Source organism: Carassius carassius, chromosome 19, assembly GCF_963082965.1.
Source record: "Carassius carassius chromosome 19, fCarCar2.1, whole genome shotgun sequence".
NCBI classification, from domain to species: domain Eukaryota; kingdom Metazoa; phylum Chordata; class Actinopteri; order Cypriniformes; family Cyprinidae; genus Carassius; species Carassius carassius.
In genome coordinates, this window is record NC_081773.1 from 26536603 (window position 1) to 26680781 (window position 144179).

Genomic DNA, 144179 nt, shown 5'->3' on the forward strand with positions numbered 1-144179 from the left:
TTTCAGGTAGTAGGCCTCTCCAGGCCTCTCTGGAAGTGAGCTCTCACGTTTTATGGTTATCAGAGAGTAGGCTGCACCAGGCCTCTCTGATGGTGAGCTCCCACATACTGTGGTTGTCAGGTAGTAGGCCTCTCCAGGTCTCCCTGAGTAGTTTCACAGTGGTGCTGGGTTTTGTAAGCTAGTGGCCGCTTACTTTCAGTTTAGCAGACCTTATCAGGCAGCTACCAAAGGTGAGCTTGCGCCCTGGCTCGACTCAAGTTTTTATTCTCTGCTACGGGTTCCCTCCTGGAACCTCTTTATCTTGCTACAGCCTGGTTGCCTACCAGGTAGATCTAATGCTCCCCTCACTGAGGGTCAGTATGGGTATGTGGTCTCCTGAGTCTGATCAGTCGGTCGTAGGCCTCTCATGAGGCCTCCCAGTTAGATCAGTCCTTAGGCCCTCACAGGCCTCCTTAGTGTTTTGAAACACAAACACTGGGTTGATCCGTGGATCGAGTAGAGAAACTCCCCTCGCTGGCAAGGGTTGTAATGCACTATGCTGAGTCATACTCTCCAGGATATCCCGTCTCTGAGATCCGGTCCGAGTGGTTCACTGCCTGCTTCGCAGTCCCTCGGGTTGGATGCCTTCCTAAAGGCAAGTGTCCAGAGGCTCTGTCTTCGGACAGACAGGAAGTGGCCAGACTATAGTGTCTTGTATGGTGACACCAGGTCAGGCCTGCCTGGTGGCATTTCAGGTGGCACGTTCCCCTGAATAGTGACTGGCTGGGGTTCCCTCAGGTTCCCTAGCCACATTCCCTAGAAGGGACCCCTTCTAAGAAGTTGAAGTTGTGGTCCTAGGCCCTTGAGCAGGCCCAGGTAGACCTTTCACTAAAACTATGTTTATGGAGGTTTTTCTGTGGTATCATATAGCTTGGGCTATGACCGTAGGGAGTGCTGTCACTGACAGCCCAGTGTGACCTGAGGGTGAGTGGTTCTAGCGTTTCATTTGAATTTGCTAGTTCTGTCAGTTGTCACTGCCGCTTGGCAGGCACTCCCCTTAGCATGGTGGCGTTGGTATATCGTTCCCCAAAGCGTCATTCTGACGTAGTGTAGAGTTCCCTTTCGAAAGGGAACGTCTCAGGTTACGACTGTAACCTATGTTCCCTGAGAACAGGGAACGAGACACTACGTCTTCCTGCCATGCCTCGGGGCCTGCCTGCAACAGTCCCTTCAGACGATAGGATGTTTGTCATGTTTGCAAGGCTCCCTTTTATACTTGCAGGTCGCACGTTAATCATTCACGTTAATGATTCACGGGCTGTCGCCGGTCATTATGATTGCCGTGATTTGATAGTGATTTCAGACACCTTTCACGCCTGAGGCGTTCCCCAAAGCGTCATTCTGACGTAGTGTCTCGTTCCCTGTTCTCAGGGAACATAGGTTACAGTCGTAACCTGAGACGTTTTCCATGTCTCCTCAATGACTGGAAGAGTATGAATCCCTCAGGCTGAGTGCAGTGTAGAGAGTAACACTGACCCCTCTTCGTCCTGTTGGTGCATGTGTAGTACATGTGTAGGATGTGTAGGATGTGTAGGATGGCCAAACTTAAGGCACGGGTACACTTCCCATTCAGCTTTCCTTTCAGTCTCGCGCACAGCCGCGTCCACACAGCTTTCAAAAGTATACTCAACCGCAGATGAGCGCGGACGGATGAGCTCGACACATGCGCAGTACCATGTTTTATGTTTTTGGCCTTTACGTGATCGGCAACCGGACGTTTTTTGCCTTATTGCAACTATCTGTTCTGGACATACACAAACTGTGTTGCAATTAAATAATTTTCCAAAATGTCATTTATATGAAAATATGAAGTCTGTTAATGCCTGTTAACACAGGCCAGAGACGCTGAAGACAGACGCACAGAGAAAAATACTGTAGCAGGGAGATCACTCACTTCATGATGCACAAACTAAGAAGAAAAAAGAAAATCCTCAATAATGATTTGGGGGGTTATATGAATGTGTATATGAGGGAAGCTGACTGTCTTCTGAAAAGTTTACGTAGTATAATTTCACAAAGCTTGTCAGAACATTCTGTTTTTGCTTCAAATTGGGTTATTATTAAATCAAATTATGTGTATGATTATCATTATATAACTAAATTATATAAATGATATGTATTTGAATTATATAACTAAAATTATATAAATTATATAACTAAAATAACTGTAATTACAGATTTAGGTTAAATAAAGATGACAGTCTCTGTTTTTTTTTCTTTTTAGGAAACAAATCAAAGAAAAAAAAACTAATTCTACTGTTTTCAAATATTCTGAATGTTGCTCAAAAACAAAATATATAAACATTTAAAGAGCTATAACAACAATACCGTGATTACGTGAAACCATGATATTTTTGCTTAAGGTTATCATACCGTCAAAATCATACCTCATACTGACCTATGCCTACTCAGGAGTACTTCAGAAAACTACTGTCACTTTACACAGTCTGCTGCTGCATCAAGAAAAACCATTTGAAACTCTGTTACTCTGTGTGAAGGTCACATTGACATGGAGACAAATATTAGATTTATATACATAGGCTACTGCCATCAAAGATGAGGTCTTCCATGGGAAGTCCATGGTTATTAGATCAAGACAATGCCAGCTCTCATTCTGCATGTGCTACAACAGCCTGGTTCTGTAGACTCAGAGTGAATGTGCTAGACTGGCCTGCCTGCAGTCCAGATCTGACTTCTAATGAAAATGTATGACCAGTCATGAAAAGGAAAATCAGACAAGACAGTCACAGACTTCTGTGCATCTGAAGCCTTGTTTCAAAAAGGACTGGACAAAAAATGTGCTTGCAAAACTTTAATTAGTATCCTTAATTCCCAAACAATGAAACATTAAAAGGAAGGTTGGTGTGACAGTGTTAAACACGCCTCTGTCCCAACTTGCAGCCATCAAAATCAAAAGGTGTTCATATTTACAAAATAAATGTACTGTATTTATAGGTCAGTGAAAACTTTGGAAATGTTTTCTTTGTACTTTTGTCAATTAAATAAAAGTTAAAGACAATGAACAAATCACAGATTCTTGCTTGTATTGCCTTTTTACAAAACATCCCAACTTCTCTGGAATTGGAGTTGTAAAAGCAAACAATGAAGTTCAAATATTTTTTGCCCAATTATTCTGGCTTTAGTTCAATGATATATATATATATATATATATATATATATATATATATATATATATATATATATATATATATATATATATATATATATATATATATATATATATATATATATATATATATATATATATATATATATATTTGTTTTTTAAATAGTAAAATGGGTCTACAATACATATATGAAAATATGGACCCCTCATAAGAAGATAATCTTATCTGGAGCTCCAAAACACCTGTTTTAATGGAACAGTTTACTGGTAAATTAAAATGTACTGGAAATTGTGTCCAATGAGGGTTTAATTGCAACCAATGTGCTCCTGAGCAAAGAACTCTATAGGGCTTTGTGCTAAAAAAGACACTGGATTAAAGTAAATGAAATACACATTACAGAAAAAGTGTCTCCTTATCCTTCTCTAAAGGAGAACATTCAATAATTCATTGACAGAATGAAAAGATCTCACAAATGCTCATGCACTTTTTCATGAAATGTCTCCCATCAGTCGGCTGCGAGCTCATTTCCTGCAGTTCCCAGCCTGGGTGATTTGAGGTGTGTGGGTCTCTCTGCTATGACCAGATGGTTACACTTCAGTGGATTTGATGGAATCGTCATGCCTGTTACTCACAGTCTGAGTCTATTCAGTACAGATGCTACTACAGAAATTTCTTAACTAAACGGTATAATGGAAAAAAAAAAAGTTGGATTTGTTTTAGATTAACAGATTTAAGCTGCTTAACATACAAACACAAGCAACAATTCCTGTAGGCCTTTTGTGCTTTTGAGGGCCCTATTTTAACGATCTAAATGCAAAGTGTAAAGTGTACGGCGCAGGTGCACTCAGGGCGTGTCCAAATCCACTTTTGCTATTTTAACGACGGAAAAACGGTCCGTGCGCCGGGGCGCATTTTTGGAATGGGTTGTCCTTATTCTCTTAATAAATAATGGGCGTAACGTTCAATAAACCAATCAGAGTGTCATCTCCATTCCCTTTAAGAGCGAGATGCGCTCGCGCCAGAGCGGAATTTGTTGGCGGAAAAGCTGAACGCTTCTCAAGCGAAGAAACCGATATGCTCGTGCGCGAAGTTAAAGCGTGTGAGCAGATCATCTACGGGACAAGCAGGAATCCACCAAAGTTTCCCGAGGTGAAGAAGGCGTGGGATGAAGTAGCAGTGCATGCTTTCAAATAGCTCCGCGCGATGAGTCAGTTAATATGTGTGTGTATTGGCACGATTGTTCAATTAATTCGCCAATTTCATTCATCATTATAAGTAGTAATAGGCTGAACTGCAAATAGGTAGCCTAATTCTAATACACGCAATGACTATCCATGATTACATTTGTATATTTATGTAGCCTACACAATAATATTCTTTTACACTGTCAACCTTTTGTTTTTAATATTTGGCATGTTTGTGTGATGCGCATCCCTGTGTGTAATAAGAAAAGTCAACGTGCACTCTGGACCCGCCCAGAGGCGTGTTTTCTACCAAGGCAAAAAAAATAATAACAAAAAAAATATTGCGCCATTGACTTTAGACTTTAGACCAGGTTTGAGTTGGTCTATGGCGCAGTCTATATTCAGCTCCTTAAAACAGCAATGCGCCAGCAATGCGCCTGAAACACACCTCTTTTTTAGACCAGTATGCCAATGGGCGCACAAATGGGCGCAAATGCATTTGCTAAACGACGTGGCGCTGGACGGGAAAATGCGAACGCCGCAAGACTGAAACTAGAAAACAAACTTGCGCTGCGCCTTGCGCCAGGTGTATGATAGGGCCCTGGGAGTGTTTGTGTGTGTGTGTGTGTGTGTGTGTGTGTGTGTGTTTTTGTGACATATCAGGACACAACTTTGTATAATGACGTGGGTATGACACAGGTATTACAAGGAGAGGGTGACTAATGAGGACATAACCCATGTCCCCGTTTTTTAAAACGCTTATAAATCATACAGAATTAGTTTTTTTGAGAAAGTAAAAATACACAAAGTTTCCTGTGAGGGTTAGGGTTACGTGTAGGGTTAAAATATACAGTTTGTACAGTATAAAAACCAGTAAAAGTGGGGATGTCCCCACTTTTCACAAAAACAAACGTGTGTGTGTGTGTGTGTGTGTGTGTGTGTCTGTGTGTGTGTTCTCAAAAGTAAGAGTCCCATGTGTGTCTAGCTGCTGTGGCATGTGTTAATGGCCTTCATTAGCACCACATAGTGAAGCTACAGTATTAACAGGACAGTCACAACAGGACTGTAAACACAGAGAGATATGACAGACTCAGACCAAAAATGCTGTGAACCACTGAACACCTCAAGGGACCCCTGATGGATGAAGACCAGGTTCTCTTTGTTAATAGAACAGGACTGGAATATAATTGTCTAAATATACTACACCTTGTCACATGTCTGATTAATAGCATCCGCTCTTAAATTGAAGTTAAACTACATCTCTGCTGACGGTATCTATCAGAGAAGATGTAGGTCTTGAATAAAATATAACACATTAGGGATGTAATACCTCACTTCTGCCAGTGCAAAAATAGAGCTCTAATTGGAAAGCTCATATATTGTCATTATAATCATGGACCTCATTGCTCACTGACGCTGACTGAAAAGTCATGTAACAAACTCTGGTGCTAGACGTCTCTGCATCTGCCTGGTCTGATGGCCAATGCACAGCCAAGACTAGTTAGCGTGAGTGGCTGGAGTTTTTTGGTTGCTGAGGTGTTGCTACGCAGTGCAGAACGATAGACAGAACCACATAATGAACGATAGATAAAATTCTAGAACGATAGATAGAACGATAGATAGATAGATAGTTAGATTCTCAGTCTCTGTAAAGGCTGCTGGTTTAGTGAGGCAAAGAAGCCCAAGAAAAATTCATTTCCTCAGTAACAGCTGCTGTGGCCGAGGGTCAGGTTTTGTTTATCTTGATTATGTATAATTTGGGGGTCTGTGTGGTGTGCGCTTATTCTTAAGAACCACAAGTACTGCAAATGTTTCAGCACTGGCTTTGCATTTATATATGAGGCAGGCTACTGTCTTGCCTTTTAACTTGTATATCTTCCTATCTGCTATATTGTAAAATGCTAAATAAATAAAACCTTTAATAAACAAAACATGCAAACTGACTGTATTTTTTATGTTCATACAATTAAAGTATAAACTCAGTATTTCTGTTTTCTGTGTTGCCTAATTTTATACTGACAGGAAAATCATTATGAATGTTTATTATAGACTAGTCCAATTTATAGACAAGTCACTCTGGCAAAAAAGATTATGCCATTAACAGAACCATAAAACAGAACATTATTTATCATTAACATAGATTGAAAAGCAAAATATGACAACAGTTTCAAGTTGTTGCATGTGCCTGGACCAAGTGTGTCTGAATTACATAAAAATTAAGCATTGCATAATGGTTATATAACTATTTTTTTAATGCTGTCATGAGTAATTGCTACAAAAGGCATGAATCATGCTCACACACCTGTGTTTAAACAGTGAAAGCAGCATGCACGGGTTGCACTCAAAAACAAATGTTGTTTTTAACCTTGAATAACTGAGATTGACACCTGGCATTTGGAGGGAGATATTAATCAGTTGAAAGAGTGTTTCATTATATCTCACCGGTTTATTGAGGAAATAAATCCGGATTTACACACGCTACAATGAGCCCAATTTCCTTTTCCTGGCAGGCTAAATCATCCTCATATGGATAGGCAGCCTTTGTGCTGTTGATTGGGCATCGCTTTGCATTTCTTATCATTTCTGTCTTATTTTGTCTAATTTACTATTGGTGGAATGATCAGACCTTTCACTTAATCCATTTTTATGAGAAAAAAATGCATTAAAGGTCTTTAATCTTACAGTATGTGACCTTTAAGGGAACCGATATAAAGCAATAAGATAAGTTTAATGAATGTTTTATCAAGGATCATCTCAAGGTGAGTAGATGTTCCTCTCTCGATTTAATAAGCTCAGATTTTGAAGATATGCTATATCTGACATGATCCGTGAAAAAACAATCACACTCCAATCTTTAGCGCAATGACAGACAACTCTGAGGAGAGTGGGATGGATCTGATCTGCCCTAAAGCCTAGAGCTGTTCTCATGGTGGCCTCTAAGTTCTGTGACAGATAAATATAGGGAAGATTAGCTAAGACATTGAATCATTTCTGTATTTTTCCCATTTCCAACACACTTAGGAGGAAATTTACCAAGGGACTGTTCAAACAGAACATGTTAAAAATGTGAATGGAAAGAACACAGAATATATCAAGATGCTTTTTTAAACACTCCATATGGCTCATCTCAGTGTTATTTTAGTATAGGACCCATCTCATGACATCATGTATTGTTTTGGCTTTTTTTAGATGTCTTTGGTCAACGCTACATTTCTATTTCAGTCAAGGCGGACCAGAGTCCATTTGAAAATGGACCAAGAGCCTGCTTTCCAATATTTTTTGGACTGCTTGTTTGGTGCGCATCAAGGTTTGGATTGCAGCATTCACAAATGTTCAAATGAACCACACTAGAAGAGCAAACACACCCTAAATGTTAAGGCTAAGAGAAAAACACCCTAAGAGTTTTTTGGTTTTAAACAAAACCAAACCTGCCAAGTGTAAACAAACCCTTAAAGATTCACCGTATATCTCTTGTCACTGTGACAGAGCTAGACTCTGTTGTGTTGATAACCACTCAAACTTTTTAGCCAATCAAAAATGCTCTCTAGCTCTGCGCATGTGCAGGTTTGCTGAAATTGAGTTGCCTGTTATGTCTCTGGAAGGCAGGGATTTGGAAAGTGTGACTGAAGCAAACAGGATAGTACATTAAATAAATTAATTAGTAGTGGAACTTCAAATTGAAGATGAAATCATTTCACCAGCAGCACCAATGTTAAAAATAATGAGTGTTTTTAAAAACAAAAGATACTCTGCACAGTGAATGGGTGCCATCAGAATGAGAGTCCAAACAGCTGATAAAAACATCACAATATTCTGCATGGTTTTCTAGATCTTTCTCCTTGTGTTATTCTGTTTTCCAAACTATAATTTACATCACTCTGAGCTTGTCTGCACTGGGTTATTAATGTCACCCTAGATTTACAGCTATGTGGGAACATTCTTCAAACAACACATAACTATCCACATTTGAGCCTTACTGATAACACTGGTAAAGCTTTTCAGATGCACACCATTTTTCAAACACTAAACTGATGGCCTTTTATTTCCTGCACCCTCTCAAGAATTTTGGATAAAGGGAGCCCTCTGGTGACTAAAATCTCAACTTGTAACATTAGTAAATATGCCACTGTGAGATTTCCATTTAAATGTAGTTCAAGTGCTATTGTTTAGAAATGATGGGTGTAACTGTAGTTATATGGTATGGGTAGGTAGTTATATGGTAGATTAAATAGACAACAGAGAGAACAAGTAAATGCTAAAGATCCATTATTAAGTAATTCAGTAGTAAATGTTTTTTATTTAAAATTATGAAGAAAGGATTATGAAGAACTTTTCAGGTGACTGCAAATATATTATTCTATATATTAGATTATAAAATATAAGATGTTTTCTATTATATTTATTATTTAAAAAATATTTTGTATATAATATTATATACACATTATATGTATTTTAAATAATAGATTTGTATATTATATTATAATTTAGCAAAGTATATGTAGCTAATATTTTATCAATATGTGTCCAATGTGACATTTATGCTTTATTGAGCTGGATACATATTCCAGTGATATCTGTCAGGTTGTGTGACTATTTTATGCACTCTATTCCAAATAAATCACTTACTTTAAAGCAGAAGTCACATAATGAACAAATCTATTGTAGCATCCTTTTGTGTACCACTGAAAGGCTAAACAACACAGCGGTGAATCACAATTGCACTGTCTATTGTCCAAAAGAACACTTTTTTATCATAACAAGAGAGGAGGTTGATGATTCTCAGTAATGTAATTGTCACTTTCTACAACCCAGTTTGTTTCTAGAAATAATGTGCATGTCTATCAGACATGATCATGCAAATTGGTCTAATGAAACTGCCCTAGCCATACTCAAGGTCACCTAATTATCAGCAACATGAAATAGTTTTTGACTTTACACTAAATCATGGCTCCTATTCTTCCATGATGACAGTGCAGACATGTCACAGGAAGAGTTTCTTCTGCTGCCCCAGCAACAGAGTAATAAATCTAAAACTGATATGTAACAGCAAGCCCTGGGTCTCAAATGAACAGAAGGTATTTGGAAACCTTCTTCATTACATAGGCTCACTAATGTGCAGACACATTTGACAAGGCATGGGAGAGACACTAATGGGGGAACTCAAAGACTTAATTATGCACTTTAAAATATAGATCACTACATCAATTAACACAAACACTGCCGTAACTCAACCTCACTTCTGCCTGTGCAGTTGTGAAGACGATTCTTCTTTTGGCTGGTGGTGCCATATGACCTTGCCCTGTAAATCCTCTGGAGCATCTGCAGTGAATGGGTGCCGTCAAAATGATAGTCCAAACAGCTATTAAAAACATTGCAATAATCCACAAGTAACTCACACAACTCCAGTTCATTAATTAACGTCTTGTGAAGTGAAAAGGTACGCTTGTAAGAAACAAATCCATCATTAAAGCATTTTAACTTTAAACCATCGCTTTTTGCCAAATTATGACTCTTTAATCCATAGCAAAATAAAAAAATCTACTGTTGTCCTGTCACATCAAAATCTGCCAACATATTTATTTTTAAGTGTTTTGTAAACAGTGTTCGATCTGTGCATATTTCTCTCCTGATTCTGGCAAGACAACTTTTTTATTTGGAGAAAGAATTATCATGGATTATGAACTAGTATTTCAGCCAAAAGCAACCTGTTGAAGTTTCTTCGATTTTCTTACAAACATGCAGCTTTTCGTTTCACAAGACATTAATTGATATGGATTACTTGTGGACCATTTTGATGTTTTTATCAGCTCTTTGGACTCTCATTCTGACGGCACCCATTCACGTTGCTGAACAAGTTATATAATGGCAAATTTCTCCAAATCTTTTCCAACTCATCTACATCTTGGATGGCCAGAGTGTGAGTAGATTGTGACATACATGATGTGACATACTGAAGTTGAAGATACTTTTTGTGATCTAACAGTAGATTTGTATGGAAGTTACTAGGGGTCAAAGGGTGGAAAAACACTGGGAACAAAACACACTAAAGCACTTATGCTAATCTAACCACCAACAGCTCTTCAGTGTGATTGTAAGATAAAGAGGCTGAATTCATTCCTCTTAATTGCTCTTCATTTGGCTATAAGACAAAATCTTTAATTGCTTTCCTCGCAGCCATCCAGCGCGGTTGGCAACCAAAACAACAGTGAGCAAATTAGCCCCCAATCTGCAGCATCCCAATCGACGATGCAGAGAGGCCTCGTAATGAATTCCACCGTCTTTGTTCTGCCCACTCAACCCCTTTACGTCCAAGAGGCTTGAAATAAAATAGTAAGATTCAAATCATTATAATGCATACTCTAAAGAAACAAGACCTCCGATGACGCTCTATTTAATACTGTACAGGGGTTGCCATGACAAAGGCAGCAGTGAAATACTGGCCATGTCATGTCATTCTTGGGAGTTCATTAATATGCATATTGCTCACCTAGTGTTTTGCACGTGTAGCCCATGCATGTGGCCACATATGAAGCCTGTTAAACATGATGTTTGAGTATATTTGCCTGTAACCCTTTACAAAACAATCAACTTGTTGAACAAGACCAAATAATTGGTCTATAATTAAGAGTTGTATTTTTACTTTAAAATGGAATAATCTTTAAACACTCCCTCCATAAAAATCAACCATTTCAAATGTTCATTTTTGAACTCCTTCTTAGCTTTTTGATGTGTATTATTTAAAGACCCCCACATGAAAAAATACTATAGTAATTTATAGTAAATACTTTGGTTTTTGAAATATACTATAATAAACTGTATATATTATAGTATATACAACAGTTTGTTAATGAATGCTACATTATACTTAATATTAACTATAGTGAACTGATCCACTGTAGTAAATACTGTAGTAGTTTTACTGTGGCAAACTGTAGTGTAGTTGTAAAAAATGTAGTACAGTATTATGGGAAAAGTCATTTGTTTATATTTAGTTGTTATATTTTCACAGCAACTATAGCATTACCACAAATTAATTCAAGTACTTTACTATAGTATGGTTAAAAAAAACATATTTTTTCATGTGGAACAATTTAGATTTGTCAAATGATTTTGCTGATTTTATTTGTATTTTTTTAATTATTTACACCATTTACAATTTTTGGATGTGGCCTTTAATGAGTAGCTAACTGACCAACTATAAACCAAGATACATTTTAAGCTGAACTAATATAGGTTCCCAAGGCCACAGATCATTTTCAAGATGCATGCAAAAATATGTCAAATTTTGCACATGAATGTCCACCAAACCCAGTGCATCCACAGGATATTCTTTCAAGTGTTACTATTTTGGTAATTGTCTAAAAATGTGCTTGGACCCAATAACACTGTAAATACTGAATCTAGCTTTGGCCAGAGAAATCCCTGGTGAATATGTGGTTATAAAGGAAAAAGTGCTTACCCGTCCCGAGTCCCTCATGTCTCACAAATGTGCTTGGACGTGATGACATTGTAAACACCGAATCTAGCTTTTGCTGAACAAATCCCTGGTGAATATCTAAATAAAAGTACTTACCTGAGTTTCTTAAAAATCCTGTGCATGAAGTAGCCTATTATGTTTGTTCATGAGGTTTCTTAAGGTTCTTTCTGTGTAGCCAAAAAAAAGTATTTTGCAGAAAACAGCACAGTTTGCTAAATAGCCTACAACACTAGTAGTTTACATCTATAATGAGGCCCTAATGTATAGAATTTTTTTTTTGACGTCCCAGACAGTGATGTCCACACTAACTTTTAACCTTATTTAGTGTTTTGAAGACGATACTGTATGTAAAAAAAAAAATTATGTAAAATTTTTTAGCTCAATAACCAATCCGGTTTTATTATGTATGAATTTAATTCCTCTCTGATTTATATATGCATTTATAAACCACGTAGCTTTGATATAACTGCACTAACCAAATGCCCGACATCATTTTACCCGCCCTGAAAGTTAATAAACAAAAGCATCAGTGTCTATGCCAAACTTCTCCTCAGCACGGACAGTGTTGAAAGCAGCAATGAAACTCTCATCACTTGCCTCCCTCGGTGTTGACAGACGCCCTCTGAACTTCCCGGCTGACCCTCTGAACTGCATTTTTAATGACCCGAGTCTGGCTCTCGGTCAGGTCCCGGTTCGCTCTGCCGTCATCGGACTCTTTGGGCTTCACGGTCACAATGTTTCTCCTGGAGAGCTTGGAAGAGAACGTGCCCATGTGGAAAACCAAATACCCGAGTTTTTCAACAACATGAGAGATGGAGTCGGAGTGACGACAACTGCCCAAAGAGTTTCCCTGTGTTCTCGAGACAAGTCATCTTAGTTCAGCCATAATATCCTAATGTAGGCAGTCCAGTTAAACGCGCGCGACCCTTAAAGTGTCATTCCTATTACAAACACAGAGGGCGCTATAACCCTTCCTATTCTGACCAGTGGAGACGTTTCATATTGTTAGCCAATTTCACTCAATATGATAAGGAAAATAAGGTACGTGAGATATCGTTGTTTATGGGGCTAGTTGATGTTTTTAGACTGAACTAATTTAATTTGGTCTAGTTAAAAGCATCGTCAAACACACAGGCTAGTTTATAAAAAACCATAAAGACATGAAAAGTATTTTTGTATATATGTACACATTTTATTCAATACAATCCATTCCACACATCCATACTTTAAAATCAAGGCTCAGTCTGCACCACAAAATGAATCCCAGAAGTTCTAAAAGTGAATTCAACTTTCATGTCAAACATCCTCACAAGCACTGATGACAATGTTCTACCTTCAGAAAAACACATCACAACAGTGAAAAACAGGATTAAACAAGAACTTTAAGATTAAAAAAAAAAAATCTCTATATTACTATGCAATATGGACAAAAACATCAAAATATGTAATTAAAATTTCAAAATTAAAAAAGATATTAAGATTTGATGTACCAGGGATACTTCTTTAACTAGTCCCTGTCTATAGGTTGATATTTAAGCTATTATATTGCACAAATATAGCTTAACATCCCAGATGCTAATCAAGGACGTCAAGGGAGGACAAAATGAGTAAGTGTTGCTATCAAAGTTACTGAATATAAGAAACCAGTCTTTATTGATACATTTTTTTACTAATTAATTTAAAAAAAATAATTGGATAAAATTCTTTTACTAGGGCTGTGTTTCCCAAAAGCAATGTAAGCCTAAATTGATCGTAGAACCATTGTCACCAGTGGAGCTAACATAAACTTTTGAGAAATTCAGCACAGATCAATGAATATGATAATTGTGAGTGTTGACCACAAGATGTTTCTATCAGGAAAGATAATAAACATCTGATGAAATTAACAGAATAGGAAAATAATTGCATCTTAAAGGATACAGTTTGTTCGCTAATTTATTTTGAAATGAAGCTACTAAAATGAATAACTTTTTGAGTGTGAACTCCTGAGCTACTGAAATTTAATTGAAGTAGCAAACAAGATGAGAATTGTAATTCAGACGAAGAAATTACAGATAAAATGGAAAGGCTGGGAATGGTAATTAATTCATCTTATCTGTGTGATTGTGGTGAATTTTTTTTGTACTGCATTTCATTAAATTCCTCTTCCTGTCATTTCATATTCCAGTTCAACATCTTGTGGAGCCAGTTCAATTCAAATTCCAGCTGATAGGCAAAATTCAAATTCAATTCAAATTCCAAAGTGTCAAATCAAAGTCATATATGAAACTATGATGGAAGCACTGGTGACTTTAAAAGGGCAGTTCACCCAGAAAAATTCAAATTCTGTCTTTATTTACTCACCCTCATATCATTCCAAACCAACATTATAAAAAAAAATTTGTGTGATTTCTTAGTGTGAGGAATAGACCGCCTCAAACCTCAGAAATCTTACTTGACAGCCATGGTCCCCATTTACTTTCACTGTAAGGAAAAGAGCAGTTTGTACATTCTCTACAAATATCACCATTTGAGTTCAGTGGACAAAAAACAGCTTTAAAAGATATTAGGTGGGGAAATGATGACAGAATTTAAAGTTTGGGGTGAACTATCTCTTTGACATTGTGTGGATGCAGCTGTAAAATAATGTTCAATCATGACCCAAACCGTTTGCTTGTGTAGCATCCTGTGGTCTGAAGTTTTTCAGCTGTTCCATGAAACCTGGATTTGGACATGAGGTGGGTCGAGCTGACTTCACCAGCGCAAATGTGTCTCCAAAAGGCTGATTTTCTTTCAACATCAGATATCCAATGACGACCGACACAGAACGTGAAACTCCGGAATTGCAGTGGACAAGTACAACTCCTTTCTGGAGAAAGAAACCAATTATTCAGTCAGACAGCAAGAAAATAAATTGTTTCCAGAAGCTTCAGGAATCCCCCAATGGAGGCATTTAATTTCCCATTATTACATACTCCCTTATAAAGCATGTAATTAATCCTATGCTAATTGGAAGGAGTTACAAAATTGCAAGTTACGGGTGAGAGAACCACTTTCCGCCAAGTTAAGAACAGTATTTGATTGACTGAGCTGTTGTTTCCTATGGATCACAGGCTACATACTAAATTAGGTGACAGGAGGTGCTACACTCGTTTTACAAAGGAATGGAAACTTATTTCCAGCAGCCATTGTAATCATAAACCTTAGTGAATTTGAATCATGAGACAGTGTCAGGTTAAGGGTGACTGGCGACACTGTTTAGTAATGACAAACAATGGCCCGTTAGTGATATGATCTTTCTACAACTCGCTAAATAATGCATTGTGAAAACTCAGCATCCATTATTCAGCACGCTGCACAGTTACCTAGAATAACAGAGTTAGCCATTGGATGACCGTGCAGTATCACATAGGCCAGGCAGGCACCAAAGCCCAACACTCAGGAAATTACACTGAGAGAATGAAATATTCCTTTTATACACTCTTAAAAATAAAGGTTCTTTATTGGCATCAATGGTTCTATGAAGAACCTTGAACATCCATGGAACTTTTCAAATGCAGAAAAGGTTCTCTATAGTTGAAAAATGTTCTTTAGATTCCAAAAATGGTTGTTCTATGGCATCACTGCAAAAACACCCTTTTGGAACCTTTATTTTTAAGAATGTAATGCCGCCAGACCTCCATACGTCACGTAATGCAAAATGCAAGTGTTTTGCAAAAACATTCTTAGAAATCCCATGATATTAACCAAATGTAATCATGAATATGCCATGAAATGAAAGGCAGATGTTACCTCAGCTTTAGCCTGGTCTATAAACTGTGCACACTCCTCGATATGTGATATTATATCAGTGTCAGGTAGATCCAGTATGCTCAGTGTTTTATAGATGAACAGGTCAGGAAAGGCATTCTCCACACCATAGGCAACATTTAATATATGTGTGACCTGAAATCAGTGGAAACACATTAGAATTCTTAAAACAAAGTTATTTAATAATAAAATACTATTAATAATAATAATAATAAACTCACATTACCTTATATTTCCTCAAAGTACCAAAGTGATGAGCAGCATCTTGTGACCCTTTGAAATAAACAATCAAAATGAATTATTTTCAGAATAGAATAGAATAGATTAGAATAAAATATACTTTATTGTCCTATTTTGGGGAATTTTGTCTTAGACTCAGCCAGCAATCAGACACAAATAGCATACCACACAATTCAAAAACAACAGCAATAATAATAATAATAATAAACGTACTGCATACAGAATTCTTTAAAAATGCAAATGTATTATAAGAACATTTAAAAAAGAAAGTTTTTATATAATTGTATATGCATAACATTTATTAAACATTTTATAAATATAAAAATGTCTATTCCAACTGAGCAAACAGCATATTCTGAGTTCATTACATTTTTAAGTGTCACATTTTAAGTGGGTTTTTTGTTGCCGTTGTAATTTTTAAGTGCCAAATGAGAATATGAACTACTCACCAAGTAATAGATATGGTTTAATATATCCAACTTGAAGATCCCAGTTATTATCCTGAACATATCCACATGCAGTTTCAGGCTGTACTGTTTCTTCAACCACCTGTACAGTAGAGCCTTTCCATGTCTCAATAATCCGCCTGCCGCTCAAAGTCGTTACTCTGGTGCATTGTTTCCGCAAATTAGCTTTGGAGAAGGATTTGATTTCTTGTGCGAGTGACTGCATCACATTTGCGGGGGAGATGTCCAAGGCAGAAATGTAAAGGCTCTGAATTTGGGTTTGTGCTGTGAGACGGTTTGTTGCTCCCTCACTAGTAATGTCTGTCTACATTTCTGTGACCTCGATACTACCTGAAAAGTGAGAAGATTCATTAGCGCACCTCAGCATAATTACCTAGGGAAGGTCAAAACAATAGTGACACCCAAAGGAGAGAAATGTAACTGCATATGGGAATCAGGGCCGCATTAATGTGGAAGCACATGGGTAGCGATATTCAATTGGCAATGTAATATGCAAAATGACAATGCAATATGTAAAATGGCAATGCATTTCTGTATTTACATTTACATTTTCCAATACATTTGTGCAACGTTTGGTGGAAAATGAAAAATAAAATAACATAATTTTCATTTGCCATTTCATACACCAGTTTTTATATGTAAAATGAATACTAATTTTAACGCTTTATAAGTTGCAAAATTAAAATTAAAATGTATTACAGAAATGATTAGATATGTATAACATGTTCAAGCAAAAACTGTGGCAAAATTATCATTTAAATGCAATTTTTCTTAAATGCATTAACACTCACAGTCAAGACACTTACGATTGCATTTTCATTCAATGTCCTGCAATGAATGTAGCAAAATCCAATGTGCACATTGAAAATGCATTCCGAGCCGATCACGTCTCCGCCCCCTCGAGCCATGTCAATCACTGCGTGAACAAGGCGGGGCTTGCAGAAGGTCTGAGACTCAAATCTCAAGAAGAGGATTCAAGTGAGAGAACATGGACAAGACAGTTGGTCCGTTTACGTTTTGATTATTTCGGTTATGGCTTCAATATTACATTCGCACTTGTGGGCGGTGCTGAAACGCTGCTTTCATCTGATTGGTCGAATCACTCCAGCTTCAGCTCTGTCTTTTCATTCTTTTAGACAGAATAAGAGTCAGTGCGAGTGAAGCACTGTAATGTCTGAAACCACCGCTCACTGTTAATTAGCATAATATTTGAATCAGATGATGCTGGTCACATAATTCGTGCTGCTGCGACTTGCAAGAGACCCTGTTAAATTATTTCTAGGTTATAGTATTGTATAAATATTGTCCCACTGATAAAAACAGTGCAAATAGTTCTGTCTCCTTGGATAACAGTGAAGTGGAAATAAATATAGTTAAATTTATGAAATAAAATTAAATAGGATTTTTTGGGAAGGTAAGTCTGGCCAGTTATACAGCAATACGAGTCAGAGTCAGACGAACCAAGAGAAAACATTACCGTCTACAGCCGCGAGAGGGCGCTCTGGGGTAGGCTAGAGGAGCACTGAGCAGCATAGAGCTAATTTTACTATTTTTATTTCAGAAATGTAACAATATTAGTTTTTACAATTATTTATTAATGTCACACACACATACCTAGTGCCTTATGACTTAAAAGATGAGAGTGGTAAATGTTACAGACATGGAACTGTTCAGTCTATCATTGATTATTATTTCCACTTCACTTTTTTCCAAAGAGACAGAACTATTTGCACTGTATTTATCAGTGGGACAATATTCATACAATACTACAACCTAGAAATAATTTGCAGGTCTCAGCAGCACGAATTATGTGCCCAGCTACATCTGATTCAAATATTATGCTTATTAACAGTGAGCGGTGCTTCACTCGCACTGACTCTTATTCTGCCTGAAAGAATGAAAAGACCGAGCTGAAGGTGGAGCGATTCGACCAATCAGATGAAAGCAGCGTTTAGCCTGCCTACCAGTGCGAATGAAATATTAAAGCCATAAACTGAAATGATCAAAACGTACACGGACCAACGGTCTTGTCCATGTTCTCTCACTTGAATCCTCTTCTTGAGATTTGAGTCTCAGACCTTCTGCAAGCCCCGCCTTGTTCACGCAGTGATTGACATGGCTCGAGGGGGCGGAGACGTGATCGGCTCGGAATGCATTTTCAATGTGCACATTGGATTTTGCTACATTCATTGCGGGACACTGAATGAAAATGCAGTCGTAAGTGTCTTGACTGTGAGTGTTAATGCATTTAAGAAAAATAGCATTTAAATCATAATTTTGCCACAGTTTTTGCTTGAACATGTTATACATATCTAATCATTTCTGTAATACATTTTCATTTTAATTTTGCAACTTATAAAGCGTTAAAATTAGTTTTCATTTTACATATTAAAACTGGTGTATGAAATGGCAAATGAAAATTATGTAATTTAATTTTCATTTTCATTTTGCACCAAACGTTGCACAAATGTATTGGAAAATGAAAATGTAAATACAGAAATGCATTGTCATTTTACATATTGCATTGTCATTTTGCATATTACATTCCAAATTGAATATCGCTACCCATGTGCTTCCATACATTAAGACCACACTGTGCCCCTGGGCAATGACTTACTGCAGGGCCACCATCACAATAATGATAGATTATACATACTGTAGATACATACATATACACACACACACACACACACACAGACACACACACACACACACACACACACATATATATATATATATATATAGAAGTGGGCAGCCATTTATGCTGCGGCGCCCAGGGAGCAGTTGGGGGTTTGGTGCCTTGCTCAAGGGCACCACAGTCGTGGTATTACCTGCCCGAAACTCGAACCCACAACCCTAGAGTTAAGAGTCAAACTCTCTAACCATTAGGCCACAACTTCCCCATTTGATTCACATTATTGAGTAACAGCAGCTATATTAGGCTGCTTTAGAGGAATAGTTCACCCAAAAATGAAAATTCTGTAAATGTTCTAAATGAGATTCCTTCTGCTTTTTTCACAAAAGAATATATTTGGAACAATATTGGTAACCTAACAGTTGTCAGGCCCTCACTACTACTATATATGAGAAGAAGAAGAATAAAAACAAAACACTATTGGAGGAAGTGGGGACCAGAAACTGTCCACAATCATTCTTCAAAATATCTTATATCTTATGTTGAGGAGGAAAAGAAATCCATAGAAGTTTAGAACAATTTGAGGGTAAGCAGGCCTATGTGATGACAGTATCTTCATTTTGGGGTGAATGTTCTTTAAGATCTCATCATACAGGCTACGGAATTCATATAGACTAAAGCCTTACACTACACATGCTTTCTCTTTAACATCTTACATTCATTTAAGACACAAACAACTGTGTTTGCAAGGATACTCACAAAGGCGGTCTGTTTGCCTACATGCACATATCGTTCAAAAGTCAGATAATAAATGCATTTGATTAGTAAACCAATTTTAGACTTTGCGTATAAATCTCAAATGGTAATGCATGGAAATTACGGAAAAGCTCAACTAAATAACAGTGGTAATAAGTGGGGGTCATGGTGGCTTTGATCTGTGCTTCAGTCAGTCTACAGTCAAGCACGGCCCCCTCCTCGCTCAGGCCCCAGGGTTTCGAAATGAAATCGTTTTTCGAAGCAATTGTTTTTTTATTTGTTTGTTTTTGCATTACTCATGAGAACATTTCCTAATCATTAGCTAATCAACTCTTAAACATTATTTCTCATCTAAAAAAATCTAAATATTTCAAAGAACCAAATCTTTTCAACCACAGCACGGGGGGGGGGGCGGAGGAGGGCTCCAGTCACGTGACTCAGTGACGTCGTTGCCGGAAGCAGCCTCGTTCTGGCCGTCAGGGCAACACCTAGAAAAAAAAACACATCCCCGACGACGCGCCTCAAGCCCGTAATATGGGCGAATTTTAACACTAAAACCCAACTCGATCTGGCACCTTACCCCTTAACACTACACGAGGAATCCGTTGGGTTGTGATTTAGCTAGTTTTAACGGTCGTTTGAGCCATGTCTCGGGGCCCGCTACAGCCGAGCCAGCAGAAGCTGGCGGAGAAATTGACGATCCTTAACGACCGCGGCGTCGGGATGCTAACGCGCATCTACAACATCAAGAAGGTGAGAATAAGCGCTTCATGCATGTGTGTGTGTTTCAGAGGACTGCAGTAGGCGCACACAAATACACACACACATATATACACACACGGCGTTGATAAGGCCAGGCCCTGACTGAGTGTTGTGTGTGTGTGTGTGTGTGTGTGTGTGTGTGTGTGTGTGTATGTGTGCGCGCGACACAGCCATAAATCAATGTACCGGCTCATTTTGAATGAAATGTAGTACGGGTTAGTGAATCTCCAGCCAAAACGAGTCGATCTAATTCATGTTAGTAATGATTATTTTAATGGTTGAGGTGAGGATGGCTAACGTTAATGTCCTGGTTTTACCTCCCCTGCGATCATAAAGCAAGATACCATGCTATGTATCTGTACTGGCACTGTCTATTCAGGGCTAAGTGCACAAAGCCATGATCGAGAAGAACATTGTGTGTCCAGAACAGAACCTCACCGTGACCCAGCTTTTAAAGCACTTATCATGACCCATCTAAAAAGGCGGATAATCCAATCCAGACATCTCAGCTTTGAAAGCGTGAGTTTCTACACAGATCTGATTGTGGGTAGTTGGTATAGTGGCCTGACAGTGCTGGAGAAACTGAATCTTTCTGTTTGATATGACAATGGGTGTGTTCAGCTGTCAAACCTGAAGTCCAGAGCATGTCTGACAGATGTCAGATCTGTAGGTTTCTGAAGCGGGTCTGATGGTGGGTTTGTCGGTTGTGCAGTATCGCTATTATCAGTTCCTTTTTATATTGAAGAGTGGTTTTAATCGTAAAAGTAATTGTTTGAGTTTGCTGAGCTGTAATAAGAAATCATTGATCTGTGATTTAAGATTCAGAGGCATCATGGGCTGGGATTATGGGAAATCAAACCTATTTGGCTGAATTTCATAGAAACACCAACATGGTCATACGGTCATATTTCACCACAAAATCAAAAGATTTTTTGATAAAATGTTTTGCATTAACATTATTTTCATGGCAGTTAAGCACGTTTTCCCCACAAATTCTCTTTATCTTATTGTAAGAATATGTTTGTGTGTGTGTGTGTGTGTGTGTGTGTGTGTGTGTGTGTATATTAGGGCTGTGCAAAAAATCGAATGTGATTTTCATGCGGATCTTGTCAGTGAAGGCACTCCTGTGATTAGTAGTATATCTCCAGCACGTGCGTTCAGATCAGGATTGCCAGGTTTTCAAAACAAAACCTGCTCAATTACTTCTCAAAACTAGCCCAATCGCATTTCGTTCCGGGCGATAAAATAAAAAATGTTTTGGCGGGGTTCCCTTTGTAAAATTTGCATTTTAGGGACTATACATCACATTATTTGTATTGGGGTCGCTTCGAACCGCGGACATGAAAAACAACCGCAGACTTGGCAACACATAGCGGTAGTTCACTGAAAATCTACACAAAATCGATCTCAAAATCGGAGGAGATTCTTGTTGATTTTGAAAGCGATTTTGTGTAGTTTGTCGGTGGACTATGGCTCTGTGTAGTAAATGCTGCTCCACCTGAACCAGTGTTGCCAAGTCAGCGGTTGTTTTTCATGTCCGTGGGTTGAAGTTACCCCAATACCAATAACGTGATGTTTAGCCCCTAAAATGCTAATTTTACCAAGTCAACCCTGCCAAAAAACATGCATTTTAACCCCGGGACGCAATTATTATCGGGGAACCTCCTGGAAACGCGATTGGGCTAGTTTTGGACTAGTTTTGAGAAGCAATTGGGCAGGATTTGTTTTGAAAACCTGGCAACTCTGAACTGAATGCACGTGCTGGAGATATACTTGTAATCACAGGAGCATCTTTACTGACGAGATGCGCATGAAAATCGCATTCGATTTTTTGCACAGCATATATATATGTATATATTATGGCTGAAACGATTCCTCGAGTAACTCGCTTACAAAAAAATGATCGAGGCAAATACCTCTGCCTCGAAACCTCTTTTAATTTATTTTAAATCTCATGTCAGGTTCTTTCGCAATGATTTTTTTAATGTGACACAACGCGTTTACGTCACCCACAAAGCGGAAGGAGACACAAGCGCTGCGTCCGAAATCGCATACTGCAAGGAGTCAGCAGTGTTTTGGTTTGAGGGCGCGGTAGAGATTGAGATAGAGCTGGCATACCTCAACTAGGGCCCTATGATTTCCGTGATGTAGAAAACGTGGAGGGAATCGCGAAATCCAGTCATAAAAACTGAATTTACAGTTTAACGCGGAATGGCACGGAATTTGCCAAATTTTGAATGAATTAATCAAAAATAGGTCATTGCACTTACATCAAATCACGATATGGACTAATATCTGTAAATATTAAGCCGGAACAGTCTTTTTAAATATGAATCCTCCATGTTCTGCGTGTCTCTGTTAATGAATGTAGCAGAAGCGTGTCTTCCTTTATTAACACACGCTGAAGCGCGCGTGACGCTCGCGGTGATTTCAGCTTCTGCTGTCTCACTATAAGGACGTGAACACATGAACAACATCTCCAGAACTGCTCTGACAGTCACTTCATGAGCATTTGACCGTTTGATTTGAGTAAAACTAGCATCACATCACATACACAGAGCTGTAAAGGTAAGTCAACCCGTCAAAATAAAAGTCCGGTTTAGTTTAGTTATTGCGGTTTAGTACCAAAAAGTTAAGTTTGCTTAATTTTCAATAATTAAAAGATAAATTAAATTAATGTTTTATGTGTTTAATATTTAATGTGCATCTCAGAAAATGCTTTATTTAAAACCCCAAATGAATGAGACTTAAATGCACTTAATTCATCTGTCAACTTTATTGTCATTGTTCACAGTACAAGTACAGACAGAGAAATAATGGGTACTAATTAAATGTTTATTTTTGATGTATGCATTGCATTCTGTGCATTTAAAAAATAAAAATATTTTTTTTCTAAAAAAGGAAACTTAGTTGTTCATTTAAAAAAATTTTAGGCATTTTAGAAGACGCTTTTATCCAAGGTGACTTACAGTGCATTCAGGCTATCAATTTTTACCTATCAAGATTACTCGATTAATCGATGGAATTTTTTGGTAGAATAGTCGATTACTAAAATATTTGATAGCTACAGCCCTAGTATGTATGTATGTATGTATATATATATATATATATATATATATATATATCTATATCTCTCTCTCTCTCCTATATATATATATATATATATATATATATATATATATATATATATCTCCTATATATATATATATATATATATATATATAATCTATATGTGTATATATATATGTATGTATATGTGTGTGTATACATATATATTCTGAAGTATACTTAATGATAGTATTTGTTTTAATGCTTATTTTATTTTTTGATTATATAATAGTCATTTTTTTTGTAAGATTGTGTCATAAATAGGTTGGACATCAAGTGACAGGCAATTTGTCGGTCCACCCTAAACAAATATAATGACAGCAAATAAAATTCTTTAAATTAATTCAAATGCATATTTTACACAATATTTACAGGGAAAGAAATATCTGTTAAAATGCTGATAATACATTTTGACAAATGTCATGTCTGATAGTCTAAAAAAGGCCAAATTGTAAACTGGCCTCAACAATTTAAACACAAATTTCTTCCAGGACATTTTCCATTAATTAATTTATTTTAACCCTAAAACCCAATGAAGTGCAAAATTTAAAATGCATATCATAACATATTATATTTTCCATCACATGAATATGCATAATTATTATTATTTTTTTAAATAGTGCACAAAGGTGAATTTTAGTAGGAAAGTGCTTCAGTGTCATGAAGTATCATTCTTTTTCTATTGTTGAATCTGTTAGATCCCCTGAATGTTTTTGAAATGTGAGCTGGACATGTTTTCATAAGATTCCCTCAGCAGTCAGGGGCTTGAAATATCTTGAATCATGCAAATATCACACTCAAATTAAAGCCTGTCAGTTCTAGTCTACTTGCAATTTTTTTCTTTCCCTTGGCCAATAAAGCCACTTTCAAAGGTTTCTGAGAAGGGCTTGGCATTGAGGCTAGCAGTAATGGAAGTAGTCCAGATCGCAGCAGAAAGTGGGCTAGTGGAGGACCAGAGATGTTAGCATTTTCCTCCTCCTGGCCGTGAACTCTTTCAGATATGTGATGTGAATTCATTAGTGTGTGTGATGCCCGTTTAGAGCACAAGAAGGTCTCTGGAGTGCCGCCTGTCTCTCCATGCCCACTGATGTCACTCGTGTACATCTGACCTCTCTCATTCAAACAAGTCATCGGGGGTCAACCCGATATTAGTCATATTCTGTCATTCTTCTGTACTCCCATGTACCATATCCATTCAGAATACAGCACTGTGGGAAACTTGACCGAACCAGTTCAGTGCTATTGCCCATTATTTCATATTGTATTTTCTTGTCAAATTTAGTTGAAAAATAGCTTTTCCACAAGACTAGAAATTGGAATACATGCTTTTGGTAGTCCTGTTGCCTAGCAACTGGCAGGCATTGCATTGTGCTGTAAAATTTACGTTGCATTGTGGTGGATACAGAGAGGGAGTTAAAATTTGAGATGTTCTTTTGATTCTGAATTCATGACACTTACATTTTTAATCTTGCTATTTTTGCTTTGTAATGGTTACTGTCTAAACCAATAGATTTAACCGTTTTTGTTGTTGTTGTATAAGTTTGTACCTTAAATATGCATAATCACCTCATGCATGTGCAATTTAAGCGACTGATAACTGCCTACACTGACTTTGTTTTAAACACCACTTGGGCTGAATGCTGTTGGAATTTGCTGGATTTAGCATATAGGTTGGTAGCATAACTGTGCCACGGGAAATGATAGCAGAATCCTTCCAAGGAAACAACCTCAGGAAGTGCGTCCTTATCTCACAGTGTGTTTAGCTAGACATGAAACCCTTAGAGACCCCTTTTCCACCAACAGAATGCTGTTGCCAAAGCCAGTGCCCAAATGTGCAACCATTCTGAGATGAGTTTCCTGTACAATGATAAAACTCGTTCATCAGAGGGGTTGTAGTTCACCCAAAAAATGAAATGACTTTCATCATTTACTTATTCTCTGGTTTTTCCAAACCTGTATGCATTTCTTGGAGTTGTTGAACGCAAAAGAAGATATTTTGAAGAAAGTTGGTAACCAGACAGTTGACACCATTGTATGGAAATAAAAAAAACTTTCGATGTCAGCTGTTGGGTTACCAGCATTCATCAAAATATCCTCTTTTGGGTTAAACAGAAGAAAGAACATCATACAGGTGTGGAACAAGTGGAGGGTGAGTAAATGATGAGTAGTTTTGGGTGAACTATCAATTTAAATCAACATCTTTCCCCCACAACACAATTTTTTCCAAATAAAAATGGCATCTGATGACTACGACTGACTTTATTTGATGTTTGATTCATCACGGGTTCCCTCGTATGTCATAGTGTTCTCTTATGAATTTTTATGCACATTCACACTCTTCAAAAACAGCACTGATTGTTGAAACTACAATAAAATATTATATGATAGGGCTGCACAATTAATCATAATAATCGCAATTACAATTTCAAGGGAATAATCACAATTAGGATTTCTGTCATAATCGTGCAGCCCTATTATATGATTAAATGGAATGAAAGATAGAATGCTAGCTTGCTTGTTGTCTCATTAACCAAAGCAACTCAAAACAACATTACATTGCCTTATGTGTGGCTGTTTTGGCACCAACATCATTTTGGTGGAAAAGGTTTAAGAGACAATAGAAACTGTTCTGTGTAGAAGATCCAGAACATAGGAAAAATGAATTATTCTTTCAAGAGCTACACCTCTTGGAGTAATAGTTAAATTGAGTTCAAAAGAGCGAGCACATGTATAGGCTTTTCACACTGCACTTAACCCCGGGTTATAATCATTCAAAACACCACAAAAATGCAAATAAGAACATTAACCCAGGATACAGGAATGTTCAGTGTGAAACGTCTGTTCATGAATATTCAGGGTTAACAGTTAACCCCAGGTATAGTATGAGCAGTGTGAAACGTGATCACAGATAACCCAGGATTCCGTTTATCCAGGGTATAGGACAATTTCAAGTGCAAAAAAGCCCTTTAGTTCACTACTTGATGTAGCATCTAGTACTCTGTTACTTCTGCTTGAAATGATATGGTTAGTCATAGTTGGCCTGAATAGATTAGTCTGAGATTAATGACTGTTCACTGTAACTGGCCCTTCGGTCTTATTCTGTGCATGAGATACTTTGATTCATTGGATAAAGCAGATAATAATGACATTTTTGTTTGCTTGTCTGTTTTGTTTGATTGCTCGCTCTATTCTTGCAATGTGTTTCTGTTTGTCATACTTTAAGTTCAGATCTGATTTGAGTCATTTTGTGAACATGTTGACCTTGGTTCCCTTTTACTTGCATGGATTATGTTTCTTTGACTAATCACCAACTTCCTGGTCTTTTCTTGAAATTGAATTCTGAACTCAGCCCACGGTGTTCCTGTTCCCGGAGGAGTGAATTCTGCATGGTGTCAATGTTAGCTCTGGGACGACCCAGCTGACCCCTTGCGTCCCTCCCCAGGACCCGAACCAACACACTATCCGGAACGACTTACAATTAATTCCCAAAGCTAATTTGTTTTGAAGTGAACATGCATGGTAGACGTTGGAACCTGTGTTTATGTGTAATTTTCTCTCTTTCTGTTACAATGCTTCCCCCAGCAAGGACAAGTTTGGAAGGTTTGCACAGCTTTTCACCTTCCTAAAATCTCAGTCCCCCCACCTCCCCCCGCTCTCCTACCAGTTTCATGTCCCATGGTCTTTCTGTACGCAACTCACAAAAAAGGCCCTTCCCAAACTGTAGCACCTGCAGTCTTCAGTTTAATCTTTTTTTCAAATTGATTTATTTCTATTTTTTTATCGAAGTGAGTTTTGTTTTGATTGTTGTTTTGCGATCCAAAACTTATGCAAGTCTTACAGATGTTGAGAGCTGGGCGATACAGCTTAACCAATTTCTCAATTAGATCTCAGTATTTTTGTTGCATTTTGACAATACGTCTGTTAATGTATGTGCTCTAAAACGGTTTATTTTTATGTTTTAATATATATATAAAGGCGTTATCTTCATTGATTTAAAATGTTTTGTAAAATAAAAAATGTTTGTTACAATTATAAGCTAAAGCAAAAATCAATAGTTTCTCAACATCAAATCAGTTAACGGTTATATTATCCATATTTTATACTGTATGTTATATTGTATGTTGTGATGCCTAAATTTCATTAAGCATAATAATGTATGATATGAAATATGATTAAATGTTCACTTTTAGATGGTTGCTCCTGAAATGTTAATTATTTACTGTTATCTACCACTTTCTATTTAAGTTAACACTATATGACAAAAGTAAATATAGTAAATATAGGCTGATTCACTAATATCGCCCAGCCAAATATATGTAACCACAAACATTTGCTTACATTTGTTGGGGTTATATTATTAATGCATGTGGCTTATTTTTTTCCCCTTATTTGTTTGTTTTATTTTTACCATCCTCTTTATTTTCACCAAGTTTGCTTTTAACTGCAAAGCATAAGTTGGATGTCACTACGATAAAGAACAAGGGAGATCAAAACCAGCCGTTTTTGAGGCGTAGTGTAGATTCTCTGTGGGCTTATTTATTTACTCTGCTGTGATTGGCTGTGGTAAATAATCAGTGGGCAGAGGAGTAATTTAGCTAATGTAAATTTAAGGTTAGTGGGTTTTGCTCTGTTACCCTGACTGCCGGTATGCATAGTTTCAAGGGCCTGCGTGTAACCCCCATCAGTTTGCTAGCCATGCGGTGTCTTTATTTTGGGAACGACCTAATGGGCTTTGTAAAAAACATGTTGTCTTACAGCACCCAGAGCCTCTGTGTGTTGTCATAAACACTGGAATGGTCTTGAGGTTCGATGCTGCTTTAGTCGTAGGTGCATGTAAAGCATCATGTAACGTCATGTGACCATACACACTGCCCTGCCTCAGCTGCACGTCCACGGGCGCGTTCCAGCTCCTTCACTCTGTAAGACACTCACCTCTTACAGAACAGCCAGCCAATCAGACGCACTGTCCAGCAAACCCATCATCTCTCTGTTGCTCTCTTTCTCCAGGACTGTTTCTGATCATACACTGCTGTCCGTGTTCCACTAACTGCTCTCCAACTTCTCACACAGCAGCACCTTGTCCGTTTGAAGAGCATTTTCAATTCTGTCCTCTCTCTTTTCCTCTTTTTTCCTTTTTATCTGTCCTTCCATTAGGGTTGGGAATCCAGAACGTTAACATTTTTAAACAAAAGTGGAACAATGTACTAAAATACTTTTGTGTTTGCATTCTTAATTGATTGTGACACTGTGCTCAACAAAATAATGTGATAGTTTTTTTTTTTTTCATTGCATCATACATAGTTTGATTCCCAAACTAATTACTCTTTTCAACTTATTGTATTTGGTTAAATGAGTCAAAATATGTATATATCTAATATTTTGACAAAGTATATTTGGTATATAGTACAATATAGTTTAAATCAATTATTTTGTACTTCCTAAAGGGTTCTAAAATCATTATGAGCATTAAATTCCTTTTGATTCCCATTCCTACTTTCCATTCTTTCTGTCCTTCTTTCTCTTTTAATCTCTTATTTTCAGTCTCAACATTCTGGCTTTCTTTTTTATTTCTTCCACTGCATTTTCTAACTGTGATCAAATCCCTGCACTTAACCTCACTGTTCATCCTCTCTGGTCTGTCTTGAACAGTTTGAATCTTTGTTTCATGATCTGTGGAATATCTATAATATGTTTACAGTGATCCTGTTCAAGTTTAGCAGTGATGTTTTCCCTGTTCGTTGTAGGCCTGTGGAGATCCCAAGGCAAAGCCTTCTTATCTGATTGACAAAAACCTGGAGTCAGCTGTGAAATTCATCGTCAGAAAATTCCCGGCCATCGAGACGCGCAACAACAATGTAAGTTCCATTTTATGAATCAAGCATGCTTTAGTGAATGTTATGATGTTGATGCCAGTATATTTGTTTACCCGTGTATTAGATTCGAATATCAGTCTGTGTTTAATGTATTAAAGGTGCTGCAAGTGGATTTGTTTTTATAAAACCTCTTACAGCACCTTTAAAGGCAGGGTAGGTTTTTTTCCAAATTTGTTTAAACTTTATTTATATATCAATACATAATTAAAATGTAAGTACTCTGAAAAAGAAAGTATAAAAATCGAGTGACTGTAGACCTCTCACGACTGTTTTAAAGACAGCTCATTATTTCCATTCACTCCACCCCCTCCCTTCTGGGCTCCTTCCAAAGCCTCTACTACGGCTCGCTAAGTAATGTTATGTTAGCTATATTACGCAGCTACGTGTGCTAATGACACATGCTTCATGAAAAAAATATGTAAGATCAAAATACAAAAAGAAAGATTTACCTGTCCAGCAGAAATAAAGCCATCAAGGAGTCACTTTTCAGCCCCTTGAGTTCCCTCAGTTCTCGCCATCGCTGGAAAGCCACGCCGATATAAACTTTTTGTGGTGCATCAGTAAATGAGGGTTTGATAACCATGTTTAACAAGAATTATCCCAGTTTTTCAGCAGTCAGTGTAAGAGAATATGCCCTTGTGTAAATCTGGTGCCATGACCCGGATCATGTCAAATATTTTGCACTAGTCTCAGTGTTGCTGGTGAAGTGAAAATGCTGAAAGGTGCTCCTTAATGGCATTAACTGCTCAACTGCTCTCTATTTATAATTAGTATCTTCTTCGATAAAACGACAGTAATTGAGGGAAATTTGATCTTGATTTTGTTTATTTTTAGAATTCTATTGTAGATGAGAGCTATATTGTTTTAATATGTAATAATGAATAATGTATAAATATTATTAATTGTAATTATATTATTTATTTATTTATAATATATAAAGTTTGATGAGGCCCCCTGGTTGAGAACCTCAGCTCTAAATGGTGACTGTAAATCTTTAGCAAATATTTACAGCTTTGTGTATCTCATGTGCTGATATTAAGTGGATGTGGTGTTGGGTGACATTTGTTGTAGTAGTGAAACAAGTGCTCAATAATCTGTTTTCTGTTTCAGCAGTTTTAGTCTCCCATCTGATTACCATTATACCCCACCAAGCCCAGTGCTTTCTGTAACACTTTGTTGCCATTGCCACAAACCTGAACATCTCTGAAGCATGTTTACCATGCTGTTCATGGGTTACCATAGTGCTCATTCCTCAACCACCAGAGAGTTATTCAATCATCACTGCTTATGGTTGTGGAATATTGAGGTTTAGTTTGAGGTCATTGTAAAAACACAATGTTAAGTCATGCAGCCCCTTGTTTTCAAAATGTCTGATGTAGTGTCAGCTTTATTAGGTCAGAACATGAGATGATGTCCTCATGAGAGGGGCTTTCCAGGAACCTTTGGCCACACTTAACTTGACCACAACACCACAAATAGGATTTATTCTTAATGTGGAATCATTTTTGTCTGGATCAATGCATATAACCCAGAGAAAAGATGCAGTCAGCACTTCTTTACTGGTGTTTATCAGTAAGGAAATGACATCAGTTCAGCCCATGTTGCTTTAGGAATCTAGGCGTGTCATAGATTCACACCTCTACTTGTTTTGGTTTGACATTCCTGCTACTACAATCTCTGATCTATGTGGACAACTCGAATTACTTGTACTACTATTGGGGTAAAGTACATTTTCCTCCTGGTTATTTGTCTCGGATACCCCTTTTCCACCAACAAGATCCCGGTGCAAGAGTCAGTACCTATTCTGACCCAATTCTGCACATTTCCAGCAGGATTTTCTTTAAAATTAGACCACTCCCATTGTCCTTAAAAAGTTTCCTAAAGTGGAAGCACCCGATTGGTGTGTCTTGATGCACATTCACTTGATGGAAACTCCTTATTTTATCCATTTGTTCATGAGTGAAGTTTTATTTACAGAAAAACATGTGTGTGAATTGATTGCTAAGAAATTGGTTTTTATAATCTGATGCTACATCAAAGCGGTATGTAAAGACAGATCAGATTAATCATTCGTCTGTGAAGTAAATGGAGATTCTATCCAAGCCTCAAGCTTGGAAGCAATGAAAGTCCATTAGAGGGAAACGGGTAAAGATGACATTTAGCCTGAATGTTTATTCATAAGCCACAAAGAAAAGGTGATTTTGGGAAAATAGATGAAAATCATCACCATCATGACATCCAGGATCTGCCTTCATTTATTTAATGGATTGTCTCATAACAAAGTAACCAAATATAATTTTTTTCATATGTGCTGTAAAATATGATTTTATATTCATTCCATGTCTCTATTGTGTGCTGTTCATTTTATTTCATTCATTTTGGTCCCTTCGTAATAACCAACCACCATGTCCGTTTTAAGTGTTGTATATTTCAGATGCTGCTTTGCCTTCTACTTTGTGTTAAAGATGTTTAACTGCTTCTCGCAATGATGTGGAGCTGTTTCATGTTTAACTGTGTTTGAGTTGCCTTTTAGTGTTGTTTTATATTTCCTTTTTTGTGTTTTTTTGTTTGTTTGTTTTTGCATTTTTTGCATGCTTAACATGGCTATTTTCTGGATTGTTCTTTTGGTAAGTTTGGACTCTGTGTGGAGTCCCATTTGCTTTATTTAGTTCCTGCTCTTATGTATATGTAGTTTAACATTTCAGTTGTACTCACATATATATGTCGGTGTTTCAGTAGCCTAAATGGACTAAAGGAATCTCAGATGGGCCCTTTAAATAACTCTTAAAATATAATGCCTGTCAATTGTGTTTATTTGGAGTAGCTGTAATGTAATGTTTTACTACTGATTGGGATGTGCTCTGAGCTTCCTTTGAGTCTCTTACTGCATGGTTACATTCTTTCTTCAATATATTTATCCACTCTTCAAAACAAGTTTGAAATTAGTTTTAGCCTATTGTGCACAGCATCACACAGGTTTGCCCCGACACATTTTACTCTGAAAAGAGCAGAGATGGAGATAAGGAAATTTTTTTAATCTTCAAACTATGCCAAGTGTAACTTTGATGTGTCCAGGTCATATTTTACCCCAGAATCCAGCGAGAGAGAGAGAAAAAAAAATCTAACGTTTCATATAATTAATTACATGATGTGGCAATGAATTAAACTAATTCATCTCAAAATAAATTTGCCTTTGAAAATACCCACAAAAAATAATTTAAAGCTATTATTGTGTTAAATGGGGAAAGTATCAAGTAGACATTACAAATAGTAGATTTAGAAAGAAATATTTCATTTGATTCAAAATTAGGGTGGCACGATTCATTGAAATTAAATCGCAAAGGTGATAAATCGCGATTCGACAGAAGCTGCCATTGTCATGCATATCTTTCAGTGAAGCGCGGTTATGTGATCAGTTGTAAATCTCCATCCGAAGGCCAGAGGGCACTCTTGCGCTGAAACTCCAAATAAACCTCGCAAAACAATCCAGGAAATCCCTAGCGGTTGCTGAATAAACAGAAGATTAAACTGCTTTCATTGGTTCAACGTGACTGATATACACACGACTACAATATATGGTTGAGCTGAGTTTGTCGTAATTGTAATTTTTATCATAATAAAGTGTATATGATAATGCAATGCTAATCGAAATAGCCTTTATCACTGCTTAGAATATTATGAAATATGTTGCGTGCCATATTCTGTGTAAGAAGCTACATCATCTCGCAGAATGATTTACTTCAAATTTAAACGAAAACTAAAAAGCAAAATTCTCATTTCCATTCTTATGATCATTTGCTCAAATATGGAACTACTTGTACTGAAAATATCAACTTCATAGTCCTAAAAATAGGCTTCATTTTCTTTATGCAAAATATAATTCTTGTAAATATTAAACTTTTTGATTCAGGCGTGAAATTTGACCGGAGTATGTTTGTTTGTTTTAAGATTAACCCTTAAGTGGTTCCAGGTCTTTCCGTTTATCAACATTTCATCTCCCTCTCTGCTGTTTTTATCATCTCTACCTCATATAGGCTTACAGTATTTACATACCGGACTCATTTTATATTTAACCTTAAAATCTAGTGGGATTCTTTCCTTCATTAGGATAGGATGTGAATATATTTCCAGTAAAAGTATGCAGGGTGGGGATGGTGTGGTTTGATGGACTTTGTGTCTTCTGTCTTAAACATAGTTTCTCTGATATTGGGCTTTATGTGTATCTGAGGTGCATCATTAACTCTTATTAGCTTTAACCTGGTTTTCTGGAAATCCTGATAGATGTTAAGGATTCTGTCACTAACTTGATTCTAGAGCATATTTGCGCTGCTCTTCACTCTGGAGGAGACTGCTGAAATGACAAAAGTCGTTGCAAATCATGCAGTTTTTTCATTTTTAAGAGGTTTGAATTAAGTTGTAGCTCTTTGAACTAATATATGACATTATCCAAACATCACTACAAGACTATGATATTAGCAGGACATAGAATATAGATGTGCATGTCTAAAATGAGGTCAGAATACTCATGTTATTTTGAGTACCTACCTTCTCAGGTGCAGCGGTAATGCATTTTTGCTCTAGAGTTACAAATACCATAAAGACAACCAAAGGGTGAAGGGCTGTGCATGTCAGGACTTGATGCAGGGTTCATTCACTAGTTTCACTTTCAAAAACAAAATCTGAGAAACACTGTCTTTGAACAGGCTCAACAATAAGGATGTATAGTAGGGTGGTACTTGCCCTGTCAGAATTTCATTGGGTCTGCCACATAAATAAGTCATTTTGTATGTTTTATATTATACAACACTATTACCAGTCATTATCTTAGTTTCAACAGATTCTCGTCATTATAGGATCACTTGAATTCACAGCAGCAGTGTTCAGTGCATCACAAAAAGCCAAATGTTGATGTCTGCCAGTCTTAAAATAGATGTACATCAGTGAACATAAGTGACGATGCAGAACTGTCCTAAAAGCGTAAGTAACAGTTCCCGTCAAATGATCTGAAGCTCTCTCACATCCTTTATGGTTGAACCTTGCTCAGAGACAGAATCCAGCAGCTTCTCTCAGATCTGTGGATTTTTCAGTTCCAATGATCTAATGTGAGCCCTGCTGATAAGTTACCTGGTCAGATATTGCAAATATGTGCCTTTGTTTAAAGTGACGGTGTTTAATTTGCACTTTTTTATGTTACAGCAACAGCTTGCACAACTACAAAAAGAAAAGTCCGAAATACTAAAGAATTTAGCTCTATATTACTTCACCTTTGTGGACGTTATGGAATTTAAGGTATGAGTGCAGCCCCACTCTGTTGACCTCAGTTGCAGTTTATGAAGTTTGATGGTTTATGAAGTGTTTATGCAAATTAATTCTGTCTTTGTTTTATAAGACACCATGAATGTAGTTCTCATTTTTATACTTGCATAATTTGTATTTGTATATGTGACCATGGTATATTAGTATAATTTATTTACTATTAATAGTCTTCATATTGTGAATTGTCTTTTATTTTTTTTATAGATTCAGTTTTAATTTTAGCAAACTTATGTGCTTTTGTCATTATGGATCTTTAACTTTAATTTGTATTTAGTAATACATTTTTATTTTTAGTCATTAAAAGAAAACTAAAACCAACATTACAGTTAGTTTCCAATTTAAGTTTTTCATCTAATATTTATATTTTATTTTAACCTGTAATTTAAGGCAACTATATGTTAATATTGAATATCCTGTTGATTAAAGTGAAATTTGTGTGTACTTTTGTTATTTTTGATAAAAGACACATTGAGAGTCTATTAAACCCGATATGTTTGTGCTTTCCTGTTCCTCCAGGACCACGTTTGTGAACTTCTGAACACTATCGACGTTTGTCAAGTCTTCTTTGACATTGTGAGTTGAATTAATGGCAATCAGCATTAAATATCTTTTGAATTTTTTGTTCAGTGACACGGCAGATGAATACCAAAGTGTCTTTTTTCCCCATTGCAGACTGTAAATTTTGACCTCACAAAGAACTACCTGGATTTGGTGGTGACGTACACTACCCTGATGATGCTGCTTTCTCGAATTGAGGAGCGCAAAGCGATCATCGGCCTCTACAACTATGCCCACGAAATGACACACGGTTCAAGGTAATACATAGAAGAGTAGCATCTTATGTAGAGCCACAAACTGCTGAGGTCTGAGGTCACATGTACTGTGTGATGTTTCTTGTTCAGTGATCGAGAATATCCCAGGCTTGGACAGATGATTGTGGATTACGAGAACCCACTGAAAAAGATGATGGAGGAGTTTGTCCCTCATGGAAAAGTAAAATTTGCTACAATGAGAGAAAATCCTGTTATTCTGTTTCCCATCTCAAACGGAGGACATGTTTTAACCTCGGCCCTCTGCCATTTTCTGCCCACTTCTCTTTCTGTTTTTGACAGTCTCTGCAAGATGCACTGGTCTCGCTGCAGATGGTGTACCCACGCCGGAATCTGTCTGCTGATCAGTGGAGGAATGCTCAGCTGCTCAGTTTGATCAGTGCTCCCAGTACCATGCTTAACCCAGCTCAGTCCGACACGGTCAGGATTTACTGTAGTCCTTAATTGTTTTCTTAAACAGTCATATCTTATTCTAACATACTAACCATCATGGCAAGAGATTGATTTGATAATCCCTTCAGGTATAACAACTCCACTAACATCCTCTCATGCACACATTATTAATGAGTTCCTCACATGAAGCATACAAGCTGAAAGGAATGCACTCTGTAGATTCCAGTAGTCAGATGCAAGCATGTTGCTAAGCTCACAAACCAGTCAGCAAATAAGCACATAGTGTATTCTAATGTCAGCGGTTTTGCGGTTTTGATTCTGGCCAAAACGAAGTATCTCCAACTGTTTAAAAGAGTCCTAAACAGCATTTTAACAATGCTGAAAAATAGGGTGCACAAGCCAGTGTTGTAATTGATCATTTTCAGTGATTGAAATAAAGCTGAGGATGGAAAGCTTGAATGAAAATTGTGTCTAAAATTAATAAAACGAAAATGAAATGAAGCCAGTGACTCGTATTGGATTTTTGAACGTAGTTTATCTGATCGGATGTATTCTGCGTGGCTTTGTGTTTCAGATGCCCTGTGAATATCTTTCCTTGGATGCTATGGAGAAATGGATTGTCTGTAAGTGTGTTTTTAAAGACACTATGAACTTGAAAAACTTAACTGTCTTATAAAATGTCCCTATTTATACTGTGTATGTTTCATCTGTGCATCTTAAAAAGAAAAAGTAAATTTTTTATCAAAATGTAGTGATTTTCTCTGCCTCTGGAATTACTTCCTTTCTGGAAATGCTAAAAGTTAGGTTTCTTGGGAATGATGTTACATGGTTGTTATACCTCAGATTTAAGGAAAGCAATTATTGTTTAAATATTGATTTGAAGAATTTTTTGTTTGTTTAGTTGTATTGCATTTACATAATCGGAATCTGTTTTGTCCCCATGCTTTCTGTGCTTATTATAAAGGGAAGCTGCAGAATGTGATAAATCTATTAAAGCATCTTCAAATTAAACAAACATTAACAATGTTTGTGAACAACTCTCGTTCCAATTCTGTGGACACAGATTCTGTATGAGCCTAGTTTTTACACTTATCACTGATAGGAAGTGTCTTTGCATGTAACAGTAGTGTATGTGGTATATAAGATATATTGGTCTCTCTCTGTTCTCTGTCCTAGTTGGGTTCATCTTGTGTCACGCGGCTCTGAATAGTGACCCTGCAGCTCTCAGTCTGTGGAAGTTAGCTCTCCAGAGCAGTTCCTGTCTCTGTCTGTTCAGGGACGAGGTGTTCCACATTCACAAATCTGCAGAGGATCTCTTTGTTAACATTCGCGGGTCAGCCATTTCTACTGGCAAACACATTCTCACGTTTTCTAGAATTAGTTTACATATTGTGTGTAACACAAATGTAACCTTTTTTTATTATCAAATTGTGGTTCATGCTTTTCATATAAATTATATAATGATGTTGATGTGTTCTTCTACAGTTACAACAAACGTGTCAATGACATCCGTGAATGCAAAGAATCTGCTTTGTCACATGCGTAAGTTGTACTTTGGATAAATAAATAAGTAAAGTAATTTCTAATTAAGGTGCAAGTAGTAACTTTGCATTTCTGAAGACAGCAAAACAGCTGTATCTATATTTTTTCTGATTTCGTCCAGGGGCTCCATGCACAGAGAACGCCGCAAGTTCTTGAGATCTGCTCTGAAAGAGCTGGCTACAGTGCTGGCGGACCAGCCGGGCTTACTGGGTCCCAAGGCTCTGTTTGTGTTCATGGCTCTCTCCTTCGCCCGTGATGAGATCATTTGGCTGCTCAGACACGCCGACAACATCCAAAAGAAAAGCACAGATGACTTCATTGACAAGTAAATCCAGTTCTTACACTTCATTTGAGTAAATCATTCAGCAAATTGTTTATTTAATTTTTTATATCATTTGTAATATTATACTCTGACATTATCATGGGAGGAGTAATTCATTCATTTCATTAACATCTTTTTTTTATTTTTCAAGTCTTGTGATTCACCTTGGAGCAAGTTGATTTGGTTTACAGCCTAGAACGAATCCTAGTTGTTGTTTTTTTTTGTTTTGCATGCTTTTCAAGTCTTTATGGAGAAAATGAATAGGGGGAAAAATGCATATAAACCAAGGCTGTTTTTTTTCCTTCATTCTTGCTTGTTTTCTCAGGCACATCGCAGAGCTGATCTTTTACATGGAGGAGTTGAGGGCACATGTGAGGAAGTACGGCCCGGTGATGCAGAGGTACTATGTGCAGTACCTGTCCGGCTTCGATGCCGTGGTACTCAACGAACTAGTACAGGTGAGACTATTTCCTTTTTACTGCACTAAAAGAAAGGACACAGATCAGTCACACGTCCTTATGAGAGCAGTTGTTATTTGTAGATATCTCATGAGATGAGGATCGGTCATGTGCAGTTGGGTGGTTCAGACATGAACATTAGTCACATTATGAGTCATTCACAGGATCTCATGAAGGGCGTCTAGAAGAACATGAGGCGAAATACACAAACTTCACCACTAGATGGAGAACTAGTATAGTGATTCAGCTTTGGAACCCCAATCAGGAGCTAGACTTGCTCATCTTGGTGTTTTAATTTGAAAATACACACGCGAATGGTAAAATTACCATGTCTTCCTCCCTTGTAGAACCTGTCTGTCTGCCCAGAGGATGAGTCCATTATTATGTCGTCCTTCGTGAACACGATGACCTCTCTCAGTGTTAAACAAGGTAGTGAACTTCTCTTATTTAAACATTCATAATGTCTTTAAAAACATGAAATCAGAGTTGATGTCCCTTGTGTAGAGATTTATTGATTATGTTTTATAATCTGTAGTATCTGTAGTATCATTATTTTTGCATAAATTAAAAAAAGTGGGTACGGTGGCCGAGAGAGCTCAATGCGCTGCAAATAGAAAAAACACCTGCAAATTAAGAAAACTCAAATCAAGTTGACAACACAGCGCTGCAAATACTCAAAACAACCAAACAAAGAAACGCGCTGCATATAAAATTCTTTATTTTATTTGGCAAATCTTGCATAATCTAGGCAAAAAAAAAATAGTGATATAACATCTCTAATGTCACTTTTTGTTTTGGACGGTATCACAAAATAACTAACTTGGTTTGGGTGTGTGTTGCAGTTGAAGATGGGGAAGTGTTTGATTTCAGAGGGATGAGGCTGGACTGGTTTCGACTGCAGGTAAGATGATCTCAGTCATTTGAGCTGGGTCAATACGTGGTGTTTGCTGCCTCTGATCCTAATCAGACATAATTAACAGCTCTTATCTCTTCTTCCCTCTTACTAATTAACCGATGCCGGTTAACATAAAGCAATTAATGCTCTCACAGTTTGAGATGCAACCCAACAAAAAGTTTCATGCTGTTAAATGTTTGTTGCAAAAGTTTGCTTATCCTTTGTTTTGGAGAATATAAGCATACATACTGTATGAAAAATGGCTTAATTTAGAATTACTTAGAAATGAACCACAATGCATGCTGTTCTTTTGAAGCTCTGATTATTCAAGAAGAGCCTGCGTCTTTCATCCAGGCTCAAATAAATCAGACTTCGTCTCTGTGGAATATGCATGTGGGTGGGAATGGAAGCGGAGATGGAGAGGCAAGCTTGTTCATGTAATATTTGAGGGGCTGTGAGTGTGTGTAGACCTCAAATGGATCTGGACTGCAGGATTTGGGATGGTCCAGCTTGCTCTCATATGCGTTTTTCCTGTGTGGTGGTTTGCCCAGTCCCACAGCAGAGAAGCCGTTTGACCTCTTCTTTAAAGGAATGTTCTCGACTCAAAAGTGAAGCTTTATCAACTGAATTTGAAGCATGATTTCAATTACTATATTCTTTTTTTTTTTTTTTTTGTAGCATACTTGCAGTTGACATGATCATGGAAAACATGGAAATATTTCAGAATTATTACTGGGCACTGATTACCAGAATTTCAAAATTTAGCTTTGCAGGTCTTAAAAAAATAATGGATATTAATATATATCTTGGCTTTTTATTAATGCCATGTAAATTTATGTTTTTCTTATTTAGCTCTAAAATATCACCTTTAAACAGTTCCTTTTGGTGGAAGTTGCTTTATCTAATCACTTCCTCTCTGGTAACCTTGCCAGTGTCAAATTAAAGTTGCCCTATATGACTAAACCAGTGTGTTTATTCCACTTCCGTTACAGTTACCACAATTTTTGCCTGTGGTAATGCCACAGATCCCACAAAAAGAACTTAATTTGTGTTGAACCCAGGAGATATCTTCAAAAGCAGGCCTGAACCTCTTCACACAGGAGGGTTTCAGTTCACCTTTTCAGCAAGAGAAACTGCTATCTGCAGAATGTGTACATTTCTCACTGCTGAACAACTGTTTTCTGTGTTTGAGCCTTTTCCCACTCTCCTTTGCTCTTTTTGCCGCCAGAGTCCTCTCTTTCACATGGCCACAAAAACAAATCGGTCATAATAACAGCAGTGTTTATTCACTGCAAGGCCTTGAGCTCAGACTGCTCTCAGTTTGCCGGGACAAAGCAAATTCAAGGGTTTAAACAGTCAGCTATAGAGCAACTGTGTGTGAGTGTGAGTGAGTGAGTGAGTGAGGCTGCTGACAGGTGTGTGGGTGGATATATATTTTCAAATATTAATCACACTAAAAAAAATGCTAAATTTTAAACAATTTTATATAAATATATTAAGAAAATTATACAATAATATTTTTTTAAATCAAATTAATCATTGAAACTTTTTCTTTTGATTAATACTTAAGAAATCAATACTTTTACTCCCAAGTAAATTTATCCATAGTGTCAGTAAAGACTTGTATATTGTTACAAACATATTCGGTATTCGTTGCTGTTCTGTTCTGTTGTTTATGTAAACAATTAAAATTTAATAATATTTCAATTATTATTTTTTTACCGTATTTTAAACTGATAACCGTAGCCTTGATGAGCATAAGAGACTTCGACCCCAAACTGTTGAACAGTAGTGTAAAATCAGAAGTCTAAAATGTGTAGTAGTTAGAAAAAGAGTATGCACAGTGTATAAAGTTGTCTCTCAAAAGAAGGAGATGACTCTAAATTATTGAAACAACTCATTTAAAAATAAAAGGTTCATGTTGTTGACATCAACTTGAAGTATTAGCATATTGCCAGCCCACTTGGTCTTTTCACATTGTCTGAATGAAAATGCAAATTCCTTCTTTGCCACTAGGTGCTATTTTTTGAGTGGTAAAAATAATTGTTTCCCCGGTAACACTGTACACATAACAGAACTGTGCTCACAAACGCTGCTTTATAAGGCATTACAGATATTCTGAAATGAAAATGAGACCATTGAAAAATGAATCGTTTAACAAATTGTTTGGGAGTCGTTGAGCAAGTAAGATAAAAATTAATGCATATTATCAGACAATGAAAGTGTTTTTTGACCTTGCATGCATGTCAACCTGTTGTTGGGGACTCCCAAAACCAAAATATGAAGCTTTTCTTTACCCATAACAGGGGCACTTTAAATTTAGCATGATTTCTTCTTGTGTAATGGCCCGGTTGTTGAGATAGCACTTGCCAGATTATAACAACTAACGGTTCACTCAGTTCATGTCTGCTTGTCTGCATTTGGCCTCTGCATTTCCAAAGGTGCGGTCCTATTTATCTCTATGGCCGATTAAACTACCAGCAGCAGTCTGCAAATGTACTTCTAAAAATAAGCCCTGTTTTTCAATACTTTTTCTACTCCACAGTGGACTTCAGTGCTGTATGATATGTTTATTGTCATTCCCCGGACTCCATAACCACAAGCTTTGTGAGTTTAGCACCTGCTGAATGTCATGTGGCATCATCCTGGCATGCCGCGTTCTTTGAATTGGCCAATCTTTAGATGATGAAAGCCAATGCAGGGCATGTGCAGTCCTTGTTTTGCTGGAGTTTTCTCACACTTCTTATGTTCAAGTTGTCCAAAAACTGAACGCACTGGCTGGCACAGCTGTTTTGCTGCTAAAAAAAAGTTTTTTTTTTTACTTAAACGCCAAAGAGAATCTGTTTTGCATACTGTCTTCATTTGATCTTGTATGCTAGAGAGGAAATTGTGTTGGTTGGACATTGTCTGGTTCAACAGTATCAAGTTTGCAAAAATATTTCCCAGAAAGCCTTCTCAGAAGTTAATGATATGGTAAAACATCAAACCACACTTTTCTTCTGATTCTGCCCTGGTCCAGTTTCCAATCTGATTCGATGCTCTTCATTTGCTTGAGGATTTGCTCATGGAAATCAAGCCCACCAAGCTCAGCCTTTGAGAACAGATTGTGAAAAGTTGTCAGAATAATTAATGAACTTTAAAGATTAATGCTAACGATGATGTCTTTCTTCATATTTAGGCTTACACCAGCGTGTCCAAGGCCTCGCTAGGACTGGCAGATCACAGGGAGCTGGGAAAAATGATGAACACCATCATCTTCCACACAAAGATGGTGGACTCTCTGGTGGAGATGCTTGTGGAGACTTCTGACCTTTCCATTTTCTGGTACGGCCTAATGGTAGAGAAAAGATAACTCAACGATATTACATTAATGTGGTAAAGTACAAACTGAATAGGCAAAAATTGGCTGTAGAAGTCAGAAAATGTGTACAAATTATATTGGCTTGTTAATGCTGCAGATGCTCTGCAGGTTCATTGAATGATGTTATATTGATTAAACCTTGAAAATTAATTTTTTTGACCAATTTAGTTATTTTTGTTCTTTTACATTTATGTATTTTACATTTATGCATTTAGCAGACGCTTTTATCCAAAGCGACTTACAGTGCATTCAGCCTATTCATTTATTTCTTGCTTATTTATCAGTATGTGCGACCTCTGGGAATTGAACCCACAACATTTTGCGCTGCTAACCACTAAGCCACAGGAACACTATAATTGCATGCAGCCTGCAAAGACGATGCAAAACTATTTTATTTATCCTTTTTAACTAACTATTTTAATTCAGACTGCAAGCTCATGACTTGGGCAAAATGTGATTCCTTTTCTGCTGTGATGCTGTCCATTCAGCAATGGCGCAGGAAACATTGTCTAACGCCAGCTCCACAGTTGGCAGAAGGCATATCTGTTCTCAGAAGGCCATAGCAACTGTCTGTTGTGCCTCTTGTTTTCGATATTTCTCTTTCATGCCAGGTGGAAAGCGGACAGGGGCGTTCGTTCAGCTGATTAGATATGACTATACCAGGCTGTGAAGTGAACTGGCAGCCCACTTTCTCTCTTTTTCTCTGTCTCTGATAGCTTTTACAGCCGCGCCTTTGAAAAGATGTTCCAGCAGTGTCTCGAACTGCCATCCCAGTCTCGATACTCCATCTCTTTCCCTCTGCTCTCCACCCACTTTATGAGCTGTACCCATGAGCTCTGCCCTGAAGAGGTGAGTCACACTGACCTGGAATCAGCCCAGAAGGGCCCAAGAGGAGTACAAATGTCAGATTCCCTTTAGTAACCTGATCTGAGAACAGTGATTCATACATGTTTTGTAGATATCAGTGAGAAGAGTATTCTGAAGATGACAAGGCTTTGGTTGAATCAAATCTTTGGATGATTTAAAACCGATTCTAGCTATGTACAAATTCATACAATTTGAAGGGATTCATTTAAAATTAATTAAACTTGTAAGGACTAAATGTTATTGATATTTTAGTGTATAAGATTTTAAACTTCCATCCTTGGAATTAATTGAAATACTCATCACAGATTTTTTTCTTTTTTTTGTAAATAATCAGTATATCATCCAGCCCTAGTTTGTACTGAGAAAAATAAAATGTCTATTTTTAGCCTTGTGTAATTGCTTTAATTGTCTATTATAAAGCAGTTCACAGTTAATTTGTTCAGATTATATATTCTATTTGCCTTGTCCTGAAATCTCCGGTTTAGTTTCTATGCAGACTCTGTGTTTTTGGAAAAAAAACTGTTTTATGTGTCTGTGAATGTCCCGTAGTGAATATGCTCAGTGTTACTTTTGAGAAGAGGAGTTTGGAAAAGATCTTTTCTTTTCTGGTCTCGCCACGGCTTAGCCGCGACCCATACGAGGGTTCAGGATGAAGTCGTACTGTGAATCCGGAAGGCTCCACGAGTTTACTAGAGCTGGAATGTCTCAACACGCAGCATTGAGTGCTGTGGTCCATGTATCAGGATGTGTACAGAAAACCAAATGCTGAAAAGCATGATTTATTAAATCTGTAATTGAACCATACGCCGTTGCAGCTACCCAGGCTCCCCGGGGGCATATGGAAGCCCCTCCACACACATGAGGAGCACAGCAGATTCCTGTTTCCCCCCCGCCGGAATATGGCCTGCACATTCACCAAGTGTTTGTTCCTGCCAAACATCGTACCCTTCAATATCCAATTTAATTTGGTAAATAAACCCACATTTTCTCTCCTAATTGGTGGACAAGCGGCACCAAAACAAACAGCACAACGAGAGTTCTCATGTCATTGCGGGGCCTGAACATCGAGCTGTCTGAGAGCACTTAGAGGAATAAAAGAGATTTATTGAGCCATAGAAGACTTGGGTTTCCCTTATTTAAACATGAAACTCCCTCTCTCAGCATGTCTCTGAAATGGTCTTCCTCCTATGTCCACTCCACACAGCTTTGGACAGCTGCAAGCTTTATTTATGTTGGAAAAGCACTAAAAGTTTCCAAGAATATTTCCATCCTCACACAGAAAACTTTTTACAGTGGTTTAGAGAAACAACAAAAGATCACGGTGCTTCAGCAGAGGTTAGCCTCAGCATCACGTCGGATAGATGTGTTATTTTCAACCTGCACAGTCTCCGATTCTTTCCCTCGGATGCCCACGAAGAGGGTGGCAGGATATTTCTGTTTATGAATGGATGATGAGAGCTTTAAATGACACTTTTTGTTAGTCGTGAAGAAGGACCGGCCTTCTCCGTGATGTTTGGCAGGAGTGGAGGCTTCAGCTCCACACAGAGGCGAAGGCTGTTTTTCATTAGTAATTTAGAGAGTTTGCACTGTTTGCTCTGGGGAGGGAGCTGAGGCAAAGAGACCAGCTGGGCCATAACAAAGAGCCTCACTTACACATGGACTGGTCACAAACAGCACCTCACTGAGAGCCAAATTCACCTGAGCATCTTATGTTGGAGTAGTTTCAGCCTCTAACAGCATGCCAATGGATCACTCATGGTCCATTTTCAGATAGAGTCAATAGCTGACAAATAAGGTGTTTCTCCACCCTGGTCCAAATAATTAAAGTCATTTTGTTTATTCAAATGAATAAAGTTTGGGGACATTTTTTGTAATATTTTTTGAAAGAAGTCTTTTGCACAGCAGTAAAACAGGAATATAGTGAAATAGCATTACAATTTTAATGGGCTGATTTGCAATTTAATATAGTTTAAAATGCAATTGCTGTGATGGCAAAGCTGAATGGAAAGTTCAAAAGAACAAAGTCTAAAAGTTTTAGAAGTGTAAAATTCTTGGCTGGAACTAAACATTCATTTCTTACCCTAAAAAACTATACATCTATGTGTGTGAAGTTATAGGCCATTTCAGATTGACCTGCCTCTAAACACCACTCAAAATCTGTTTATGCATCCATTGGATAACCCCATCCTGTTTAATTGGGTGGTTCTTTGCCAGTTTAAGGCCTTGTTTACAGATGGTTGTAACAGGTGGCCAGTTAAGTAGTATTTTTATAGACAGCTGATACTAAAGGTAAAGGATATTTCCTGTGCCTGTAGCAGAACCAAAAAAGAAATGCAATTCTGTTTGTAGCGCAAAAATGACACATTTGATGCATTGACAGCTTCACACTGCCCAAACTAAATTTACACTGAATCATAGCTTATACTGAAAATCAAAAGTCCAGCTTCACATTGTTGTTGTACTAAAGGAAATCTCCTCTAATGTCTCTTTGTCTGTCCCTCCCTGCAGAGGCACCACATCGGAGACCGCAGCTTGTCCCTTTGCAACATGTTCCTGGACGAGATGGCCAAGCAAGCCCGCAACCTCATCACAGACATATGCACAGAGCAGTGCACCTTGAGCGACCAGGTCAGTGCAGCACACACACGCTTTCAACGCTGCCAAAACACAGAGGGACTTTTGGGAGTTCTGGAATTTTCCATGTACTATCTAGGATTTTAACAAACTTAACTGGGTTTACAAAGAGTTCTGCAGATTCACCAGGAATGTTCCATTCCGTTGCAATATGATCATCACAATGAAATTAAACCGTGATTGATTTCCTGGAAACCCCTGACTGCACTGATTCGATGACCTAGGGTCAGCTTGTATGAATAAACTTACTCTCATCCCACTCTGGTGAGTGTAATCATGTAAGGAAACAGGACAGCAGCTCATGAGTCACTTCCTGCTTTACTCTTATCTGGACAGTGGAAGCCACATTTACAGGAATTACAGTGTTAAGGTCAACATCAAAGCCCTCTTCCTTCTGTAATCTGAAATATTTTCAAGTAAAACAAGATATTAAATTGACAGACTTAAAGGGATAGTTCACTCTCAAATTAAATTTTGATATGTTTTAGCTTACCTCAAGGACATCCAAGATGTAGGTTTCTCTGTTTCCTCAGTATTTCCCATTTTGATATTTTTAGGTCCAACCTTTCTTGTCTGTGACTCACATAATGGATGTCTATGGTCACCACCTCAAAGAGCATGCACAGATGAGTCAAAATTAAACAATTCGCCATCATAAGTACACATTGATGACCTAATACAAGAAACGAGCGGTTTGTGTAAGAAAACGAACAGTATTTATATATTTTTTACCTTTTGTACACAAACACGTCCAACTGATCTGAGTTCGCGAGTGCTTCCTGATGTGACGTGCGTGCGCGCTCTGCCTTTAGTCTGCGCAAGCGCGGAAAGCCCCGGATGTGATGTCTCGCGCATGCACATCACTCATTGTTTACCACACGCTACGCTTTCAATCTGCACTGTCTGAAATATAATGCAGTAATTGTAATAGATTAATGTTTATAATGCACCCTATAATCGTTGCGTTTATAATAAAAATACAACACATTACTCACTCTATTGACAGCGTGCCATTGGGTCCCTCTGGCATTGGACGTCGCCTCCAGTTTATACGTGGCAAACTAAACACAACGTGCAAAACGCTGCATCTCAACAGCGGAGAAAAATCTGGATCTTCAGTCAGGCAGGCGTGTGATGTGATACTGTCAATGTCCTTTTCGTCATCTTGTAGTTGTTCCATTCGTGACAACATATGCTCTCCACTTCTGTTGGCATCTCACAACACTTGCTACTAAAACACCACCAATTTTGAAGAGATCTCTGTCTCTGAGGCTTGAAGACGTGCTGCTGCAGCGGATCGCTCCTGAGTACTTGGTCTGTGTTTTCTTTTTTAAATAAATATGGTTGTGAAAAAAATTCAACATTGTCTATGGATATATTGAAATCGTCTTCCATTGCAATTTCCTGTACGTCTAAATATGTTTAGATCTTCACAGTGAAAGGTAATACTTCAGAAATCTGTGTAAGCCATAGGCAGTAAGTGTAAACAATGAGTGATGTACACGCGCGAGAGATCGCTTCCGGCGCGATCCGCGCTTGCGCAGACTAAAGCCAGAGCACGCGTGCACGTCACATCGGGAAGCACTCGCGAACTCAGATCAGTTGGACGTGGTTGTGTACAAGAGGTAAAAACGATATAAATACTATTCGTTTTCTTACACAATCCGCTCGTTTTGTGTCTTAGGTCATCAATGTGTACTTACGATGGGGAATTGTTTAATTTTGACTCCTCTGTGCATGCTCTTTGGGGTGGTGACCATAGACATCCATTATGTGAGTCACAGACAAGAACGGTTGGACCTAAAAATATCAAAATGGGAAATACTGAGGAAACAGAGAAACCTACATCTTGGATGTCCTTGAGGTAAGCTAAAACATACCAAAATTTAATTTGAAAATGAACTATCCCTTTAAGGTAGGTCTTGATTTTATCTATCAGGATTTGATTGGATGGTGGAAAGTGGATGCTACAGGTGATTGGAGGAGAGGTGTTGAAAAATAAGAGGAATTTGGATTTGTCAGACAAAAAGGAAAGTTGTGTCAGAGGCAGAGCAGGTTAATGAATTTAATTAACAAATAAAAAAAGTAATATTTTTTTCTGCTTTCTATAAATTGTGGTTCAGTTCTTTCACTTCAGTTAATTTGAATTACCATTTGAAAAACTCATGTTTTAAAAATCAATCACAAAATCATGTCTTAGATTTAAGAGAAGTAATTCAGTCATTCAAGAACCACTGTGACCAATTCAGTGATTCAAAATGATTCAGTCTCATGAGTTTGAGACGGTGTTGAGTCTTTTTGATTGATTCAACAGAGGAATCAACTCTTAAGAGTCATTTGTTCATGAGTCAGACTACACTGGCCAATTTTTTTTTTTTTTGTGTGTGTGCAGATAATGCAACAGAAAAATAGGTATTTGTGGGTTTTATTATTTCCTGACACCCAATCTTTCATTACATCCTGTTCAGGCTGCAGGCTTACAACTTGAGCTCACAATTTCTTTTGCCATGGTTCTTTATTTTAGTATGTAAATCATTCAGTTCTGGTATTTTAAGAAAAATGTAAGGGTTTTCTATTCCCTACTTTAAATGCACATTTAAAATAACATGCACTGATGAATTGTGCCAGAATTGCCAGGAACATGTATTAACATGTTGACTTTAAAAAGGGTCTTTTTCCTGTCGCTCTTCTGCACAGCTACTGCCAAAACATTGTGCCAAAACCATCAGTCAGGCCGTGAACAAGAAGTCGAAAAAGCAGACGGGGAAGAAAGGTGAACCGGAGAGAGAGAAGCCTGGTGTTGAGAGCATGAGGAAGAACAGACTCCTGGTCACCAAGTGAGGATGAAACTTGCTCTTCTTCTAAATCTAGTCAAGCATGTGTTACTCATTTAATTCAGTCTGGGTCATATTTTCTTTTACCTTGTACTAGTTTCTGTAATTCATGGTTTTCGTCAATGAGGGCATGTCTGCGACCCAATTAGATCTTACCAGCAGAGAATCACGGTGTTAAACAAAACCCTGCTGGAGGCCTTTACCATATTATCCTCACATTCAGCAGACATTTAAACAGATCCTCCATATAATATAAAATTTATTTATCCTTAAGCCTGTCGTGGACACACATGAGCAGTAGTAACGGTTTGGGAGCAGTGTGGCCCCATAGTGGGCAGCACTATTGTGCTGGTTAAACTTTCCCTGATTGTCTGTGTAACCTGAAAGAAATTAGTTTTTAAACCTGCTATCTGTTTTTTACAGTCTGGACAAACTGCACACTGCTCTGTCAGAGCTATGCTTCTCCATCAACTACGTCCCAAACATGATGGTCTGGGAGCACACCTTCACCCCACGCGAGTACCTGACCTCCCACCTGGAGATCCGCTTCACTAAGTAAGTAACACTACCATTAGTGTTGTCAAAAGACCCAGTACTTCGGTACCAGGTCGGTACTAAATTTTTTTAAATGTGACTGTACCAGGTTTCTTTAAAGGCAGGGTAGGTAATACATGTATAAACAACTTTCTTCCAAATTTGTTTAAACTTTCTATATATATCAATGCATAATTAAAATGTAAGTACTCTGATAAAAAGAGTATAAAAATCGAGTGACTCTAGACCGTTTAATCTGTATTAAACACAGCTCATTATTTCCATTTCGGGACGAAACATAGGATTGGCTTAGGCGACTGTCACTCTCTCGCAACCATGGCAACCACCCTTTTGCCACACATGACCTGCCCACTTGCGCGTGCACGTTTGATTTGAGGAATTCAACAGGCACGGATCCTAGGAATACCAAAACAATGGCAGAGAAACAGCAAGCAAATTTCACAGTACCAGCCTATGCAGTTAGTGAAGGCAAACCAGGCAAAAAAAGGAAGACAGTAACAGTACAAGAAAAGGCAATGAACAAAAAGTCTTTGGATAAACAAAGAAATAAAACGCGAGTTTATATCGGCGTGGCTTTCCAGCGATGGCGAGAACTGAGGGAACTCAAGGGGCTGAAAAGTGACTCCTTGATGGCTTTATTTCTGCTGGACAGGTAAATCTTTCTTTTTGTATTTTGATCATACATATTTTTTTCATGAAGCATGTGTCATTAGCACACGTAGCTGCGTAATATAGCTAACATAACATTACTTAGCGAGCCGTAGTAGAGGCTTTGGAAGGAGCCCAGAAGGGAGGGGGTGGAGTGAATGGAAATAATGAGCTGTCTTTAAAACAGTCGTGAGAGGTCTACAGTCACTCGATTTTTATACTTTCTTTTTCAGAGTACTTACATTTTAATTATGTATTGATATATAAATAAAGTTTAAACAAATTCGGAAAAAAAAGTTTTTACATTTTTTTACCTACCCTGCCTTTAAGTACCGGTAGTACCGAGGTCCCGTTCAAACCCGGTTCAGCGCTATGATTTCCGCGAAGCAGAAAACGAGGACGGAATCTCAAAATTCAGTCATGAAAATGAAACTTACATTTTAATATGGACAGTCATGGAATTTGTCAAAGTTAGCATAAATTAATCAAATCAAATCTCCATATGGATCAGTATCTGTAAATGTTAAGCCGCAAATGTTGTTTGAAATATGAATCCGTGTTCTGCGCGTCTCTGTGTGAATTAATGAATGGCAGACGTGCGGGTTTGTTTACTACATAGACTGAAGCGCATGACGCTTGCATTAATTTCAGCATCTGAGCTTCAGAGTTCTCTCTCCATCAAGCGATCTTTTCAGTTTCTCACACATGCAAAAGAGAGAGAGAGCGATAGTCTTACCACGCTGAATCGACACGCTATATGTAAACTATTCTTTATTGTCTTTTCCTGTAATGGAGTTCATTTGGAATTATTCATATTAATTTTTGAACAAGCAGAAGACATACCGGTTTCTCCGGTAGTGGGCGGAGCTAATGCGAAAATGGCAATTTCATTGGCTGGGCGCTGATTTAGTACCGTCCCTGTTTTGATTTCAGCAAATCAGTTTGACCGAACGCAGACAACGTGATTAATATTCATGAACCCAGCAGCTCATCAATTCATAGTGCATTGGATATACATTAGTATGATAGTAGAATTAGTAGTAGTATTATCTTTTAATAATAATTAATATGATCTATTACTATTTTTTTTTTTTACAGAAACCATCAATGACCAAAAATATCTTAAGCATCACCACCAGTCTTAAGTTCAGTTAAAATGACAAATATGCATACATTAGGCCTAAAAGTTAATTTTTACATAAAGGCATAGTGCTAGAAATATTACTATTATTATTTTTTTAAGAAATAAATCACAATATTTCTTCCATGTTTTAATTTTAATAGAAAATCCCTTTACCAGAAATAAAATGTGTTTAAATTTCATAAAATAAAAGACAAATTAAATTTGGGTGAAACTTGTTTACTGTTTTTCATAATTATATAAATTGTAGAAAAACTTTAAACAAAATTGTAAATAAGTATAAAGAATGGCATTGGTTTTATTTTTAGTGCTAAAAAGTAATTTTTTTTTAATTAGCATATTTTTGTATCAGTATTTGTATCGGTATTTGAATTATTGTATTTGGTATCGGTACCGAATACTGAAATTTTGGTACCGTGACAACACTAACTACCATCCTGATAAAACTACCTAGATGGGTGAAATGACCAAAATATCTTGGTTTGAGTAACTTCATTAGGTAATTCTGAATTTTTGGACATTTTATGGGAAAAAAATTTATTATGTTGTATAACCACGTGGTAATGCCTAATTTTGGATAATCTAGATCATTAAAGTGTTAGTTCAGCAAAAAATGAAAATTATGTCATTAATAACTCGTTCCAAAACCGTAAGACCTCCATTCATTTTCGGAATACAGTTTAAGATATTTTAGATTAAGTCCGAGAGCTTACTGTCCCTCCATTGAAAATTTATGTATGGTGTACTGTCCATGTCCAGAAAGGTAATAAAAACATCTTCAAAGAAGTCCATGTGACATCAGAGGGTCAGTTAGAATTTGTTGAAGCATCGAAAATACATTTTGGTCCAAAAATAACAAAAATTCTCTTTGTAATTGGGCGCACCAGAAAACACGTCAACAGTCACAGCAGTCGCACTCACAACAGACCCGGAATAGAAGACAATACATGTAATATATGTATGTGTGTGTGTGTGTGTGTGTATATGTATATATATATATATATATATATATATATATATATATATATATATATATATATATATATATATATATATATATATTTATATATATATATATATATATATATATATATATATATATATATATATATATATATATATTATATATGTATATATATAAATGTATATATATATAAATGTGTGTATATATATACCGTATTTTCCGGACTGTAAGTCGCACTTTTATTCATAGTTTGGCTGGTCCTGCGCCTTATAGTCAGGTGCGACTTATTTATCAAAATTAATTTGACATGAACCAAGAGAAATGAACTAAGAGACATGAACCAAGAGAAAACATTACCGTCTACAGCCGCGAGAGGGCGCTTTTTGGTTCTAAATAAATGCGACTTATAGTCCAGTGCGACTTATATATGTTTTTTTTTTTTTCTCGTCATGACGTATTTTTGGACTGATACGACTTATACTCAGGTACGACTTATAGTCTGAAAAATATGGTATATGTGAGTATGTATGCATAAAATTGTATACATATACAAAAAAATTGTTGTAGTGATACTTTTTCCTGAATCCTGTGAGTATAAACATCCCACTAGCCTGAACTGAGTGAATTTGGCCACCACCTGTATAAATGCATCACTGCTCGTTTTATCCTTTTATGTAACCCACATTCTTCCCTTCCTGATGAGGTCTATCCTCAGTCGTTCCGCACTAGCATCAATCATATTGATTTGCCTCATAGGGGAGAGTTACTGTTGCGTTTTATGTCAAGGAAAATTGTCGTCCAGCTCTCCCTTATTAATTAAGCTGAGACTCAACAGCTTAAAGAACCTCTTTGGTTTATTGTTCGATTTGTGTAATTTATTGGACTAGCGGTGAGAGTTTGGGTTAGCATGATTTTTGACACAGTTCCAGAATAGCGCTTGTCCAACTAAATAAACACCAGGGCCGAGGAATATCAGGTATTTTCCACTGTTAGATTCAAAACTCTGACGTGGACGCATTGGCTGGCCCCTCTCTCCCGGGCTGTGAACCCCTCATGTGGCCATGCTTCTCAGCAATGAGAGGCCCTGTTAGCAGATCTCCCCACCCAACCATGTGCTGTTATTACCCATTTCCATCTAATGGGGTAAATACCCCTGATTCAGGTCATTGTGGTTATGGATCTGTTTATAGTGGCCACCACCACATAAGTCCAAATTGACTGTTTACTTTCTTAACATATAGTACAGGTCTTACTGTGAATGATTCATTGAGACATGTTATTCCAAAGAAAAAAAATTGTTTCTCTTTATAAGCCTTTATCAAAATGGCAAAACTACTAATTAAGGTTTAATGTTTACAGGTTTATTATTATTAACTAAAACTCAAACACAAAGAAAAAAATAATTGCTTGAAATAAACGTTAGTTGAAAATTTAATATAAAATGTTTTTTTTTATTTTAGCCAGCTGCCAAAACAACATTTCTCAGTTTAATATAGTTTGACTTGGTGCACTAATATATGTATGAATATTTACAGTGCAGTGAAAAGGGTTTTGCCCCCTTCTCGTAATTTTTTTTTTTTTTTTTACATTTGTCACACTTAAAAGATTCAGATCAAACAAATACCTTTTTATATTACACAAAGATAATACAAGTAAATATAAAATGCAGTTTTTAAATGAAGATTTCATTTATTAAGGGGAAAAAGCTGTCCAAACCTACCTGACACTACATGAAAAAGTAATTGCCCCCTAAATCTAATAACTGGTTGTGCCACCCATTGCAGCAACGACTGCAATCAAGTGTTTGTGATAACTGGAAATGAGTCTTTCACATCACTGTGGATGAAGTTTGGCCAGCTCTTCTTTGCAGACTTGTTTTAATTCAGCCAAACTGGAGGGTTTTCGAGCATGAAAGGACTGTTTAAGGTCATGCCACAGCATCTCAATCTGAGTTAAGTCTGGACTATGACTTGGCCACTCCAAAACCTTCATTTTGTTTTTCTTGACCATTCATAGGTGAACTTGCTGGTGTGTTTTGGATCACTGTCCTGCTGCATAACCCAAGTACGCTTGAGGTCACAAACTCACGGCCGGACATTCTCATTCAGGATTTTCTGATAGAGTGCAGAATTTATGGTTCAATCAATTATGGCAGCGGTTCTCAATTCCAGTCCTCGTGCCCCACTGCTCTGCACATTTTGTACGTTTCGCTTCAGAAGTTTGTTCTATTCGAACGTAAGTGCCCTGTGAAGTGGACATCACAGGATATTCTGCCATGATTCCAGTTCGAAGAGAATGTATATGTTCCAATCAAAGTGCATTGAAGTGTGCGAGACATGAATTTAAATTGTATTTATTTACAGAGGTATATGATATCACAGCTGTCCGTGTGTAAAGACGCTGCGCAGCACAAATCAGTGAATGAATGTTCTGAAGTGAGGTAAACTTCAACAGATTTCCCCTGCTCAGGGAGTAGGGAGCAATGAATAATGGGAACACAGTTCATGTACGGAGTTCACTTCTAACGAGCTGATTATCCGAATCAGGTGTGTTAACAAAGAGAAACGTGCAAAATATGCAGAGCAGTGGGGCGCGAGGACTGGAATTGAGAACCGCTGAATTATGGCAAGTTTTCCAGTTTCTGAAGCTGCAAAGCATCCCCAGACCATCACACTACCACCACCATGTTTGACTGTTGGTATGATGTTCTTCTTATTATGAAATGCTGTGTTGGTTTTTATGCCAGATGTAACGGGACACACACCTTCCAAAAAGTTCACCTTTTGTCTCATCAAGCCACAGAATATTTGCCCAAAAGTCTTGGGGATAATCAAGATATTTTCTGACAAATGTAAGACAAGCCTTTGTTCTCTCTTTGGTCAGCAGTGGCTTTTGCCTTGGAACTCTCCCGTGGATGCGGTTTTTGCCAAGTCTCTTTCTTATTGTTGAATGATGAACACTGACCTTAATTGAGGCAACTGAGGCCTGCAGTTCTTTGGAAGTTTTTCTGGGTTCTTTTATGACCTCCTGGATGAGTCGTCGTTGCACTCTTGGAGTAATTTTGGTAGGCCGTCCACTCCTGGGAAGGTTCACCACTGTTCCAAGTTTTCTCCATTTGTGGAGACCTGATTGAACAGGTCTGGCAGTAATCAGGCCTGGGTGTTGCTAGTGAAATTTAACTCCGCTTTCTAAAATAATCTGGTTATTCAGTTCTTTTGTGATTTAAAAAATTGGGCAATTACCTTTTCATGTAGGGCCAGGTAGGTTTGGACAGCTTTTTCCCCTTAATAAATGAAATCATCTTTTAAAATACTTAATTTTTATTAACTTGCATTATCTTTGTGTAATATTAACATTTGTTTGATGATCTAAATCTTGAGACAAATATGCAAAGATAAATCTAGATTAAAATGGCTCATTTAAATTCTGCCGAATGCATTCAGAATATGTGTGCTACGCAAATAAAATAATGACTAAAACTAACGTTAAGTCTTTTAGAATGGGTTTCTCAAGTCAGGTGGTGCATTAGATCAGGGGCTCATTTCCTTTTTCCAAAATGCATCACAAACTGCTTGAGAAAGCTGTAAACGAATTCCAAATTGCACAAGGTGTAAACAACCTTACGCCTGTTTCACACATAATCCGTCTGCAGTGCGTATGCGTTTCATATTTTTTTTGATGCACCCATGTTAACGGATTCCTGCGTTCACGCGGTTGCGGTCCGTCTTGGCGTTCCAGCGATCGTTCACGTACCAAGTAGCGTACTGCAAACGCGTCCTGTGTGAAAGCACAATGAGTATGAGTCCATGCTGCTTCTGCACCACATACAAAACACACACGGACTGCATACGCACTGCAGACAGATTATGTGTGAAACAGGTGTGCGTCTTGTCAAGGTTTCCATTGGGAAGCTTCTTTAAAAATAAAAAATAAATTCCCGGAAGCAAACCCGGCGGCTTCAGCTGCATCCATGTTAGGACGTCACGTTTGATGTGGTAATTTCACAGTAGGGATACACACAGGTTTAAAGACTCGTTCTCGCCCCCTACAGATTACATCTGCGCTAAAATATCAAGGTCAAAGTCGTCATAGCTCGTGTAGTATAGACCCAGCTCCCAACCCAGCTTTGAGAATCGATTAACGGCGATATTTTTTTTATTGGCCGATAAGAGTCTCACGTTAACGCAGCACGTTAACACCGATAACGGCCCACCACTAATTTATATATTAAATATATTTATATATAATATAAATTATATGAATAGAAATATATACATGTAAATATTTTCAAAACACACTGTATGTGTGTCTTTATATATACATAATAAATATACACATTATATGTAAACAATTATAATTAACAAACATTTTAATGAAACAGAAAATCTAAAAAGATTCAAGATATTAATTGAAAATTATAATAGTATCTCTGTGATGCTAAAATAGCACTGATTGTTTATCATTTATATAATTTAGCTTTATTACTTAATGGGATGCAAGCAGTATTTCATGTTGGGTTTAATGACTGTCAGATGGAAACTATTTCTGAGTGAAACTGAACAATTCGTTGAAAATTACATAAGATAGGAAATGGATTTTATCCATTTATTTAAATTTTTTCTTGCTGCTTGGTCTTGATTACATCAGCTTAAATGTTTTTGCTGAGGTGGAGAAGGATGCATTTTGATAAAATATTATCCAGTTTGTTCCTTTAACATTACATGCACCAATTGTGCAGTAGGGGGCAGTTAATTTGTGTTATTCAGTCCTTGTTGACCATTTCTGTAACTGTCTCTCAGGTCCATAGTCGGGATGACCATGTACAACCAGGCCACACAGGAGATAGCCAAACCATCAGAGCTGCTTACCAGCGTACGGGCCTACATGACAGTGCTGCAGTCCATCGAGAATTATGTGCAGATTGACATCACCAGAGTGTTCAACAATGTGCTGTTGCAGCAGACCCAACACCTCGACAGCCACGGAGAACCAACCATCACCAGCCTCTACACCAACTGGTGAGAATGAATGGCTCTGTTCCAAAACCATCTATACTGCCTGCATAGGCTGCTGCCTTCTAAAGCCCCTGAAATACTTCAAACAAAGTTCGTTTTCATTCTTCATTTGGGAGCAAAAGGAAGTTTGAAAAGGCAGAGCGACTGTATACTGTTTACGAACATTCCAACACCCCTGCACTGCTGGAGACGGGGTGTAGATTAATGTAAACGTGTTGAAACACTCGCGCATATGCCCTAAACACAATAAAGAAGCAATGATGGTGTATTTAGGTGTGAGACGGGTACCAGTGGGAAGAATATTATAGAATAAAGAATAATGATTAGCAGCAGTTCAGAGTCAAGTATCATGTTTGCAATACAAAAGAACCATTCCATCAAACTGCCGAAACAAACTCAAAACGAACTTTCGTTTTGGCATAATATTGTTCAGAATGACATCATATCAGTTTGTTCTTCCATTTAATTTTAAGTATATCAGGGCCTTAAGACATCCTAATGGAAGTAGAACCTCTTAGGTAACTGATTTAGGGCATTCTACATAGGATGCAACAATAAGCAATCCTAAAGGGTTGCACTTTTCATTCCATTGACTTCCATTCAGCATTTCGCTTCATTCCAAAGTTCAAGTTTGTTAAACTCTGACCTGCGAATTCACATCACTTGAAGACGTGTGGCCAGTAGAAGATCGATATGTCACTGTGTGACCTCTCTCTTCCGAAATTAAAAAATGGAGGAAGTGCTAATTTTAGCCATAGTGCAGCGTCCTATTTTATATAATACATCTTTAAAAGATAATAAAAATCAAATAAAAAAGAAGCTGCATGGTTCGCGGTGTCAATTTGTTGAATCTATTGCTTCTAAATTCAGCATTGTTTGGATCCTAAGGAATGAATGGTGCTAAGCTAAACACTAGCATAATGGCGCTGTGCGCTACAGCGTTTGAGTGCACGCACTGAGATTGGAGAGGTACAATATCAACTCATCTAAGTTGAGGGAAGAACATAGTGCAATATTTAAAAACGGTGGCATTTTCCTTTTACCATGTTTCAACCAAAGATGAGCAGTTTTTCATCTAAATTATATTGTATAATTTTGAAATTTGAAGCTGAAAAAAAAGAATGGTTTGATTTCAGTTTTGTAAAACTATGCATAACAAATATCAGCATGAAACAGAAACAGCAGACAAGCTGAATGAGACGCAGATTCACTCTCTGCTAGTGGGTGGAGCTTAAAGCGTTTCCTTGGTTTCTGCTGTAAACAAAGCAGTGCTGCACTTATGAACTTTAATATGCATTATACAGAGGCAAGATGAAAAGAAAAAATTCCATCTAAACTTTTCTAAAGACCATAAGTTCCCCTCAGACATGCATTCATATAAATTCTTAACACTAATTTAATCGTGATTTTCTAGCATCTCAACAGATTTGAGTCGTCACATATTTGAATTGATTTTCAACCGGCTCGTAGTTGATCATTACATCCCTATTTTTTTATGGTTAAATTTACATTTTATTAATTAAAAAACATTTAAGTTCATATAACTTAATTTAATAATAATTCATAGAATTTGAACACTTTAACAGTAATAGGGCCTTATGAATTGCATTTTTTTTTTTCAGACATTTTGTGTTGTCTGCTTAAATTTTTCTGTAATACAATTTACAGCAGGAAAAATGGTTGAAATTAAATTAATGCATAAAACTTTAGCAATTTAATTAGTTTTTCAAACATAATTTGAAATAATGTCATGTTTTTGGCAAACTAGGTGATACATAACAGGTTCACACAAGTTAAATTAAAACATGCATGAAAAATTGTGTGATATTTTGTAATAGTCTTTAAAAAATAATAGCTTAATAAAGAGGTCCCTTTGTCTTATAATAAAATTTGGTTTGGTGTTTATCTGTGTGCAGGTATCTGGAGACTCTACTGCGGCAGGTTAGCAACGGTCACATCGCTTACTTTCCTGCCATGAAGGCCTTCGTCAACTTGCCCACAGAGAATGAACTCACCTTTAATGCAGAGGAGTATTCTGACATATCTGGTGAGGAGAAAAAGCACTCCACAAAGACACTGTGAATAAAGGGTTTCCTTGTTTAGAAACATTACACAATCCTCAGCTGGACTTGATTATATCCACACTCAAACTGTCATAGCACGTCTAAAAGCCCTTGTCTTTTTCTCACAGAAATGCGTTCCCTGTCTGAGCTGCTGGGTCCGTACGGGATGAAGTTCCTCAGCGAGAGCCTCATGTGGCACATCTCCTCCCAGGTGGCTGAACTCAAGGTGAGCAATAAGGGACTCTGAGGTGAAAGGTCACATAATTTGGCTTCACGCAGTTCTGACTTCTTTGCCTTCCTCTGAGAGAGTTTCGGAAGCACAGTTCTCTGTTGGAGACTGCCTGAGAGCATTTAGAGCCTCTTTTTAGTCTTGATTCCCACAGTTACTTAGGGTGTTTTCACACTTGGTTTGTTTGCCTGGTTTGAACCCGAGTGTGATTGCTCCCCTCTCCCCCTGCCCCCACTGGACTGTGTTCATATTATTTTATTTGGGTCCGAACCACGGTTCGTTTGTGTCATCAAGCCAGCAGCTATTTATCCCGTTGCTTAGTAATGACAGCGCAGGAGAAAATGCATAGTTGCTCTCTTTATTTTTATATATTTATGTTTTTGAACCATTGGTTATGTTTCCAAAGCTTCAATACATAACGGCACTTACAATACAACGAATGTACTGCATATGCTTTTTAAGAATGCTGAAGGCGAACAGAAATGAGACGTACAGCTTTCTGCTTGCAGCACATCAACGCAATCAACGCAATCGCAGAAGTGAACTGCTATTAATGACGTATTACTTGATAAAATTGTGTTCCTGACACTTTCCTGACGAACGTGACTGAAACACAAACACAATTTTATCAAGTAATACGTCATTAATAGCAGTTCACTTCTGCGATTGCGTTGATTGCGTTCACATCAGCAGCAAACCGTACCGGAGTTAACATGAACCGTACGCCAGACTCTGGTACGATTCGCACCTGAGCTTGAAAGACAAACCGACCTCTGACGTCAATCGAACCAAAAGTGCTAGTGTAAAAGATTTTTTATTTTCTTTTATTATTATTTATTAACAATTTATTTAGGTAGTATGTTTTTATTTATTTATTTATTTATTATGTTTGTATTTAATTATTTATCTGATAACATCAGTTTGGCTTTTTTAATAACTTGCTTGCTTATGTATTTTATTATTATTATTCTTTAGGAAAAAGTTTTTTTTTTTTTTTTAAGAAAAAATGAAATTCTTTATATATATATATATATATATATATATATATAGTATAGTGTGTTGAAGCTCATGACCTTAAAACGTGGCTGACAATAGTATATTTGTAAAACATGATTAAATTATCCAAATATGTAAAAACACAAGAGGTTGTGTAAAACCTTGCGAATGATTGGATTTTTTCCAATTGTGTGGACATATGAAGAGCTTTCTTTGGATTACTGCAGCCACAGATTCCATGTGGGCCTGTTTTCCAGGAACAGAGTTTAGGTAGCTCTTCCCCTCACCCTGAGTTACTGTCAGCAATGATGAATTAACGGGAACTGTGATCAAACCTGAATCAAATGCTAGTTTGATTACATTGAAGGTAAAGGCTTCCCCATGAGGTTTGAATGGTGTATTGTTTGCACTCCCTGACACAATGATTAAGGAATGGACTGCTTTTTTCTTGTGCGGTTCATCTGTATATTGTTTTTTTCATTTTTTTTTTTCATTCATTAATGGCAGCAGGTTTGCAAATGTAATTGAAACTCTCTGTATTATGAAAGTTTCTTGAGCAACAACCACCCCCAAGTGTGTGAACACAGGCTTGGCACATGTCGGTGATGTTCTAACATGCAAACCTCTCTCCTTCAGCTGAAAGTAATTTGGAGAAAAAGAACCAAGTTTCCTATCTGACCCACAATCAGCTGTGGAGTGAAATGGTTTATTTAGCATTTCTATTCTGCGCCATGTTCACCAAAGGACTTAACACGGAACATGTTTTCTCTTAAAGCTCAAATTACGCAAATCGGTGGTTGACATGCAAACTCGTTCTATTGCGTTTTTTCGCAGTATCCGTCTCAGGCGATTTCATGCCTTTAATCGCTACTGTTCAAGATTGTTCTGTTTAGGTGTTAAAAGTAATTTTCTGGGTTCAAAATTAAGTTAAATCGACAGCATTTGTTTCGATTTTCAAATGAAAATTATTTTCTGGTAATCAACATTGTAATCAACATTAAATGCTGTTATTAGAATTTAACCCTCAAAGACCGAGACAGCCACCCGCGGCTAAAAATAACTGTTATTCTTTCATGTTTAATAACTTTTGAAACGCTAAGCCAATCTGAATGCTTTAAAAAGTGATGTAAACGTTTCGGAGATATCCTATTTATCTCATTTGGATATTCAGAGGCACCGTACTGTACGTAATTACGTAATTGCATTTTGACAACATTGATTCGTCAGAAGAAACCAATGCTTTCGTTCCTCTGAGCCAAACAGAAATGATTGTTGACGCTTAGTCCCGCACCCGTGCCCAGATTGGTTTAAACTGTCCCATATTAAACCAATAAGTAGTCTTTTGAACTACTACTTAACATATTGCTTTGAAAGTAAAGCCTGTTGTGAGTGCATGAATACAAACACAAAATAACACATTTGCATGAGAAAACTCTCAGAAAAAGCACTTTGACATAATTTGACATAAAACAAATCAAAAACAAGGATGAAACCGTGGTATATAGCTGATAAAGCACTGGGATTTATGTCTTGGGTCGCTAGGCGATGTCCCGGTAAAATCGATTCTGACACCGATTACAGACAACGGATCAATCATTTATATTATGTATATTATGTATACTAAGTAAATCATTATAAATTAGGCTGTTCAGTTCATAAAGATAGTTTGCACTATTTTTTCTGTGGCACTCTGAATATTTCTCACTTATTATGTGTGTAGTTTGTGAATCATCTGCACTGTTATTGCACTGTATTGTTGAAGACAATTTGTGCAATTGTTTTTACTATATGCTGCATAGTTTGTGTTTATTGTTCATACTCAGATTGAAAATATATTTCTCAGAAGAAGAAAAAACTTGTTTGGTTTTGTTATCATATAACACTCTTTCCATTTTCTTTACTCATTAAAATGTTTTTGGACACACCTCTATTGTTAGTTAACGAAATAGGCCTGTTTTTCACTTAAAAGCACAATAACAATATTGTAATAAATGGCTATAACTTGCTTAGGGAATTGTATATGTAAACACAATTTTATTTGTAAGTGTAATACACCCAGACACAACTTTCTAAAGAAAAATATCCAAACTTTAGGAGTTTCTGTTTGAGTACACTTAAAAAGTAAATTTTAAAAAACACCCAACTGTTGCTTGCATTTTTTTTAAATTCTGTAATTTCATTCATTCTTAGAGAAAACAAAAGGAAAATTGAGACTTTAAATTAGTTAAACTTAAACTGTAAGTTCTCCTGTTTATAACTATATATGGCACTTGATGCTGGCTGCTAGAATAGGTCTGAAAAACAAAGAAAAATGCAGGTGTGTCAGGCGCCCCAAAAATGTTCTAGGTCTTTAAGGGTTAATTTCTTTTGAAGTTGCATGTAGCTTATGATGTCCTCCTCTGGAAAGATGTACAGACAGCTTCAGATCAGTTTGCATAATTTTTCATTTTTGCATAATAAAACACTTAATGTGTTTAAACGCCCTTACAGAAACTTGTGGTGGACAATGTGGAAGTTCTGACCCAGATGAGGACCAGCTTCGACAAGCCAGACCATATGGCAGCACTCTTCAAGCGGCTTTCATGTGCGTATCAGTTGTGGGACTTTTAATTATATATATAATACCAAAATCATAAGTTGGGGTCAGTAAAATTTGTAAAAACAAAACATGATTTTACAAGGACACAATAAATTGATAAAAATATAGTAAATTGACAGTAAAATACATTTATTATATTACAAAACAAAGTGCATCCTGGAAAAGAAACGATCAATTTCCATAAAAATATTAAGCAGCATAACTGTTGTAATATTAATGATAATAAGCAATGTTTATTTTGAGCAGCAAACCAGCATATTAGAATGGTTTGAAGACTGGAGTAATGATGCCAAAAATGCAGCTTTACCAACACAGATATTACATTATAAAATATGTTCAAGTAGAATTGGTTATTTAAAAAAATATTTAACAATATAACTGTATTTTTTAACAAATAAATGTGGCATGGGTGAGCATAAGAGACTTCTTTAAAAAAAACGGTAGTTTATATTTGCATATGATTATTATGTTAATCTGCTTATATGCTTTAAACACTTCTTATGAATTCTTCTGATATTAAATGAATCTAATATTAAATGTAGTAGCATATCAAATACGTTTCATGTTATTTTTCTCCCTGCTGATCTTCGATCTAGTTGAGATCAATCTGCCCATGAACAGCATGTAAAAACAAAGGAAACTGCATTTGTTTGCTTTGTATGTCTTCTTATCAAAGTGGCTCACATATTGACATAATTTTAGTCATGCACAAAGCTGTATTAATATTGTGTGACAAGGTCAGAAATGACCAATAAACTCCAAAAATATCAAAATGGCAATTTAGCTGTTGTAAATATTGAAAGTTTCCAGCCATGTCCATGTACCACAGGTTGAGAAGCTCTGTATTAGACAGTAGCTGTTTGGAATGTCATGGTATGAGCTGTAATAACACCCACCGCCCCCCTTAGCTGCAGACAGGCCCTTTAACACAGAGCTGTTTGAGCTATTTGTTATGGCTTGTCCTCATACAGACAGATTACTGAGCTCAAATGTTAGCAGGAGTTTAAAAATCCCGTCTGAGGAATGTGGCCCATATACACTCCACCTGCAGACCTATTTTTAGTGGTTCTGAAGGAAGAAAATGGCATATTTTTGCAAGTTATTAATATGACTCGTCTTCTATTTCTGTAGCGGTTGACAGCGTGCTGAAACGGATGACCATCATCGGCGTGATTTTGTCGTTCCGCTCTCTGGCTCAGGAAGCTCTCAGAGATGTGAGTTGTTATCCAGACGTCTGTCTTTTTTTTTCATAACACATGGACATAGTTTCAGATTAAAGGGTTAGTTCACCCAAAAAATTAAAATTGTCCTCTGTTTTAGTCACCCTCGGGGCATCCTAGGTGTATATGACTTTCTTGTTTCAGACGAATCATATCGGAGTTGTATTAAAAATTGTCCTGGCTATTCCAAGCTCAAACATTGCAGTAAGCAGGTGTTTCTGTTCAACTGTCCACAAGTCGGCAAATAAAGTACATGCATCCTCCAGGGGGTGAACATAGGCATCCTGTAGCAAATCCATGCGTTTTCATTAGAACAATATCCATATTTTAAATGTAATAAACACTTTTCTCTCTCTCTCTCCTGGTATCTGTCATGCAATAGTCATTCTAGCGATTGATGTAGGATGTATGAGCAGCTCACGCGCCTCTGAGGAATGCTAGTCTCACGATTTTGTTAAAAGGAGCAAAGAAAGCTAAATTTCCTTACTTTAGCAAAGGAAAACCAGTCTCCTCTTGGTTTATATTGAAATCCTCTGACATTTTTCCAATGTTTAGTTTTGTTCTCTCTCTGCATTTGTCAATAATTACGCAACGCCGACATCTTACGTTATCAGCTGGAACGCCTTCCGCATATGACAAATAGTGGAAGTGATAGAAAAGTGTTTATTATGTTTGAAATATGGATGTTTTTCTTATGAAAACACATGGATTCACTACAGGAGGCCTTTATTCACCCCCCGGAAACATGTGTGGCACACTTTATGGATGCATGCACTTTATTTGACATCTTGTGGACTGTTCAACAGAAACACCTTCTTACTGCAATGATAGAGCTTGAAATAGCCAATTCAATCCTAAATTAGCTTTTATTTTATTTTTTTGTACTATTTGTACTGCCAAGCTCCAAAAAGAAGAAAAGACAAGTTGTCCATATGACTTGTGCACTATATTCCATATCTTCTGAAGTCATGCAATGTCTTTGTGCAATGAAAAAAGCTTCTGCAGCTGTCAAATCTCATTTGCATTCTCATGTATTTAAATCAGTGTTGTCATTAACTAAAACTAACCAATTTAAAAATCTTTTTTTGTTGTTGAATTTAAAATATTGTAATATTAGATGTAATTATAGAAAAATATTAATGAAAAACTTAGTTTTGTTATTAAGTGACACGTTTGAATACACGTAAGTGTGAAAGAGAGCTACAGTAAAAGATTCTCAGTAAACGATCATTGAAATTTACTGACAAACATTATTCATAAATATGTATATGACATTCTAAGACTTTGAATGTTGTGCATAAGTCATATAGACTGTTTTTTTTGTGGTTTTCAAAGCTTGTTGGTGTAAATCACTGTCCCATTGTATTGTAAGGAAAATAGCAGCTCAGACACTTTTCAGATTTTTGTGTTTGAAGGAAGAAATAAAATAATACAGTTTTGGAATGAAGTGAGGCTGAGTAAATGACCCCAAAAAAAAATCTGTTAACTGCTCCTTTGTTCGAAGACGTCGTTGCCCAGATGAGCTCTAATCACAGATGTGTCCTTTACTCCAGGTGCTGTCCTGCCACATTCCCTTCCTGGTGAGCTCCGTGGAAGACTTCAAAGACCACATTCCTCGTGAAACTGACATGAAGGTAGGTGACGTTCAGACTTGCCGTCAGCAGTAACGATGGGCCGCCGGACCTGAAATTCTGCCTTTTCTCAGGTTGCCATGAACGTTTACGAGCTGTCTTCTGCGGCAGGCCTGCCCTGCGAGATCGACCCTGCTCTGGTAGTGGCTCTTTCCTCCCAGAAGTCTGGTAGGTTATTTAAGACCATTCAAGATGGTAATGCGCATCAGTCCATTCCGAACCCAGATGTCACTTTTTGGCATCAAAATATAAACTGGCTCAGTTTTTTTCCGAGTCAGAGGAAAATCAAACTGCGTAACTGGAAGTTCTTTGGTTTTGGCCTCTTAAGAAAGTGCAGATTTAGCCGATGTGCCGATACGCATCAGGTGGTTTTGTTCTAGATTTGTTAGAACACCGTGAGTCCACTTTCTTAATACAGCTTTCATCAGCATTTTCTACAAAATAGGTAGTTAACAAAGTGTGACGTCGGTTTGCACATACTTGAAAGAAAAGTTGAACAGGAATTCTTTTGCCAAAGTGCACAAATCTAAAGGCCATTTCATGCCAAATGATTTACCAGAAATCCCTGTATTAAGACCTTGGATGCAAGTTAGCTGGCTGTAAAAAAGGTTTGGTTTGTGTTAAGTGCTATCACATGGTTTAGATCAGGTCAAGTACTGCAGCGTTAGGATGCTCGCTTGCACTGTGATTACGGTGTAACCTCACACTATAATACACACTCAGAAACATACATTACATCCACACCCATGTTCACTTTGGTCACAGTATCAGTTTACCATGTCTCCTTATTTCTGTGGTGAATGATTTCACATGAAAGCTTTAAACGTCTTAACATCTTAACCACAACCTCAAGAGTTAAAAATAATTAAAATATATATATATATCTGTGCATAGGAGATCTGTCTCATGAGTGTCATTTTCAATGTTGAAAAGTGGCACTTCTAAACAAAAATGACCCTTTTTAAAAATTCGAAACATCACCACTTTGCCCTTAATTACTATTTTCTTTTAACAGTGTAATGTGACAAAATAATGCTACATGATTTATAAATGCTGCAACCTTTTTTTTTTCTTTCTTTCTTTCTTTCTTTCTTTCTTTCTTTTGGTCACACTGAATTACAATTCAGCTTTACAGACATGCAAACTGAGGCGATAATCAAACTCCGTTTTAATGAATTAGTTCATTTGGACAGGTTGTTTCAGCTAACTGAATAATAAAAAAAAAAATTTACTAAGTCTATGCAAGGCATTTTTGTTATACTTGGTCGTATAAATGTTGTTTATGTACTATAAATTATGGAGTTCTGTTCTTCAAGCATATTAACTGTTGTTATTTTTTTAAACTTAATATTAAAAATGTCTTCTTTTACTATTCAAATGTGTGGATTAATACTATATTATACTACCGTATTTTCCGGACAATAAGTCACACTTTTTCTCATAGTTTGGCTGGTCCTGCGACTTATAGTCAGGTGCAACTTATTTATCAAAAATAATTTGACATGAACCAAGAGAAATGAACTAAGAGAAAACATTACCATCTACAGCCACAAGAGGGCGCTCTATGCTGCTCAGTGCTCCTGTAGTCTACCACTGAGCAACATAGAGCGCCCTCTCGTGGCTGTAGACGGTAATGTTTTCTTTTGGTTCTTGGTTCTAAATAAATGCGACTTATAGTCCAGTGCGACTTATGTTTTTTTCCTCATCATGACGTATTTTTGGACTGATGCGACTTATACTCGGGTGCGACTTATAGTCCGAAAAATACGGTATATTAATTGAAATATATTATCGCAGTAAAATTTAAGTATTTTTGTTTCCACCAAAAAAAAAGTAATAAATGGTAGCATATGTAAAATTGCACTGGTCTTAACATTTTTTTACCTTTTGTAACCAATGATTGTGCAATGATGTGCATCTTTGTACTTTGTGAAGCCAGTTTCAAAGTAGCTTCTCTAGCCCAGCTGTTTTGAGATGCATTTGTCCAGTTTTGCTTATCAAACCCTCATCAGGCATTAGAGCCCAATCGAGGAATCGGCTTCCTGAGAAGAGCCTTGTGCACTTAAACATACCTCATTCCACACAGCCGTTCTCCAGACCTGAGCACAGCTCTCCGGTGAACAGCTTTCATTTTCTCAGGGCAGCCCAGACCCTCCAGGGCCTCTTGGCCAGCGCCGATATTTTTGTTCTATTCCCCTGATGGTTAAATCCAAACGTCTTCTGTTTACTATCTAAATAGCGAATCGACTCAAACCAGACTTGATTGAATCACTCCCAAATGCTGTTGCGCTGATAACATAAATAAGAGTTCATTTTTGGACATTACTGCCATTTTTCTTGGCTCTTGCGCAGATTTTCGGACACTGTCCAGAGGGAGAAATGCAATCTCACAATGGCAGCACATCACGGAGTTACCTAAAGGAACATTCATGAAGTAATTTCTCTGTTTGTAACAGAAAATATTAGCCCGGAGGAGGAGTACAAGATCGCCTGCCTGTTGATGGTCTTCGTGGCTGTTTCCATGCCCACCCTGGCCAGCAATGTGATGTCACAGTACAGTCCCGCAATAGAAGGTACCAATTTTTAAATTTCAGACTCGTGCTAAACCGCTGCGGATGGAATCAGATTACATCTGTGCTGTTTGAACTGCGTTTTAACGCGCGTGGCATTTATCATGTGTGTGTTAACTCTCTATAAAACTTTTAAGGTCACTGCAACAACATTCACTGTCTGGCTAAAGCGATAAACCAGATTGCCGCTGCTCTGTTCACTATCCACAAGGGCAGCATAGAGGATCGCCTCAAAGAGTTCCTCGCCGTAAGTGACAGTATTAACTGTAATTGTTCTAAACTCCACAACATGCCATTTATGTCAACATGTCGACAATAAACGCTCCATTTCTGCAGCTTAATAAAACTCTGTAATCGTCTCCCACAGCTCGCCTCCTCCAGCCTGCTGAAGATTGGACAGGAGACGGATAAAACCACTACACGGAACAGGGAGTCTGTTTACCTGCTCCTGGACATGGTGAGTGAATCCACACCTCACAGCAATTCAGAATGCTGTGCATTAATATTCTCTGTAGACAGAACTTCTTAAGACAGACTTGTATGTTATGAGATTTTTCATTATATATGACATACTGTATATACTTCTGAGAAAGTATCCGGTTTCAAATTTTCAAAAAAAAAAAAAGTTAAACTGGCTATTTTAAGAAAATTGGAAATTACAGTGTCAGTAAATTACAGTAAATTTTTTTGGAACCTTTGATCATTTTTTCTTTAATTCTTTGATGAATAAAAAGTAAAGAAAGAACAGCATTTATGCAAAATCTTAACACATCCTTATATATATATATATATATGTGTGTGTATATATATATGTATATATATATATGTATATATGTGTATGTATATATGTATATATATATGTATATATGTGTATATATATATATATATATATATATATATATTTATTAGGGCTGGGACAACGCGTCGAGGTCATCGATGACGTCGACGCAAAATATGCATATCGATTCGTCGACCAGTTTTTATTTCTCTAAAAAACGTTTGCAAAACGTTTATGTGCGCTGAATATACGCGATGGCCGGATCAACATTCTGTCCAACGTTATATAACCAATCCAGGGGTTTTTCTGCATTGATCTTTTTTTTTGGCGGGTGTCAAAGCCTTATTTGATCGGTGAGTGACAGTGACAGAGCGAGAGAGAGAGTACGAGAGAGAGCCCCGGCTGCGCGCGCACTCAAGCCGCTTGTCCACCAGCGTCTCGATTTCTGACGCGACGTCAAAGCCCATTCATTTCCTATGGAACTACGTCAGGCAGCAAAAACGCCCCGCAAAGCATGATGGGTCGCGTCGATTTGGTCAACAGCAGCGTGTCAAAAAAGTATCTCAGGGGATACTTTATGCAAATGAGAGCGTCAAAACGCGGGGCAGCAGCCAATGGAAACTCGGCGGCGAGAATTTGTGTATGGCCGTTGCTATGGTTTCATATTCAAAGCAGGTACAACACCGCAATGCTGACCACCCGGTTCCTGATAGCGAGTCTTCGTCGTCGATCCATTGCAAAATGATAAAAAAGTATTTTTCCCTCCAAAACTTCACAAATGACGTCCGTACAATGTCCAGCCCACAGATTCCGCCCCCAAGCAGCGAAAACGTCACAGGCGTCGCGTCGGAACAAAAATTGATCCGACGCTGGTGGACAAGCGGCTTTAGTCTTCAAACAACACGAGCGCTTCTTGCTCTCTCTCTCCCTTGTGCAAAATCAAAATCATTAAACACGATAGAAAAAGGACGAAACACCAAAGTTTCACGCGCAGTTTCACTCACAGTCTTCAAACTACACGAGCGCTCCCTCTCTCTCTCTCTCTTCCCCCACCCCTCGTGAATATTAACCAAAATCATTAGACAAGATAGAAAAAGGGCGGAACGCCAAAGTTTCACGTGGAGCATTCTGAGATTTTTTTTTTCTCCATGACAGGCTGCTGACTCCCACTGTTAATTTTTTATTTTTTATTTTTTGAAAAGCACTCTCTGTATTAGCTTAAAGCCCTAAAGTTTACATTGGTTACTGTATTCTTTCAATTGCTCTAAACAAGTATTTTGGGTGAAATTTTTTATTGAATGCTAGACATCAAGTTGTTGTTATTTTCATCTGAAAGAAGAACTTTTTTTCAGTAAGCTAGGCCCTATGTGTTCAGTAAGCTTGTTTCAGTAAGCAATGTGTTTTCAAGGCTTCAAGGTTTTATTGAATGCTATCTCTATACAAGTGCAAAGTAATGCATTCTTAGTCAGTCTTTTATTTTGTAATTTTAAGAGCAATAAACATATATTGCAATGTTAAGGAATTCATGTTTTTTTCATTCAGATATGTAAATCAACATGTATAAATTGTTAGTAGTCAATTAATGGGGAGATAATCGAAATCAAATCGGTCCGGAAAAATTAATCGTTAGATTAATCGATGCATCGAAAAAATAATCGCTAGATTAATCGTTTAAAAAATAATCGTTTATCCCAGCCCTAATATATATATAACTTCTTTAAAAAACATTAAAAACCTTACAGATCCCGAACTATAATATATAATGTTTTGCAGTAAACTTAAATTATTTAACAGGAACTAATGTAACTAAAGTAAAGTCAGTCATAACTTCACAATGCTTTTTTTGGTATAAATAGTCAATTTCCCCATAAATTAGAATTGTCTGTCTTTTTATTGCTTTTAACTAACTGCAGTATTAATGTGATTGTTCTGAGAGTGGAATGGTTTGGTTCAATGCTTAGAATTGAAGAATGTTTTGAGCTCCCTATGGAGAAAATGAATGGGCAAAATACATAAAAGAACCAAACCAACTGCTTTGGGGCACACTATTTCTCAATTTTTCCATCTTTTTTTGTCCATAATCGTGTAATGACCGGGAAATGTGCTAAGGACTGATTCTGTTGTTTGTGTTTGAGAGTCACGCAGCTCTTTTGATCTGCAAGGCTTGCGGGGGATTTGTCCCTGGGATTTTTCACTCTTTGAAGCACAATCTGCATGATGTGTTGAATTAAAGTGTCATGGAAAGCAAGAAGGGGGTTTTTATCAGAAAGCGCCCACGAACTTCCCGATCCCATCACCCTGTCATCTGTTCTGACTCTGAACGTGATTGTTTTGGTCTAGATCGTTCAAGAATCCCCATTCCTCACCATGGACCTCTTGGAATCCTGCTTCCCGTATGTCCTGCTCCGGAATGCCTACCACGCCGTGTACAAGCAGTCTGTGTCTTCCGCGTAAGAGTTCCCATGCGTAGAGCACTGGAGGGGCGGATACTTCAGTCCTCTGTAGGATTCTCCGATGTTATAGTCTTACCAGTTCAAGACTTTTAATGGGATCAAAAGTTTTATGACACTGCATAAAGAGGGGGGGAAATGATTTGTTTGTTGAACACTTAAAATAATTGAGTTTGATCCCTGGGACTAGTGACACTAAGTATCATTTGACCTTTTTTTGGTTTGTGTTTTAATTTGCAATGGTTAGACATGGAAACAAACACATTAAATAGTTAATTGTGTGTGTGTGATGGGACATGGGGGGAGGGCAAGGGTGAATTATTAAAAACTCTACATCGTGCTAAATGCTTGTTACGATAACAGATGCCTCTATGAAACAGTGATTCTTTTTTTGATGTTCTAGATCTAATCTGTGTTGGGTTACTGTGTGCTTTTTTCTCTCTCTTTCTCTTTCTGTGAATTTACTTTTATTTCCACTACACTTTGTGTTACTTTGACATACTTGCCAAATTAATAGATATAACAGCATCTCATTTGGATTGAAATGGCAGAATTGTGCATAACTACATGTTATTAAAGCAACCTAGTGTTGTTTGTACAAAGCATAGTATAATTTTTTAACTAACTTTCATTGACACTCCATTGTACCTGTCTGTGAGCTACAATAAACATTCTTACGTATTTATTGAATGTTTATCAGTTGTTTTCTCCCCTCCTCTCCCTTAACCGGTTTTATATGTTCGGGATTTTTTGGAAATGACAACAATGTATCTTCCATAACATGAATAAACATCAGGTCAAATGCAGTTTGACTGGTCCACTTTAATGCTGTTTAGTGATGCAAAGTAGTTCTGATAGTCAAGAAAAATCTGGAAATAACTGTTAATTGTCTTTGCGAGTCGATTAATTTCAATAATTCAGTCAAACCAATACACATATTTGTCTAAAGTATTTATATTTTTATTTAAAGTCCTCATCTAGAGGTCACCTGCAGCTTCATGGAAAATTCATTTGTCAAGAAGTGTGGGAACCCTTTTTAACGGGTTGCATGTGTAATTTTGACACTATTATGTGGGAATATGAAAAATGGCTTCTATATACAGCATTTTTATTATTCTGTTTTTAGTCCAAGCTGACAGGAACATTGCTGAACTTCTTTGATGGGAGGCTGCTCATCTAAATCTTCTCACATGAACTGAGCCAAAGGGCACACTGTGCAGTTGTTTTTAAAAGACTAGATTTACTTCTATGGACTTGTTTGTACATTTTTGTTTCCACTCTGTTTTAACTTCACATTTGAGTTGTACCTGACCCTTTTAGGTATATAGTTAAAGCCTAATTTTTTGTTGCTGCTGAAACAAAAACATATTTCTCCACGTGTAACTGCATAATTGAGCCCATGCAAACGATTTGCTACATAGCTGTTCTAGATTAATGTCTCTGGCTCTCACAGCATATTGATATTTTGTGGTTCATTGCGGCATTATTTCAGTGATTATATCCTCTGGTGGAAGGATATCACTTCATGAATTTGCCTAATAGAGCTGTTTATGGTCCTAAACCCCAGAAGAGAATTAGCACTTGACTCTCGAGTTCCCTTAGTCATTTCTAATGGGTTTTTAGTCTAGCAGTTGTTCGAGTTATGAGTAAATTAATAGAGTGTGTAGTTAACATTTCTTGAGGAGACTTAAAGTGCATAGTCATTCTTCAAATGCCGCTAAACGTAAGACGCCAACAATTTTCTACATAAAGACTACAAACCGATGTCTGATTCGTCAAGAACATAACCTGACATTCTTATGGTAGTTGTAGTCTTTAATTTACAATCGCAAAACGAACTTGACAGAAGTCTCGACCATAAAAAGTCTCCAGCATCGATTCTTTACCAATGATTTACGAATTAAAAAAAAAAAAAAGTTACAGTGACAGTAGTTTATTACTTTGTGTCAGAAGTACGCATCAGTGATGCTAAATCCAAATAAAGTGTTTATTTCATATAAATTGATAAAACGGGCTACTTGTTCAGTCGAGGCTGCTTCATTTATTTGTAATCACAAAAAATGCATAAAACAACTCCATATACACGTATAACGCAATAGTAAAACATTGATAAATCCATATTCTTGTGTCAGCTTCTTTAGAAAGATGGATAATTTAAATGAATTTTCCACACAATAAAATAATGTGAGGATGTTTTTCACTATAGGCTAATGTTATCCTTTCAACCAAATTGGGTGAGGTGCAAGAGGAAGTCAGGATAAGTTGATTAATAATTAAATGCCAATTTGAATCAGTACATTGTAACGAAAAAAAAAAACGAAAAAATTGAAGAAGCAGATTCTTCTGATCATTAATGTAAACCGATAAACTCCAAAAATCCAGTAAGCGAATTCAAACAGTTGTACAAAGCAGCGCTAATACAGAGAAAACAGCCGATTCACTCAGCGATTGTGAGAAGAATAGTGACTCATGCCCAGATGTCAGTACATTATTCTTTACATTGTTTATTTGGGTTAAAAGCACGAATGTTTTATAATGGACGCTGGGCTGGCTGAGGTAGAAGTTTAGTGATTCTGAATGTATCCAGTCGGGTCAAGACAAGAGCTTCAGTGGTCTTTGGCGTCTCCGTGTGGTCCTGTTTGGTAAGGCAGCTTGACTTATGCTTATTTGGAAAACGTTTATTTAATTATTGATTGATTGATTGATTGATTGATTGATTGTGGCACTACGTATAGCCTAGACTGTGAATTGTGAAAATGAAGAAGTACTTATTTAATATAAATATACTATATGTACTATTTTACTTATTCAAACAGCGCTTTTGTCTTGAAGTGTTTTACGGCAGAGGTCTTGTGTTTGAGGGCGCAACAGGAGACTGAAGTGATGTTGGAGGTGGTGGAGGTGGGCTGCTTTATGTCCCCAGCCCACCTCCTCTAAATCCTCCTCCTCCAGCTGCTTCCAGTCTCTTTCTGTCAGCGGGTGCTGGAGGAGAGATCAGTTCAGCAGCACGCTCCTGAAGCGACGAACCCATTTCCTGGAGACCATTTCTTTTCTTTCTTTCTTTTTTCTTTTTTTTTCACACCACCATTTCACCGAGAATTAAAAAAAAAAAACGAGCTTTTGTTCTCTGTGTCTGGTGCAATACTTCAGTATGCTGAAGTTGGTTTGAGGAACTCTGTTTTGGGGGGATTATACGCGCAAGAGTCTCCAGAAGATCTCCGCATGCCCTTAGTGAATTTTAAATAGCGTCGTCTCTCACATGTGTATTTTTTTATTTTATTTTTTATCACCAAAAACATGTTTTCCTACGAGATGTTCATCTGCACCCTGGCCATCGCCTGTCTGCTGGAGATCCCCCGAGGCACCGCGGCCGCGTCCTGCGAGGCCATCCGCATCCCCATGTGCAGGTCCATGCCGTGGAACATGACCAAGATGCCCAACCACCTCCATCACAGCACGCAGGCCAACGCCGTGCTCGCCATCGAGCAGTTCGAGGGGCTCCTGGGCACCCAGTGCAGCCCGGACCTGCTGTTCTTCCTGTGCGCCATGTACGCGCCCATATGCACCATCGACTTCCAGCACGACCCTATCAAGCCCTGCAAGTCCGTGTGCGAGCGGGCCAAGTGCGGCTGTGAGCCGGTCATGAAGAAGTACAATCATACCTGGCCGGAGAGTCTGGCCTGCGAGGAGCTGCCCGTCTACGACCGAGGAGTCTGCATCTCACCTGAGGCCATAGTCAAGGCGGAGGGGCCAGGTTACTCATGCATTTATCACGCATTTATCACGGATTTTTGTCACTTATTTATTATTAATACTATAGGGACAATTCAGGTAAATTGGGATTCTTTTGACAGTGAAAAAAGTGACCCAATTTGTGCAGATTTACCCTATATAAAATTGCTTATGATATAGATGCAGATTGTATTGTAGTCTTTGCATATAATGTTTAATATGTTTATATGTTATCATTATTATTATATGGCATGAATTCAGGTAGACTGGAACACTTAATAATCTCAGTAAGTCAAAATTTGTATGACTTTTATACACTGTAGTGATTAATTATGGCATGGTATATTATATCATATTAAAATGCAAAGTGTATTTTTTGGGTACTTTTGACAGTCATATTAGTGTCAGAAAGTGGCCCAATTTGTGCAAATTTACCCTATATACAATTACTTATATAGCATAGATATAGATTTTATTGTTGACTATGCATATAGTGTGTGATATGTTTATATGTAAAGTGTGTGATAATTTTTTATCATCATTAGTACTATTATATGGTATGAATTCAGGTAGATTAGAACACTTGATAATCTCAGTAGCAAAAATTGGGCCATTTTATATTATACTTATATACGATAGTGAATAATTATTATTATATTATATTATTATAATAAAATGTGTCTTTTTGGGGCACTTTTGACAATCATGTCAGTATCCAAAGTTGCTACTTTCACATGAATTGATATACGTTAGTTATAGCTAATTTATAGTATGTATGGTATATTTATTCTAATACCTGCAATCATTAACATCAATTAAATTCTGTTAGAATGATCCTTTTTAAAACTTTTCTTCCCTAAAGATAATCCTTACTATCAAGACGCTTCAAAATGTAACCCTGGTGAGTGAATGTTTTATTACTTTGGGAATGATTAAATATTTCTGAAACGCATAAATGAAATCCAGTTTGAACATTAATCTCAGTTCTGGTTCTTGTGCAGAAGGAAATCCAGACTTCCCGATGGATTCACATAATGCCAACTGCAAAGGAGCTAATGGTATGCTTTTTTAGTGTCATAAGATTTATTATGTTTTTTAGTTTTGTTTGTGTGCATAATTAATGCGCAAATATGTTTAAATTGACATAGCAAAGTGCTTTACAGTCTATTCTGCTGTTTAGATAATACAAAAAGAAAAAATACAAAAATAACATTATAGATTAACTTGAGTTATGCCTAAAAATTCTAAACATACATATCTCAACTTTTTCAGATCGGTGCAAATGCAAGTCTGTGAAACTTGTTCAAAAGACATATTCGAAGAACAATTACAATTATGGTAAGGTCTTATTTTACAGTTTACCTTGTGTGAAGTTCTCAACAGTCTCGAAATGCTCTTTTTGTTTGCTTTGTATTTCTTTACACATTCTCATAAAACTCGAAGTACTCAAAGTGGAATCCTTAAAACAGGGCAAGCGTTCATTGTTTCTCTTTGCAGTCATCCGGGCAAGAGTGAAAGAGATCAAGACGAGAAATCATGACCTGAGCGCCATCGTGGAGGTCAAAGACGTCCTGAAGTCTTCTCTGGTCAACATCCCTCGGGACACCGTCACTCTTTATTATAACTCTGGGTGTCTGTGTCCTCCGCTAACAGCCAATGAGGAATATATCATCATGGGTTATGAAAATGAGGAAAGGTCCAGGTAAGGCCTGATTTATGTGATGAGGATATTCGTGGATTATATTCCTGTTCTCATAAATCATTTCTCTCACAGACTGCTGCTCCTTGATGGATCCATCGCACAAAAGTGGAAAGACAAAATGGGCCGGAAAGTGAAGGTAGGAAATAGTACTCACTAAATTACAGTGGCCCCAGAAAGCATTTAGATACTTTATTCTTAAAATAGCTAAACGTTACTTAAAATATCTAAATATCATTGCATTAGAAGTAAAATATCAAATCAAGCAGCAGCTGCAAAGTAATGATGCTTGATGAAACGTCTATGAGCCAGTTTTCTCGAGTGACTTTTGATCAACTGGTCTTAAGGTGATTTTTCGTGGAAGTATGAAGTCAGTTCTCCTGAAGTTCACACAGGTTCCTACCGTTTAACTACCAAAAAGTATCCAAATACTTGGTTTTCTTTAATAAAAAAATAAAAAAGAACAGTTTTATCTCAAAACGAACACACCTGGTTTTTATATAATAGAGAAATGAATATAATAACATTAATGTATTTTTAAGTCTCCAAATACTTATATGTAACATGTAAACATGCAAAAAATATATTTTTAGATATTCACATATGCAAATCACATATATACAAATCTGTCCTTATTGATTTATTGTGGCCATCATATCTAGTAAAGAAATATTTTTTTCTTCTACAAACTTTGTCTTTGATTTAAAGTATGAACAGTTCTATACTCAACAAACTTATTTTTGCGTCTCCAAATACTTGTGTTAATAGACAGATGTTGTCTATATTTTTTATGATTGCCAATATATAAAATACTGAATTTATGTAATTTATATACACGCACACACTCTAGCAAGAATATATGTTTTTCTTCTGCAAAACTTAGAATAAAATGTCATTCTTTTGTGTGCTGTATGTCTTTGACCTGCTGACATTAAATCTAAGACTGTAGAGTCTTTGACTGAGCATATGGAAAGAGGCCTCTGATGCAGAGGGCAATGGGAAGTGTCTAATGTTTTCTGTGTGTGCCAGCGCTGGGACCAGCTTTTGCGTGAGGACCGAGCAAACTCAAGCAAGAGCAACACGAGACGGAGCCGCTACTAGCCAAGGAGGAGGGGGAATCAAAAACTTAAAAATTGCACTATTGTACCTTTGTTTGTTTGTTTTTCATTTTTGGCTGAGACAGTTTGTTTAGTTGTTGCTTTATGTTTTATTGTTGATATATTCTCATAAACAAAATGTTGCCTTTGCACAAACAAAATGTTGGTTTGACATTGCTGTGTTTACTTGTTGGGAAAGGGTGGCGAGTGTCGGGCAGCGTTTGCCCATCAAAGACAGAAGGAATGACCGGGAGGGAGGAGTATTTTTCTAGCAGCGTTGAGGTGGAGAGCCACGGAGATGCCAGTTTGCTTTGACATGACGCAGCACTCCATTGAGCTCTCTGCGTACAAAAGCAACAAACGCGCCCTCATCACAAACTGCAGCTGCGCTGAATTTCCCCCTCAGGAGGTTTAAACGTTCTTCTGAAGAACAATGAACAGTGTGGGGAGAGAGAGAGATTCCTTTGGCAGAAGCACAGAGACGTCAAGATGATCCAAGACTAGGAGTGTAACATTATCACGGACGACGAAAACAAGCTGTTGGGCTTTCTGAATGATGTTCATTTAAAAAAGAAAAAAAAAGCTTTTTACATGATTATTTCTGTAGTTTTGTTTTCTCGTAGATATGCTTGATCTTAAGTGTCATTCCTGGGAAGAAGTTGGATTTGCAAGTGTCATGCAATTAAAATGGCTATTGTTGTACAAACAGTACATAATGATTCAGAATCCACCGTGAATCCATTATCAGTCTATAACTCGGTTTACATCTTGCTGAAGATATGACCATTAATATATGCATTGTTAATGACATCAATTAAAAAGACATTTTGTCTTCAAAGACAAACAGGAATATTTCTTCACTGTACTTTCCGTTCAAGTAAAGATGTTTAATGAGTTTGTTTCTTAATTCAGAACAGATTTGGAGAAATGTAGCATTACATCACTTGCTCACCAGTGGATCCTCTGCAGTGAATGGGTGCCGTCAGAACAAGAGTCCAAACAGCTGATAAAAACATCACAATAATCCACATGACTCCAGTCCACAAAGTCTTGTGAAGTGAAAAGATGTGTGTTTGTAATAAAATTAATCCATTATTAAGACATTTTTAACTTAAAACCATTGCTTCCGGCTAAAAATATGAGTCCTCTGTCCTTAATATTGTTTGCTCCAGTGAAAAAGTCTAATCTTAACCAGGATAGAAATATGCACAATAAGCACAGTTTTCAAGCGACTACAGTTCTGAACATTATCTAAGATTATTAATTGATGGATTGGAGTTATGTGGACTGTTTATGGATTATTGAGATGTTTTTAGCAGCTGTTTGGTCTCTCACTTTGACGGCACCCATTCACTGCAGAGGATCCACTGGTGAGCAAGGGATGCTACATTTCTTCAAATCTATTGCAATGAATACATAAACTCATCTATATCTTGGATGGCCTGAGGGTGAGCAATGTTTTAGCAAATTTTAATTTAGGGTGAACTATTCCTTTTAAGTCTTGCCTTTGAAATATTTATCAAAAAAAAATTAAAACAAGAAACAAATCTTGTTTTCCCATTAAATTACCACCAATGGCTCTGCACCCCTTAACCTAAATTCATTATTTCAGACTTCTGTGCTGTCTAGAGGCTTGAGTTCTTAGTGAACATCGCTTTATTGTGCAATACCAAAGCAGCACAAAATCACTTTCACAGACTCTTAGGCAACCGCTGGTGGAATGAGCTGCCCAACTCAATCCAAGCAGTTTAGCCATCTTTAATCGACTAAAAACCCATCTCTTCCATCTTTATTTGACCCTCTAACTCCAGCACTCTCTATTCTAATTCTGTTCTTAAAAAAAAAAAAAAACTTTTCCCTTTTAAACTCATTTACTCTTTTCATTTACTCATTATTCCTTTACTGCTTGTTTTCTTAAAAAAAAATAATAATAACACTAGGTTTTCTAATCTTTTTTGTATTCTATATATATGTTTTTCCTTTTATTTATTATACAATTAATAAATAAAGCAAAAAAGCCTCGAACACTAGCTTGCTCTATTCTTTTTCTATTCTATCTGTTTTCTTTTTATCATATAATACAAATATATTATATAATATATGTACTTGCTACGTGTACTGCATTTAAGCTAACTGAGACTTGATATAGCACTTGTATATCATTGCTCTATTGTTGTTTTTGATTGCTTCCACTGTCCTCATTTGTAAGTCACTTTGGATAAAAGTCTAATAAGTCTAAATGAATAAATGTAAATGAACTAGAACAAAAAAACTATTTCTTGTATTTTAGGCATACATTCACATAATTTTGATAAATTTTTCAAAAACCAAGTCTTGAAATGTTACGTCATTTGCTTCTCAAGAAAATGTATTTTGATTTAAGAATATTAAAATATTTTTATGAGAAAACAAGACAAAAATACGATCATGTTTTGCAGTGCATTCAGTCAAAACAGACTATATTTACTTCAAGGTTAATGTATGTAATCACCAAACTTATGAACTACAAATAAATAATGACTGTTTTCAAGCAGGTTACTTGACCTGAAAACTCCCCTCATCTTCCTTTGGCTATTGGTCACTGAACAGAGAGCAAACCAGGAGCCAATTTTGTGAAGCATTCCTGCTGTCAGGGAAAGAGTCTGTTTGTGCTTTTCAATGCCATGGCTCAGTACTGGGCCCGGCATTACAGTAATCTACAGTAATAGAGTCATACAAAGTGACTCTTTAAACAACCTGCTCCAGAGAACTGTTGCAGTGACAGCTGTTGACCCCACATCCACCGTTACAGATACAGACTGCAACAGAGAGAATTTTTAGTGCCCATAAATTACACACTAATGCAAAAGAGAGTTTTAAAGTAACATTTACTTGTTTTATTGTGTATTCCTACTCTTATTGTGCATGATTAATCAATGCATGTTATTCTGCATATTAACTACAACCATATAAACCATTTTCGGTACTTGAAATATAAGCGTTAACTGATATATGTATATAACTTATTTTAATTTAGTTAGTTACCAAGTCAAAATTTCTCACTTTTGTTTAGTATGAAAAAGAAAAAAAAATACAATGAAAGTCAATGGGACTCAAAGTTGTTTGGTTATCAACGTTCTTCAAAATATCTCATTTTTCTATCAGCATGTTTATTGCATGCTTTTCCGTTGCATAGCTTTGTTCATGGTTTCCAAAGATAAAACCCTGTCAAAGTGACAGAGTTTGATTTGGATGCACCGCATTTTACATCAACAACAAATGCTATAAGTTTTGTTTTAAAAGTTTTTTTTTCCTTCTCTATCCTATATGCAAAATAATATGATTAACTGTATTTTGCTCTTCTTTCCCCTGCCGTCTGTGACATTCTCAGAACAGACCTGTGAACAGAGCTGCTGGTTTAGTCCTTCCACCCAGTGAGTGCTGACCCATGTTATGTCATGCTGTCAGTTCCAACGGATGTTGTTGGACGAAGAAAAACTACTTTGTGACAAGTTTATGTATGTGAAGGGTCAGTGTAATCACAGGCAGGGGGTTTATGGGAGAATTAACATGAAATGGATTATTTATTGCAACATAAATTAACTAATCTGTCTCGGCCTGCTGATCTTATGGTACAAGCCATCGTAACCGGGGCAAATGAAATGCCTCACAATGAGTCCGTCCTTCAGCCCTCAATTTTTTACTTGTTGAAATTATGCGACATGTGGGAGCCATCAAACAGCATAACAGCAATGTAAATCTCCTGTTTCCGTTTCTCTAGAGCTGCTGGAGGAGGAGTGGAGGGGGACACGTCTCTGCTCATTCAGCATCTGGCTCTGCGTCAAACCGATGGCCGGCTTCCCCAAAACATATCACTGACTTCACAAAACAGACCTGTAATGACTACCAGAGGAGCGCTTCAGTGAGGCCTAACTACAGCTTCTCCATATAAAATCAGCTTACGCACCATCACCGGATTGGTTTGACGTCCATCATGCATGAGAAGGGAAAGAATGGCAGACGATGCACTGATGTGTTCATTTTATGATGCAGAGCAGAAATGTTCCCTCTAAGTTGATGTTAGATGCCACTTCCATGCAGACCAAAAGAAAAGCTGCACAGCAAGGAGACAAAAAGATGTGAAAGGAGACAAAAATGTATGGAATATCTAGTTCTAAACGGATGGACGGAGTTGCATTTTCAGTCATTCTCAGTATATACCTGAAGCTGGAAGATGTCTTATGTGGAAATACGCAACGGTTAAGGCCTAATTTCATGTGTTCAATGTGTCAGTAAGCACCAAATATTCACATCTTCATTTGTGTAACCCACATAATGGCTTTAATACATTGTTACTCATGTGTCGATAGAGATACCTTCAAATGTCTGGGCCTTTAAAACTATAACAAAACAAACACTTTTAAATAAACGTGCTTTCATATAAATGTTGGCTGGATTGCACATATTATTATTCAAATCTTATATAATATAATATAATATTATATTATGCAAACATAAAAAAATCCATACAGTAAATATTATATTTTGTACAATTGTATAATGGTATATAAAGGATATATAATATAAACAGCAAATGAACTAATAAATATATCAAATTTTATATATATATATATATATATATTAGTTATGTCTATTATATCTATTTATCTACAATATATAATATATATCTTATAATAGAATAGTACATACTGTCAAATAATGCAGTAAAATTGCTATATTACTTATTTACTATATAAAATATTTCTAATATAAATAGTAATTAATAAAATATATTTTAATATTATTATATTAAATGACGCTTTATATAAAATAGGTATAGCAATGTATATAGATGTATATTGTGTATTGCAATGTATACAGATGTATATGTATATTGCTATATGTATAAAATGCACATAGCAATAACTTTTACTTGACTAAGTATAGACATATGTAACAATCTTGTAAAAAAGTTATTGCTACAAAACTCCCCAAAAAGTCTTTAGTTGGCACAACACACACTGCTTGGGCCTGGTGCTCAGAAGTGTACCAATAAAATATGATTTGCTCAGCAAGAACAAAAATCAGACCACTTTGCTGAGCAGAACAACTCAGCAAAATTGATGTAGCTCTGTTTGATGTGGGCAGTGTTATCCAGAACCGCTGACAATGAGCACCGGCCCCGGGCCCCGGACAGGACCTCCCTGCACTCCTGAATGCTGAGAAAGTATCAGAGACTTACTGACCTCCATAATTCACAGCATAAAGAACCGCTGACAAGAGCAACTGTCCTTTTGGGTCTCTTTTTCCCTTTTTAGACATTTCCTGTCACACCGTAGGGTCTGCGTTCATGAATATGAACGGTGATCAGGAACACATGTTGAAATGTGTGTGAAAAACCTGGGAAATGTTTCAAATTTGAGATGTGCAGCAGGCCAAGTTGCAATTACATGCTGATAATATTTCAAGGTTATAGTCATTCATCTTTTTCCCCCCATTTAATCTGTTTTTGTCAATGCGGGAATTAATTACTGCCATACTGACTCAATAAATTATTATTTTTTTCTATATTAAACCAAAGGAAATGATCGACAAGTATGCCCTTTAAGTTAATTTTGTCATTGTTTAATTCTGAATTATTATTATTATTATGCCCTATGATACATCTGGAGTCATATCTCATTTGAGTAATCTTTATTATATTCATATTTTTCAATAGTATTATTTATGAATTTATGTGTAAAAGTCTTTTTTAATGAGGAAAAAAATACATGTGCACCTTAAACCTGGAAAAAATAAGATTTTATATCTGGAAAAAATAAGATTTTTTAAAGTTTTTTTCTCCAATGCTAATTAAGTTTTGCACGCAAAGGGAATGAAATGGACACAGCAAAGCCAAGAGTCACTTTCTCAAACAAGGCAACCATTATGCTTATACATAATTTGGACTTTTACAGGGAAGGAACCTCTTATTTTATATTTAACAAATTTTTGGAAGTCCCTCTGTTTAATATCTTTTAATGATAGCACAAAACATGTTTGCGAATTATTACCAGCCATTAGTTTTGAAAATATCAACATTTCCACTTCGACATGACCACTTGAATGTGATTGCTCGATACTAACTCACATACTCAAATAGAAAAAAAGAGAGAACACTGACTGAAAAATGTCTTGACCGAAAGAAAATTTTAAAATGACACCTCTTTTCAGGTTTCGCACCACGTGTTCTTGCTTGTGGTCAACCAGATTTTTTTTGCAAAAGGCAAAGTCAGTCGTAATACTGAAGGTCCTCTTTGCTCATTTCACCTGCAAGTTTGTTCAACAACAAAACACAGATACAAACTAGCAGTGTTTTAAAAGTAATGCATTACAATACTGCGTTACTCCTTAAAAAGTAACTAATTACGTTACTTAGTTACTTTTTATAGAAAGTAATGCGTTATGTTACTTTTGCGTTACTTTTGCATTATTTTTTAAATATTAACAGGGTTTGATTGTTTTTAATATATGAAGTTCTATTTAATGTAAAAGCCGTTTCACACCAAAAAGTGTAATGAATAAACCTCAGGCTGAAGGAAATTTATTTATATATTTTCTTGTAAATTAAAAAGTAATGCGTTACTTGACTAGTTATTTGAAAAAAGTTATCTGATTACATAATTCACGTTATTTAAACTAGTGAGCTTTGTATGTTTGTAAAACTTTTAAGAAACGTGCTTTTATTTTCCTTCATGAATCGGAAGTTTACAAAATTAGATGTATTGTAATTTTTATAGAAACTTTTATACTTTTAAACTTTTTATATATTATATTATATTATATTATATTATATTATATTATATTATATTATATTATATTATATTATATTATAGTACATACATAATAGTACATACAACAAAGTAGCAAATAATAGTCGTTTTTGTGACCATTAGCTGTTTTTAAATGACAATCTGTTTGGTAAGTCTCACTTGGACATCTTATTTTAATAAGAAATAAAGTACATTAACACCAAAGAGGCTAGTAAGCATGGCTCAGTCAGCCCCTGCTGGAAGAGGCTTGAACTACACCGTTATAGGTGTAAAAAGCGTTTATTTAAAGGGGTCATATGATGCAATTTACATTTTCCTTTCTCTTTGGAGTGTTACAAGCTCTTGGAGCTTGAAAATGATCTGTAAAGTTGCAAAGACTGAAGTCTCAAATCCAAAGAGATATTCTTTATCAAAGTTAAGACTCGTCCACACCCCCCAAAATGCCTCATTCAAACACGCCATGTGGAAATATTTGTGTAATGCCGTCCAAATGTTCAGGCGTGGTTTCAGTAATCGCAGTTAGTGTTGAAAAAAATGCACTTTATTTGACCTTCCAAAAGTAGATGCATTTAGGAATCTTTAAGATTACTTACAACAGAACAGCAACACATTTTATGGATGACTGTTTGGTGAACCTAGGAGAGGAGGTATAGAGAGAGAGAGAGAGACAGGATCACACTGTGGAGTCAGCTGTATTAATCATCCGTGCTTGTGCACTGTAAACACATACGGGCTTCATCACTGTCTGTCACACCACTCTGTTCCTCTTTCAGGCTTGAACTGATGGTAAAACGAAGGACATTATTAACTGTCTTTAAATGTATTTTGAAAGATGAAGCTCGTGATTATGGAAAGTGTCATTACATTTCCAACGAGTGCTTGCGGTGTTTGGCCAGTCACAATGCACTGGGTCAGTTGGCCAATCAGAGCAGACTGTGCTTGTTGGAAGGAGGGACTTTGTAGAAAAAGAAAGGTTTGAGTCAGGAGGGGCATAAAAGACCTACAATAATGTACTAGTATTTGAAAAATAATGTGTTTTTTGAACATTAAAGCATGCCAACATATTCTGTTACTCCAAATACACAAAATAATGATCTTTAAAAAAAGTATCATATTACCCCTTTAACAGATAGTCAGATGTAGACATGTAGTCTGATTAATAAATTTTGTAGGCAACATATACATTGATATATAATGTAATGTATATATATATATATATATATATATATATATATATATATATATATATATATATATATATATATATATATATATATATATATATATATATATATATATATATATATATATATATGATATGTAAAAATTGATAGCCTGAATGCACTGTAAGTCGCTTTGGATTAACTAATTTAATTTAATTTAATTTAATTTAATTTAATTTAATTTAATTTAATTTAATTTAATTTAATTTAATTAAAAAATTTGAATAACAATCATAACTTGTGTGTGATTGCAAATGTTTTTTAATATCATAGTAGATTTAGCAAATGGCATCTGCAGATTGCATACTTCCAAACAGGGGCGCTGCACAAGATCCCGGGCCCTATGCATAGGCAGTCCTAATGGGCCCCCCTCCCCTTGAAAATATATATTCCAGACTTTTCAAGGGCCCTCTCTTCCTTTGGGGCCCTGGTAATCAGTACTGGTTTTACCCCCAGTCCGACGCCCCTGCTTCCAAATGCCACTTAGATTTAAAGAGCTACTTGGTTAAAGGAATACCCCCCCCCCCCCCCCCAATAAAAAAGCCAGGCCATTTCATATATGTAGATAACTTTTGTTTCTTACAAACATACAGTTTTTTTTTTTCACAAGATGTTAACTGATGGACTGGATGTCACGGTTGGTAAACCGTGATCTCGGGGTTTTTCACTATGTGGGTGAAGTCTGTGTGTTACGCATCAGCACTGATTGTTTCTTGTGGGCTTCTCCGCTAATTGTTATCAGCAACAGCTGTCACTCATTACTCCTCCCTATATATTGCCCTGTCTAGTGTCTTGTGTTTGTCAGAGCGTTGTTTCAGTTCCTCGTCTCATGTTCTGCTCTCCTTGTGTTGTTTCTTCATTGGATTGTCTTGTCTCCCCAGAACCCCGTCCACTCATCTCATCTCACCGTTGGATTCATCATTTACCTCTCGGCTCGCTCCCCCGCAGTTCCTGTGTCACCCTCTCCTGCTGCCAACTCATCACAGCACTTCGGATCCTCCACTCACCTGCATCTTCTCGGACTGTGTATCCCCGGCCAAGTATCGCCTGTGTTCCTGTCTTCATGTACTGTGTAATTCATTTTATTAAAATTAACCTATTAACTCACACTTGCTTCCTGCCACTCCTTTCACCAGTCATTACAGAACGCTCTGACCAAACATGGAAGCAGCGAGCACCACTTCACTCTCCGACTTCATCCACCACAGCGTCACCAGCATGGATCAGCAGCAGGAGAGTATTGTAAACACTGGACGCGCGATCCAAGCGCTGGTGACACAGGTGTCCGAGCTCACCCAGCAGATCCATCAGCTGACCTCTCTAGCTGCGCCACCCGCACCGCCTGCACCGCCCGCCCCGCCCGCCCCCGGGAGGTCTCCCATGACTACTTCCGGCGCCAGAGAGTTACTCCGGTGAGCCTGACTTTTGCAGAACTTAAATTAACAAGTGTTCTATGCACTTTGCCTTACAACCCCGCACCTTCGCGACGGAAGAGTCCAAGGTCGCGTTTGCTCTCACTTTACTTTCTGGCAGGGCCGCCTTATGGGGGACGGCGGTGCGGGAGAACCATCATCCATGTTGCGCCTCGTACCACGCCCTCTCCGAGGAAGTGAAGAGGGTATTCGATCGGGCCGCGGCCGGCAAGGAAGCCGCTCATCAGCTATCAGACCTCCGACAAGGGGACTTGTCGGTGGCGGATTATTCCATCCAGTTAAGCACCTTGGTGGCCGCGTGCCAGTTGAACGAGGAGGCGCAGTGGGATCGATTCCTGCATGGGCTGGCCGACCGTGTGCATAAGGAGATCTACCTCCTCGAGTTACCTCCAACTCTCCATGGTCTGATCTACTTGGCGCTCCATGTGGACGCCCAGATTAATCGTCTTGGTAAACAGACAAGTCATTCACGCCTTCGCAACTCTCCTGAACGGGGTAACTCGAGTCGAGAAAACATGGTCAGTCCCGTCTACGATCACGAACCCATGCAGGTGGGTAGAGCTCGACTATCCCGGGAGGAGAAAGAGAGGCGGAGGTCCCGAGGACTTTGTTTATTTTGTGGCAGCTCGGGTCATACCCTTTGGTCATGTCCGGTAAAAGAGCCAGCCCGTTAGTAAGTTTGAGGCTACTATCGGGTGGGATCTCTGCCGGGAAGTCCTCAACCATATCATCAACTCTCCTTCCGGTGAAACTGTGGTGGGAGAATCACAATCACGACCCTTCTGGACTCTGGAGCTGAAGGTAATTTCATTGACACTGTCCTTGCACGTCACCTGAACCTTCCTGTCCTTCCCTTGTCTCGTCCTATCCATGTCACCACACTCAATGGCCAGGAACTGCCACATGTCACTCACACCACTGAACCCATAACTCTGCTCACCTCAGGAAACCACACCGAAAGCATATCCTTTTACCTCATGGACTCCCCTGTCGCACCCATTGTTTTAGGTAAACCCTGGTTGGTCAGACACAATCCACGAGTGGATTGGGGTTCCAACACGTCACTTTGTGGAGTGAAAGTTGTCATGAGTCTTGCCTGGTTTCTGCTTGTCCTGCTGTGTCTGTTTCTGTCTTTCAGGAGGAGACCATGGTTTTATCAAACGTGCCCGCAGAGTACCTGGACCTGAAGGAAGTGTTCAGTATATCTCGCGCTGCTTCTTTTCCTCCACATCGTCCCTATGACTGTGCCATAGACTTAGTTCCAGGTAAGTCTCCGCCTAAGGGCAAGCTTTACTCTCTTTCTATTCCGGAGAGGGAGGCCATGGAGAAATACATGTCTGATTCCTTGGCATCGAGGCTCATCCGCCCTTCCTTTTCTCCAGCGGGGGTGGGATTCCTTTTTGTGGGTAAGAAGGATGGTTCTCTGCGACCTTGTATTGACTACCGAGAGCTGAACAACATCACGATAAAGAATACCTATCCTTTGCCGTTGATGTCTTCAGCTTTCGAGAGGTTACAGGGAGCATCCATATTCACAAAATTGGATTTACGTAATGCTTATCATTTGGTCCGCATCAGGAAGGGGGATGAGTGAAAAAACGCCTTTAACACCCCTAGAGGGCACTTTGAATATTTGGTGATGCCGTTCAGGCTCTCCAACTTGCCAGGGGTTTTCCAAGCACTCGTTAATGACGTGCTGAGAGACATGGTAGATCAGTTTATATATGTTTACCTGGATGACATACTGATTTTTTTCTTCATCTCTCCAGGAACATGTGCAACACGTCAGACGAGTGCTCCAGAGATTACTTGAGAATGGTCTTTTTGTCAAGGCGGAGAAATGCGTATTCCATGCACAGTCTGTTCCCTTCCTAGGGTTTATCGTCTCATCCGAGGGAATACGTATGGATCCTGACAAGGTTAAGGCTGTGATAGATTGGCCAAGTCCAGATTCCCGTAAGGCCCTTCAGCGGTTTCTGGGGTTTGCCAATTTTTATCAACGTTTTATTCATAATTTCAGCCAACTAGTCTCACCTCTGACTGCCTTGACCTCCCCCAGTACTCCGTTCAGGTGGTCTAATACAGCCGAAACTGTATTTACCAACCTCAAGAGCCGCTTCGTTTCGGCTCCCATCTTAGTAGCCCCTGATCCCACATGGCAGTTCGTGGTGGAGGTCGACGCATCAGAGGTGGGAGTAGGTGCAGTTCTTTCTCAATGTGCTGCCTCGGACGATAAGATGCATCCCTGCGCGTTTTTCTCCCATCGTTTATCTCCTGCTGAATGCAATTATGACATTGGTAACAGAGAATTGTTGGCTGTCAAATTAGCTTGCAGAGGAGTGGCGTCACTGGTTGGAAGGGTCAGGGGTACCTTTCATTGTTTGGACCGATCATAAAAACTTAGAATACATTAGAACTGCCAAAAAACTCAATTCCAGGCAGGCTCGGTGGGCACTTTTTTTTCGGCCTGTTTGATTTTTCTCTGTCGTACCGCCAGGGTTCCAAAAACGTTAAACCCGATTCTTTGTCACGTCTTTTTGATCCTTCCGAATGCCCGGTGAATCCCAAGTGTATTTTACCTGAGAATATAGTAGTCTCAGCACTCGTATGGGAGGTCGAATCGAAGGTCAAGGCGGCCTTAGACGGGGTAACGTCTCCGCCTGGATGCCCACCGAATCGTTTATTTGTGCCGGAAGAGTTACTGTCCGAGGTTATTCAGTGGGGTCAATGCTCTAATGTTGCTTGTCATCCAGGGATAAGCCGAAATAAGGGTTTAGTTAAGCAACGATTCTGGTGGCCACTTATGGCTCGCGATGTTCACGATTTTGTTTTGGCTTGCTCAGTTTGCGCCAGTGGTAAGTCATCTAACCGACCTCCTGATGGGCTTCTTCAACCGCTGTCTGTCCCTTCGAGACCCTGGTCACATATCGCTCTAGATTTTGTTACCGCCCTCCCGCCCTCTAATGGCCGGTTCTCACATTCCATTCCCTTGCCCAAATTACCTACAGCCAAGGAGACAGCGGTCACTGTCATTGACCACGTCTTTCGGTTACATGGCCTCCCGGTAGACGTAGTTTCTGACAGGGGATCCCAATTTATATACAAATTTTGGAAAGAATTTTGCTAATTGTTAGGAGCGACGGTTAGTCTGTCTTTGGGTTATCACCCTCAGAGTAACGGGCAATCTGAGCGAGCCAACCAGGATTTAGAGAGAACATTGCGATGTTTAGTCTCCAAGAATCCTTCTTCCTGGAGCCAACAACTCTCTATGGTTGAGCATGCTCACAACTCATTACCAGTGTCAGCCACGGGCCTCTCTCCGTTTCAGTGTAGCATAGGTTACCAACCACCTGTTTTTCCTAGTCTGGAATCTGAAGTCGCGGTCCCCTCCACTCATGCGTTTGTCCGCGAGACTCTGCTCCAGATGAGGGAACGCACTAAGGCCAAGGCCGATTGCCACCGGTTGAAGCCTCCCATATACATTGTGGGTCAAAAAGTGTGCCTTTCTACTAACAACATTCCGCTCCGCTCCGTTTTCTAATAAATTAGCTCCTAAATTTATTGGCCCGTTTCCTGTCACCAAGATCATTAGTCCGGTGACAGTCCGCCTCAAACTACCTCCGGCGTACAGGAGGATTCATCCCGCCTTCCATGTGTCCAAAATTAAGCCCGTGTTTTATTCACGCATTAATCCGCCTACCACGGTTCCACCACCGACGCGTCTCGTAGATGGGGAGCCAACTTATTCGGTTAATCGGATTCTTGACTCGAGACGGAGGGGACGAGGATTCCAGTACTTGGTGGACTGGGAAGGTTACGGTCCGGAAGAGAGGAGTTGGGTACCTGCTAGAGACATACTGGATCACTCCCTTATTGATGATTACAATCAGCAGGTAGGCCCGTCTGGGAACTCCAGGAGGCGTTCCTAGGGGGGGGGAGTTACTGTCCACTGATCTCGGGGTTTTTCACTATGTGGGTGAAGTCTGTGTGTACGCATCAGCACTGATTGTTTCTTGTGGGCGTCTCTGCTAATTGTTATCAGCAACAGCTGTCACTCATTACTCCTCCCTATATATTGCCGTGTCTAGCGTCTTGTGTTTGTCAGAGCGTTGTTTCAGTTCCTCGTCTCATGTTCTGCTCTCCATGTGTTGTTTCTTCGTTGGATTGTCTTGTCTCCCCAGAACCCCGTCCACTCATCTTACCTTTCGGCTCGCTCCCCCACAGTTCCTGTGTCACCCTCTCCTGCTGCCATCTCATCACAGCACTTCGGATCCTCCACTCACCTGCATCTTCTCGGACTGTGTATCCCCGGCCAAGTATCACCTGTGTTCCTGTTTTCATGTACTGTGTCATTCATTTTATTAAAAACCCATTAACTCGCACTTGCTTCCTGCCACTCCTTTCACCAGTCGTTACACTGGAGTGACGTGGATCACTTGTGGATGATTGTGTTGTTTTTATCAGCTGTTTGGTCTCTCATTCTGATGGCACCCATTCACTGCAGAGGATCCGTTGGTGGGGAAGTGATGTAATGATACATTTCTCCAAATCTGTTCTCATCTCATCTACATCTTGGATGGTCTGAGGGTATGTCAATTTTCAGCAGATGTACATTTCTGGGTGAACTGTTTCTTTAACATGGGAAAACTGGATGTCAAGCACCTTCATGGGATATTTAAATGTTATACACAAAAAAGTACTTCACTCTTTTTGGTAGCTGAAAGCAATGATAAAATTATCTAAAACCTCTAATAAACAAACACACAACACGATATAAGAACTCCGGAATTCCACATCTGTGTAAATGTGTAGAACTTTCTCTGGAGTGCTGATTCCATGTGGCTGTTCAGATAACTGACTCTAAGCACTTTCATATGTTGCTGGAGCTCTGCTCTGTGATCGGCCTCAGTCTGATCACACTTATTGCAGGAACATGAATAGGCCTATTGCACAACACAGCGCTGGAATATTTTGTTGAAATCAAGCCCATCGTTTCCAATTAAGCATCAAAAGAAATCTGTGTCACCGATTCAGCAACATTTACTGTATGTTACCATTTATATATACCCACAGAGGGCCGTGCACATATGCGTGAGTTTCCTCTGCAGGTGCGAAGCGGTGGATGATGAAGGGTTGTCTGGACTGTGGAGATTCAGCTCAAATGCATTGCAGATGTGTGACTTAGTCTGCCTCACTGTTGCTGTTGCAGAACATTAAAACATCTGTACAGCTCACATTTACGGCTTCTTTTCTGTGCCCTCTGCCACAGAAAAACAACTCTGCCTTTTAATGAGGCCAAAGACAAGTGGAGGCTTCCTGAACTTTGTGTGGACACTTACAGGAGGACGTCAAAACCTGAACAGCTGCTTTCTGGTGTGCAAAGACTGCTGGTTTGTCTTAAATGGTTGGTTCATGCACATAATAAGATTTTGGGACCATTTACTGTTTCTTGTGTTATTTTAAACTGCTATGATCTAATTTATTCTTCAGAACACAAAGGAAACATTTAAAGAGTATTGACAAATTGTGCTGAAGAATTGCTTTTTCATACAAATGCATGTAAACTTTCAAGTTTTAAAATAACTTAATACAAAAGGATACAAAAGGACCAAACTTCTACTTCTACAAAATGTTTTTATTTGTGTGTGTGTGTGTGTGTGTGTGTGTTCCACAGAAAAAAGACATCAGATTTGGAACTACATGCAAAAAAAAAAAAAAAAGAATATATATATAATATTTTTATTATTATTATTTTTAAATAAACTCAACATATTTTTCTTAAATATGTACATGCACACGTGTGTGTGTATATATATAGTACACAGTACACACACATTATGTAAACAACAACTTTTATTTTGGATGCCATTTATCAAGATTAATCCTTTGACCGCACTTATATATACATATTCTTTATATGTTAATTAAAGCCTTCTGAATCTTAAGACTGCCTGAAATCACCTGACAGTTAATTTAGATCAACCAGCTGGCAGATGTCATTTGAGGTCACATATCTTGTAATTTTTGGGTGAACTGGTCCTTTAAACCATTGCAGTCTGCAGCAGTGGACCAGGTGAGGGGTTTAACTTCCATGTCGAAGGGATTCGTCATGGTTCCTGCAGCGGTGTTTCTCTTCACACTAGATTCCCTTTGAGCACCACTTTCTCCAAGACTCCCACAATTCAACTATTATGCCCCGTCTTGCATTTTTCCTATTATCTTTGTATACTAATTGATTAATTACCTGTAAACAAACCTTTTCCTCTGAAGAGAAAGGTCAACACTAATTTGCTCAAATACCTGCCTTGAGGTTCTGAGGACTGTGTATGCTTGCAGACGAATCTGTTGTCATAAGATCTCTGCAATGATAAACAGCTGCAAGCTTTGGGATTTGCTTAAGGATGTTCTGTAAAGCCAATCACACAGGACAGATGTACTTTAGAAAACTTAATCACAAAACCCCAATTATCACGTTTACATTGTCTGGACAAATAATTGCTTTAGCGGTTGGGCATTTTATTTACCTAATCATTAATTCCAAAGACTTTTACACATCAAACAGGAGATTTACAAAAAAAAAGTTGATTGGACTTGATGGGTTTGGAGTTCTTGTTTAATTCAAAGAGCTGAAAATTCCACTTGTAACATATTTTATTCATATTTTGGAAACATTTTTATATTCATTTCATTTTGGCAAAATTTCAGTGACATAAGGATGCCAGCAATATTTTAAAAATCGAGTTTAAAACAGATGCACCATATTTTTTTTTGTATTCATGTGTCATACAGTTACATACAAAAAAAAATGTAAAAAAAAATAAAATAAACATTTATACCATTTTCAACAAATTATTAAATTTTTATGGTTATTTACAGTTTTAAAGTAGTCAAGTAAAATATTAATAATGAAATGTTTTCCTTACACTTTGAATACTCATTTATGAGCACATATGTTCTCAAGCATTCAAATGTAAACAGAAATAAGCAATTATGAATATAATTTTTTTTCAGACTGAGAGAGCTAGCCATTTTTATTTTAAAAGGACTGCATATGCGATGCACTGAGCTGATTTTTTTCAATGAGCTAATTTTTTTATAATAATAAATACTGAACAAAATATTAAGGAATAACAAACTAGGCTACTTTCAAAGTTTATTATTATTATTATTGTTTTTTAAAAAGTTTTGAGTCTCTTTGCTTTATTAAAATCTCTGTGAAGTCCCACAACCTAGATATTTTTTACTTTAAACCCCACTAAAAATCTAAAAATAAATTTAGTTCAGACATTGATAACATTTACAATAAAAGCTTCCCTGTATGATTTTTGAATAACATAATATATAATAATAATAAGTAATAAAATAAGTCAAACTATTATTTTTTATTAACTTTAAATTATGAACCTGTTTGTTTTATTAGAATCTCCGCGAAGTTACATCGCCTGTTTGTTTTTTTTGTTTTGTTTTTTTTTACTTTAAACCCCATTAAAAATATTAAAATGAATTTTAATTTAGACTTTGAAAACATATTTACAATAAAAAATTCTGTGTATGAATTTCTGAATAAAATAATATATGGGGGGAAAAAAATAACAGTGCCATCAACCCATCTACATCTACAACCCTCTTCCTCCAGTCCGTATATGTGCATCTGAATTTATAGTCATTAGGGAGCTTTATAGTTGCTTTACATCATTAAGTCTTCATAAACCCTTTCCCCCCAACTCTCTAATGTGTGTGAACGTCAACCGCAGCAAAATAAGTCTACGTGAACCAAGTCAATTAAAATAAAAAAAGAAAATTTATTATTTTGGTGTGATATTTAATAAAAAAAGGTATAAAACTTTAATCACGGTATAAATTTCAGAACACATTTTTATAATCGTCCAAAATGACGTTGGTTTTTAAAAGAATAGTGTGTGTTTTCCGTGAACTCTAGTGTTCCTCTTGTAAAAACCACATTGTGGTTACAAGGTGCTACAACGCGCTGACGCCAGAACTGGGAAAAGAGCCTGTCCAGCGGCCCCAGGTGGGATTTTTCCACCTCCGAATGAAAGTAAATAAATGCTCAGCGATCCCGCAGGGTCGCCCAGTTCCCCAGGAATCTCTGGGAACGCTGCCTCACCTGGGCAGGACGTTCACACGCTTCCCATGTTTCCTTTCCAGTGTTCTCTAATGGTCAAAATGACCCTGAACAATTACTACTGAACCTTGTTTTAATTTGGGGTGTGCTGCTTTTTTATGGCCTTCTCCCCACCCTGTGCGTTACCCATGATTTCATAAGCACTGGATGGGACCCGGCGGTTAGGGGGGTACGCTGGGGTCACGCCGCTGAGGGATTTTCTTCCAGCACCCGAATGAGAGAGGCCAAGGCAGTGGCCAAAGGGGTGAGCCCTGTTCCAGCGCCCATGCCAGGACACACACTGCGCACTATGAAGGGAGCTCCTGACAGACTGACACGGAGAAGAAAAAGAAAAGGGTTTGATGTGCTGCCACAGACCCTGAACATTTCATCCTCCGAACATATGTGCATGGGGCCGCCGGGGCCCTTTGAACACCTCCTTTCTCTTCTCCCTTGTTAAAATGGAGGAAGTTCAGATGAACTTGGACGGGAGGCGGCAATTCAGCCGCGTGGGCCCCTGTGGAGATGAAGGAACAAATAGAGAGGTGCGGGAGTTTTCAGGCTGACGATCAAAACCCAAATAAGTAGGTCAAGTCAAGTCAAGTCAAGTCAAGTAAGTCACCTTTATTTATACAGCGCTTTAAACAAAATACATTGTGTCAAAGCAACTGAACAACACAATAATGCAATAATGCAAAATGACAGTCAAAGGCAGTTCATCATTGAATTCAGTGATGTCATCTCTGTTCAGTTTAAATAGTGTCTGTGCATTCATTTGAAATCGTCAAAGATATCGCTGTAGATGAAGTGACCTGAACTAAGCAAGCCAGAGGTGACAGCGGCAAGGAACCGAAACTCCATCGGTGACAAAATGGAGAAAAATACTGGATACGTACTGGATCCGGGTGACTGCAGTGACCCTCTGATCTGAATACAGACTGGATCTGGTGGCTACGGTGACCTCGGAATAAGAGAGAAACAGACAAATATTAGCGTAGATGCCATTCTTCTAATGATGTAGCAAGTACATAGGGTGTTATGGGAAGCATTCCCGGTTCCAGTTTAACTAATTAATGCAGCCTAAAAATCCTTTAACGGATTTGGATATTAAAAGCATATTAGTACATTAAGTGTAAGCCAGGTTAAAGAGATGGGTCTTTAATCTAGATTTAAACTGCAAGAGTGTGTCTGCCTCCCGAACAATGTTAGGCAGGTTATTCCAGAGTTTAGGCACCAAAAAGGAAAAGGATCTGCCGCCCGCAGTTGATTTTGATATTCTAGGTATTATCAAATTACCTGAGTTTTGAGAACGCAGCAGACGTGGAGGATTATAATGTAACAAGAGCCCATTCAAATACTGAGGTGCTAAACCATTCAGGGCTTTATAAGTAATAAGCAATATTTTAAAATCTATACGATGTTTGATAGGGAGCCAGTGCAGTGTTGACAGGACCGGGCTAATATGGTCATGCTTCTTGGTTCTAGTAAGAACTCTAGCTGCTGCATTTTGGACTAGCTTGTAGTTTGTTTACTAAGCGTGCAGAACAACCATCCAATAAAGCATTACAATAATCTAACCTTGAGGTCATAAATGCATGGATTAACATTTCTGCATTTGACATTGAGAGCATAGGCTGTAATTTAGATATTTTTTTGAGATGGAATGCAGTTTTACAAATGCTAGAAACGTGGCTTTCTAAGGAAAGATTGCTATCAAATAGCACACCTAGGTTCCTAACTGATGACGAAGAATTGACAGAGCAGCCATCAAGTCTTAGTGTTCTATGTTAATACATGCAGAGTTTTTAGGTCCTATAATTAACACCTCTGTTTTTTTCAGAATTTAGCAGTGAGAAATTACTTGTCATCCAGTTTTTTATATCGACTATGCATTAGTTTTTCAAATTAGTGTGTTTTACCAGGCCGCGAAGAAAAATAGAGCTGTGAAAGCTAACACCATGTTTCCTGATGATATCTTTCAAGGGTAACATATAAAGCGTGAACAGTAGTGGCCCTAGTACTGAGCCTTGAGGTACTCCATACTGCACTTGTGATCGATATGATACCTCTTCATTCACTGCTACGAATTGATGGCAGTCATATAAGTACGATTTAAACCATGCTAATGCACTTCCATTAATGCCAACAAAGTGTTCAAGTCTATGCAAAAGAATGTTGTGATCAATAGTGTCAAACGCAGCACTAAGATCCAATAGAACTAATAGAGAGATACAACCATGATAAGATGATAAGAGCAGGTCATTTGTAACTCTAAGGAGAGCAGTCTCAGTACTATGATACGCTCTAAATCCTGACTGGAAATCCTCACAGATACCATTTTTTCTCTAAGAAGGAGGATACTACCTTTTCTAGGTCTAGAATACCTGGGCTGAAATAACCATTAGCTTTCCCATTCGTCTCAGCACAGGACCTGCTTGATGTCATCATGGGAACTCATGACTACACCAACGTCAAAGGCAGCATACAGCGAAAAATATGAAGTCCTCAAAAATGAATCATGAATACATTTTCAGCTGCCATTACTCCAGTTTTCTGTCACATGGTACTTTAGAAAACAGTTGCATTATTATAAAATGTAGTTAGTACTTAATGTTTTTTTATTTTTTGTGGAAATCATGATAAAAAAATTTTCTAAGATTGTTTGATGAATAGAAAATTCAGAACAGCATTAATTTGAAATGCATATCATTTGTAAGGTTACTTTTGATTAACTAAACGCATCCTTGCTGAGAGTATAAAGTTCTAAAAAAAAAAAAACTTTTGAAATGGTAGCATATGACGATTTCCACAAAAAACAACAACTGTTTTCAACATTAATAATAGGAAATGTTTTTTGAGCACCAAATAAGCATATAAGAATGATTTCTGAAGGAACGTGACAGAGGCTACTGAAAATGTAGTTTTAACATACCAGGAATGAATTACATTTTAAAATATTATTTTATTATTTTAAAGTAGTCTTTTTTTTATATTGTAAAATTATTTAACAATATTACTGTATTTGATCAAGTAAATGCAGCCTGGGAGACATTTCCTTCAACAACATTAAAAAATATAAATAATAATAATTCCAAACTTTTGACCAGCGAAAAATAAATAAATAAATAATGCTAACCAGCTAAATCCTGACCCCTTCATGTAGGACATTTCATATGCAAAAAATAATAATAATAATTTACATAAATCTTAAAAGGAAAATGTGCAAAAAGAAGAAGTGAATGCCTGTTTAATTCAAAGAGAGTGATAAAGGGTCATAAAACATCACATTCTTACTGATAATCTTACAAGTTGACCCACTTCACACATTTTAAGTAATCAGAGCGCTGTAACAATATTTACCCTGTTGTCTCAGGAAATATTAGAAATATAGTTGATGTGTGCTTTATAGAATTTAGAAATATCAGAAAGCAGTGTTCAGCATAAACAGCAATTGTCTCATGTTTAATAGCTGTTGTTTCTACAAAACAATAGTGAATATCCATGACTTTGACTGCGAGTGTAATTTCACAGGCCTCTGAGGCCATTGATGTTAACTCAGCGCCTCCTAGTGGCCACCTGGAGGGCATTCACACACCTTTAATACAGAAATATCAGTAAACCAAGTTTAAAAAAACTTATTCTACAATGAATCTCTGAGAATAAATACACCTGCTGGAAACTAAAACCATTAAAAGAGAACAAATAAAACATAAAAACAGCAGAAAACGAATTCAACTACAGATTTCATCTATAGCCAGTGTAGTTTTATGCGTCTACAATAATTTGGTTTGATAAACTACATGATAGTTTTGGCAACTTTGACAGAACTAAAATGTCTTCTAGAAACAGAAACACACCCACACACACACAAAGCAACTTGAATTACATTTTGCCAAGTAAAATACAATTCCTTTGTATTTAATCAGACCATTTAAATCACAGAAATCCATTTCAAAATGGAGCAGCTGTGAGAAAATAAATCTATCGTTACAGTCTTAAATACAGTCTGTGTGAGGAAATGAAGACACTACTTGACAGTACATTCATAGATTACAGAGAATCAGAAATAATTGCACTGTGGTGACCTCTTCTGCATCTGTAACACATTTCGAGGTGTCTGTTGAGTCCTGATTCCCTCTTCTAAAGCAGTTGAGGTAAAGCCGCTCCTTTCTACAGTCCATTTGGCAGTAAACAAATCTCTTGTGCTCACCAAAGTGAGTTTGTGAGTGTGCGTTTTCTCCCATCACTCTCACCGCTCCACATGCAGCAGCTTCTGTGGATCGCCAGATGTGTCCTATAGTTCATCCTGTAGCGATATACACAAAAAATATATATATTTTTTTTACATTTTACATGCAAGGAAATCCACTGTTAAAGTGAAAAGAAATTAATAAAATCAAATGCAAGATATTTCCAAAGTCAACAAGTAATGAGACCATCGCAAAAGTAGTCTTTTTAGCATTTATTTTAATTCGGGTACAGATGCTGATGATTGTTTATTAATTAAACAATTTATTTAACTGTTCAATTGTATAATTGGGATAAATATGGGATTGTATGTAATTCGCATAGTTAGGAGAATATTATGCAATGTATTATTGGATGTTAAGATTTGTGTTGCATGGAAATTGTCCAGTGTTTAAATGGAATATGTGTGTTTTTAGTGTTTGAACATTGGCTAATGAATGATGATAATTAATGATTTAAAAAGTGGGTGGAGGGATTGAATCGCCTTGAGCCAAAATGTTTGTTTTTGTATTTTGTCCTATTGGTGATTAACGTAAAATTAACACTAAAAAGAAGACTACTTCTGTGAGTGCAGATCAAGGTTTCATATACCAAGTCATTTAATAGATTGATGCACCAAAATCAAATATTTATTGACAGAAGTATCTTGGATTTTCTAAAGAATACAAAAAATTTTATTATGATTTCCATATATTATAGTCAAACTGTTTTTTCAGCCATCCCTGAAATAAATGACCATTTAAAATATAATAAAACAGAAAACAATTTTAAATTGTAATAGTGCTTCACAATAGTACTGTTTTTACCGTAATTTTAATAAATGCTGCCCTGGTAAGGATAAGTGAGCTCTCTTTAAAAATCATAACGGTCTAACGTACTTTAAGTTTGGAAGACTTTCCCTGTGATGCTAGCTGCTGGAGTCTCTGTCGGAGAATATCTGCGATGACTGTGGCGTCTCGGCTGTTAATATACTCTCCTCCTTGATTTCGCTAAAACAGGTCGGACATAAAGGTATCAGTTAGAATAGGTACAGGAATAACTCAGAGAGCCCCTGGAACAACAGGATGGCCAGCACTTGTGTCGTACCCGTGTGGTGCCAAGGCGGGGGTAGAATCGGACACTGGGGTAAGCCTTGATCCCGGCATTCTGGCAGGTCTGAGAGTGCGCTTGACAGTCCACTTTGCCAGCTCGCACCGTTCCCTTCATCATCTGCAAGAGAAGGAACAGGTGAGTGATGCTGCTGAACTAATCATGATCACGGCACCTGCACTGACTGAATCCAGTGCAAACGCTCATGCGTTGCTTTTCTTTTATTATTACAATTGCATTTTTTAAATTGCATGTTTAATAACACATGCACAACAATTAGAGTGAAAAGCCTGAATTGAATTGAATTGAATTGCCCTGCAGCTCTGAAGCTCATGTGAATAAAACCTGATTATCATGTTCTCCGGCATAATTTAAGAATGGTCCAATGAGAATCCTGGGCTTCAATAGAGTGCAACAGTGTTTTCGCCCAAGTTTTCAGCAGCCTCGAGTCAGAGTCACTATAGATTTTTTGTCATTTCAACCATATACAGCATTCCTCCAAGACCACTGTGCTGCATAAAAACAACACCAGACTAGAAGTACTAACCAAAATACGAACTTAGATGAAGATAGATAAGATTGCACACATACACTAGACTACAAAAAGTGCATGCGTGCAAACAAAAAGTATTTTTCTCAGGATTTTGAAAGGTCTTAGTTGAAGCAGCCATAAACCAAACCAACCAGCTGGCTTGAGGTACATTATAAAAATTTATATGAAGTTAAAAAGAATTGGAAAATTTGACAAAAGATTTTATTTTTTTAAGTGTCTGTATTAGTACTGACTATTCATTAATTGGTCAGATTTGTTTGCAGAATCATGGCCAACGTAGTATTTCCACCAAAAAAATCTGTTTTTTTAACTTAATTATTTACAGCTAACTTTTGGTCTTTACAGTACACAGTAAAACTACTTGGCAGCATTAAAAAGTAAAGAATGTATGTGATTGGCTGAAGCACTGTATGCACTCCTCTCATCACCCCAGCTGTTAAAAGGGCATTTGCAGCTATATTTGCATTTCCTGAAGGAAATGCCAATGCTTGCAAAGTAGCAGAAATCTTTGAGAAAAAAGTTAGAATCATCGCAGCTGAGATTAGCTGATGTCTTCACTGATTTGTCTTACCCTGGCAAGAACTTCAAACTCAGGGGCGAATTGCTGGCATGGGCCACACCATGGGGCATAGAAATCCAACACCCAGTGATCATTCCCTCCCAAAACCTTTCTCTTAAAGTCCTCAGGTGACAGATCCACCGAGGCACGAGGCAGAGAACTATCAATAGAAGAGTCCATGGGTTAGAGGGTACTAGATTCAAAACAGCTTTTTTTTACAGCTGTCCTAAAAAATGCAACCAAAAGTGACTGATTTATAAAAATAAAAAAAAACAAGTAAAAACAAAGCATAAAACAAAAAGCATCAAACTCATACTGTAATTAGTTGAGTCAATTCGGTTGTGTGCTTTGTGTAAGAATCATCATTTGCATGATGCAAATAATGAAAACTACCAACAAAATAGTTCTCATAGTTGGCGAATACTTCGTGAGAATTATCTCAGCTCACCTCAAGGCCCAAGTCTTGAGTGAAAAGGCATCCCGGTGCCATCCATTGTAACTCCTGTTAACAATGAGAGAGAAACGTTTAACCTGTTGAATCTGGTGTGTGTAATTATGTTTGAGTTACAGAATGCAGGAAACACGCACTGGTACTGGTCCCTACGGTTGCTGCTCTGAGGAAACAGGCGGATCTCTGGGTAAGCGCGCACATTCTCGCCCTGGCAGAACGAGTGGTGTTTCTGGCAGTCGACCGTTCCCACGTTTACAATCCCACTCAGCATCTAGAACAGACAGCAATAGGGCTGACACGATCATGACATTTCTGCAAGTGATTAAGTGTCAAAGTACTGCAATAAATTGGATAAAATGCAAGCTTAATACAGACACAATTTAAGAAAAAAATCTTTTATTCACAGAGAAATTAGAAACAGTTCAACTTTTTGAGTTTCTTTCTAAATGAGTTTCTTTAAGGCTTTACAAAACAAATATTGCAAAGGTTAAAATTATATGGGCTGTTATGGTTATTATACTGCCATAGCAGCATTTCTCATACTGAAATAAAGTAAAGCTGAAATAAAAATGTATTAAAAAAATAAAATAATAAATAATTTATATATATATATATATATATATATATATATATATATATATATATATATATATATATATATATATATATATATATATATATATATATACTTATAGAGGTGGGCATAGATACATTTTTTTAATCTAGATTAATCTCACTGTAATCTTGGAATTAATCTAGATTAATATAGATTAAAATGGCTCATTTGAATTCTGCCAAAGGCATTCAGAATATGTGTGCTACCCAAATAAAATAAGGACTAAAAGTAAGTCTTTGGGAACAGGTTTCTCAAGTCAGGTGGTGCATTAGACCAGGGGCTCATCTCCTGTTTCCAAATGCATCACAAAGTGCTTGAGAAAAATGTAAACTAATTCCACATTGCACAAAATGCAAACAACTTTACGCCTGTTTCACACATACTCCGTCTGCAGTGCGTATGCGTTTCGTATTTTTTTTGATGCACCCATGTTAACGGATTCCAGCATTCACACGGTTGCGGTCAGTCTTGACGTTCCAGGAGCGGTGCGTCTGCAGCAGTGCAGCGATCGTTTAAGTACCGAGTAGCGGACTGCAAACGCGTCCTGTGTGAAAGCACAATGAGTATGAATCCATGCTGCTTCTGCACCACATACGAAATGCACACGGACTGCATATGCACTGCAGACGGATTATGTGTGAAACAGGCGTGCGTCTTGTCGAGGTTTCCATTGGGAAGCTTCTTAAAAAGAAATTCCATGAAGCAAACCCGGCGGCTTCAGCTGCATCCATGTTAGCACGTCACGTTTGATGTGGTAATTCACAGTAGGCATACACAGAGGTTTAAAGACTCGTTCTCGCCCCCTACAGTGCAATTCGGTTAGGCATACATCCGCGCTAAAATATCAAGGTGAAAGTTATCATAGCTCGCCTAGTATAGACCCAGTTCTCAACCCAACTTTGAGAATAGATTAACGGCGATATTTTTTTTTTTTAATCGCCCGATAAGTCTCCCGTTAACGTGCCGAAAATGGCCCACCACTAATATATATATATATATTTTTTTTTTGTTTTGTTTTGTTTATTTACTTTTTTTTTTTACTTTTTTTTTTTATAAGTGCACAATGGCCTTAGTTTCCACAAATTAATAAATCAAACATTTGTCGACAGCTGCTTATGTAATAAGGGCAATTACATTAAGATCATATACAACACAAAAAACGGTAATAACAAGGAAAAGGTAATTCTATTACACTCAGATGAATTGTCAGTGTAATATGATGAGAGCAGATACCCGTGCCATTCTCCTCCACTCGGGCAGCAGGGCCTGGCAAGGGCCACACCACGGAGCGTAGAAATCCACCATCCACGTCTCTGAGGACTTGCGTCTCTTTACCAGCTCCTGGAATGACTCTGGGGTCAAAGTCACCACCACAGGGTTCACCAGGTCCTGCAGAACATACAATCATCTATTACATCTAAACAGGTACTGTTTATAATGTGTATAATGTATGGATTATGAGGGTATGAATAAGTGTAACTGTAATCTGTGCCTCACCTCTATAAACTCCAGGATGCCGTCTGCAGAATGATGGCCTTCATACTCATGGATGCTGGACTTGTTGAAGATTACAGTTGTAGGATATGCATGAATGTTGTACTGAAAAGGGGAAAGATGCAAGAGATGAGAACCAGCTCTCACCCTTTTTCACATCCATTCTCTGTTAAAATAAGCATATTTACGTCAAAGCAAAGTCTAAAGTTATACGAAGTTAAAATTTAAACAAAGACAGTGTAAGGCAGGACTATGTCTTTTTCAGTAAAATAGATGATTATTATTATTCATTATTTCTGCAGTTTTGTTGCTAGTGGTGCAGAAATGACACTTATAATAATTACTAATACATTATTTTAATGATATTATTAGTAACTTAAACAACATCAGTCTGTGTGCATTTAATTTATTTAATACACAAGTTTCACAATTTGAGTTGAATTACTGAAATGAACTTTTCCACGACATTCTAATTTATTGAGATGCACCTGTTTTATTTTTGCTGCTAGTGCTGCAAAAAATAATACACTTCAAATGCTGTGGTTTCCTGTGGCATATGGTTATGATACTTCTGTAAACAAATCTGTACACAGAGATACTTATAGCTAACGTAATAGAAAAATTATTAATTATTAGTGGTGTAACGGTACGTGTATTCGTACCGGACCGTTTCGGTACAGGGCTTTCGGGTCGGTGCACGTGTGTACCGAATGACCGAATGCAATATTTTGTTTGCGGAACATAGGTACATTTTCGTGTTTCCAAATGAACATATTAAGTTGCGGAAGTCTCCGCGTTCAGCGCAAATCCCGCCCTGCAGCTGATTCTAAGGCCTGTGACACACTGGCTGCGTGGCGTGAGCGTTTTCTGTGTCTTTACACACCAGAATCGTGCCTGACGTGGCGCTGGCGCGCTGCTGCTACTGTAGGTGACATAGAGGGAGGCCGCCGACAGACCAGGATCTTGTCTTCACGACAACAATATCTATACTTTATGTTGAGCATAAATATAAAGCCTACTGATAAAGGACACCGTCAACAGTATTGACGGCAAAATAGACTATGTTTGACAGGTGCAATATGCTAGTGTGTCACCGGCCTAAGGTTTTCAAAAGGCATCACGCGAGTGGCATTTAAACAGACCTTTGCTCTTAATTCCGATCGGTCCAATGCAATAACGAAATCTGAGCAGGTCTAAAAACTGAAACTGTTCATGCTGCACTTTACACTTTGTAAAAGTTATATTTATTTTTTAAATATGAGCAGGCCTACAAGCTGGGATTGGTAATGCTGCACTGTAATCATACTTATTTATTTATAATTTTCATTGTATGATATTGGTTTGAGACTGAGAGTATTTTATTTAGTGAAGAACTTTGCAGCAGTATTTTATTTCTTATTCTTTTTTTTATTTTCTATATGTTTTATTAAAAAGTATAAACAAATGTAAACCTTACTGTACCGAAAATGAACCGAACCGTGACTTTAAAACAGAGGTACGTACCGAACCGTGATTTTTGTGTACCGTTACACCCCTATTAATTATTAATAATTATCTATTGTTAATAAGCAGTTATTTTAATAAAATTAAAGACAATAAAAAGCATTATTACAATGATTTATGATAATAATAATTATGATTATTATCACTACAATCATTATTAGAAATATAAATTATTATTTAATATAATTATTGTTGCTTTGTTAATTTTGCTGTTAGTGGTGCTGAAATTACACCACTTTTAAGATTTATTATGAAGAGAATGTAAGGCATAATTCAGATGCTGTGGTTTCCTGTGGAAAGATTCAGAAGGTTTCACGATGATACTATAAACAGATCTGGTAAGTGGTAAGACAGGAAGCTAAAGAGGATCTGAATCCATTCTACCATCAATTCTGCATCATTTGAGTGAGGGTGAATATCCCAGTACCATATTGCAGAGCCTCTCGTGCACAGTACAGTCCAGAGTCCCAAACTTCAGCTGTCCAAAGAGCTGGATGGAGGCCTTTCTCAACTCGGGGAGAAGAGCTCGACATGGCGGACACCACTGCGGGACAGAATAATTACAGAATATTTACCCATAATTATTTTTAAAGAGACCAAATTTCAAACACCGGTGCAAATGATCCTTTTAATTGTATTGACTTCACATTGTGGCAGTGATGTTCACTGTGCTTGTCTTCGCAGGAAGTTACCAAGGCAATGTAAGTATGTGCTCAGCTGATAATCATTAGCGTTCAAACAGAGGCTTCAGCAGAGGTTATCAGAGAAGTGTAAATGTAACAACTCACAGGTGCAAAGAAATCAACCAGCCAGGGCTCTTTCTCATGGTTGGGAAAGTTCTCAGGCCTCAGCGTGGTGACGTGGGCATTCACACTCTCTTTTGCAAAGGCCACAACATTGTACAAGGCATCCTTACCTGGAGATTTAAAAAGAGGAACTGGCATCAGAATGCATTTTAGACCTATTTCAATACCAAACTAAGTTTCATCAATTTAGATCAGAGTTTACAGGTTGTAGTGTTACTGGCTGAACCAAAATGTCTTTTAACCCTCTGATGCTGCTGTTGACTTTACCCTAGTTTCTGGGGTCTACCCTACGGGTCAGAAACACTTTTATTCAGAAATGATGCATCAAACTGATCAAAAGTGAAGTCAAGAAATTTATAACGTTACAAAAAAAAAAACTACTTAAAATAATAGCTGATCTTTCATGGTTTCATGTTATCATGATTTCCACAAAAACAATATATAGCAGCACAACTGTTTTCCACATTGGAAATAATAAGAAATGTTTACTGAGCAGCAAATCAGCGTAGAGTGATTTCTGAAGGATCATGCGACACTGCTGACTGGATTAATAATGCTGAAAAGTCAGAAAACTGTTCTTTTAAATTGTAAATACATTTTGAAATGAACAATTTTTATTGCATTTTTTTTATCAAATAAATGCAGCCTTGTTGAGCAGAAGAGACTTAAACAAAAAAAAAAAACAATCGACCCCAAACTTTTAAATGGTAACATATATTATTTCCCTTTTCATATGCATATTATATTTTTATGACAACATAATATATTAGTATAAATATGCATTAATATATTTAAGAATTCATGCAGATGGTAAAAAGCAATTTTTTTTTTATTTAGGTGCAAAATACATAGTCTTACTAAGGCTCTTACAAACTCACCATAGTGAATCTCAAAGTCATGAATTCCAACTCCTTTAAAAACAGCCACACAGGGCTTCTGTATATATAGAGAAGCACACAGCTCTGAATCTGCGACACAGTCCACCTTCCCCACCTGTGCAAACAGATAAACGCAATTAATAAAACATAACAGCACCATATTACAGAACTCATATGACCTATGTACTATGTAAAACAATGTTAAAAAAAGCTGAAGTTCCAAGACTCTCCAAAACTTGTCTGAGGCCATAAGAACACTGCGTTTAGAGTTAAGAAACAAACTAAATATCATACAGCTTCAAATCAATAATGCATGCAATTGCACTGCGTAAGTGAATTTAATTCTTTCATATTCTGAGTGAACTAAATAAAATCTGGGACATTACAATAAATAAATAAAATCAAATAATATAAATCAAGAACCTGTATGTGAGAGCCTTTCAGAAGAGCTTTGAGTTTTTTATATTCATGTGATGCCAGATCATTATGTCCAAAGGAGAAACTGATGAGCCATCGGTGATGAGCCAATTTATGCTGAAATGACAAAGTCAGAAAAAACCCCATTAAAATAAGTAGGATGTTTTTACAGTCATATTTCATGCAGCATGGCAGTTACTGTGTAAACAGTGTTGGGTGAGGAACAGGACGGGGGCAAACATATGATGTTCATGATAAAGTCACTTGGAGTCTTACCTCAAAGCTGCTCTTTGTAAGAATCTCCAGGTCAGGCAGATGCTGCAACACTTGTGCATATATTTCTTTAGTGTCCAAACTCTGGATAAACTGCAAGGTTGATCAAATCAAAATTAAAACCAGCCTATTAGATTAGCACAATTATAAGAATAGCAGAGCTCGACATTAAGCTTTAACATGAGCTTGTCCTTAAAAAAGTAAAAAAAGTTACTTGTCGTCTGGAATAAATAAATAAATAAAATGACGTTGAATTGTTACATGTGATCAATACATTAAGTAAATAAGAATAATAAGACCCTTTATGGATGTTACTATTCAAATTAAATCAGTATCAACAAACTTCATCTGTCCAAATGCATAAATAATGTTATTAGATTAATGTTTTACTTTTTTGACATACAAATATCAAATGTTGGAAAAATTCAATGATACTTTTAAATATGAAATTAAACCACCAGTAATGGTGTGAATCATTTATTCAACCGTTTCGTTCAAACGGCTGATTCATTCAATAAATAAAGCCAGTCATTTTTTATAAATGGCTCACTGAATCATTGACTCGTTAAAAAATGAATCATTTAGTAGCAAAAGACTGTTGTGTGTTGCTCGCAGATGCGCGACTGTTCTGCTGTGGCTTTACTTAGAACTATTTTTGTTTGAAATGAAGCAAAAACTATCCATAATGTGTCTAAAATGTAAATCAGTTAATTTTACTTGTTTATTTAATTAAAGTTGTATAAAATCAATATCAATTTTGCAATCGATCTGAAAGTGGGGAAAACATCACTCCTGGTAATGTGATGTTGCAGATTTTTTTCTACCGCAGTATGTTTGTTCAGGTTTCTTTGTGTGTACTGTTGCGATTATAGTGTTGATTTCTCCGCGCGTCAGACCGGCTACATGAGCCTCAACTGACTCGACCTTGATTCTGTCAATACATTATCCATTATTAGTCACCATTTACACTGAAAGTAATAAAATCTGAATCTTTCTCGCCAAAGTGTTGGTGCTGCCCTAGTTATTGATTGTTATAAAAAATTTAATAACACCCCTCCTGCACTCTCATTGGTTAGCTGACTAGAAAGTGACAGTGATGAGTGCAGCATTTTATCCAAAGTTGAAAATTCTTCAACTCTCGGCGTGAGAAAAGAAATGGCCGAACGCTCAGTGCTCAGCGTGAAAAAGACGCTCAGCACTCGGCACGCTCCTGGCGTTTTAAAGAACAGGGTGCTCCCATTGAGAACAACTGAAAAAATACGCTAGCCGCGGGGAAAAATGCTTTGGTGGACATGCGGCCTATTAATGTCGAGCCCTGAATAGCCCAACCTGAGAAAAAAAATGGCTACTCACCCTGAGGCCATCCAAGATGTACAAGTTTGTTTCTTCATTGAAACAAATTTGGAGAAAATAAGCATTACTCACTTACTGTGCATATTTCCCTTCTGATTCAGACAAAACTGCTTTTTCACGGGAGAAAGCAGAATTATGGACAGAGGACTCTAGCTGGAAGCAATGTTTTGAAGTTCGAAGAATGATCATTTTTTCAGCATCTTGATGGACTGGTTTCTCACAAACATGCAGCTTTTAACTTCACATGACGTTAACTGATGGACTGGAGCCATGTGGATTACTTGTGGATTATTATGTTGTTTTTAACAGCTGTTTGGACTCTGACGGCACCCATTCACTGCAGAGGACCCATTGATGAGCAAGTGATGTGATACTAAATTACTCCAAATCTGTTCTAATGAAAAAACAAACTCATCTACATCTTGGATGGCCTAAAGGCAAGTGCAATTTCATTTCTGGGTGAACTATTCCTTTAAGCACCGGACAGGATGTGTATTTATAAATAAGGTCCCTACCATTGCGCTGCCTTTCTGAGCAAGAGAACTGCCAGGGGGAAAGAGGGCAGTAGTGCTACTGGTGATCTCAAAGCTGTCACACAGATCTGCCTGTTTGGAACAATCCATCCATCCTACATTGACCAGACCATCCTTTTAAGAGAAACAAGTGGAGTATAGGTTTCAATGTTCATTCATGCTCGCAAGACAATAACATCTCTGACACTGAAATTGAATTTGGAGAAACATGATCAGCTTAATGCTTACCAACATTCCAGCAAGCTTCCGCCTTGTTTGAGATTCCAGACAATCTGTGTAAAAAAAAAAAAATAATAATAATTTATGAATGATTAATTTATGAACGAGTGATTATAGGTTGGCAAATCTAACATTAAGCTTTAATAGTCATCTCACCCCCAGTGTCAGCGCAGAAAGTTATCAACCAGCTGATTCTTTCGGCAAATGCTCGATCAATCTCATTAAAAATGTTCCCTAAAAATGAAAATATTTTACATACAATTTTCAACAAAGACAGTATAATAAAATACTTTATCACTTTATATTATATTAATACTTTGTATAAATACGTAAAAAAATGTTTGCATTACTTAATTTTTAATAAAAAATGTTATTCATTTTGAGACGAATCCTTAGTAAACACAAAATACATTTTTATTTTTGTACATAAGAATCTAGAAAGTTATCATTACATCAGATAATACAAAAATGAATAAGTAGTGGCAGATAGGTATTTCCCTTAATTAATACACCTTTTTATTATTATTATTATTATTTAATTAGCATTCATTTCTTTTTTAGTATAGCTACATTTTGCTTCAATGACAGCAGTTGCATGAACTCTGAAAAATATTTGTATTTCTAGATTTAAAGAAAACAAAATGTAAATAGCTATGCCAAAATGTAATACCTTGCCATAGTTCTGTTACTTTGCTCTTCACAAACTGCATTGCAAATGTGGTGAGGCTTGATTTTGTTCTGTCGCCATAGTATTTTTCTGGCTTCTGTTGGAGTGATCACATTTATATTTTAGGATCACAACAGACATTAAACATCATTATGTATCATATGCTGATAAAGGCAGAAGGTTCTCACCATTCCCGCTCTGAACACATAGAGGCTGGGGTAGCTGTTGATGCCTTTACTACGGCACAACATGCCATTATCACCGCAGTTCACAGCGCCGATCCGAATCACACCGTCCATTTCCTTAGCAAACTCCCGCCACTGTGGGGTGCATCACATTTCAGTCAAATAACCTTTGATAACTTTAACAATCCTAACAGGTGTGAGGAGGAAGTGACTAAGAGAAGGAAAAAATGGTTACGTACCACTGGGGCAAGATCGTGACAGTGCGAGCAGCGTGGGAAATAGAAATTCACAAACCAGACGTCCCCAGAATTTACAGCTGCATCTGTGGAAAAAAAACAAAACTGGTGTCTCAACCATTGTAAAAAAATAAAAAATAGAAAACAAGTTAGGCCTCCATTTGAATAGTACAAGATCAGCTAAAAAGATATGATAGGTGGGTTTAAAGAAACCTGACAAGAAATTTTCAGGACATATCTCACCCCAAATGTGTAAAAAATAAATTAAATTTAAATTAAATTTAATTAAATGCGGGGATTCGAACCCCCAACCTTGCGCTTGACAGCGCAGTGCTCTACCAATTGAGCTACAGGAACACTGAAAAAATACATTTAGAAATATTAAGCAGATTTTATCCTCCAGCTGCCATCAAGTAATAAAAAAATCTCAAGTTCATTAAAGTTATGGTAAAATGTATATATATATATATATATATATATATGTGTGTGTGTGTGTGTGTGTGTGTATATATATATATATATATATATATATATATATAGTGTATATAGCATTTTTTTAGTTTTTGTTTGCTTTTGTAAAGTAAACGGTTTATCTGTTATAATGATGATAATCTAATGAAAATTGAAAAAAAAAAATTTAATCGTAAATGTCTGAATGCATAATTTGGATAATTTAGAGGAAAATGTGATTGTCATAAAAATAATGTCACAATGCAAAAAAAATAATAATTTACTTTATGCAAAATATCATTTCATTTTTGTCTTTTGATTTTGGGGTATAATATGACCTGAATCTGTTTTTGTGAGATTCAATCCAGCACACAAAATAAACTCATAATCTGAATAATTCAAGATCATCACTCACCAAAGTCCCCTCGGTCTAGTGTAGTAATTTCTGGATCATCATCATAAATTCCTGAAAAACACAGTTGCATGGTTTTCCACCAGCTTGAACACAAGTATGACATACCTTCCTACTTGCTTTGTGTTGTGCCGTGAAATAATATCCAAACACAGCATAGAGAATAAAATTACCGAAATCATATCTGTAATAGTTCCAGCTTTCATATCTTCCTCCTTGCTGTTCATCTTGCAGGCCCTTCTCTCCATACTTGTCGTATTTCTTCCTCAAGTCCTCGTCCTTCAACACCTCGTAGGCCCGATTGATCATCAAGAACTTCTCGTGGGCCGTTGCATCATTCTAAAAAGACGACGAAAGCGTTCTTAAGAGTCTCACAAATGAAGAAACACACATACGTCTGGCTGCTATGCCATAATAAAAATACTCACTGGGTTTTTATCCGGATGCATTGTGAGAGCAAGCTTTTTGAAAGCCTGCCGAATCTCACGAGTACTGGCCTCTCTCGAAATACCTAGCAGCTTGTAGTAATCTTCATCAGAGGAAATGGCAACGAAAAGCCACACTGCAATAAAAGCAAACAGAAACGACTTCCTAGGAGGTCTCTGGTGATTCTGAAACACCTCCATTGTCGATGGCTGTTGTTGGTGCAGATCTCAAGCTTTTCAAGAACGGCGAACTGCTTACAGGAGTGTGATGATCATCCTCAGGGAAGAAGACACCTAGAAAGTGATGAGGTCTCAACTCTGCTTCTATTGGAAATGAACACGTAGGTGTTTACAGAAGGAGGAGCAACTCTCTCATGCCATCTTTGATGCAAGACGCATCACTAATAATTAGCATTATTCATGCTTATTTCAGTTCCTTATCACTGTAATAGCACATACTACAACATTTACAGTATAAAGGCAACTCAACAAACAGTACAATTACGAAGACATTTAACATTTATACACTAGTAAACGTATTTTATATACAATAGACGTGCTTAGTTCTAATACAAACATATGAAACACAGATTATAAGAATAATACCTTCTTCGCATGTTATGCAGATGTCAGAAAAGTTTTAGTAGTGTTTGTAACGTTACCGTTACTGAGATCAGCTCGGGTTAGTTGTGCAAAGCTAAAACTGCAAACTGGTACAAGACTCGTCAGTTTAGTATAACAGCTAAGTTTACATTTGGATGCAAAACGAAATGATTTTAACTCATTTTCGATTATTAGTGAATGTTAACTGTCAGATTGTAGACACACACTGTTGGATCATCCGGCTATTTACTGCATTCCAGTCAAAAAAACAAACAAACACGTCTGATCGAAATCCACAGAGATACATGTAAATCCTTAGCACACTCATTTGGATACACTGTGTTTATTGTCTCACCTTTTGTTAAACATTCTTTAATACTCCTCCAGTTCTCTCCTGATTCGTGATCTTATTCCCGAATCACCGGTGTCTGCAGCAGTGTGAAGCAAGAGAGCAAAAATCTTCCGGAAGTACGTGATTTTAAAAATAAGAGTGGTATACAATATAACCGCATTTGTTTCTTGCTAGCTTAATATTTTAATCTAAATATTTTGTGTTTAAATGCTTGTTGTTGACGAATATAAGTGTGTGTGTGTGTGTGTGTGTGTGTGTGTGAGTGAAATATTTTACAAACAAAATGCAAATTTTTTATTGGAAGTGCAATCTATTAAATGGAATTAATAAGTCATCTAATATGGCAAAGAAGCTCAAATATAAGATAACTTTAATTTGTTTCATTTTCATTGGTCCTCCCCTGTCCCTGCATATGTAGTTTAATAGTTTTGATGACTTTTCTATTATTCTAAATAATAAAAAAAAATAAGGAAAATAGTAAACGTAATAAGGAATGAGAGAGAATGTCCAAACTTTTGACTGGCAGTAGTTTATTTACACTTACATTTATTCATTATTGCGAACAACATCAAAAGTGCTTCACACTGTATGTTGATCAATGTTAAATTGTCATAGATTGTGCTGAATAACCCCTGAGGGCACACGTTTAGTTCATTTAATTCATTTACTTCATTAAATGCAATCATATTCCGTTTAAAAATATATATTAGTTAACAATGATTGGTGATTGGGAAAAAAATATTTCTCCATCAGTAGGCTACTACACATACAACACAGAGATGTTTAACAATTAACAGGACAGATATATGTATGGTACCATGACCAGCTGGATGTTAACACTCAGTTAATGATGTTCGTCAAGTAGCTGTAAACTACCCACTGGTTGTTTAAACACTAAACTTGTGTAATACTAGGGTGTGACAGCAAGTCTATAAAATGTGAAATTCATAAAATGATATCTTTATGAAACAAAGTGTATGTTTTCCTCTCTTTATGCTCAATCAGCGTAATAGCTTATGAGTCGCTCTGCTTCTCTGACCCCTGTGAGATACGCTCCATGGGTCGTGGTGTAGAAGTTCTCATGTGTAGCTTCACCAGCAAACAACACCTGAAGGTGCTTCGAAAACAAAGACAAATACAATCATTTTATTCTTAACTTCATCACTGCTTGAAATTGTAAAATGCAATCTGCTTACTATCTTTTTCACTATTGCAAGTTACATCAGAATATGTGGATATATAAAATAAAATAAATTATAAAAGTTAAAAGAAAAACTAGAAAATTTGAAATGTTGCCTTGGCAGAAACCGCTATAAAATCAGATCAAGTACTGAAATTAATAATTCTTAAATAATAACAATAAAGCTAAATAGAATGTAACCAAATATAAAATAAAAATGATACTAATAATACTAAAAAAATTAAATAATGCTTAAATAACACTGGCTAATATACAGTATATAGCCGTTTCTTGTAATAATCATCAGTGGAAAAATTAAACGTATACAATTCTACTAAAGGGTCCTTATATTTTGTACTATACAGATTTTTTTTTAAAAAAGTATTTATATCATATAAATAATCAAGCTCTTGTACAAGTGTGGCAGGGGAGGTGTGGTTCAGCGAGGTCTGCGACGGGAGAGAGAGTGAGGAGATCAGCGGTGGTAAGTGAGTTAAGTGAGAAACAAGTGACACCTGCTTCTCATTGCAGTGATTGGCGTGGGGAAGCAGTATTTAAGCCGGCTGGGAACCAGAGGAAAGTGAGAGACCTGAGGACTCGTGGGAGAAACGACCGACAGAAAGCGAGAGCCTGAAAGTATCAATGTTATGATTTATGCGCATGTGGCGCGACTGTGTGTTTCGTTCATTTTGATTTAGCGTAATAAAGTTCCCACGAGCCTCAGTACGCCGACCCTGGTCTCCTTCCTTCTCTGCCATACGAACTTTATCACACTGGTGCCGAAAACCCGGGAAGGAAGGAGAACGACGCCGCCATGCAAACCCCGTCAGGAACATCGGGAACGCCGTTTGCGGAGCTCATTACATCGCTCGCGGGCCTGCATCAGGAACAACATCAAGCCCTGCTGGAGCTGCGAGCCGACCACGAACATCGGTTTCAGGCAATGATGCAGGTCCAGCGGGAGGACCGCGAGCTGTTCCGGAGCATGCTGGACCGGGAGGTTCGGACGAGGTCGGCCTCCCCCAGTTCCAGCCCTGCTGCCCACATGCCTCTTACGAAGATGGGGCCAACAGATGATCCGGAAGCGTTCCTCGATCTGTTTGAGAGGACGGCCGAGGCGTGTGGGTGGCCGGAGGACAGCTGGCCGGTCCGGATAATTCCGCTGCTGTCAGGGGAGGCCCAGAAGGCTGCTCAACAACTGCCCGTCCAGAACCTCCTGGTATACGCAGACTTAAAAAGAGCAGTGCTCCAAAGGGTCGGCCTCAGCCCCGAGCAGCACCGTCAACGCTTCCGGTCGCTAAAACATGCGTTCGAGCAGGTCCGTTCCATCGATGGGCAGGTCCTCCTTCCTGACCGCGCGCTCTCTTATCCGTATTTTGCCGTTATTAAGGACCGGTTGTATCGAGTGACCCATGACGCTCAGACAAAGGAAGATACGGCCCAATTATTAGTACCTAAGAGCCGTCGGGAAATGCTTTTCCAGGCGGCACATTGCAATCCAATGGCGGGGCATTTGGGTATGACAGCCACGCTAAATCTTCTAATGACCCGATTTTTTTGGCCGGGCATTCACGAGAACGTCCGCAGATGGTGCGCGTCGTGTCGGGAATGTCAGTTGGTGAACCCACCGGCCACCCCAAAAGCGCCGTTGCGCCCTCTACCTCTAGTGCAGGTCCCCTTCGAACGAATTGGTATGGACCTCATCGGGCCATTAGAACGATCCGCACGGGGACATCGTTTTGCGTTAGTCATAGTGGATTATGCAACACGATATCCCGAAGCAGTGGCGCTCCGCAATATCTCGGCGAAGAGTGTGGCGGACGCCCTGTTTCGTTTAATCTCCCGCGTGGGAATCCCAAAAGAGATTCTCACGGACCAAGGCACCGCGTTTATGTCACGCACGTTACGCGAATTATACGAATTATTGGGCATTAAAGCGGTACGGACCAGCGTCTATCACCCACAAACAGACGGACTGGTCGAACGATTTAATCGCACTTTGAAAACGATGATTCGTAAATTCGTACAAGAAGACGCGAAAAATTGGGATAGATGGCTAGAGCCCCTCTTATTCGCTGTGCGCGAGGTCCCCCAAGCCTCCACGGGGTTTTCCCCCTTTGAGCTTCTTTACGGACGCCAGCCCCGCGGGGTGCTGGACGTCCTAAAAGAAACTTGGGAGGACGGACATTCGGATAGCAAAAATGAAATTCAGTATGTCATGGACCTGAGAGCAAAACTCCATACACTGGGGCGGCTCTCAATGGAGAATTTGCTTCAGGCCCAGGGCAGACAAAGCCAGCTGTATAACAGGGGAGCTAAGCTCCGAGAATTTGCACCGGGAGATAGAGTGCTCGTATTACTGCCAACCTCCAGCTCCAAATTATTATCAAAGTGGCAAGGGCCCTTTGAGGTCACACAGCGAATAGGCGATCTCAATTATGAAGTAGTACGAACAGATAGAGGCGACTGCAGGCAAATTTATCACCTCAACCTCCTTAAAAAATGGAGCGAAGAGGAGTCAGTGTTGCTAGCAACGGCAGTGAGCGGAGAGGAGGATCTCGGGCCAGAGGCGATCATTAAAGAAAAATCCCTCGCCCTGGCCCCGGGAGGGGATCACCTCTCGCCCTCGCAGCTCACTGACATTGGACAGTTACAGTCCGAATTTGCAGACGTGTTTTCGCCTCTACCTGGTCGTACTAATCTGATTCAGCACCATATTGAGACGGAGCCGGGCGTGGTGGTTCGCAGCCGGCCATATAGATTACCTGAACACAAGAAAAAGGTGGTTCAGACAGAATTAGAGGCGATGCTGGGGTTAGGAGTAATCGAGGAGTCCCACAGTGATTGGGCGAGCCCGATTGTTTTGGTCCCCAAAACGGACGGCTCGGTGCGATTTTGTGTGGACTATCGCAGGGTGAACGCAGTGTCAAAATTTGATGCTTATCCAATGCCACGGATTGACGAGTTGCTCGATCGGTTAGGTACGGCTCGCTTTTATTCGACATTGGACTTGACAAAAGGATATTGGCAGATCCCCTTATCTCCCATGTCTAGAGAAAAAACAGCCTTCACCACGCCGTTTGGTTTACACCAATTTGTGACGCTTCCGTTCAGCTTGTTCGGGGCCCCCGCTACGTTCCAGCGTCTCATGGATCGGGTGCTGCGCCCGCATGCTGCATATGCCGCCGCCTACCTGGATGATATTATCATTTATAGTGGCGACTGGCGGCGGCATATGGAGCATGTGAGGGCTGTCCTCGAGGCGCTGAGACGGGCGGGGCTAACGGCCAACCCGAAGAAGTGCGCGGTTGGGCGGGTGGAGGTAAGGTATCTGGGCTTCCACTTGGGTCACGGGCAAGTGCGTCCCCAAATTGACAAGACGGCAGCAATTGCGACTTGCCCCAGACCCAAGACCAAAAAGGAGGTGAGGCAGTTCCTGGGGCTGGCGGGATATTATAGGAGATTTATTCCTGGTTATTCGGACCTCACTAGCCCCCTGACTGACCTCACTAAAAAGGAGGTACCAGATACGGTCCAATGGACGGAGCGGTGCCAACAGGCCTTTACCCGAGTCAAGGCTGCCCTGTGTGGTGGACCGCTCCTGCACTCTCCTAACTTTTCTCTCCCCTTTTTGTTGCAGACTGACGCGTCGGACAGGGGGCTGGGCGCGGTCCTGTCCCAGGAGGTGGGGGGGGAGGATCGCCCGGTGCTGTACATTAGCCGGAAGCTCTCTAAGAGAGAGGCTAAGTACAGCACCATAGAAAAGGAGTGTTTGGCCATCAGGTGGGCGGTCCTCACCCTTCGTTACTACCTCCTGGGCCGGGAGTTCACCCTCTGCTCGGACCACGCGCCCCTCCAGTGGCTCCACCGCATGAAGGATACCAACGCGCGAATCACCCGTTGGTATCTAGCTTTACAGCCATTTAAGTTCAAGGTGATTCACAGGCCGGGGGCGCAGATGGCTGTGGCCGACTTCCTCTCCAGGAATGGGGGGGGGGGGGGGGGGCTGCAGGCCGGATGGCTCCCCGGCCTGAGTCGGGCGGTGGGGGTATGTGGCAGGGGAGGTGTGGTTCAGCGAGGTCTGCGACGGGAGAGAGAGTGAGGAGATCAGCGGTGGTAAGTGAGTTAAGTGAGAAACAAGTGACACCTGCTTCTCATTGCAGTGATTGGCGTGGGGAAGCAGTATTTAAGCCGGCTGGGAACCAGAGGAAAGTGAGAGACCTGAGGACTCGTGGGAGAAACGACCGACAGAAAGCGAGAGCCTGAAAGTATCAATGTTATGATTTATGCGCATGTGGCGCGACTGTGTGTTTCGTTCATTTTGATTTAGCGTAATAAAGTTCCCACGAGCCTCAGTACGCCGACCCTGGTCTCCTTCCTTCTCTGCCATACGAACTTTATCACAACAAGTTATTAAGAGGTTACCTTCCTCCCTCTGCATTTATCTTTAGGAGGTAGAGGTGATGCTAATGCCTTTTGTGCTTTCACTCCATCAACACCATCAGGAATAAATGTGTAGGAGCCACGGACGTGAGAATCAGATCCCCATCTGGAGATCAGCGTCTTTGAGACCTCTGGAACTGACCAGCCTGTGAAAGACCTGAGTAACCTTCAAAGACATGAACAGAATTTGTCCAGATTTTCAGATTATTACTGGTGTAACCATATATTATATATTAATTATTTGCAAATAATTTTAAATCTATTTTTTTATTAATATATTCTATTACTTTCCATGAAAGTATTGTGCAATATAAGTAGTGAGAACTGTGTGTGTGTGTGTGTGTATATATATATATATATATATATATATATATATATATAAATAATGCAAACACATAGTAAATAGGCAGTTTTTTGATGTCAAGGAGTTTTGGCACTATTTGTCTCTGATACAGCTTCCAATCTTATTGGAATAGACCTTATGTCTTAAATTGTTTATTTTATATCATATATCATTTATGTTACCATACCTTACACAGATATCTCGTATATCACTGTCCTGAAGCTTCTCCATATACAGTGCTTCTCTACCTGTGATCCAGCCACACAGAGCTGTGGGATGACGGGCCACTGTATCAAAACCAGTGATCTTCTTGAACCATGTCTTCTGCCAGGCTTCTCCTTCAGACAGAGACTCATAAACAGCTTTATCTTCAGGCCCCTCTTTCCACAACAACTGCACCCCGGCACAGTCATCTGGCCAGAATCTCTTTTCAAAAAACAAGAATATTTTGTCTACTATGCCAAAGCCGAGATTCTCAAATCGCAGACAGTTTTTTTTGGTAAGGGCGGTTCAAACATGGTTGAGGCTTTATCTTTGAGAACCCCCAGAGAGAAGGTGACAATCACATGGTCTGCCTCAAGGCTCTGTCCATTTTCACAAACGACCTGAACAGGATACCTTTGGTCTTCACAGTGGCCCTTTTTGACCAGATCCCATCGGATGCTCTTGACAGGTGCACTACACTGGATGGTTCCTGAATGTAGATCTTTCAGGAGAACATCTAAGATTGCTTGATAGCCACCAGGTCCCAAAGTGTTAAAAAATTCTCCCTCTAAATCAATGAATTGCTATTCTGACATGCAGACACCTCATAGATGCTAGAGCAAGCCTCGTCTGTGCATTCATTCCACTTGCACCATTCAAAAACTTGCTGGCCGTCTTCTGTTGCCGCTTGAGGAAATTCATCAAAGGCATCATCCAGATAAGCACCCAGACTTAGTTTCCGGTGCTTGCGCTCAAGTTCGTCATCAGAAGCTTTGTCGGTGAGCTTGCTGAAGTTTGAACACACCTGATCTACAACTGTTTTGGCGACCTGCTTCCCATCTTCTTTGAAAAAGTAATCTTGAGGGGTTACAGAACGGGGCAGGCACATGTTTTTGGATGCAGAAGTTCCCTCGGATAGCAGATTCTGCTCTTTCGCAATCTTGTACAGGGGGTTTCCTTTCTGTCTGTGGATCCTGTTCGCTCCAACTTCGATGACTTTCTCGGTGAAGGGTTTAGTGCTGTGTACTCGACCTCCAATTCTTTCCTACGCCTCAATAACCAGGACATTTTCAAATCCTCCCTTCACCAATGTGGCTGCAGCGGCCAACCCTGCAAAACCTGAACCTACAATTACAACTTTAGCATCTTCTGGTCCAGAGCAGGAGCTCATTTTTGCTGCTTAGTTGAGCTGTTTAGAAAGAGAAAAGCTGAAAATGTAAAAATTTAGTTGTAAGAACAAATCTCACATAAATACTTGCACAGGAGTTATGAGAGTAATGCACTTGCCCTAAAAGAGGCTCTTTTATGTACCCGTGCTTAGAAACCTATAAAACCTGACCTTTGTAGTCCATTCAATTTATTATTATTTGCATAATCAGACGATCATGGGACATCCAATGGCAGATGGTGATTTAAATTCTATAGTTGACTACGCAGCGTGTCGTTTTCTAGTTTGCACATTTAAGGCTGCATGATAACAAAATGTTTTGCTAAATTGCTACCCGATGAAACATGAAGGAATGCACATTACTGTTCTTATAGGCATACATCCGCCTCAGTTAGTGGCAGTGTGAAGACAGCAACATTCATATTTTATAAGATTATATTTATTCTATGATAACTTCAAAATAATTGTCTGTTTATGAAAAAAAATGAAAAATAAATAAATAAAAACTAGGCCTAAATTAATTTAATAAAAGAGCACTTGGCCCAACTAACTAACTAAACCAGGGGTTACCAGACTCTGTCCTGGAGGGCCGTGTCCGGCAGAGTTTAGCTTCAACCCTATTAAACACACCTGAACCAGCTAATCAAGGTCTTACTGGCAGTGTTGGGCAAGCTACTTGGAAAATGTAGTGAGCTAAGCTACCGGTTACTCTACAGATAATGAAGCTTCACTACACTGAAGCTACCCCCTGGGAAATGTAGCAAGCTTAGCTACATCAAAAGTAGCTTGCTACATCTAAGCTACTTTTAAAATTCAATTTTTATGTTGAACACGTCTTATTACAAGCCAATGCTATCTCAGTGCTCAGAACTGTCAGTCAAACAGATAGGCAGGTGTAATTGTTTAGTTCAATTGTGTATTGTGTTCCTTATCAATTTGGCCACAAAAGCAATCAAAATACATGTAATTCACGTAATAATGTTCCACACAACTATGTGTACGCACCTGTTTTCATGGACATGCTTAATATAGGCCTTTCCAGAACAAAATGCAATGTGAATGTCTTTGGAAACCCAGCTAAATTGATTTATTTTCTGATTTACTGTTTTCTACATTAAATCATCCTAAAGAACATTATGTGAAAATATAATCTTGATTACATTTAAATTATAATTAAATAATATAATCATATCAGTGATTTAAATCAAACTTTAATGGGGTTTTTAAATTCACAAATTCTTAATTTAGCACGAGGGCATTTGCTATTTTCCCCTTTGTTTACAGTATATCTGAAATGTGATTTTCTTAACAAGGGAAAACGCTTTTTTTCTACCAACAGATAGAAAAAAAGAAAGTGCTTATTTTGTGATTGAAGACTGAATTGCGATGGTTGTATATTTGGGAATCAGTGTCATGTACTTGTCGAGGTACGGCCACGGTCGACTCGCTCCTCGGGATCAACTGTTCTCCGACCTCACCCACTGCCATCATTTCATCAAGTAATTTTTTGCCTGACTGGCCATTGTGGCCAATAGGAGTGGTACCATCCGGAGCAGAAGGTGGCGGTAATGCATCAAAGCTGGTTGGTTGCCATCCACCGTAAACAAGAACAAGATGAAGTGGCGGCGTCGTGTCACTTACTGATCCAGGATCAGTGATCTTAGCAGTTGTATTTCCCGATTTGAGTTTGAGCTTCAGAAATGCTTGCGAAAATGTAGCTTGTGTGGAAGCTACCGCACTACTTGGTAAAAAAAAAAAGCTTCGCTACAGAAAAGCTATTTGATTCAGAAAGCAGCGAAGCTACGACCACGCTACTGAGGAATGTAGTTAAACTAGTAGCTTCGCTGCTTGTAGCGACGCTACTGCCCAACACTGCGTATACTTGAAACTTCCAGACAGGTGTTTTGAGGCAAGTTTAAGCTAAACTCTGCAGGACACTGGTCCAAGTTTGGTGACCCCTGAACTAAATTAACTAAATATAAAAGTAAATGAAATATATATGCCTACTCTTAGGAAATAACCCTGATGGAAATTATCAATGGTTTTGTTATAGTAAAAGTGTATAGGCTAATCAAAGAAATATTTTTGTAGGCTAGTAAAACCATTGTTAATTTTTGTGAGGAAAAACTCATAGTTTTCGGTCTTATTTTTATGTAACGTTCATTCGCTGACGCTGTATTCATTTCTGTAGAGCTAAAGCTTTCATGAACGAGAAAACAATTATGAGTATCTGTTTGCGATTTGTGGGATTTGCAAGTCTGCCACAGGAATTTACTCAAAACTTAAGCCCTTTAAAAGACACTATGCTAGATGTTTTAACGGGTATAAAATATAGCTAGATAACACAGATGTTTTAGCGAACTGATTACGGTTATCTCATGTCAACAATCATGACACGCAATACGAGTGTATGTATTGTTTTCCATTACAGTTTAAATGCCCAGTTTTATCATTTTAATAGTCTTACCTGAAAATATTAAGCAAATATCAAAACGTTGCCGAGTTCGTCCAGTAGACTTCCGATTACCGGTGAGCAGGAATTCGGGATTGGATCTGGAGTCTTCTCTTGTATATTTGTGGGTGATCAACCATGTGGATGGATGATCACGGCCTTCTGAGCCTACTAGTAGGCGCAGTAGGCCCCTCCTGGCCCATATCTATGGGCTGATAACCGCTGATAACGCCCATTCAATCGAGTGATAACGTTCGTATCGGGTGCATGCATCAACTCGAACACAATCATGAACACATCTGCACTCATAGTATTTTATATGAACTCACAAATAAATAGACTGTAAGAAGTTAAATAAATGATCAAATCTGAAGACTATTTAATATTTCTGATTAACAAAACAATTTAATTATAAATTATATCATAATTTTAATAAAACATACAAAATGAAGCACAATCTATGTATAGGCCCATAGGCTGAATCATACCATTTAGTGCATGAAGTCCACTGTAGTGGACAGATATATTTTCTGTAACAGAAAAAAAAATACAAGAAAAATATTGTTAAAATATGGATGAAACTATGTCTGACATCTAGCTGAATTTTGTTTTTTTGTACATGTCTGGTTTTCTGAGAATAAATGATTTGACACTTATTCCTGAGGTAGCCTATAGTGCATCCCCTTTACCCGCAGCATCAGATGCGTCAAAGGGTTAAACCCACAGCCTGCGCCAACCATTCTCATGTTCTGCAATATAAGTTTAGTTAGCCTAGTGGACAAATAAATTTACAACATTTAGAAAATACTTCGCTTAATGTAAGCTGGCTGGGTTATCTGCATGTTTATTCCGCTATTACAGATCATGAAAACTGTGCGAGACAAATATTCAAAATAGCTTATTTAGCATCTTTTCTTGTGACCATTAAATCGCCTGTAGGATTCCGTTCAGAAAAAGAAAAGAAAACAATGAAAAACCTCTTTCAGATATTTTTAAAAATAATTAGCAATTTAATATAGACCTACTTTTTTTGTCTGTATAGGGCTCAAAAACCTGTCCTGTCTTTGTGGGTCAAGTAGACTATAGAAACTGTTAACTCTCTCTGTTCACCTCTGATAATGTAATCAAATTTCTGCATTTCTATGATAAAAAGCATATGAAGATTTTATATCTCAGAATGAGTAAGAGTGTCGCTATTTTATATCCCCCTTGTTTTGTCTTGTAAAATCTTAATATGTACACGGACAAATTCTTCTTTGACCTCAGGAGAACTGGGGTGGAGAATGGTGTTCATGTATAATAGTGATTTCAAGGCTGTATCTCATTTTTAATAACTTCAATTCATCCCAGGTCTGTAATAGTAGTTTGAAATTTGAATTTCATAATTCATCAATTGTAGCTATTTTTTTGTAAGCCGTGGAGTAATAAAGGTACTGCAAAATACTAAAATTGTAGTTAACTTTACAGACATATCATATGTCAAAACTTTTTTGGTAATTAAAGGCAAAAACAGATACAAAATAATGGATTTTTAAAAGTGCACCTTTCTAAGCATTTTTAATTGACTTTTGAAAATAAGAGTTGTTTTATATTTGTAATGGAAAACCTTGAAGAAACCCCGTCAAACATCATAGCCTATTTCTCATTGTTCTGACTGTGTATATATAAGACTCGGACACAGCCACTATTATACGGAAAACAAATATTTACAGTGGTTTGAAATGTAAATATCGACTAACCATGAACCGTGTTGACTCAAATTCATACACATAATGGTTATTTTAAAAACCCATTTCTTATACTCTGAGCATAGCTATAAATGCAGCTTTGGTGAGTTTATTTGCAAAGGGACACAACAAATGTGGAAGCAGAATGGTTTTATCAAATAGGAATATAGGTCAATTATTTTCCACATGATCGATTCAAATATGAGAGATAAAAATAAGACATGACTCATTTCCATATTCTCTGCCTTTTATTGAGAAATGTTATTCAGACATCACACTTGAGTTGGTCACGGGTGCCGCACCGTGTCGTTTGGATGCCCACCGGGAGTTTAGCGGTATTTCTCAGAGAGAGCCAGAGCCAAGTTCTGAAAAAACTTGTCAACTGACATGTGAACCTCTGGGGTGAAGTCTCCAGGGAAGAGCATGCCGATGACCACGATGACATTGTGTGCGAGGATCTAGAAAGGAACACAGAAACACATTATAACGGATATGTCCATGATGAGAAGTCACACTGTTAGGTAAGTTTTGTCATGGTGTACCTTGAAGTTGGCCGGGTCAATACGCAGCTTGAAAGCATGAAGTTCGCTCAGGGAGGACAGAGCTCCCACAAGGTTGTCTATCTTTGAAACGGCATCGCCGACTGCACCCATGATAACCTTGCCATGCTTCTTCACAGGACCAGACCCAGGGCTCAGGTCGGACCAGTGAGAGAAGTAGGTCTTGGTCTGAGGGTAGACGGTCAGCATTCTGAAAGAAAGCAATAACATTGTTCATTTCGGTGATCATTTGAGATACTCGAATAAATCAAAACTTTAACGTCATGTTATTTTGCAAAGTTATTTGACAAAGTTCTACATAGACATGTATAGGAAGAGAGTAATTCAACATTACCTGCCGAGGGCTTCAGCGCCGATCTCATCGGATCTGGAGCCGATCTTAGCCCATAGGGCTTTCACAACAGCCTTGTCCTTATCAGAGAGACTCATTGCTGCGTCTTCTTTTTCTCAAGTTAGATTATCTTCAGAAAAAGATGTTGGCGAAAACAGAAGTTTGTCTCACTTTTTATATAAAACTAAGGAAGGGCACACCCGTCAAATCGGTCCAAACCGCACCCCTTAAACGCTTTTCTTCTGATCCCCGACTTGTGTTGCCCAATCAAAATCGTGCCAATTGTGTGCTTCTTGTTTAATTGAGATAACGATTTTATTTTCACATCCTTCAGGCACTTAAGTAGCCGTTTAATAATTTTTATTCCCACTTAGGCTAATCACCATTTTAAAACTTATTAATCATAATTAACGCAATGTTTAAATGAACTGAACCGACGTGTGTAGCCTAGTAGGCTATTTATTTATTTTTATTATATTTTATTTGCTTTAATAAATGGTGCCTGAACTACGGAAAAGATGACATCAATAGCAAGACAAGATGACATGAAATTAATTTCGAGTAATAAAGTTTATTTGAAAATCATCATTAACTGAAAACACTTGTAACATCATCGCATTTGTCTGGACATTTATTGTAATTCAAATACCTATTTACAAGGGTGCTTTAGTATTTCATTTTTTTTTCCATTTTGGTTTTCAACAAAGTAGCTAACATTTATTAGTAATGTTTTTTTTTTAAATGTTTATTTGATATATGTGATCAACCACAATTTGTGGGCAGAAAAAAGCTTACTCATGTTTAAGACATCTCACAAAACATTATTTTGGACGGTGTCCAATCAGTGATGTCCAGACATGTATGCGTCACCTGCTCGGAGAAATTACCCAATGAGACGTTGCATCTTGTTATGGGCGGAGACATCACCCATCAATAAATTGTCCTCCGGTTTCTGAATTTCTACTAGTGATTCCTGCTGGACTTAAACAAGTGCCTAAGGACACCCTAAAACGTAGACATGGTTGAGTGGACAGATGCTGAGCGAAGTGCCATCATTGGCCTGTGGGGAAAGCTCAATCCCGATGAACTCGGACCTCAGGCCCTGGCCAGGTATCATTGCATCACATTCTTTAATAGACACATTCTTCGTGTTAGATGATGTCAGCTGCGCAGTTTATTTAATCCTGTTCTTAATGATTCTGTCTATTTAAGGTGTCTGATCGTGTATCCCTGGACTCAGAGATATTTCGCCTCCTTTGGGAACCTGTCAAGCCCCGCTGCGATCATGGGTAACCCCAAGGTGGCAGCTCACGGCAGGACTGTGATGGGAGGTCTGGAGAGAGCCATCAAGAACATGGATAACATCAAGGCCACCTATGCGCCACTCAGTGTGATGCACTCTGAGAAATTGCATGTGGATCCCGACAACTTCAGGGTAGGTTTGCGAAAATAAAACTAATATTTGCGTGATGTAAACATAGAAAACTGTTGTGCTCATATTATGTTGAAAAACAGCCCCCTAATAGATCTCTTGTTCTACAGCTCCTGGCTGATTGCATCACCGTGTGCGTTGCCATGAAGTTTGGCCCCTCTGGCTTCAATGCTGACATCCAGGAGGCCTGGCAGAAGTTTCTGTCTGTTGTCGTTTCCGCTCTGTGCAGACAGTACCACTAGATTCCCATCACCGATGAACACCAGCTGGATTGCAGAAGATTGCGGGAGCTGTTCACACAAAGATCTAACTCTTATACAATAAGATCAATAAAATATTGTTAAAAGCACCTTGATGTTGTTTGCTTCCATTTTTTTCAACAGTGACCAGCAGTCTACATGACCAAAATAAAGCTCTTTAAAAAAGAAACATGTTCTAGATGACAATTTAGGGAAATAATCCTGTTCTTAACTTTTAGCAAGCTTTTCGACTCGACTTAATGAGTCAGCAACAAGCAACTCTGGCAAAAACAGTTTTGATAGATTTGCACACTGTGGGTGTTGACCGCTTGAATTCATTGATAAAAGAAATTAAATTTATCACAACCACCAGTGGCTCTAGTATCAAAATAAGCTGGCACTCTTCGTTACTTTTATAAGTATAATAGTTTTAGTCAGTTTCTCTGTTTGCAAATTTACTTAGGCATATATATATATATATATACATACACACACACACACAATTTTAAAATGTTCTGTTTTTTTCCAATATACAAAAATAGAAAAGTCCCATGCTGAGTTATACTGAGCCAACTCTTCGAGTCAACTTGTTGAACTTTTGCTGCTGTTTTTTTTTCAGCTTGAAAAATTTGTTTTGACATAGCCTTACTTTTGACTTCATTAATTACAGACTGAAGATATAAAACATAATCAAATGTTAACAAGATGACATTTTTCACTGGCATGTGCCTTGCAGCCTGTCACTATAGCTGGAGCAGGAGCAAAATTTTAATAGCTCTACTATATTTCCTGAGCTGTTGTCCGAGGTCTGCCTGTGTTGTCCTGTTACTGTAAATCCTGACAGTGCTACTGCTATAATGCAAATTCACTTGTACGTAAGTCTGTGCTTTATTGTACTTTGGTATACTATTCTGCTCTTGCCTCAGTCAAATTAAAAAGGGACATTATGCTGTGCCATTAGTTAATAGGCACACTATAAAAAATGATGGGTCCTGGTGGCCATAACTAATATACTTCAGAAAATAAATGAAATGTACTTATTGTGTTCATGTTGTATTGCAAACACTTTTGTTGCTGAGGTGGGAAACAGGTAAGGTTGGGGACAGGTTTGGTGATGTATGTTTAAGTTGGCTAAGGTGTAAGGGATGGGTCAACAGATTAATTATAAATGTAATTACAGAAAGAAATAATATATGTAATTCTTGGGAACTTTATTTAATAAAAATAAATTATGCTAAATAACACGCAACTAACTCTAAACCTAACCCTCATACTAACCCTAACCATATAGTCAGTACATGTGGTTAATTAATATTACACAGTACTTCAATGAATAACTTAAAACTTCTCTCCTCTCCTCTATTAAGTTACAGAGATATTGAATATATAACCCATATTGTTTGAATTATTTTTTGTAATTATTACTTGGTTTTATGCATAAACATATACCCCAGAAGAAATTAAAGCTATGATGCTTTGACTTTATATCAGTTTTTAATTTTAAGGAAAGGAAATTAGCTAAATGTTAACTGCAGCACATTATAAAAAAGGAAAAGACTGACTGTGGCCAAGTATGGTGCTCTGCATTTCACCCATCCAAGTGCACACACAGCAGGGAGTAGTAAACAAACCCACACACACACACGTCATGAACACACACCCAGGGGCAGTGGGCAGCAATGTTTGCTGTGGTGTCCAGGCAGAAGTTGGGGTTTCTGCATTTTGCTCAAGGGTCTCACCTCAGTCTTGAAGGTGGAAAACTGAGGTGAGGTGGAAGACTAGAAGGGAGTCATTCACTCCCCACACCCAGGGCCGGGTTTACTTCTTATCGTGACAAGTTCTCAAACCTCTCCATTAAGTACCCCTAGACCTGCACATTTTGTATGCCTCCCTCATCTATCACACCTGATTCAGCTCATCAGCTCCTTAGTGGAGAATGTTAGACCTGGGTGTGTCAGACAGGGAGACATACAAGACGTGCAGTGCTGGGGGTAGGATATCTTTCATGTTTCCTCCTACGCACCTCATCCCAAATCCCAAAATGTAATTTTAGAGCTACTAACAGGGGTTGCACTATTGATATGCAGGCTAATGCAGAAATTATTGCAATTATTAGAGAGAGAGAGAGAGAGCAGCAGTGTTCAGCAGCATCTCCACTAATAGTGAGTCTTTTTATGGTCAGAAACTATTAAGACCAAAAACATTTCAAACCTATGCCATTTGCATGTAACATGTAGCTAAAATCTCGGTAAATATTAAATTATGAATATATTTTTGGTCCATTGTTAGAACTTCATTCTCAAATATTTAATATTTTTTAATTATTCACATATTTTATCATTTAAAATGATTTTTTTTTTTGTGGACAATAAATCAGCGTTTTCTTCAGAGAACAGATTTAAAATACTATTTTGATAGCCATGATTGTTTTGTTTTTATTAGCCTAAATGTTATAACATTTAACATATATTAAACATTATATGTTAAATTAATTGCAGATCAAGCTGGGTAGTTTAGGTGTAGGGTAGGAGTGAGGTGGTCCAAATAAAGTAAACAACTATATAAAATTATATATAATTTTAGACCATTAATTAATGTAACATTAAGGATCGGATCCTAGACACATGGCCAATCAATCCTAGCGGCTGATGTGGGCGGAGAGCGCAAGAAGCTATCTCTTGATAAAAACAACGCGCGCATCTATGTTCAGCATTCACACTTGTTGAAAAAGTAAAGAGATAATCACAATGGTGGAGTGGTCGGATTCCGAGCGCAACACTATTGCTAGTGTCTGGGGCAAAATCAACGTCGATAAAATCGGACCCCAGACTCTGGCAAGGTAGTTTAACAGTGTGTAAATGATGATGTACACAACAGCTTGTTTAATCAGTGATGCATCTTGAACAGGCGTTGGATTTACGTGTTTTCTTTCTTTCACATGACAGAGTGCTGATTGTATATCCCTGGACACAGAGGTATCTCGGTTCCTTTGGAAACCTTTCCAGTGCGTCTGCAGTCCTGGGCAACTCAAGGTGGCAAACCATGGGAAAGCTGTGTTAAATGCGTTAGACAAAGCCGTGAAGAACTTGGATGGCATCAAAGGCACTTACTCTGAGCTCAGCCAGCTGCACTGCAACACACTCAACGTTGATCCAGACAACTTCAGTACTGAAGATCCCTGCCTCAATCATGATTCAATGCAGATCTAAAAAAATATAGCCTATATAAATAAATCATTCAATCAAGGGATGGATTTTGAGTCTTTTCATTTCCAGTATTTTTTCATTTATCGTTTCATTTGTCATCGGGTTCAATATAGGAAAGTTTCTTCCTTTAGTTTCACTTTCATATTTTACCACTAGAGGGCGCACATCTGCAATCTTACTGAAACCTACACGCCTTTCCTTGAAGACACTGAGATACAGTCATGGCCAAAAGTTTTGGCAGTGACATACATTTATGTAAAGTTTGCTGCTTCAGTATTTTTAGATTATTTTTCCACGTTTCTATGGTATACTGAAAAACAATGACAAGCATGTTATAGCCTATGTTTTAAAGACTTTTATTGGAAATCATTATATATATATATATAATGAGTCAATATTTACAGCATTTACCCTTGTTCTTCATAACCTCTGCAGTTCGCTCTGGTATGCTGGATATTAGCTTGTGAGCCAAATCCTGACTGATGGAAATCCATTCTTGTCTTATTAGTTCTCAGAGTTGATCACAATTTGTGGGCTTCCGCTCGTCCACTCCTGCCTTTTGAGGACTGATCACAGGTTATCTGTGGGATTGAGATCCGAGGATTACGCAAAGTGGCGCTAGTAAACATTTTTTTTCTCTGGTCACCTTAGCTTGAGTTGTATACGAGATTACAAAAAACCTCGAAAGCCTATAAACCAACACCTCCAAAAAACCCTACGAAAACGAGAAATTAAAAGAAAATAATACGCCACACAGGACATCACACGACAAGAAAAAATATACGCCTATACTGAGCTCATGGTTGAAGTTTGTTGCAGCCATTACAACCATCCTAATTAGTATTTGCATGTTTGGACTGTTTCTCATGAATATAATTGTTTGACTCATATATTAGACATATTCATAAAATAGTTAGAATTTATTCGTAAACGTTGTTCTGTTGTACTGAGGTGTCTGATGTTATTTCACCTGTTTAAATATTTGTTTAAATCCGTTTTTCAAAGGCTAAGTTTGTCACGTCCTAGATTAACTGTTCGTTAACTATTTCTCCCGGAAGAACAGCTTAAACAATATATATATATGTTATTTAATAGTTTTGATGACTTTTTTTGTTATTCTATATAATGATAAATGAGGAAAATATAATAATAAGGAATGAGAAACAATGTCCAAACGTTTAATTGGCAGTAGTTTATTCATTTGAATGAACAATTATAGATATTTCCAGATAAAAAATGTATTCAAAGATTTAATTTATTCGATTTAACATTTTTCCTATCTCTTTGGAGTGTTACAAGCTCTTAGTGCACGAAGAAGATATGTAAAGTTGCAAAGACGTCTCAAATCCAATTAGATATTCTTTATAAAAGTTAAGACTTGTCCATGCCTAACTAAAATGCCTCATTTAAGCCCCAACATCTACGTCACAGAGTGGGAAGATTTGCATAATGCCGCCCAAAAGAAAGAAGGCGTAACTTTTATTCTCGTATTATTGTTGTTGCTGCCATGTTGTGGAGATGCTGTGTGTTTCATTGTGAAAGTGAAACCATTTTGTTTGGCCTTTCAAAAGAGGATGATATTCGCTTCGTCATGCCTAGAGCAGAATCATGTTGGTTGCTGAGGAAATACATCAACTTCTCGATTGCCAGATCTGCTTTCACTGTGAACAAAGCGGGGTCATGCGGTTGCCGCAACCCAACGGACGCTCCTTCGTCGAATCTGGTGGCCATGCCTTTCTCAAGTCCTCCGGCTGTTCCTCACTTAAGAACTCAGTGTGTGATGCTGTGTGATGCATTTTATGGAGGGCTATTTCCTGACCCCTACAGAGTAGCCTACAATGGGTCTGTGATCAAAGGCTGTTCTATAAAGTGGGGCAGTTTCAAATTTTTAAGGACAGTCTGGCGCTTCTGACTCACAGCCTGTAAGTACATATTTATATTTAAATTTGCCACTGAAGATTCATACTTGAGTTCTGAGCAGTGTAGAGTAGTGCCTGTTGTTTTTTTTTTCATTTATCCGATGACAAATGCAGACATGGTTTTATGTTTACGCAGCGCGATATGCAACGCAACGAGTTAAAACACAGTATAAGTCATTATAATCAGCAATTCTGTCCCCACTGGATGCAACAAGTGCCTCGTTTGTAATGGGTTTTATTGGTTTTGTCTGGTCATGTGCACAGTATGTTAAGGTAAGGCTTGAGGTATTCGGTCAATCACAATTCACTGGATAGTTGGCCAATCTGAGCGCACCTCGCTTTTTTAGAACGATGAGCTTTGTAAAAATTGACGCGTTTCAGAAAGGCAGGGCATAGAGGAGCAACAAAAATGTACATTATATGGGAAATAATGTTTTTTAAACCTTAAACCACATTAACACATTGCATTACACCAAATACACAACATAATGTTCTTTTTAGAAACGTCATATGACCCCTTTAATTCAAGGCAAATGAGAATGTTATCTTTATGAAACCAAAGTATATGTTGTCCTCTCTTTGGGACTGTATGCTCAATCAGCGTAATAGTTTATGAGTCGCTCTGCTTCTCTGACCCCAGTGAGATACGCTCCATGGGTCGTGGTGTAGAAGTTCTCATTTGTAGCTTCACCAGCAAACAACACCTGAAGGTGCTTCGGAAAAAAAAAAGAAAAATACAATCATTTTATTGTTAACTTCATCACTGCTTGAAACTGTCTTTTTCCACTATTGCAATTTACATCCGAATGTGGATATCAGTGATTTTATAAGAAAATATTAAAATAAATATAAAATAAAAAATATAAAAAGAAATGAAAAAAATATTAATAAATGCAATATTTCAATAATAGTAAAATAGCACTGGTTAATATATAGCTGTTTGTTTGTAATAATCATAAGTTATGAAAAACAAAATGGATATCCAATTCAATTAAAGATTCCTTATATGTTGTACTATATTAAAAAAATTAAATGTATCTATTCAAACAATTAAACAAGTTATTATTGGGTTACCTTCCTCCCTTTGGATTCATCTTTAGGAGGAAGAGGTGATGCTAATGCCTTTTGTGCTTTCACTCCATCAACACCATCAGGAATAAATGTGTAGGAGCCACGGACGTGAGAATCAGAGCCCCATCTGGAGATCAGTGTCTTTGAGACCTCTGGCACTGACCAGCCTGTGAAAGACCTGAGCAACCTTCAAAGACATGAGCATTTTCAGATTATTACTGCTGATCACCGATAACCATATGTTTTGGCCAACACGTTTGTCCAACACATGCTTTTCACTCTTGGTGCTCCAACTCTCCATATTTTAATGATCATAATCTTTTTCACATAAAATCAGTGGTGTCTGTGATGAAATTTTTCAGCAATTACAGTCCTTTCATGGATGTTGGCTGTGCAAGGATCTTTGTGGTTGGTTTTGTGGAAACATTTTATTCAGTGTGAATATGGGCATTTGTTATCACTTGCTCACTTTTTAAACAGTTGTGTCTAGTTTCAACACAATCCTTAGTGTTCATTCGTCCCTATTATTCACATTTGGTTTTTGCCCATTATTCTTCTCATGTCACCTCATGTCATTCTTTTTACATGCAGTCATAATTGCAAAGACTTGTTTTTAAAACACCAAATAATAAGGCTAATTTGGCTAAGGTTATAGATGCTCCTCCTAAACAGGTTCCCATGATGACATATCACCCATTTCACTCTAGCCTTACTAACTATTGCTGAACACACCTTACACTGACATACAAACTATAGAATATAGACAATGACATAATACAAGATAATTGCAATGTTTGTTGATTCAGTGAAGCCTACCTAAACCATATTAACCCCTAAAATAATGGCCTAAGGTGTGTTCGCATGATTATATATGTTCAGAGGTTGGTCAGAATAATGTGAACACCTTTTTATAATAGTTTACCAATGCATTGGTTGAATTTGTTTTCATAAAATTTTGTACACTAAAGCAGAATGTCTAGCATGTCAAGGGGGCTGAATAATTTTGATTGCAACATGGGAAAATTATTGTATGTCATACATTTCATCATTTATGTTACCATACCTTACACAGATATCTCGTATATCACTGTCCTGAAGCTTCTCCATATACAGTGCTTCTCTACCTGTGATCCAGCCACACAGAGCCGTGGGATGACGGGCCACTGTATCAAAACCAGTGATCTTCTTGAACCATGTCTTCTTCCAGGCTTCTCCTTCAGACAGAGACTCATAAACATCTTTATCTTCAGGCCCCTCTTTCCACAAAAACTGCACCCCGGCACAGTCATCTGGCCAGAATCTCTTTTCAAAAAACAAGAATATTTTGTCTACTATTCCAAAGTCGAAATTCTCAATCGCAGACAGTTTTGTTGGTGGTAAGGGCGGTTCAAACATGGTTGAGGCTTTATCTTTGAGAACCCCCAGAGAGACGGTGACAATCACATGGTCTGCCTCAAAGCTCTGTCCATTTTCACAAACGACCTGAACAGGATACCTTTGGTCTTCACAGTGGCCCTTTTTGACCAGATCCCATCGGATGCTCTTGACAGGTGCACTACACTGGATGGTTCCTGAATGTAGATCTTTCAGGAGAACATCTAAGATTGCTTGATAGCCACCAGGTCCCAAAGTGTTAAAAAATTCTCCCTCTAAAGCAGTGTAATTGCTAATCGTAGATGCAGACACCTCATAGAGGCTAGAGCAAGCCTCGTCTGTGCATTCATTCCTCTTGCACCATTCAAAAACTTGCTGGCCGTCTTCTTTCGCTGCTAAAGGAGATTCACCAAAGGCATCATCCAGATAAGCACCCAGACTTAGTTTCCTGTGCCTGCGCTCAAGTTCGTCATCAGAAGCTTTGTCGGTGAGCTTGCTGAAATGCGAACACACCTGATCTACAAGCTTTGTGGAGACCTGCTTCCCATCTTCTTTGAAAAAGTAATCTTGAGGGGTTACAGAACGGGACTTTTTAGATGCAGAAGTTCCCTCGGATAGCAGATTCTCCTCTTTTGCAATCTTGTACAGGGGGTTTCCTTTCTGTCCGTGGATCCAGTTCGCTCCAACTTCAATGATGTTCTCGGTGAAGGGTTTAATGGTGTGAACTCGACCTCCAATTCTTTCCTTCGCCTCAAGAACCAGGACATTTTCAAATCCTTCCTTCACCAATGTGGCTGCAGCAGCCAACCCTGCAAAACCTGAACCTACAATTACAACTTTAGTATCTTCTGGTCCAGAACAAGAGCTCATTTTTGCTGCTTCGTCGAGCTGTTTGGAGAGAGAAAGCTGAAAATGTAAAAATGTATTTGTTAGAAAAAATAGCAACTCTCGCACAAAATTTGCACAGAAGATAATGCACTGAGAGTAATCCACTGTGCTCTAAAAGAGGCTCCTTTATGTACCCGTGCTAAGAAACCTGAAGAACCTGTAAAACCTGTCCTCTGTAGTCCAAACAATATATCACTATTTACATAATCAGGTCGTCATCATGGGGCATCCAATGGCAGAAGATTTATATTCTATAGTTGCCTACGCAGCATTCTCTCGTTTGCACTTTTAAGGCTGCATGATAATAAAATGTTTTCCTACCTAATAAAACTATATGAAGGAACACATGTTACTGTTTCTATAAGCCTAGGCTGACAGTGTGAAGACAGCAATTGTAATATAATCCTTTAGAATTAAACCAATCCAATGATGACTTCGAAACTCCTGAAGTGTTTCAACTTTTGTGTCCCATATGCATCAGACGTTTATAGCCAATGTTCCATGGGTGTGACGTCTGAGGCTAAGACTGCTATATTCACTTGCATATTTATTTGACAGGTACCATTTTTAAAATTGTGGTTTTCTATAAATCATCGGAGATGCAGAGCACATTAATAAAGCAGCTTTATGCAGAGTGGTAAGAAAAGTGTGCGTCACAATTACATTCTTTATGAGAACTTTTGTGTTGTTTCCTTGTATAAATCTGTCAAAGACCAGTTTCACAAGACTACAGCCAGGTCATTGTTGTAAAAATGGGTTTAAATGAGGCTAATCTGATAAATGACGTTCACTTGATAACATCTTGGTGTGACCTCTGGAAGTAACCTAATAATTTGAATTTCCTTCAGGATTTCCAGTGTGGTTGGATGCATTGATGACAAACTTATTCCCAACATCGCACCATGTGAACATGAAACTGATTACTGTATGGAATGGAAGGATCCCCGATTGAAGGATAGTACGAGATATGCCTATGCCATAACCACTACCACAGCTGTTAAATAAACACCAATTATTCACAATTCATTCAATTCAAAAGCAACAGTTTTTCTTTTTGGATTTTAAAATCCTTTCAATACTTGACCATGTCCCCGTCATCACTCACTGGTGGTGCAGGTTCTCCCCCTGAGAGCCTCTGCCTTCTTGACCTCAGTCATGGTATTGCCAGCCCCAGATTTAAACCCACAACCTTAGGGTTAGGAGTTAAATGCTCCAACCACTAGGCCACGACTTCTCCAATGTAATAAATCACGGTTGATTTATGCAAAATATATGCACATACGTGATGCAAGTTGATTGAGACGTTAAACAAATCAAGATTCGTATTTAAACACCAAGGGCTGCTGAAGCTGTGACAGAGCTTTACAAGCACTAAAGCAGCAAACATTTCACCAAGTTAATAAATTGTAGCAAACATGATGGCAACTGTGGCATGGTAGATTTTTGATGAGGTGTTATAGAGGTTTGGCTTTCTGACGACTATACATGTAGGCGATGAGGTGGCAACAGACAAAACAAAAAAATGTGTAAATACATGTACAATGTATAAAGGTTTTTAAAGGCATGATCAAACTTTAAATAATATCTTATTGTAAATAAAGTGGCATATATATATATATATATATATATATATATATATATATATATATATATACATTTTTTGCACTAAACAAAAAAGCACTCATGTTGTCATGATTCTGCCTTCATGTCCTGATTTTCCTTTAGTCTTGAGGCAGGATCATGACAGGCCCGTGTTTTGTGTACAAGCACATGGCCTTGTCCTTGGGCCATGTGCTTGTGTTGTCTCGTTTCCTTGCCCCGCCCCCTTGTTACCCTAGTTTTGTCATTATTGATTTACCTGTGCCACCTGTTGTGTCATTATTAGTCTCCCTATTTATATACCCTTGTGTTCACTGTCTTGTGTGGTTCATTGCTACTTTGATGTTTCATTGCTACACATTGTCTCACCTTGAAGAGTCACTGTGTCAAGAGTCCTTTGTTTATTGTATGTTTCTAGTATTGTTAAATCATCTTGTCTTTGCCCTAGTCATTGTTTTCCCCCTCGTGGGTTTTGTTTTCCCCTTTTTGTCCTCAATAAACCCTGTGTGTTGTGCATCCTGTCTGCGCTTGAGTTCATCCCTACCCTCCACGTGACACATGTTGCTTCATAAAACAGGTTAGACCATGGAAGTTACATGGATTACTTTAGTGATGTCTTTCCTACCAGTCTGGACCTTAAATATAGTAGTTGCGTTGCTGCCAACGGGGTAACAGAAAGACCTCGGATTTCAGTCAAAAATATTTTCGTTTGTGTTCTGAAGATGAACAAAGGTCTTACAGGGGTGGATCGATATGAGAGTGAGTAATTAGTGACAGAATTTTCATTTTTGGGTGAACTTTCCATTTAATAGGCCAATATGCACTATGCATATGCACATATGCAATATGTGGTTCTGCAGCTCCAATCACAGTGAAATCGTTTCCTCGCTCCTGCATCTTCCAGGTTATAATATGTTTTATATATATATATATATATATATATATATATATATATTCCAGACACCAATTGAACTCAGCTGTCTAATGATCTAATGATAGAAATGTACTGAAAACTAAATTAAAAGTTGCTCAAATTTTGGATTATCTTGAGATATAGTTTATACTTGGTACAGAAATGCTAAATTTAACCCCTTCATCCAGTCTCAGACTCAGTCATACTGTAAAGTGAGAAAAACAATTATGGAGTTATAGAATTAGGGAGTTATAGTTTTAATTATGTTATAGTTTATACTCATTTTTTAGTACAGAAATGCAAAATGTACCCTTCATTCAGGCTCAGACTCACAGACAAGCTTGTGCCTGTAAAAAGAGAAAAACAAATATTCAATTTAAATTTACTTGTATAACACCCTTATACAGTCAATGGTAAACACACACACAAACAAAGACCTTTCCTTTACAACAACCTTATACAACCCATTTATAATCTAAGTTGCCTAAAAAAAATATTAAGATGGTTGGTGATCCATTGATTCTGTGCATGTTTTTCATTGACACGCCCCCAACTCGTAAACTCGGAGCTTAAAGAAAATTCAGAGTTTCCCACTTGTAATTATTACTTTGTGGTGTCGTTCATGTGCGTTTAACTCGTAAATACGATGTATCCGACATTTGAATGCACCAATAGACAATCTTGTTTCTTCGCCCAAGTTTTCACACACACCCAAAGCACGAACACAGAAAAAATTATTTCAAATGCATCTAACTGACAGATAAATCATGGTAGATCGATCTATTTACTTATAGGCCACTGCTGTGTGCTCTGGTAATATAGACGGTATGACCCATTTCAGGAGCTGACAAAATTACGATTTATTTTTATTTTATTTAACCTTTATTTAACCAGGTTAGTCTCATTGAGATATAGAAACTCTTTTCCAAGAGAGACCTGGCCAAGATAGCAGAACAAATTAGATCACACAATCACAAAACAAACATAAAAAAGGACTACTCCAGTACATTTCAGTTAAATAAAAAATGCCATTACTTAAAACATTTACACATGTAGATGGACTCATGTTCTATAGATTTAACATAACGTTTAAAATCATTCAAGGAAACTAGACACTGTAATTTAAGTGTTTTCTGTAGGTCATTCCAAGTTGAAGGTGCAAAAAACATGAAAGCCTTTTTGAAAAACTCTGTCCAGGCTTGAGGTACATTCAGTGAGAGAATTTTCTGGGACCGTAAACCATAAGTACTCTGAGTAAAAGAAAGAAATTCGGATATGTAGCATGGTAGCCTGCCTATGATGCCCTTATAAATAAAATTATAAAGGTGAGTAAGCCGGCGATTTGACAGAGAGGGCAAATTCACTGTGGAGTAAAGTGTACAGTGATGAGTGAGGGGTCTGCAATTTGAAATAAACCTTAATGCTCCATGAAACACAGCTTCCAACATCTGAAGACACTTTGACGGGGCATTCATATACAACAGATTTCCATAATCAATCATTGAGAGAAATGTAGCCTCGACTAACCTTTTTCTGGCAGAATAAGTAAAACAAGATTTGTTCTTAAAGAAAAAACCTAGCTTCAATTTCAACTTTTTTACTAAATTCTGTATATGAAGCTTAAAAGAAAGGTAATCATCAATTAAAAATCCTAAATATTTATAAGATGAAACTACCTCAATTGTTTTACCCTGATAATTAACAATATTCAGGTCTAACTCATTTTTCCTTGAGTTTGAAAAGACCATTACTTTGGTCTTCTCTGCATTAAGCAAAAGCTTTAAATGACAAAGCTGTGCTTGCACTCTATCGAAACCAGTTTGCAAGTATTCATAGGCCTTACTAATGGTAGCAGCACAACAATAAATGACTATCATCTGCATAAACATGGAAAGATGCATGTTGGACATTTTCCCCAAGACAGTTTATATAAATAGTAAATAAAAGTGGCCCAAGAATGGAGCCTTGCGGGACCCCTTTACAGATAGATGCATATTTTGACGTTAGGCCATCAACTTGTGTAGCTTGAGTCCTATCAGCGAGGTAGTTGATAAACCAGCCCACAGAGTGCTGAGACATACCTATACTAATCAGTCTCTGAACTAGTATACTATGGTCAACAGTTTCAAATGCTTTGGACAAATCAATGAACATAGACACACAGTGTTTCTTATCATCAAGCGCTTTGACTATATCATTAATTACTTTTATAGCCGCAGTGGTAGTGCTGTGTTTTTTCCCAAAACCAGATTGATGCTTAGATAAAACTGATTGAGCATTTAAATACTCTTTCACTTGTTCACCAACCAAAGATTCCAACACTTTAGACAAAGCTGAAAGTTTGGAGATGGGTCTGTAATTATTTGGCAAGGTAGGGTCTCCTCCTTTTTAGATTAGAAAGATTAAAAAGATGAGTTAGAGGTTCAGCTAGTATATCTGCAGCCAATTTCAAAAAGAAAGGTTCTAAGTGATCGGGGCCCGCAGGTTTTCGAGGATTCAATTGTTTCAGGGCTTTATGAACATCAGCAACAGAGAAGGAGCTAAAACTGAAAGTTTTGTCAGCAGTAATAAAGGTGTCATTTAAAAACTCTGACACTATGGGGGCAACAGAATTAAACAAAAATCCAGATGATATGAAATGCTCATTAAAACAATTTACCATTTCTACTTTGTCAGATATAGATACACCATTCTTAACTAGAGACAAAGGAAAGCCTGTTGGTTTAGTTGATGAAGATAATGACTTAATAGTTTTCCAGAATTTCTTTGGGTTATTTAGATTCTTTGTAGTTTCAGATAAATAAAATTCAGCTTTAGCTTTTCTGAAAAGTGAAGTGAAACTGTTTCGCGACCGTCTGAACACAACCCAGTCAGCATCAGTATCCGAACTCCTTGCTTTTGCCCAGGCTACATTTCTTTCGTGGAGCAAATTAGAAATCTCAGAAGTAAACCAGGAATTGTCCCGACCCTTAATTCTAAATTTACGAATAGGTGCATGTCTGTTCAGAATATCAAGAAAACTGTTTTGAAAAAAAGTCAGGGCTAATTCCACATCATCAATCAAGGCAATGCTACTCCAGTCAAAATAAAATAAATCATATAAAAAACCCTGCTCAACAAACATTTTCATATTTCGCCTTTCAACAATACGAGGTGCACCTTAGTATCTCTGACAACAGCAATTACACAGTGATCACTCACATCATTAGCAAAAACACCTATTACAGAGTACTTAAAAGGGACATTGGTCAGGATTAAATCAGTGAGTGATGATTTCTCCGGACATTTAGGATTTGGCCGAGTAGGAGTGTTAATTAATTGAGTCAAATTTAAACTGTCACACTGCTCTTTAAAAGCATCCGATATTGGCCTTAGCCAGTCCCAGTTCAGATCACCAACAACAATAGTGTCATTACAAATAACTTGACTTAACAAATTTGATAATGTAGATGAAGAGTCATTTGATGCAGACGGAGTTCTATAGGCTGAACATTTCCAGAGATTAGTAATAAAATAATAACAAGGAGTCTGGACTGATTTGCAGCAGAAAGTCCCAGATCTAGAATTTAATGATTTTTAATGAAAAAACAGGAATTGAGTCTGCAGAGACAATAAACCAATCCTTCAAAATGGAGAGGCAGTGAACGTGGAGTAGATTTTTAGCCTTATAAACAAACATAAATGAATGACTTGGCCCCTGTGATTTAAATTGGACAGTGGAAAAGATTTCAGGCCTTGAGACTACATAAGGGAACTCACTTTTGATGGACTCATTTTCTGACTGTAAATGGACAACCCCACTATTAAGGGGGATCAGAAGGATAAACAAGACTACATAAAACTTCATTTCTTTTTTTTTAAACACAAGACTAAATAAAACTTCATTTTTTTTTTAAACACTAGACAGACAGCTTTGTATAACAAAAGGTGAAATATATAGTTAAGTAGGAGTTAACAGAAGACTGTTATGTTGAAACAAGACAATAGCTAGGTGGTGGTGAAAGGCAGCTGAGGCTGAAACAGACGTCCGTCCAGTATTGGAGACAGCTGAGGATGTAGCCGGTGACAGCCTGATAGTGGTGAAAGGCAACCCAAGGCTGTGGCAGGCGACAATTCCAGCGATAAAACCAGCTGAGACCTTAGCAGACGACAAGTGCGGTGGTGGAGAAAGCAGCAGCTAAGGCAACTGACGACCAGACCAGTGACGGAGGCAGCTGATGCCGTAGCAGACGATAAGTCCAACGGGGGAAGATGCAGCTGAGACTTTAAACAGATAACCGCCCAAAGATGGAGGCAACTGTGGCTGTAGCCGATGACAGTCGGATGGTTCAACCAGCTGAAGCTGTAGCTACTAAGGCTGCAGCAGACGATAAACTGGTGGGATGGGGGGAGCTGGGTCCTTAGTAGGCAGGCAGTGAGGTAGTAAGGATGTGAGGGCCACAGCTGAGGTAGGCAGAGCCCAATAAAAGAGTTTTAGGCAGGCAGCAGCTTGATGGTTAAGGCAGTAGCTGGTGGCGGCAAGCAGTGATAGCTGTAACTGCAGCTAGTGGTAGCTAGCTGGTAGCAGCTATGAGAAAGCCACCTGCTTTGCTGCAAATAGTGCTTAAAAATTGTTACAATTGTTTCCTGTGGCTAGTTGCTAGTGGATGAGCCAAAATAAAAGTCCATTGTAGTGTAAGCCAAGACACAAAAGGGCTACTAGGACACAGCTATGTAAGCCACATAAAAAGACTCCAGCAAATCCAGTTTGAAAACATTCACCAATAAAACTTAGTACTGTGCCTCAATGTCAATCAAGGATTTTTGGGGTTTCTTTCACCCATTTGAGGCAAAACACATAGATGTAGTGGTGGCGATGTACCTCATTGCTGTTCCAGAGAATGATGCAAACTGTGAGTCAGTAGTGCAGAGATCCAGAGGCCCAAAAATACCAGGAATAAGC

The 144179-nt window shown here is 37.9% G+C and overlaps 7 protein-coding genes, 1 long non-coding RNA gene and 2 pseudogenes across 11 annotated transcripts in view; 5 read left to right on the top strand and 5 right to left on the bottom strand.

Moving 5' to 3' along the window:
• Positions 1 to 14395: 14395 nt before the first annotated feature.
• Positions 14396 to 19766, bottom strand: dusp19a (dual specificity phosphatase 19a). The gene is made up of 5 exons (XM_059499430.1): positions 19719 to 19766; positions 16307 to 16654; positions 15844 to 15890; positions 15600 to 15752; positions 14396 to 14676 (listed from the first exon to the last, which is right to left on the bottom strand). Exons 2-5 carry the CDS (start codon positions 16527 to 16529, stop codon positions 14458 to 14460), a joined length of 642 nt encoding a protein of 213 aa, XP_059355413.1. The 5' UTR covers positions 16530 to 16654; positions 19719 to 19766; the 3' UTR covers positions 14396 to 14457.
• Positions 19767 to 20124: 358 nt separating this feature from the next.
• On the top strand, positions 20125 to 72575 carry LOC132095483 (nck-associated protein 1-like). Of its 4 annotated transcripts, none has more exons than XM_059500533.1 (31): positions 20125 to 20468; positions 27168 to 27185; positions 29330 to 29440; positions 34655 to 34747; positions 35291 to 35347; positions 35447 to 35589; positions 35677 to 35767; positions 35887 to 36024; positions 36572 to 36620; positions 37174 to 37330; positions 37483 to 37539; positions 37661 to 37864; positions 38187 to 38319; positions 38667 to 38748; positions 39162 to 39220; positions 42393 to 42538; positions 43292 to 43424; positions 45951 to 46070; positions 48774 to 48913; positions 49334 to 49465; positions 57018 to 57236; positions 59150 to 59280; positions 59425 to 59522; positions 63012 to 63105; positions 64252 to 64334; positions 65894 to 65974; positions 66046 to 66139; positions 68428 to 68544; positions 68679 to 68788; positions 68909 to 68998; positions 71660 to 72575. In XM_059500533.1, the coding sequence occupies exons 1-31, from the start codon at positions 20361 to 20363 to the stop codon at positions 71771 to 71773; spliced, it is 3402 nt and encodes a 1133-aa protein (XP_059356516.1). In that variant the 5' UTR covers positions 20125 to 20360; the 3' UTR covers positions 71774 to 72575. The 4 variants fall into 4 exon arrangements, with proteins under 4 accessions (XP_059356516.1, XP_059356517.1, XP_059356518.1 ...); XM_059500534.1 differs by having other exon boundaries at positions 34661 to 34747; XM_059500535.1 differs by lacking the exon at positions 27168 to 27185.
• A 2136-nt stretch (positions 72576 to 74711) lies between these two features.
• On the top strand, positions 74712 to 78301 carry frzb (frizzled related protein). Its single transcript, XM_059500804.1, has 7 exons — positions 74712 to 75523; positions 76364 to 76402; positions 76503 to 76559; positions 76774 to 76839; positions 76999 to 77203; positions 77276 to 77339; positions 78230 to 78301. The coding sequence occupies exons 1-7, from the start codon at positions 75067 to 75069 to the stop codon at positions 78299 to 78301; spliced, it is 960 nt and encodes a 319-aa protein (XP_059356787.1). The 5' UTR covers positions 74712 to 75066.
• A 20994-nt stretch (positions 78302 to 99295) lies between these two features.
• Positions 99296 to 114321, bottom strand: LOC132095485 (dnaJ homolog subfamily C member 10-like). The gene is made up of 23 exons (XM_059500537.1): positions 114192 to 114321; positions 113237 to 113527; positions 112982 to 113147; positions 112812 to 112862; positions 111950 to 112032; positions 111714 to 111845; positions 111529 to 111622; positions 111015 to 111092; positions 110868 to 110911; positions 110622 to 110753; positions 108757 to 108846; positions 108487 to 108597; positions 108064 to 108178; positions 107168 to 107295; positions 106807 to 106923; positions 104880 to 104981; positions 104616 to 104771; positions 102904 to 103037; positions 102764 to 102817; positions 102328 to 102475; positions 101201 to 101323; positions 100993 to 101103; positions 99296 to 100172 (listed from the first exon to the last, which is right to left on the bottom strand). The coding sequence occupies exons 2-23, from the start codon at positions 113432 to 113434 to the stop codon at positions 100161 to 100163; spliced, it is 2379 nt and encodes a 792-aa protein (XP_059356520.1). The 5' UTR covers positions 113435 to 113527; positions 114192 to 114321; the 3' UTR covers positions 99296 to 100160.
• Positions 114322 to 114749: 428 nt separating this feature from the next.
• On the bottom strand, positions 114750 to 122093 carry LOC132094792 (spermine oxidase-like; annotated as a pseudogene).
• Positions 122094 to 125934: 3841 nt separating this feature from the next.
• On the bottom strand, positions 125935 to 126759 carry LOC132095486 (hemoglobin subunit alpha). The gene is made up of 3 exons (XM_059500538.1): positions 126600 to 126759; positions 126248 to 126455; positions 125935 to 126163 (listed from the first exon to the last, which is right to left on the bottom strand). The coding sequence occupies exons 1-3, from the start codon at positions 126692 to 126694 to the stop codon at positions 126035 to 126037; spliced, it is 432 nt and encodes a 143-aa protein (XP_059356521.1). The 5' UTR covers positions 126695 to 126759; the 3' UTR covers positions 125935 to 126034.
• A 788-nt stretch (positions 126760 to 127547) lies between these two features.
• LOC132095487 (hemoglobin subunit beta-like) lies at positions 127548 to 128377 on the top strand. Its single transcript, XM_059500539.1, has 3 exons — positions 127548 to 127706; positions 127809 to 128031; positions 128139 to 128377. Exons 1-3 carry the CDS (start codon positions 127615 to 127617, stop codon positions 128268 to 128270), a joined length of 447 nt encoding a protein of 148 aa, XP_059356522.1. The 5' UTR covers positions 127548 to 127614; the 3' UTR covers positions 128271 to 128377.
• A 2579-nt stretch (positions 128378 to 130956) lies between these two features.
• Positions 130957 to 131476, top strand: LOC132095680 (hemoglobin cathodic subunit beta-like; annotated as a pseudogene).
• Positions 131477 to 133676: 2200 nt separating this feature from the next.
• Positions 133677 to 137882, bottom strand: LOC132095681 (spermine oxidase-like). Its single transcript, XM_059500806.1, has 5 exons — positions 137831 to 137882; positions 137715 to 137719; positions 135527 to 136836; positions 134467 to 134650; positions 133677 to 134105 (listed from the first exon to the last, which is right to left on the bottom strand). The coding sequence occupies exons 1-5, from the start codon at positions 137880 to 137882 to the stop codon at positions 133986 to 133988; spliced, it is 1671 nt and encodes a 556-aa protein (XP_059356789.1). The 3' UTR covers positions 133677 to 133985.
• Positions 137883 to 139042: 1160 nt separating this feature from the next.
• Positions 139043 to 144179, top strand: part of LOC132095490 (uncharacterized) — a 16301-nt gene continuing 11164 nt past the window's right edge. Inside the window, exon 1 of the long non-coding RNA XR_009422453.1 lies at positions 139043 to 139083. This is a non-coding gene — a long non-coding RNA (uncharacterized LOC132095490). The remainder of the gene's footprint in view (positions 139084 to 144179) is intronic.

What these genes read in the sequence shown, in the direction of transcription:
- LOC132095487 (XM_059500539.1), top strand. Translation starts at nt 127,615, where the DNA reads ATGGTTGAGTGGACAGATGCTGAGCGAAGTGCCATCATTGGCCTGTGG. An exon ending in GGACCTCAGGCCCTGGCCAG is followed by an intron (nt 127,707 to 127,808) that starts GTATCATTGCAT and finishes TGTCTATTTAAG; the next exon opens with GTGTCTGATCGTGTATCCCT. An exon ending in TGGATCCCGACAACTTCAGG is followed by an intron (nt 128,032 to 128,138) that starts GTAGGTTTGCGA and finishes CTTGTTCTACAG; the next exon opens with CTCCTGGCTGATTGCATCAC.
- LOC132095485 (XM_059500537.1), bottom strand. Translation starts at nt 113,434, where the DNA reads ATGGAGGTGTTTCAGAATCACCAGAGACCTCCTAGGAAGTCGTTTCTG. An exon ending in GCATCCTGGAGTTTATAGAG is followed by an intron (nt 104,772 to 104,879) that starts GTGAGGCACAGA and finishes TATGTTCTGCAG; the next exon opens with GACCTGGTGAACCCTGTGGT. An exon ending in AGTTTGAAGTTCTTGCCAGG is followed by an intron (nt 101,324 to 102,327) that starts GTAAGACAAATC and finishes CTTCTCTTGCAG; the next exon opens with ATGATGAAGGGAACGGTGCG.
- frzb (XM_059500804.1), top strand. Translation starts at nt 75,067, where the DNA reads ATGTTTTCCTACGAGATGTTCATCTGCACCCTGGCCATCGCCTGTCTG. An exon ending in CGCTTCAAAATGTAACCCTG is followed by an intron (nt 76,403 to 76,502) that starts GTGAGTGAATGT and finishes GTTCTTGTGCAG; the next exon opens with AAGGAAATCCAGACTTCCCG. An exon ending in GAAAATGAGGAAAGGTCCAG is followed by an intron (nt 77,204 to 77,275) that starts GTAAGGCCTGAT and finishes TTTCTCTCACAG; the next exon opens with ACTGCTGCTCCTTGATGGAT.
- dusp19a (XM_059499430.1), bottom strand. Translation starts at nt 16,529, where the DNA reads ATGCAGTCACTCGCACAAGAAATCAAATCCTTCTCCAAAGCTAATTTG. An exon ending in TAAACCATATCTATTACTTG is followed by an intron (nt 15,891 to 16,306) that starts GTGAGTAGTTCA and finishes TTTATTTCAAAG; the next exon opens with GGTCACAAGATGCTGCTCAT. An exon ending in GTACTTTGAGGAAATATAAG is followed by an intron (nt 15,753 to 15,843) that starts GTAATGTGAGTT and finishes CACTGATTTCAG; the next exon opens with GTCACACATATATTAAATGT.
- LOC132095486 (XM_059500538.1), bottom strand. Translation starts at nt 126,694, where the DNA reads ATGAGTCTCTCTGATAAGGACAAGGCTGTTGTGAAAGCCCTATGGGCT. An exon ending in GGCGCTGAAGCCCTCGGCAG is followed by an intron (nt 126,456 to 126,599) that starts GTAATGTTGAAT and finishes GCTTTCTTTCAG; the next exon opens with AATGCTGACCGTCTACCCTC. An exon ending in TTGACCCGGCCAACTTCAAG is followed by an intron (nt 126,164 to 126,247) that starts GTACACCATGAC and finishes GTTCCTTTCTAG; the next exon opens with ATCCTCGCACACAATGTCAT.
- LOC132095483 (XM_059500533.1), top strand. Translation starts at nt 20,361, where the DNA reads ATGTCTCGGGGCCCGCTACAGCCGAGCCAGCAGAAGCTGGCGGAGAAA. An exon ending in AGTTTGTCCCTCATGGAAAA is followed by an intron (nt 35,768 to 35,886) that starts GTAAAATTTGCT and finishes TGTTTTTGACAG; the next exon opens with TCTCTGCAAGATGCACTGGT. An exon ending in ACCCAGCTCAGTCCGACACG is followed by an intron (nt 36,025 to 36,571) that starts GTCAGGATTTAC and finishes TTTGTGTTTCAG; the next exon opens with ATGCCCTGTGAATATCTTTC.
- LOC132095681 (XM_059500806.1), bottom strand. Translation starts at nt 137,882, where the DNA reads ATGACTGAGGTCAAGAAGGCAGAGGCTCTCAGGGGGAGAACCTGCACC. An exon ending in ATACGAGATATCTGTGTAAG is followed by an intron (nt 134,651 to 135,526) that starts GTATGGTAACAT and finishes ATGTCTTTGAAG; the next exon opens with GTTGCTCAGGTCTTTCACAG. An exon ending in ATGAATCCAAAGGGAGGAAG is followed by an intron (nt 134,106 to 134,466) that starts GTAACCCAATAA and finishes TTTTTTCCGAAG; the next exon opens with CACCTTCAGGTGTTGTTTGC.